Source organism: Lagopus leucura, unplaced genomic scaffold (assembly GCF_019238085.1).
Source record: "Lagopus leucura isolate 7727_CA_CO unplaced genomic scaffold, USGS_WTPT01 Super-Scaffold_100009, whole genome shotgun sequence".
In the NCBI taxonomy this organism is placed as follows: domain Eukaryota; kingdom Metazoa; phylum Chordata; class Aves; order Galliformes; family Phasianidae; genus Lagopus; species Lagopus leucura.
The window spans coordinates 24,947,009-25,067,604 of NW_024962266.1; the positions used below are offsets into that span (position 1 = coordinate 24,947,009).

General features: G+C 45.3%; 2 protein-coding genes and 1 long non-coding RNA gene across 12 annotated transcripts; 1 reads left to right on the forward strand and 2 right to left on the reverse strand.

Moving 5' to 3' along the window:
* Positions 1–34,455: 34,455 nt before the first annotated feature.
* PLPP3 (phospholipid phosphatase 3) lies at positions 34,456–77,404 on the reverse strand. The gene is made up of 6 exons (XM_042873138.1): positions 77,078–77,404; positions 54,029–54,186; positions 48,552–48,835; positions 47,751–47,808; positions 40,179–40,355; positions 34,456–36,241 (listed from the first exon to the last, which is right to left on the reverse strand). The coding sequence occupies exons 1-6, from the start codon at positions 77,214–77,216 to the stop codon at positions 36,116–36,118; spliced, it is 942 nt and encodes a 313-aa protein (XP_042729072.1). The 5' UTR covers positions 77,217–77,404; the 3' UTR covers positions 34,456–36,115.
* A 2,283-nt stretch (positions 77,405–79,687) lies between these two features.
* On the reverse strand, positions 79,688–98,535 carry LOC122180976. 9 transcript variants are annotated; one of them, XR_006179276.1, is made up of 6 exons: positions 98,457–98,535; positions 96,011–96,094; positions 95,302–95,441; positions 82,401–82,580; positions 81,483–81,606; positions 79,688–80,289 (listed from the first exon to the last, which is right to left on the reverse strand). It is a non-coding gene; the product is annotated as an uncharacterized LOC122180976 (long non-coding RNA). The 9 variants fall into 9 exon arrangements; XR_006179279.1 differs by having other exon boundaries at positions 96,063–96,094; positions 98,457–98,471; XR_006179277.1 differs by lacking the exon at positions 98,457–98,535 and adding an exon at positions 98,151–98,308.
* Positions 98,105–117,506, forward strand: PRKAA2 (protein kinase AMP-activated catalytic subunit alpha 2). 2 transcript variants are annotated; one of them, XM_042873006.1, is made up of 9 exons: positions 98,105–98,291; positions 103,623–103,764; positions 105,800–105,893; positions 107,306–107,450; positions 108,232–108,319; positions 110,432–110,656; positions 111,973–112,474; positions 114,083–114,209; positions 114,508–117,506. In XM_042873006.1, the coding sequence occupies exons 1-9, from the start codon at positions 98,195–98,197 to the stop codon at positions 114,744–114,746; spliced, it is 1,659 nt and encodes a 552-aa protein (XP_042728940.1). In that variant the 5' UTR covers positions 98,105–98,194; the 3' UTR covers positions 114,747–117,506. The 2 variants fall into 2 exon arrangements, with proteins under 2 accessions (XP_042728940.1, XP_042728941.1); XM_042873007.1 differs by having other exon boundaries at positions 98,105–98,266.
* Positions 117,507–120,596: the final 3,090 nt, after the last annotated feature.

Below are 120,596 nucleotides of genomic sequence, written 5' to 3' on the forward strand. Positions count from 1 at the left end.
GACCTTCAGCATGCAGGCGAGTCATGGTTTCTCTGTCTTTGGTTTTACTCTTCTCTTTTCCCTACCAGAAGTTGCAGGAGGACTAAAATTTGTACCTGAAGTGGCACTGAGAGCTGTGGACACCATGCATAGCCTTCAGCATGAAAGAGCATTTTAAGAGAGGTATCACTTAATGGAAGTATAATAAAGGGTTTACAAAATTAATAACAAGGAAGGGTTTTGCATGGACCCAGAAGCGTGCCACATTTTCCAGAGATGTGCCTCCCATCCACTATGGAAATCCAACCCGAGTCTGCTTTGGTGTGGGTGATTGCTGTTCCCACAGCTCCTGCCTCCTGCCTGAGCACTGCTGTGCATTTACCATCGAGTCCAGCAGTCATCCATCTCCCCTTTGCTTCTCCCCATAATGTATTATGGGGAGTCCCACTGACTTCAGGTGGCAGTAAGCATTCCTGTGGAGAGCAGACACCCTGGTATATTAACTTTAGCATTCTCCCAGCTGTTTTTAAGGGGTTTTGTTTGTTCAAATATATGTTTGTATGGTTTTTTATATGTTATTTATTTTTTTAATAACTATTTACAGGACTGAGTTTAACAAACAAAACCATTTCTCAATTCTGATCTTCCATTGGAAGCAATGGGGAGGTCTCATGGCTCTAGAAATGACACAGTGTGTTTGTTGAAAGCCCAACTTCTCCACAAAGGCAGCTCATTAGGATCCACTTGCCTTTCCCAGCAGCACTGACACAGGAACTCGAGCAACGTCAAGTTGTGTAGATTGGTGTAAATTCTGTGTGACTGGTGAACGAATTGACTTCTGAATTGGGTGGTTTTCCTCTTCCGACAAATGGCATTTTGCCTTGTCCAAGTTCACTTCTCGTTAAATCCTCCCACTGAACTGTGCTCAGTGTTTAATAATAGATGGATTGCATGTTTAAAGCAACTGATTTACTTAAATTAGCTCTGCTGAGATTTAGCAAATTTGTGACAAATATCTCAGTGCTTTCTAGCTGAACATAAATATGATCCAGGGAGTAAAACTGTCTGCCTTGTCGTGATGGCAGAAAAATGGAATATCAGAATCAGGCTCAACATTTTCAGATACACTTAGGACATTTTGTGGATAAATTTCCACCATATTTTGTTCTTGATTTTTTTTTTTTTTGTTTTTTTTTTTTTGTTTTTTTGTTTTGTTTTGTTTTTCACCCCAGAAGCCAGGAGTGAATCATCTTTGTAAGAAAGAGGAAATCAAGCCTGGATTATAGTAACAGATGCCATTTATTCCCAGTCTGGCAAATGACCCTGGAGTATATGGTAAAAAGTGTGAATAAAACAACACAGACCTCTTCACCAGAGATTAGCAAGTCTGTTTATTTGCTCAGCTTATACAGCCCTTGTTTTATATTTGGATGCATATGAAGCACAACAAATAATTTAGCATGTGACAGCTGCTTTGTATAAGACCCCAACTGCTTTTCCAGCCAAGGCATGCTAGAAGGAGTGGAGGTGACTTCCCACACCAGTTTCTTAATGAGCCTTCTTTCTCTTTGAGATGTTGTAGCAAAGAAATTGTTCCTCACAAATGAACGGATATATTCGCAACATTTCTTTGATTATTATTATTATTTTTTTTTAATGATTCATCAAATAGATCTAGGTAGAATCCATGTCCACGGATGGTCTGCCCTTGCAGCCCATCCCATTGGGATCTTCCCAGACCATACAATGTGACCAACATGGTTAGGGTGAAGCTGCAAAAGATGTTTCCATTGAGCAGTAGAGCAATTTGTCCTCACCAACCCTCACGGCCAGGAAAGAGGCTGGTTCTGAACTTCTTCGTTTCTACTTATTCTCATTTGCTCATCTAGAGTTCCTAATTTGTAATATTCTGCTTTAATATTGTGCATTAAGCCTAAGCTTATAATGAGCATGGTATGGGACGTACATGGCAGAGTGCATTATGAACAGCTCTGATTGACGGTGCCGTGCAGTGATGACAGCACTGTGTTTTCCTTTCATTTTTGGAGACTAAGTGGCTTACATGTGGTCCCATTTAGAGGATGTCTGGGTGGCAGCTGCATTCTCCTATGTGCTTATGAGAGGGAAATGAACTTTTCAGTCTTGAAATGCAGTAAAAAGGGGTTATGTAAGAAGGCTGCATGCAGCTATTGAAGGGGGAAAATATCCTCTCCAGACAATGTGACTTCCTGTTTACAAAACAGAAATGGTTTGGACTTGCCTCTGAAATGCCACGCAAGACTTCTGATGCTTTCCAGAGCAGTGTCCGGCTTTGGGATTTGAATGATTCTTTGGGGAGTGTTGTCCTCAGAATAAAAACCATCGCTGAGGCTGTGCATCTGAAACCACCCATCCGTTTCCCGGATTTCAACCTCCATCTTTAAATGCAGAGGCCTCATTTTTAGGGAAATGCTTTGAGACGTGGCTCACATAAAGTGCCTTTCTCCATCATAGCAAGCAAACTGTATTTATCTCTGCTCTTGTGCAAGAGAATCATAAAACCCATGTGGAAGCCAGTGGTGGGAGACGTTGCACTGAGTGACATGGTTTAGAGCAGTCACAGACATGGGTTGATGGTTGGAATAGATGATTTTAGGGTCTTTCCAGCCTTAATGATTCTGTGATACTATGAAACAACCCCTGCAATTCTTTCTATGGCCCATGGTCCACTAGGATCTGACAACACGCATCTCTTCTCTTTTTCTGGATGCTGGCAAGCAGGTTTATTTTTTCCCTTCTCATTTTCTGCAGCGTGAGCTGTCCCCACAGCTCAGCACTCATTCAGATGGGGAGCCAAGAGCAATTGAGGAGCCGTTCTTGTGGTGTTTTGGCACCAAGGAGTGAGTGAGTAAGTGACCGAGTCCTGCCAAGACCAGATGGTCCCTTCGAGTAGAGTTGTGGCCTCTGGTGACAAAGTGCAAGGAGGTTGCCAGCAGAGGGCTGACCCAGCAAAAAGCTGGTTTATTTATACATTTCAGCATGTGCTGAATGTGTGTGCTGAGTGGAAGGAGTGAGGGAGAGCAGTGTGATGAAAAGCACGCTTTGCAAATAAATGGATAGTAGGGTTGCACATTTGAGATCTGTGCACCAATTTCCAGTGAGAAAATGTCCCATGGGAGCTCACAGAAAGAAAGGAACCAGTTCCCAAGAGGTCCCTGCCCCCCACTCAGCAATCAGAGGCTAATGGTACTGGGCACATGTTGTATCTGATTTCCAAAAGATGAGCAGGGCTGTTAGATGGCCTTCCCATCCCTGATGTTGTGACCCTCAAAACTGAGAAGTTGTGCTCACTTGGGACCAGCTACCTCCTTCCCTTACTCACCTCTGTAGTACAATTGGGAGACAGGGAAAAAGTCTTGGTGCCTATGGCACAAAACCTACACAACTTTGAATCCTGCTTTTTACATGCATATAATACTGTTGTCATGAACTATTAGGTCATGGCCTGAACCAGTGATTGAACACCTGGTGAAGGGGAGCAGCCAGCCCTGAGAGCACAGGTGGAAGCAATTCACCTGTGCAACCAGAAGGGTCCACCCCTCCCTAACCTCATTTAAGGGCTGGCAGCTGTAAGAGAAAGATCTCTGCTTGGATATTCCTTCTTTCAGAGTGTTTGGTGAGCCTCAATCCTTGGAAAGGGGTAAGTGATTCTTTCTTTTTTTTATTACTGGAACATGACTGCTGTTTTCTTGGGTTTAAAGCAACTGTATCTGCTGCTGCTTACATACATTAAACAAGAAATGAGTCTCGTTGTGTTTGGCTTCTTTGGGATTTGTGTTAGCATTGCTGATGTACTTGTTGTTATACTGCTAGCTGGTAAGCTGTGTCCAGGAAGCATGCCTGCTTGCCCTCAGCATTCACGAGTCATTGGGTCATTCCTATTGCATGTGCAGTATACATCAAATGCTTCTTAGATACTCAAAAAATACACAGTGTCCGTGTTTACTGAATTGGCTTTTTTTTTTTTCAGTGTTACAAGGCAGGCATGGAGAGGAGACCTTTCTCAGGCTCCATGTTTCTTTCTGCTCCCTAAACAACTCATTAATCACTTGTACAACATAACTGAACTCCAGGCTACTGCCTTCTGCCTTGAAAACAACACTGTCCTTTCTGAAGCATCTGTATCTGGGAAGCATTGTCTTTGTTGTTGTGTTTTTTCTGCAATCTGATGTAGCCCTGAGTGTCTGTCTTGCTGGGAGCAACAAATGGGTCCAAGCTTTGTCTACATCTGTGAAGGTTGTCTGAAATCTTCCTTGTTGATAAGCTGGAGAAAAATGTAGTGCTCAGTCCTTCATGCACCTCACTTGGATGAACTTTGGGTTATGGTGTGGACAAGTTCTATTTGGGTTCAGAGTAGTTGTAGTAGTAGTAGTTTTTGTTGCTGAGGTTGACTTTTGATGTTTCTCACCCTGATCTCATTATGTTTCTGCCCATTAAAAGGCCACCTAATTCTCCTCTGGTCCATGTGGGTCTCTGGAAGTTCATCAGATGTCAGGCTGAGATGAATTGCCAATGGCCCAAGCAGGGTATTAAGCTGTGTATGAAGAAAGCCTCCTTGACCTGATGAATCCCAGAGCCAGTCAGGGAAGGTTATTGACAGAGAAGTCAAAGCAGAGCATGGGGAGTTCTCATCTGTGGGAAAACACCATGGGGCTCAGTGAGAGGAGGAGAGGCATGGCTTTGGGGTGCTAGGAGTGCTTCAGTTGTCGTGGTCTGGCTGCAAACTGAAGGATCTCTAATAGAGGATAAGCAGGGAACCTGTCCTTTTCACCAAGAAATGAAAAGGAGGAAAAGTGAAAATAAACTTTGAAAATGGAAACTAAGTTCAGAAGGAATAAGTTTAGAGGGGGGGAACACCCATCCACCAAAAAGCATTGCTCTGCTGAGGTGAAGGCAGGGAAGTGTCTACATGGGGTTAAGGCACAATATGTGGTGAGAAAGGGAGATGGTGGTGAAAACAGAATGGGAGAAGACAAAGACGCTGCTTCCCCCATTCTCCTCTGTCACAATAAGTCTACTTTGTGACCCCATCACATCTGCCTCAATCTGTCTTCATTTGGCTCTGAACAGCGATAGAGAGCTCAGCAGGTTTTCATTATGGCAATGTGATTAGGGCTCGTGATGACTTGTGGAAAATCCTCCCCTTTATACAAAAATGGCTAGATGGGCCTTGCTGATTTCATGCTGCTGCTGGAAAATGGGCCTGGGAAGGCTGAGCAGAGGTTGGCACAAGGGGGGAGGCTGTATTTTCCTTGCAATTCTTTGCTTTTAGCACTAACAACCTGGTAATGCCTCCCAGCTTGCTGCTTCCTTCAGCCAGCCCTGTGCTTGTGGTTAGTGCTGAAGCTCATTGTGCTGAGCAATTGCACTTTGTTATTTTAAAAATCACAATACAAAAAAAGATATTTCATAGTGGGGAAGAAGCCAGTCTTTGCCACGCCATGCTTGGTGAAAGTGAGATGCTGCTCCACTAAGCATCACAGGGATGGTCAGTGTGAGGCAGGTGACTGTAGAGTCGTGCCAGCTACTTCTGACACTAACAGATTAATAGTCCTTTAAAAAAGAAAACTTGCCTTTATTGTGCAGGCTACAGGAGGCTGCAATGAGCTGATGTAAGCCTGAGGAGCATCCAGGGAGTATTCACACCTCTGCAGCTTTGTGTGTCCACTTCATATCACTGGCTGGCAGCATCTGTTGCTTTATGTTGGTGTCTGCAGGCTGCCTGGTGCAGAATGCTTCTGGGAGCTCAGGAAGGTGTTGAGTTCTTCCCTGCATGGAGTATGATCAGGCTGACACCCTAATATTCCATGTCACCTGGCATCAGAGCAGTGCACTAACAGTGCTGCATTGCTTATGAACTGCATCTCTTGCTCCTTGGTCCGAATTTCAGCAAGGAGAAATACCTCATATAACGTTCATTGTCACTATTACCTGTCTTTCTACAAACACTAGAGAAGCATGCCCCAGCTGGAGTATGAAATGCCCCATCCCTAGAACACCCAAGGTCAGGCTTGATGGGGCTCTGAGCTTCTGATGGAGCTGTGCTCATTGCAGGAGAGATGGGCTAGATGACATTTAAGGGTCCCTCCCAACTCAAATGAATCTATGATTCCATAAGTGCTGCTTTTCATTGGCAAAAATGCAAAAAAAATGGCAGTCCTTTCTTAGACATTCTGCTGTCTTATGAAACAGATATGGCTTGAGTCACATTTACTGGGAGGGAGGAAAATGTTCCCGCAACCTGGCATGTCAATGTCTTCTTGAGCTCTGAATAAGTGTGCTTGGAGCCCTGATAACATGGCACCAATGATATGTTTTGTGTGGTGATGGGTTGGCGGTTGGACCAGATGATCTTCATGGTCTTTTTGCAGCCTCTATCATCCTATGCCACATACTTTCTCCAACCCTGTGGACGCTCTTATACCTTGTATGCCTTCCTAGAGAAATAATTCCTCTTTGGAGGCAGAAGAGATGCATGTGCTGATGACCTTTTGTGTCTTTTTACATGTGCATGGATGCCCTAGATGCTCTTGACTAGGTCAGTGAAAACTGCTGATTCCATCCCTCCCCCCCACCAGCCATGAAGGGGTTTGGGACTTGGTTAGAGGCTCTGACAAACATCTCAGGACTCTGGTGGCAAGACAACGTGAGTTGCTCCCAGGTTGTACCAGGGCTTTGCCAAACCTCCTTGACTTCTTGCAATGAAACTTGTCCGTCTGGGTGCTCAGAGCCAGCCTAGGGCAGATCAAGACATCCCCACTGGCTGGTTTGGCAGTTTCCAGCTCGCTGCTACCCATCACTGCTCTGCACCTTCCTTTCCAGCCACTAAGGTTGCAACAGACTTTTCCTTTCCTTTTATTTCTCTTTTTCTTCTGGTTCAGTGTGGACTACAAATAATGTCTGAAGCTCATCAAGGAAATGACTTCAGGTTTTAAGTTCTTTGCTGGGGTTGCTTTGAATATGTGGGTGCTTTTCTGCTGTTTTTTTTCTTTCCTATGCATCCGATAAACAGCTTCCCCTCTAGAAATGAATACAGGATGATATCACAGCTCAGTGAAATGCACTTGTTGCTTTAGCTCTCCTTGTGTTTTTAAGAGCTCACTCAAATTTCACCAAAGTTGGCTCTATTTCAAAGCCTAAGATGATGGATCATTGGGCCAGATTTCTCCTCTTGCTTTTACTATTCCGGAGCCAGAAAAATTAATAACACTGTGATTTTACTAGGGAATGTTATACATTACCAACCATGAACACTTGAATGTAGGTATTTGCCATGACCGCCTTGCTGGCTCATTTAACCACTTTCCTCTCCTCGAGCTCTGGGTCCTTACAGCAGATTTTTCAGGTGGAGCTGTGTTCACTTCTATTTTGTGAAAGGAAGGAGGGAAACACAACTTGACAGAGGGGTAGGAGCCACCTCACCTACCTACCAACCTATGTTAGCTGGTGCCCATTGCAGTCAATGAGGAGACGCAGGCTCCTCAAGAGTGTAGATGCCCAAAACGCACTGTAGATATCTCAGTCTTTTCACTGAGTACAGATGGAGTTGGGGGCAGTGAGATGAAATCTGCCTGAGCTAAGAGACCACGATTTTTATTTATTTATTTTTTTTACAGTGTAAGAAGGAATTAAATTTTTCTCCCACACTACTAAATTTCAGTTTTCTCTTCAGAGTTACAGCACTTTCCTTTGAACTCGGTGCTACCCAAAACTCACTGAGGACTGGATCTCTGGGACACCTACAGAGAAGCATTTGCAGAACAGGAGTTGAAGTCATGTTCCATGGGTATAAAGATTCTCATGGCTTTGCAGGAGTGGAAAAAAAAAACCCTATCTATGCAGGATAGGGTAACTTTAAGTTAAATATATTTCAGGGATGGCTACTATTAGGATTACTACTGTACAAGGATCTGTCTTCTGTTGCATAAAACAGCATATTATTTAGGTGGTTGTAATATTAATTAGCGATCACCCTCTCAGATGAGTGCATTATGGAGTGATAAGTGGCACTTTGTAAAGACTAGTAATCAAAAGCCAACTGATTTTTTTTTCTGATCCCATACAAAGTTCATCTAGAAAATGGGAGATTGTTAGAAACCTTGTTTGAGAAAGACTGGCACTTTTTTTTTTTTTTTTTTTTTTTTTTTTTTTTTTTTGGTGGGGGGGGAGGTTTATTTTTTTTTCTTAAGGAAATTATGACTCCATCACACAGTTACCAATGCAGAAAGAGGACAATCCATGATTCTTGCCCTTTATCTTAGGGATGTTAATTCGATTTGCATCTTGGGAAATAAACTTCATTTCTGCAAAGTCCCTGAACACCTCACACAGGCAGAAGTCAGGAGAAAAACTGTTGAAGAGTGATCCTTGAGAAGTCTGGATCCACAGGAGTGCTCAGGGGGGTGGAATGTCAGCTCTACATCCAAACCTCAGCCAGTAGAAAAAGGATGACATCTCCATGATTACATTTCTCCAGCTGGTTTCTTAATTCCTTTGCCACATGGATGTGAAGTGCTACTTCCTCCTTTCTCCAGAGAGTTCAGTAATCTTGTTTACGCACCAGCAATCCATAAAAAATGGATTGCTCAGGTTGAAGGCATTTTAAGACCAGCATGCTGGCTAAAGCAGATACAGTTGGTTATGGGAGACTGGTAAAGGCCCACATAGAGTGGCTCATTACCTTGAGACTCTGTGACTAATGTTTTGAGATTTGTTTGTTGGCACTGATATTTTGAATGGCCCTGATGAGTTCTTGTCAATCCCTGATGAGTTCTTGTCAATGGTGCTCTGTCCCACTGGGGCAGCTCCTGGCATTTTTCTTCCCACACATTGCACTCAAGACAGCATTTTGAGACTACTGGGACTGAGAAAATCATTCCTCATCCAGACCATAACTGAAGAAACTTCACGGCCAGATCAATGCAGCTGACTCCATTTGGCAGTTTGGACAAGGATGAATATCAGTCTGGGGTGGTGGGAATCAAGAGTGGTGATACAAGCAGTGTTAAGCTTAAAATGGCATTGTGCTATGCCAAGTTTTGCTGGGTGTAAACATCTGCAAGCAGGAAAAGGGATATCATCATCTTGAAAAATGAAACAATGTGAAGAGGTTTCCAGTTTGGTGCTGAAGGTGTTGGTTGGTTCTGCACCATTTGGATGTGTTGTTGAATACAGGTGATATCATCCATCTGACGGCACTCAGCTGAGAATTTCTTTCAGAACAATTGAAATGAGCTGCTCATACCATCAAGGAAACAGAAAGCAGAGAAGCTAAAAAGCCAAATCTCTTTTCAGGACAAAGCAGCAAAACCATCACTGAAATACAAGCAGTAAACATCAAAGAAAGGCTGATGCGGTTTTTGATATACCTGGATGTCACTCCTCCCCCCTCTATGTTCAACATATTGTGTCAGCTGAAATGCATTGGGCCCCTCCAAAGCAACAGCAAATATCTGGGAACAGATCCAGGTTTCAGGAGAGCCTTTCAATAACTGCAGTGATCATGAGCTCAGGCCCAATGTGATAGAGTATTGGTTTGCTCACTTGGTTTTTTGTTTCTCAGGTAAAAACTTTTTGCCTCTCTGCTGAGAGAACAAGTCATTAGACTTGGTTTTTTTTTTTTTTCTTCTTTTTTTTAGGATCTCAACTTGCTTGTGTGAGATGACAGCCCAAGAGTATTTGCCAAAAGTTGGGACAATGCCAAGTTTTCATTAAACCTCTTGTAAACCCCAAATTGCCGTCCTGCGAGGCTACATCTGGCAAGGAAGCCATCTGTGATTCGTATAGTCTTGCTCCAACAAAACGACAACAGTGTGAAAAACTCTTTTCTCTGGTCGGCAGTGAACTGTAAAAGTAACATTGGTAATAGCTTCTGCAGGCTCAGTAATGACATAATTGACATTGGCTGAAAGCACAAGCCCCAACTGCGGGGTCTTGCCAAGGCTCTGGATTGATTCGTATCATCCTTCAAAAATACAGGTCGTAGTCAATAGCCCTCTTGGATGCTGCTTCTCACACTGGTGTTGAGACTGCTCTCCTCCTGAGCTGTGTCTGCAGTGAAGTCTTGCAGAGTATGAGCCTCCTGACCCCAGCCAAAAAAAGGGGGCTGTTCTGCTTGACTGAAGCCATTTGCTTGATCCATAAACAAGGTCTGAATTTGCAATTGTTTGAAAACCTGCAGTTTCACAGAGAAGTGCACATTGCACCTAGTAATCTCTTATATCTGCAGCAACATGACCCGGTGCATTTTATTTAATGCAGAGCTCTGGTAAGGAGGCTGGGCTGTAAGCCATCTGCACATATGCTTCTTGGATGCCTGATATTTTCATTTTCCTTCAGATGAGCTGCACTGTGAGGGGGCTCCCATTTATAGCATCCGGGAATCTTTCCAGAATAAGTTGTGCTTGCCTTGTCTGCAGACCTCTCCTCCCCCCTCAGTCCCCTTCACCCCCATGACTCAAAAAATACAGACCCCAGCAGATGTCCATAGGAGGGGGGAAAAAAAGTGAGTCAAAAAGCACTGATTTGCTCAAATCTCTTGCTAAGAAAACCATTCCCCAGCTCCCTTTGTGTTTAAAAGCTTGAGGCCCCTGGTTTAGAGAAATCCTAGAAATACAGCTTAAAGATCTCAGTGGGATTGTGCTGTGCTGGGGGGCTGCCTGCTTACTGATGGGGAATGTTTGGAAAAACAGCACCTAACGCCTCCAAGGTTTTCATTTGCACCTCTCCTGTTCTACACGTTTCATGGAGAGCCTGGCCTGAGGAGAGGGAGCCTTTTATGTGTTATTTAGACAAGTAAGTGACAAAAAAAACACTGACTTGTAGCCTGAATGCTTTGCTAAATCTTTAGGTCTTCCTGGTTCAGGCAGAAAGAAAGAAAGGGCTTACACACTGAGGGAACACCAAAGGAAGAGATGAAGTTAAAGTTAGCAGAGGACTATGAGTAACACAGAACTGAGTGCCTGACCATGGGTGAACCCACATTAGTGAAGAGCAGTGGTGGCTCTTTGTGGGCTGGCAGGCTCCAGGACACAGGAGCTGGAGCAGAAGATCTCATCCCCACACTTACAAAGCTCCCTCAGGAGCTTAGAGATCTCTGAGCATTGCTTCCCCTGATGCCAGAGGCAGAGTCCAAACAGACTGACTGCCAGACAGTGGTTCCAAAGCCAGCACTTGAAACCAAGGCCAGGATGCTGTAAACCAGCTCTCAGTATGCCCTTCTATGGCTATAGGGTCTGTTGGATCTTGCCTTTGGCGTGGTTTGAAGCTCCCATGGGCTGTAATCTGTGGTCTCTTTTTTGTTTTACACTGACTTTACAACATGAGCCTTCAGGGGATGTTCATGGCTGACTTACTGGGTGGGAAACAGGGAGTTCATAAGCTTACAAGGGTTTGTCTGCCAGAGCTCCTGACTGTGGCAATGCAACGCTGCTCCACAAAGAGAAGGTCATAGACCCTTTTCAGTGCAACTACTATTGGAAGGTTTTGCAAGCCCATCATGCGGTAGGGATGGATCCACAGCATGGTTTTGTAACACCATTATGCTGAGGCAATAGTACTCTACTGATGCCTTCCAGAAATAAAACCATGTCCTACCAGGCATGGCCTGAGGGATGTGGGACTCAAAAGGCTCCCGTTTGTCCATCGCTGTTAAACACCACATCTCTGCTACCAAGGAAGGACCGATGTCACCAGTAGGGCTAGACCCACTCTATGGCATAGGGAAAGCCCATCTTTTTTTTGCTGTTCCTAGGAGATCCCAGCCAGATTATCCTGGACAGTGGGGACCAGGAGCTGGCCACCCCACTGCCTTCTAGCTCATCAGAAGCCCTTCTCCACTGACACTTTCTGATGAAGGATACTCCGTAAATCATTTCCTGCTGCAAGGGGATTGGAACTGATAATCTTTGAGGTCCCTTCCAACCCAAGCCATTCTGGGGTCCCCCAAGAAGCTCCCATTCCCTCCAAACCACTACTCTCATATTCTGGTGGAGTATTTGTTCCTTAGTCCTGATATACCAAGGTTGGAGAAGATAGCAAAGGGGAAAAATGCATAATGCAAGTAGGGAAGCAGACAAAATGAACAGAAATCTGATCAAGGGTGGTCACTTCCTCCATTTGTATGAGGATTCAGGAAGTCCATTACAAAGCACTTTATCACTGTCACTTAATTCCAACTAGGTTACAAAAGATTAATTAGTTTGGCTCCTCCTATCCCCTACCTGCATGTTGCAGAGGGAGGTGTTAGCAGTGAAGCCCTGCAAAACTCCAGCTGGCACACAAGAAGCTTTCTTTTTCTCTCTAATACCTTAATAATCTGAGCCCAATGATCATGGGAGCCGTTAGCATCCTTCTAGGCATGGAGATGGAAGAAATACACTGGAAACTGCAGACATCCAACATTGTCTCTTTGGGAGGCAGCCTTAGGCTGCCTGAAGCAGGGAGCCTCATTTTATTAGGCTGCTCCTCAAGCTCATGTTACTATCACAGCACTACACAGCCCATTAATAACTCTTGGATACAGCACCAGGGTGATAAGCAAGTTCATTACATGCTGCATTCCAACATTTGGCCCCAAATTCATGGTCCTGAGGAATTCTATCTGATCTCCTTACAATGATTTATGGCCTCCTCTTTTTCTTTTCTACTGATCTTTTCCCTGGTAACCTGAATTTGATGTGAATTAGCTTTGAGTAGGAAAGCCATATCCCATTGCTGAACAAGTTCAAACAGAAGTGGGCACACCTGCCAAAGCTTTCACACTTCTACTGTCTATATTTACATGTTGCACCCAAGCGTCAGACAGCCTGCTGTTATCATCTGGACATCCTGTTATTGTGCAAAGATATCAGTAGTTTCAGAGGTTCCTCCATCTCCTGTAGGACCATGATGCACTTCACCTGGCAGCTCACCAAGTAAAATCATAGAATGATTGCATTGAAAGGGGCCATAAAGATCATCCATTTCCAACTCTACCGATGTGAGCATGGTTGCCAGACACTAAATCAGGCACCAGATCAGGTTGCCCAAGGCCCCCATCTAACCTGGCCTTGAACACCTACATATCTCACATTTAGCAAGAAATACCAGTAGCATCAACAAGGTTTCTAGGCTTTTCTCGTCTGTTTCAGTGCAGATACGATACCTGAGCAGGACACAAACTGATATTCCCTCCCCACTGATCAGTGGACTGCAGGACGTAAAGGAGGAGAAGCATAAGCCAAGAATTAATATTACTAATTTGATAATTACTGACCCTTGAGTGTGCAGGCAGATCTTAGTGCTAATGAGGATGGGTGCGGTGCTCCTTGGTTCAGTATTCAGTGGCATGGACTTACCTCTGTCTATTCCTCCAAGTCTGGTCTGGTTGGGGATGCCAAAATACCCTGCTCAGCTCTTGCACAGGGTGGTGAGTAGACAGATAATAAATAAAACAGATAGCAGGAAGAAAAAGACATTAGACCAAAGATCCTGGACACAAATGTGCAAGTTGTTCTGATCAGCCCCTGTAACTATCAGAAAGATCAATGCAATGGAGTGCTGTTAAATGAGATGTAATGACAAGGAAACCAGTGCAATAGAAAGGTGTTACAAAGGAAAAAAGAAAATACTCACCTGTCTCTGAAGATCTGGGCTTTCAAGGGAAACCACCCATGGGAGGAATATCCAATCAAAGACCCTTTCCCAGGGGCAGTCAGCCCTTAAATTAGGTCTAAGAGAGGTGCAGCCAGGTACCATCTTTTTCCAGTCACATTGCCTTCACCTGTTCTCCCAGGGCTCACCAGGTCCTTTCCCCAGGTGCTCCATCTGTGGTTCAGGCTGTGACTCAACAGTCACAATACAACCCCCTTTGAGAAATTGTCTGCTGAAAGATTTGGGTGCTTCTGTACCTTTTAGTCTGTGCATAGTAGTTTGCATACATTGTCCAGAATTCTTCTTATTGTCATGATCATATAAAGGGTCTTAGTTTGCCACTGAATTGGGATTTTGTGGGCATAGCAAATGCAAAGACTAATCCCACACTGTACCAGAAGAAAAGCATGATCACAGAGCCATTCTCACATGCTTTCTCAGGGCTGGCCCTTAGTTCACCACTGGCCAAAAAAAACCTGCAAAGATTTTTTTTTCTTCTTCTTCCAGAGTTTCTTATTCCACTAAGGACGTATTATTATTTCAAACTTGATGGGAATTTAATCAGAAAGGAGTGATGCAGTGACTAGTCACCAGCTGAGCTCTGCAGAGCCCTATAGATGGGGCCAAGCCCATGTGCAGCCCTCCAGTACTCCCTGACCATGTGAACGCTTGCCCTTAGCCAGGCTTTTGGGTTTGGAAATCATTACCACTGCCTCCCTCAGCAATGGCAGCTGATTACAGTAATAGGGGAATTAAAATCCTTTACCTGCTATGGCTCTTGCTCAGCTCCCCTCCCTGCCAAGTGCTATCTTTGTCTGTAACAGCCTGCAAAAGCCAGTCGTGCCTTAAAACAGCAGCAGATGTTTTGTTTTAATAGGGGAGAAGAGAGGAGAAAAGGGAATCAGTGACAGGCTGTAAAGAATAAAGATGGGAGGGAAAATAGCAAAATGGAATGATCCTGTCTGCTTTTATTCCTCTACTGCCCAGCACAGCAAGTAACTCACTGTTCCTGTGTCACAGGAGGTCTGAGGGTATTTCCAGGTTTATCAGTATTGTTTCTTCTGAAAGTTGCTGAAAGTTGCACTCCTAACCCAGCATTTTTGTGTGCCTTGTTGATAACCAATGTCTAAAATAATAGTGTGACTGTGGGCTTGGCTGGGATCCACCAGCGTATAAGAAGGACATTCCAGAGTTGTTCATTTTTGCCAACTACATTCTCACCAAGGAGGCTTCTGGGTTGTTGAAGACCCCTCATATCCTCAGGCATCTCTTTTTAGCCAAGGACAATCTTCTCTTCTGTCCACCTTTCCCCATAAGCATCTCTGAAGACACCCCCCCGTGTTCTTTAGCTTTGGAGCTCCCAAGCCAACAGCAACACCAAAGCAATTTCTATAGCTTCCCATGTTAGCAGCTATGGAAAGGAAAGGTAGGATGCCAAGGCTGCACTGGTAGGGTAGGAAAGTATGAAGCTTTTAGCAGTACACTTAGAAGACATACACAGCCAGTACGGGCACTAGAGCTACTTCCAGTGTATGTCCAGCTCACAGGACATTTTAGAAGATGTACCAATTATATGACTTCTTTGTTTCTTAAAAAGAAATCAAGGATGTAGCCTTCTTGTTCTTGTGCAGAAGAAGCAACTTGATGTAACGAAAACCCACCTGCTTTCCATTTTTAGGGAATTTTTTCTTTCTTGGGATAGACTGTGGACAATTGTCTCACTGCATAAAAGCTGCTCTATTTCCCCTCAATTATAAAAAAATGATATGCTGGATTTGCAACTGTTCTGAGGACAAGTTGTGTGACAAGAATGAATGACTCCTTTTCATTAGTACGTATGTCTCTTAGCTGAGCCTTTTTAGTGGAAAATAACTGCTCTAAAAGAAGCATAAATGTGACTTGAAGTCTGATGCTCTGCTAACTTGGCAAATGCCAGATGATGAAGTATAGAGAAGAGCTAACCTATAAAGTATCCTATATTTTAACAGCCTGTTTCTCCATTAAGCTTTCTTAGACATCAATAGAACAAAGTGTCCTGTACTGTACGTCAGATGTCTGTGTGCTGTAAAAACATTAAAGCTTTTGTCAGCTCACTACTTTAACCCTTGAAGATGATTGGCGCTCCAGCAAAGTCATCACCTTCTGGATTTTTTTTTTTTTTTTTTTTTTTTTCCAGAAGGCTGCTGTTGGTTTTATGGCTGTGCAGCCACATCATCATTAGTTTTCACCCTCAAGACAATCCAGATGCGGGTGGTGATGTTATTACTGTTGCTGTCATTATTTGCTGGTGAGTTCCTTCATGGATGTTGATATGTTCTTAGATGAAGAAATACCTAAATACAAAGCAAAAGACCCCAAAGGCTGTTTGGGGATAAGTTCAGCCTCAGCAAGGCATATTCTACAGGGCAGGAATGTCTGTACAAAGAAGTTGGCAAAAAAGCATCTGTAAGCCATTACAATTACATGCTCATCTGTAGCAATTGGACAGATCAACACAATGGGAAAGGCATTACAAGAAAGACACAACAGAAGGACGGGCACAACAGAAAGGTGCTAAAATGGATAGGAAAAAGATTGCTCACCTGTATTAGAACATTCTAGTTTTGCAGGCGAAAGCATCAACAAGGAGAAATCTCCAGGAAGTGATCTTACCTCAGTGGCAGTCAGCCCTTAAATGAGGTCTAAGAGAGGTGCAGCCAGGCTCTACCCCTCCCAGTCACACAGCTGAATTGCCTTCACCTGTGCTCCCAGAGCTGACTGGGTCCTTTCCCCAGGTGCTCAATCACTGGTTCAGGCTGTGACTCAGCAGTTGCAATGCACCATCCTTGGGCTCTTTCACCCATAAACAAAGCACTGCAGATGTAATTCTAACCTCTGTAGCTAAAGATATAGGAGAGATATAGGGGGAGATGTGGCTCACCTGTGTGTACTGACAAGAAGAAGCAGTGAGGATTTAAGATTTAAGGGCAAGCTTAGGACAGGCATGACTTAACTAAGGTCTCCCCTTGCTGACAAGGGCTCATGGTGCTGGCCAGACTTTGAACCTTCTCACCAGGATTTTTGGCTTTATCGTCATTTCTTCCTGCTTTGTCCTGGTGCCAGCGACTCTCTGAACGTCCTGCTGACCTGAAGCTCTGATAGCCCCACCAGCAGCTCCCACTCACACAATATTTGTGGCGTCCTTGTGGCTTCCTGAATGCGTGACCTGGAGATAACCACTGCTCACCCTGGCTGTGGGTACGGCATCTCAGGCAGGTTCCCACCAGGCAGTTGCTGTGCTTACTGTTTGTATGGTGGCTGCTCTGCAGTAATTGTCTGTGCGCTCATGCTGACCTGCAAGAAACTCAAGTTGAGTTTTAAGGACCCTGAGGTCCCACCACTGTTATCCCAAGACCAGCACTGAGACAAGGCTGCCACACTGGCAGACTCGCCCCTGTACCATGTTAGCTCTGAAATATCTCTTTTCAAGCCATCGCTAACAATAGGTTCATGATATGATGGGTCTGCTGGCAAATAAAAAAAAACAAAGAGACTTTTTCCTGCTCTTTCTCAGTACCTATGGCTTGCCTGCTCTCCACAGCGACATGTGGACGTGAAGAAGCTATCATCACTGAAAGTAATTTTCTCTCTCTTTCCCTTACAATAGAGTTTATAGTACAGATCATCTCTAAGATCTAGCTTGCAAGAGGTAGCAGCTGTGAGAATAACAAGGAAACAACCAAGTAGCTTTGCCTGACCAGCCTGGGGAAGGTGTCTGTGAGGAGTTCATGACTGAGCACTATGACGTAGATGGTCCCTTCCAGTCCTACGTGCCTGGTGATGGTTGTGGCTCTCTTCTACGTGTCGTTGCCACTAAAGTGTTTGTGTTCCTTGCCACGGTATGTGAAGCAGCTTTACTGGAGCCAACAACTTTTATACCTGGAAGTCACACAAGCAACTCCCACACAGATCTGAAGAACGCACCGATGTGCTGAGAAGGAAACAACAACTGCAAAGTCTGCACAGACTGTCACTGTGGGGTTCAATAGGGAGAAACCCAACTTACGCCTGCCCTACCCCTTTGTGAATATTTTGCTCTTTATCTCAAGGAGCTCTCTCTGCTTGCTGAGGAACATTGAGGATAGAAGTGAATGCGTCCCTCTCTCTCTTTGTGCTCAAACATGGGAGTTCACATCCTCTGCCTCTTCCTTTCGGCTGCTGGCCCCCTCGAAGAGCAGAAGCACACCCCAGGGACAGCACAACAAACAGGGTGAGGGGTGAGAACAAAAAGCCCTGCGGCCCTGTGAAATGTTGGCCTGGAAAAGGGAGTGTGTTCCAAGGCTGTACCGGTAAGGGCATTAAAAAAGCACCAGGAAAGCAGAACAAAAGCAAAGATAACAAGGCTTCAGTGGTCTTCTCGTGCATGTCTTAAACTTCATGCCTGAGTGGGTTCCCATATATATATTTCCAGAAGGGAAATGTGAGCCTTGCTTATAAAAACTATGAGCTTTCTTCAGAGTTTAACCTCTACCCTTTAAGCAGCAGCCTTAGGAATTGCTTCATGCAGGGCGAAGTGTTCCTCTGTGGCCCACGTGGCTTTTGAAGGGAATAAGCAATTAGAGATTTTCTCACCCTTCTCCTGTCTGCTTTTGTCTCTGCTTTTGTGAAAGGTAGGAGCTTTGCAAAAAGCTTTGGGACTTGCAGTTATTGCATCATTCCCATCTTGGCATCCACATACCAGCTCCTCTTCCTGTGCTTTTCACACATAAAGTGCCAAGAGCCCTCTAGCTACCTTCACTACATACCCTTGTAACTAGCTCTAGTAATTTCCCTTGTGACTAGCTGTAGTAGCTATTTCTTGTAACTGCCTCTTGTACATAGCCATAGAACTTCTCCTTGTAGTTACTTCTTGTAACTATAACTCTTACTCTTGTAGACATAACCCTAAGAACAATGTGATAAACATATGTATGTCTACATGCCTGAACTACCTCATGTTTTAGGCATGTAGGCAAACAAACTGATAGGCAGGAGTTCAGCTGAAGAAGAGCTGACTTTGCAATAGCGTTGAATTTCACAGGAAAGGTGTAAGCTGGGAGAAGCAGGGAGCTAACATGCTGCCTATAGGGCACTGCTGTGGTCAGACACAAGTGCTCTGGCCAAAAGAGAAGATGAAGAAGCATAATTAGGTGCCAACTGTTGGCCTGTGATGCCTTTAGCCTCCTTTGCCATCTTGGAAGGAAGCAATCAAGTAGTTCTGCCTGGACCTCGAGCTGAGAAGTGAAAATTTAATTCAGAGTCATTTCTTACAGCTGTTGCAAGATTTTGTATGGACAACAGCCCAAGCAAGGAGGGCTGGAGTTGGCAGTGATACCACTTTAATCCAGCCACTAATCTCACCTTGTGTTCTGCTTTCCCATTTTCCTTTAAGAAAATCTTCCCTCCTGTTTAACTCTCATTTGAGTTATTTGTTAATAGGGGAGATGGTAGGCACTTCAAAGTATGAAGACACAAAATGCTCATTTGCATTTAATCAGCCTTGTTGGATATCACATGGCAATGTAAATTAGTACCCTACTGTGACCAGGGCATGAGTCTTCAGCCCTGAGCCATCGCCACCCATGAGAGCCCACCCTAGACTTAAGAAGGAAAAACACCACTAAAATTCATTAAAACTCTTAACTGAAAGAAATCGGGTGTTGCAATATTGGTCATGGCTTTTCTCTCAGGAAAACTCCAGCTGGGATCACCCAAAGATTTTTGCTCAATCTTGTATTGCGGCATCTGGGTGCCCACTAACAAAAGAATCTAACCAGACTGTTGCATAAATGTGAATTTTCTTGCCCTGAATCCACTGTTTCGCTTCACATGATTCGCTGAACAATTCCATTGGAGCCTGTAAATAACTACCCACCATTATTACCCTAATAATTCTCCCAAGATTAAAAATGTGTTTATTTTGACTCGGAGATTATAAAACCACAGGAATAAAGCAAGTGTAGGCTGCCAGCGCTTTATTTAATTTCTTGTTCTTTTGCTGAAGTTCTGAGAATAACTTCTGTTTCCTGCTGAAGAAGGAAACAGTATTTTCCTTGACTTATGTATATACGACGTTCCTGCTCGTGAATTTTGCCAGTGCTGGAAATAGGCAGGAACCTTCCCAGAGTCTGAAGCCCGTTTATAACATTCTGGCCCACACCAGCACTTTGGGTTGGCTTGGAGGGCTGGGGCTTCCCCCTAGAGGTTAAGCATCTGCTGAGTCCTTATGGGCACGCAGAGCCAGAGCAGACCAAGGGGAGGTGCCACAGGAACCTCCCTCCTGACCAGTGTGCTCTGACTTCATTTAGACCTCATTTGGTTCTTCCACATTCTTTTTTTTTTTTTGTCTTTGCTGTAAGTTATTTGGCCATAACATATAATCAAGACTTCCCTTACCAAGAGGAGCTGCAGCAAGAACAGAGGGAGTAAAATATAGGCTAGCCGTGTAATGGGAGCGTGTGAATGTGGGATGGGAAATGCAAACAGGAGGACGGGAGGGCAGAGCTGCAGTATAAAAGCAGCACTGACATCAGGAGTTATTTCTCTGGCATGTATATAATCATATGGTAATATCCAGTTGGGAGAACGTGGTAGAGTGTTTTAAACAAAGGAGACGGCCGATGCCTGGAGCTCCTCTGCACATTTATTACATCAACATAATGATATAGAATAATAGAAGAGAGGCAGAGGCTGGCGTTGTGAGTGAGCAAGAGTGGCTGCTACCGTATATAGCACCGCTGGGAACATGCCTGGCTGGGGCCTGACGTGGAGGCTGAGCTTTGAGAATGGTGAATTAGTGGGAGTTCGGGAAAACCCTCCTGAAAGCTGATGTTGGAACACTTTGTTGTGGGGTGAGCATCTCAGTAGCTTCATTCATTGAGTGCCCCAAGAATGAGGGAGTGAGGTAGCTTCATCACTAGCAGCTGGGCTCATAGCAGGGAAGGGGTCACTGGTGGCAAATCTCTTTGCCGAGACAGCGGAAGCATTGCTATGGCTGGAAGCTGGGCCCAGATAAGATCAGGCTGAATGGGAGATGGAAACATTAAACCTGGTCTATTTGTGACTCTTAATGGGTGACTGCAGCTCTTGCTGGGGAGGTGAGCGCTTCTTGGGGCCATCAGGTCAGGGCTTTTTCTCAAAGTCATACTCTAATGCAATCAGGGAATTACAGGCTTGATGCAAAGATTATAAAATTTAATTATCTAGCTTCTGTTATGCAAGAGGCCGGGAAAGATAACATTCCTGCCCTGCCTTTAATCAATGATGTTCATGTTTGCAAAGCACTGAGTGGTATGGGGCTCTCTCAGTTCCAGGGTCCTGCTGCCAGAAGGTACTTCTGTACCTATGGGTACCTATAGGGAAATGCAGCATCTGCCATTGTCTTTGCAAAAACCAGGACTGAAACTTGATGTTCATTTCTAAAAATGATGTTCCTTTCAAGTGAACTCCAAATCTAGAAACCTTAAACCCCCTGGCAGCCATCGGCCCCTGCCTTTGCCATAAAGACAGTGGTTTTCCTATAGCTTGACTCTTTCATATGGTGGTTTTCTGCATTGCTGTCTCCATAAATGAATCTTTACACCTGAGGAGAACATCCCTCTGCTTCCCTGCCAGGGCTGTTTTTCCTCTCACTGTACTCCAAGCTGTCTTGTAGTTATTTTTGTATTTTTCAACTTTCTTTTTCCTTTTCTTTATATTACTGCTGAAGTGGTGGCAATTCCCTGTAACAATATAATCTTGTGCAATTTATCATGATAAATCTATTCCACAAGCATAATGGAGTCCCTAATTACTAGGAAAAAAAAAACTTCTATAGGCAAGAAAATTCAGTGCAAGGCATACAGAACTTATGCATCACTGCAGCTGAAGAACTGACAGGGAAAAAGCTCTCCTGCTGCTGATAATCCACTACAATGCATCGCTGCTGTGGTCTACTCATAACCCTTGCAATGAGATTTTAATTCCTGAAGTCTTGAACTAACAACAGAGCTGCAGAGAGGGAGACCCCGATGTGGGGAAGAGGAGCAGTGACCTTTGCAATTGAACTCGCAGGGAAACAATGCACCCTAGCCCAGTCCTGATTTTTTTCTTGAAACAAAGTTGGCCACCAGCTCAGGGAGATGTTGGAGTCACTGTCCCTGCAGGTGCTCCAGAACCATGGGGATGTGGCACTGAGGGACGTGGTCAGTGATCATGGACGTGTGGGTTGGGTTTGGGCTTGGAGATCTCGGAGGTCTTTTCCTACCTTTATGATTCTACGATTCCAGGCATCCCCCACCCCCAAGAAAGTGACAGAAGTGGCTGAGGTGTTGAGCAGGTTATATGGCTGGGGTTGGCATTAATCATGCTATGGGCCGGGTGTTCTGAGGAACTGTGCTGATTTCTATATAGGATCTTCTTTGTACAGCTCAGAACATCCAGAAGGAAAAACAATGAGGAATGTGGCCCATTTGTAGTATACAAGATGTGTAATTTATACAAGATGTGCAGTATAACATATAAGATTTGTATTATGCACTACGCATACAGCATTAAGGTGCCCGCTTTTTATTTTGAAGTTGATCATAGAATCAGAGAAAATCCTGAGTTGGAAGGGACCCATAATGGCTACTGAGTCCAATTCCTGGCTCCACACAGGACCACCCAAAACTGAAATCCTTTGGGCTTTGGCATTGTCTTGAGCTCCGACAGCTTGGGGCCATGCCTACTGCCCTGGGGAGCCGTTCCATGCCCACTGCCCTCTGGTTGCAGAGCCTCTTCCTTGCACACAGCATGACCCTTGGCTTCTCTCCAGGGGAACCGAGCCCTGTTGCCCCATGTGCCCCCTCCACACAAGACCCTTGGCATCTGCAGAAACACCCAACCGCTGCTCCTGGCCCTCATTGCTGGGCTCCTCAGGGTGAGGCTGTGAGTGCTGGGGAAGGACACATGTTTCCCATTACTGTATAGAGCTGTAGTGACAAGAGATCTGACAGAAGAGAGGGGCCGCAGGTGGGGGAAGGCTCTCCTGTTGCAGGGGCCTCATGATTAATAAAATAGTGGAGAAGGTGAGAGCTGCAAATGAACTCAGATTTGCAATGGGTCTCTTTAGCCCGAGCAAGCAAACAAAAAGAATTCATTTTACAAAGCAGACTGGCCAGGTTTGGGGATGTGCTGTCCAAATCCATGCTGTATCACTCGAAACCGCCGCAAGAAAAATACAGTACACCAACCCGCCCTCTGTTTCTATAAATCACTTCATTTCACCAAAGTCACTCCCAGCACTGCTCTCACGAGCTGCTGTCCCACTCCTCACCCCGCTTGGAAGCACTCCCTGGTTTCCAGGATTGTGTTACAATCCCATTTGTTTTTCCCTATAAACCCAGCTCATGACGTGGCTCTTCCCATCCCTGCTGTTACAATGCAGTATGCAATTTTGCGTTTGCTTATGACACACCATGATCCGAGCAGTATAAATATCATGGCCGATCTGGTGTTAATCATCTCGGTCCTGTCGATGGGAGGGCTATTGGAAATGCACGATAGCTCTGCAGGTTATTCATAGCATCAGCTCACTAATTTTTACTGGAATGCATTCACGTCTGAATGACATGTTTATTGGAACTTCTTTTGCAGTCAAAGAGAGTTATTGTGGGCATGGGCTAAATGCATTCAGCCATTATATTCTGCAAGCCACAGCTAAATGCCAGATTAGGGTTGAGCTGGGTTGGAACAGCCCATCTATAAAGTCTCCTTCAAGTGTCACCAAAACAGACTTGCTAAAGAGTCTACAGGCTACTGGCTGTATATTAGCCCCATACATTAGCTCTTAGCCTAATAATAAAATAATAATAATTGTCAGAGCTACAAATGTTGCAGCCAGGCAGGGAGTGCTTGGAAAATGCAGCTCTTGAAGAGAGTAGGTCATCGGCCAAGAGAAATAAATTTCCTTCAGCTCCCAGCACGCCAGCTGTGCCTGAATCAGCTGTGATGCGCGATGTGCGCAGATGGGTTTATCTGCCTGGAAGTGGAAGGAAGGTTTTCTTGAATGCAGCCAGCCAAGTGCCCTCAGCCCCTCTGCTCCCCAAGGAAATCTGTCTCCAATTCCATGTCTTGCCTCCATATCCGATCCTAAAGCCCTGTGGTTGCTTTGCATGACTGTGATAAAATCGTAGACTCATCATAGCATGGTTGGGTTGGAAGGGACCTCAAAGGCCATCCAGTATTGACTCCCTGCCATGGGCTGGTTGTTCCCCACCAGAGCAGGCTGCCCAGGGCCCCATCCAACTTGGTCTTGGGCACCTCCAGGGATGAGGCATCCACTGCTTCTTTGGGCATCCCATTCCCTCCATAGTGAACTGGTATTCTGATGGGTTCCATTAGAAAAAAAAAAAAAAGACTCCTGACAATTTCCCACTGGCATGTTTTTATTGGGAACTTTCTTACCTCTGCACCACAGTTTAATTTCTCTTTCCATCCTTGGGAGTCTTGGGCAGCAAAGAACAGCACATGGTTCTCCTTCCTCTCCTCAGCAACAGAATTGAATGAATAGAGGCCAGCCCAAAAAAATTGTCGAGTGCCCTTATTTGCAAACTACTCACTTTTCAGTCTATGTGTATAGTTAGTGGGTAAGTCAGGACAATAAGAGCAACAAAAGCTTTCATGGAGTTGATTCAGAAAGTATTAAATTAAAATGCAGACTTGAAAAATTACAAGAAATAACTTCATTCCAGCTTTGAGATCTCAACTCCTTTCTGACACCAAATAGTGAATCAAAAAACTGGAATAACTCTTGCTGGGTTATTTTTGCAGAAACTCTGCACAACTACAGGCAGGAGCCCAGAGCATTGCAAAATGCAAAGCACAAAGGACTTTATGCATTGTAAACCACTCCAGATTAAGTATTAGTAGAACTAATTTTTCTTATTGTTGTTTTTTGTATTCAAGAAGACAATATTTCTTAATTAAAAAAAAAAAAAAACATGCTATTTTTTCCCACAGCTAAATTTTGGAATGAAACTGGAGTCTGATTAGAAGTGATGTGAAAAGAAAATTGGGTAATGCAGCATTAATGCCTTTCTTCAGAGGACACAGTGGAGGATGGTTTTGCAAGCTCGCCTGTTTTGTGTTCCCTCTCTTTCCTTTGCAGCCCTCGTGTTAGAGGGAACAACAGAAAGGGGCCACTCAAGGCTTAAATATAGGCAGATGGAAATTTCCCATGTGAGGACAGGCAGAAAAATTTGCTGAGACATCAAAATGTAGCCCTGCTTGCCTGGAAGTGGATGTGAGCAACAGCACCTTCCAAAGCTAGTAGATAGGAAGAGGGCTCGTTTCTTGCCCCACAACTGTTCACAGTCCAGATGAGAGGGGTTATGAGCAATTGAAATACTCTTTGGAGAAATGGTTAAAGCAGGAGTATGATGGTGAGGGAGGTGGCAACTGCTCTGTGTTCTGTTTGGATGAACAGAACGCAGCCTTTCAGAGTCTATGGGGGGAGGCTATAAGAAAGAAGAGGACAGACTCTTTAAGAAGATTTGTTGTGAGAGGATGAAGGGAAGTGGTTTCAAACTGGAAGAGGGGAGATTCAGATTGGATATAAAGAAGTTTTTTAAGAAGGGGAGTGAGGCACTGGCACAGGATGGCCATAGAGGTGGTGGTGCCCCGTCCCTGCAGACACCGACCATCAGGCTGAATGGGGCTCTGAACACTGAGGGTGTCCCTGTTCATTGCAGGGAGTGGGACCAGATGGCCTTTAAGGGTCCCTTCCAACTCTAACAATTTTATGACTCCATACAAAAACAAAGATCAAAGCAAAAGTTTGCAACCAAAACTTCCCAACCATCTCCTCGCCATCAGGTTTTGGCCAATCACCCATGGTCCCTAACTATAGTCCTTCCAATAGGGACCACAGGGTTTCTGGTTCCCACCATCCCCTCCCCTGATGCCAACTCTGTGACAAGCAAGGTGTTTACCTCCCCTTCACCTCATTTTCTCTGCTGGTAATGATGGGCAGTCATGATTGCAGCCTGCTTTGATGAAGCATCCTGTGATCTGCAAACGAAAAACGCGGGGTAAATGCAAGAAGCGTAATTATTATTATCACTAAAGAAGCTTCCTGGTGACCTCGCCACTGGGGTATAGATTCATGATTGGTTAAGATCGAAAGGGCGATGAGTCAATGTGTTTAAACATGCCGTCACATTCTCTATACACCCAACTGGGCCTTGGTGTCTTGGTGAACTGTAAATATTGCAAGCTTGGTTAACCTGTGTTTTGGAACACTGCAATTACCTTTGCCTTTGATAATCTTCTGAGCCCTACCAGTCAGTGCTGGGGTTTGGAAATTCGCAGTCGATACTCTGCCATACAAGCCAGGTTAGTTTTCAGCCCATGTTTTGCTACAACAAATTATGTGCAGACCTCAGGAATGAGAACTCAATACTGCTTGACATTTACAGTGAGTATTTAATTTCAGAAAGAGCCTTTGTGTAGAGCAGAGTAACACAGCAATGAAAAGCCCCTTCCAGCCTGAAAAGCAGCTGCTATTTAGTGTATTATAATCATTTTATGCTGCCCCCTAAAACAGAGGGTGAGGATTTGAGTGCTGCATCCTGTTAAAATTACAGAATTCTCGATAGGCTGAAAGCTGTTTTCCAAACGGGAGTTTAGCTGTAATTATGGGTCAGACAACTTCTCTTAAGCAAAAAGCCCCCTGATTTAACAACGTGACACAACATCACTGCAGGGCCTTTGTTTTTCAGCCTCTTTTTCTACCTCTCATTTATTAAATTAATCTGGGCAGAAGGAGGAAACAACACAACCATGGGAAGGCTGTAAATCTGCCTGCTTTTGAGCATAACTCCAGCCCTGCATAGAGAGAGGTTGGGAAGCCACTTCCTCCATCGACAGGTTATTCCATAATTATCCTCCACCTTCCCCTGAAGCCTGGGGCAGGGATGCTCAGCATGGGGGACACAGCACCCAGCCCTTGTGCAACACAGCTCTGCTATCAGTGTCCTTGGCGTCTTCCCACAGCCGAGACAAGAGCTCCGTGGTTATTTGGAGCTGTCTGTAATTTGTGGGGTCCTCCCATCATTTTATTTGCTCTTAAATATAGGACTGGGAACTCCTGTGTGGAGTCGTCCTCGTAGTTCTTGGTGTTTCCTGTGTACTGAGCGTGCTGTGTGCTGGCAAAATACCCTTGTTTACTGCTCTCAAAGGCTTTGGCATGTCATACATTAGGCCTGGCTTCCTCCCCAGCCCCTTGTAATCATGATTACCTGAATAGGCAGTATGAAAGGCTTTCAGCAGTCCTCCCAAGAAAATCTCTAGGATGTCCCATTCAGCGTCTTTTGTAGAAACGATGGTCAGTAAACCTCTTGGGAATATCGGGATCATCTGTCATTAGCTTCCAGCTCATCCCCCTGTAGCCAAACTGGCTCCTGGCTGGTTTCCTCCTTGGATATTTAAAGACTGTTGCAGTATTTATCTCTTTCCTTCGCTATTTGTGTGCTAGATCCTCAGGCTCACAGTTCATCGCTATTTCCATCACTTTTCCCCTGTTTCAGGAAGAGGCAGTGCTTTCTCTGGAGGTTATGGGTGGAGGGGGAGAGCCATGGACAGACTGAGAGCAGGGCTGGGATGGTTGCAGCCTGTGAGCTGTTCCCATGGGCTTTATGTAGAGTCATATAATCACAGAATCATTGAGTCATAGAATGGCTTGGGTTGGAAGGGGCCTCAAATCCCATCCAATTCAGACCCCTGCCATGGGCTGGTTGCCTGCCACCAGATCAGACTGCCCAGGGCCCCATCCAACCTGGTTTTGAACACCTTCAGGGAAGGGGCACTCATGTCTTCTACGGGCAGTATGTTCCAGTGCAACCCATGCAGCAGCCATTTCACATCACAGACTCTGGGATGGGAACCCTTGGGAGAGCTGAGCTTGGGCTGCTTTCACCTCTTAAGGCCACAGGCAGTTCTGGACCTGTGAGCTGCAAGGAGACAAACCCGATGATTTCTGCACTAAGCCACATAGTCTCCTCAAACAGCTCCTTAATGTGAACCATGTGGCTGTTGAGCCCCAGCCGTCGGTTCTTACTTCAGCTTAGCCCGTGTTTGTTCTAATGTTGAGCACTGTCAGGCGACAGAAGTTTTGGGCTAAGGAAAGCAGTATTCCTGGAAATCCTGCTGCCATAAGAATGTCTCCAGGACACTCACCTAAAGGGTTTTTAGACCCCTCCTGTTAAAACCTGCACCTCCCTGTGTTGCTCTAGGGAAAGAAAATGGCTCATTACAGAACGTATCCCTTTCCCTACAGGGTTAGGCACAGGGATGGCCGCATCATTTCTAGCATCTGCTGAGAACTGGGGAGAAATTCGCCCAGGGGAAGGAGAGAGGCATGCTCTGCTGCTGAGCCCGACAGTTGCCAGGAGCACTTCATTCTCCTGAGCTCCAGGCAGCAGCTCCTAGGTTAAGGAGTACACATGCTTTGCATGGCCATCCCTTCATCAACAAAATGGAGCTCATCCTGCTGCTCCCTCTACCCAAGAGCAAGCCTTGCTGCTTTGTTCAGATAAAAATAATGAATCCTTTTTTTTTTTTGCTGTTTGTCTTAGGTACTAAAGAAAACACAAAAACACTCCTTAAACATGTAGAGATTATTAGCCAGTGTATGGACATGATCCACCCAAAGGGTCTCTCCTTGCCCATTCTGCAAGCCTTGCAGAACTGTGTGCAGGGACAAGCAGATCCAAGTCCATGACGTTTTTCCCCCTTCTTTAGTACTTCTGCTAAAATAGCTGCTCATAAAGATAACAAAGCTGGGAGAAAACATCTTGAGGCAAACTGGAAGCTCATTACAGGCCCTGTGCTGGAAATGGTTGTCTCACATTTCCAATAAAGCACAACAGGTATTTGGGCAGGTTGGCTCCAAGCAGCCCATCCCCACCAAACCCTCTGGCTGATTGCAGAGGTGTCAGCCCATCGATGGCTGCACCGCTACGTGCTAATATCTTCTCCTGGACAGCCCTGTTTCAGTAGCTTAAGCACTAATCTACATTGTTTGTATTTGTATGGAGACCTGCTCTGCAAGAAAGCTGCTTTCCATGCTCTTTCCTGAACAGTTAATCCACCTGCTAGTTCCTTGCCTGGCCCACTTCTGCGGGGAGCTGCTCTCTTTGCAGGATAAGACATGCATGGCTTAATGCTCCCAGTGAGAGTGCCTGCCTTATTCAAATCTTAGACATACAATTGCCTTCCTGTTGTCAGTGCCAGCTCAGACAAGGAGGAGGCACACAGTCATTTGAATGTTTTGTCCTTCTTAAACAAGGCTGAAAGTGTAACCCTCCACCCAGCATCCCTCGCCTTGCCCCCGCTGGCCTGTTTAGCACACAGTGGGTGGAAAGAGTTATGCAGCCCTTTGTTCAGCTCACGTTCGTTGGTGTCTGTGCAGATACCCGTTATCAGCCTCGTGTGCTGCTCTTTGCTTTCAGCAAGGTCACATCTGCATAAGTCAGCTGCATTGAGAGAACGTGGCGTAGAGGTGACTTCTGCTTCCTGTGTGGCTCCTTTGGATTTGGATTTCCTTTGGAAATGATTATCGGTGTTTCTGCCATGTGAGTTTTAAGGTGCATGTTGGCCCATGACAAAACCATCTTTCCAAGACACACTAACAAAACAGTTTCGCGTCGCATTGAGGAACCATCTCCAAACCTCTGCAAGTCTTTCACCACACGTATCTTAGCTCATGGTGGCACAGTTCACACACCGAACAGCATCACATCTGGCTTATGCTGAATATAAAGTGAGTAAGAAGTGACTTAGTGACTCCATGCTTAAAAGTGCCATCAACTCACCTACATTGCTTAAAGAAATGCATCTTATACATTGTCATGGAAGTCATGGAAACTCAGAATCATTAAGGTTGGAGCAGCCCTCTCAGATTCCCAAATACAAACCCAACCCACCCCACCATGTCCACTGACCATGTTCACAAGTGCCACATCCCCATGGTTCTGGGACACCTCCAGGGATGGTGACTCCACCACCTCTCTGGGCAGCTGTGCTAATGCATTACCACTCGTTTGGAGAAGAAATTTTTCTTAATATCCAACCTGAACCTCCCCTAGGGCAATATAACCTTACATCTAATCTTATATACTCATACTTGAGTATATAATATTCATCTTGAAAAGAGACCTCTTCTGCAGCTATGCTCAACCCCATGTTAGATGGCTACCCTTCCTTCAGAGGGCAAGCAGATCAGCCCTCTGACAGAAGAAGGCATGAGCAGGGTGAATACTATCAAGATGTGATTCTCCCAGGGCCTCCAAGGGGTCAGGACCTGATAAGGGATCTCTCCTCTTTGAGAGCATCAGATTAAATCTGACCTACAGGCAGAAGGTGCTCCTATCTAATTGCTTCTTAAAAAAACAAGAATTGGTCCTCAGCTATTCATTTCCCCACCAATTTTGTGTTAATTTGCAGCCTTTCTGACATTTTTTGAAAAGCCTGAGCAAAAACTGAACAAGCTTTGGACTTAGAAAGCATTATTTATGAGCAAATCCCATGAAAAGCAAACTGGGGGAAAAGCTGTGATTTAGCGAGAATAAGCTTTTTTGATAAAGAAAAACAATAAGAGACAAGAGAATACTGTCAGTTAATAATGAAAAATAAGGGAACTAACAACACATTTGTAACAGTGAGGCCAAGGAGCCAGTGAGACAACTGGGCAAGGGATGTAGTAAATCCTACACAATTTGACACCTTTGCATCAAGTCTGAATGTCTTCCTAAAGGCCGTACAGTACCTTAGCCAAGGGTTGTAAGGCCAAGCACCACAGATGTGGGATAGAGCATCGATGTCCCACTGGCCTGAGCATTGATTGTGTGGTGTACCTTTGATGCTGACAATCTCAGGAGCCAGTGAGCTGGATGTGCCATGGAAGTGCCATGCCCAATTAGCCCAGGCTTGACTCTGCATCCATTCAAAGGACCCCTGGCTGGCTCTGCTGAAAGGATCTGCCTCTCTTCAATTAAGCAGTGTTTTTCCAGCTGCTATTGTCTCATCTTTTACGAGGAAAACTTTCATAGACTTTTTCTAGCTCATATGATTTTCCCATGGCAAGAACTACTTTGAAAAGAAAAAATATCAAAGCAATGCCCATTTTTTTTGTTTTAAGGAAAAGCTTCAATAGGTTCTTTTCCCCCTAAGCTTTGGTAGCCATTCTTGCTTTAATTTGAGCAGGGCTTATAGCAGTCAAAGTTATACTTGTGTTTACTTGACTTGAGGTAGACAGGACTAATCCTGCTTAAAACTGAACTAAGAATATCTACACAGTTTAATGAAATGGATTAAAGTTTACCTCATATTAAACATTAATAATCTGTCCTGTTCAGACAAGCCCTGGGAGGCTGGAGCAACATAATTCATTTGCCTTCATTGAAATTTCCTTGAAAAGAAGCAAATTAGGCACTTGTGTAGCGGGCAGGGCCCTTTGATATAATGGTGTGCTCACAAGAGATCTGGCTCCCTTCCTCTGTCGGATGAAAAGAGTTTCTTTTCTTAGATTTTATTTTATTTCTGAGTGCCTTATTAAAACAGCACAGCTCTTCCTGTTCCATTTGTGAGGTTTCTTTAGGGAACAGCTCAGCCTAGCACGAATTAAATGCTCCTTCAATTAATTTATATCTCTGAATGGCCTCAGCTGGCACGCGCTCATGCCACACACCTGGAGATGGAGATGTCAGAGTTTGGGTGGAAAGCCAAGATGGTCACACTGGTTCCTGCACAAAGCAATGGCTTTGTAAGGGAAGTCACATTGTTTCAAGGTATACTGTGGCTTTAATTGCTTTAAAGAGCAGGCTGAATTCCTACCGGTTCCTATTTGTTCCATCCATCTGTGTGTGTGTATGTGCATTTAGAGGCATGGTTAGTGGGCATGGTGGTGATGGGTTGATGTTCAGACTGAGTGTTGTTAGAGGTCTTTTCCAACCTTAATGATTTCTTTATATGTTGGCGTTTTCGTGCTTCTCCTCAAATTTCTGCTGACACTTGGGAACACCAAAAGGTGTTTTTCTTCCACAACCACCCATTGTTCTGCTAGTTATGAACCCTCAGCATACAACAAGATCAAACCCTGCAGAATTCATGCCTTTGCTACCGCCTGGCAGCCTCCCACTTCACGTGCACCAAAACAGCGCCGAGAGTCACTTGGTGAGCGATGGAAAAAAAAACCAAAACATCAACGCGAGATTGTTCTATTCTGGGGAAAGCACAAAAATGAAAGGTTCAGTACGTCCCCACCACTATATATTAAAAGCAGTGCTGCCTTTGAGCTACTGCTGCGGTTGCAGGGTTGCAGTCGGCGGCTCTTGAGCAGGGCAGGAACCGGCAGAACGGGACTTTCGAAGGAACCCAAAGGACTCCGGGAGATTTTCCTCCTGACTTCGCTCCCTTCTAGCTACAGATAGGACTGGGCAGGTCTCTGTCACAACCAGTCTGATCAGTGCTACCCAAACACAGCATAGGTGTAGTCTGTGCCCCGAGGAAATCAGAACTTCAGACAAGCTCATGCAGGCACTCCCACGCCAGCTGGTGCCAGTGGGGGTGGCGTGAAGATGATAGTTGAAAGTCATTGGGTTTTGTGGTTGGTTTGTGTGTGTGTGTGTGTGTTTTCTTTTCCCTTGCTGAATCAACAGGGAGTTGTTTTCGACCTTCTGTTTCCTTCAGTGAAGGTGGAAGCTTGTCTTCAGGCTTGGTGAGAAGAAAGGTTGGGCACAGGGCTGTGCCAGGAGCATCACCTGGCAGCCTGGGAATGAGCACATGGAGGCTTGGAGGAGCCAAGCAGCAGCTTGGGTCCATGAGAAGGTGCCCAGATCCATGAGGAGGTGATCAGATCCATGTGGAGGTGTCCAGGTCCATGAGAAGGTGCCCAGCTCCTGTTTACAGGAGTGGTTCACTTCATGCATGAAACTTGATCTAGGCTCTAGAGGTGAGTCTGAACCCCAGTGAGGCTGCAGGACCTCAGTCCTGCTTGTCTTCCAGCTGCAAACAGCTGGATGAAGCCTTCAGACACCCGGACCAAGGCAGGCTTGGAGCAGAGGCTGCAGGTCTCTGCTTGCAGCATGGATCTAGTCCCTCCCCCTCCTTATTGAAAAGCCTCCTAACCGAAAATCATGGAGCAGAAGTTCAACAGCTTCAACAGCTGCAGGCTGCCAAACATTCTTGCTGAGTGAGGCTGTTTGGGCACACCGAAAGATGGCTGAACCTGGGGCTTGCGTAAACCTTTCTTACCTGGAACAAAAGATCTGCTTCCATGGCAGTCAGGTGTACGCATGAATAGGGTGAAAACACGCTCAACCGGTCCCTGTGCAAAAAAAGACAGGTTTGACTGGAAGGGCTGCTTGTGCAGAAAGGGCCTGCCAGCATCAAAGGCAGATGTGCTGGGTGCTGCACAGCACGATTTGTATCTGCCGGAGCAGAGCCCAGTTTTACAGCACTGAAGGCCACAACTGGCAGCCAGCCTCAGGCTCCAGCAACGCACCTGGTTTGCATAAACGCGTCTGAGTCCATCCATCCATCCAACTCCCCAGGAGAGCTGCAGCACCAAAACCCCAGTTTTGGTGCTGCACCAAAACCCCAGCAGCCCTGTGGCTGCTCACTGCCCGTGTTAAGGATCTAACCCTGCAAGGTGCATGCACGGATGCTCAGGGCTCGCCTGAAGAAGTGGTTGCTTTCAGATCCTAGTGCTGATATGATTTGGTTTTGTTTTCCATTTCACCCATTTCTCTTTCACTTCCTTCCTGCCCTGCAGGAAGCGATGGCAATAAATATGTCCCATCACCTGCTCCTCCTGATCAGAGGTGGCAGCTCCTGGAGCCACAGGACAAACCCTGAACAGTCCATGGAGAGGAAAGAGCTGAGGTGGATGGGACGTGGGGGAAACAACGGGTAAACCCCCAGCATCTGATCACCTCCCACGCTACTCTGTGCCCTCCTGTCCCCCATCCACCTATACACGCATTTTCATGCACCCATCACCACCGAAGCTCCTATTTTACATGTAGGACAGGTGGAGATTTACTGACTTTTTCCACATGCAATAAAATAGTACTACTAATTACGATAATAACAGCAAGTGCTAGCTGCGCTCTGCCTGCTTAATTTCCACCTGCTGTTTATTTTCAGTTTGATGTGGTATTTGCTTCCTGTCATGCATTCTTGCAAATCATTTCAGTGCCGCCTTATCTTGCCTATGTGGTTCACCCAAGGAGTGGCCGAAACGTGGCTCTGACCAAGGGTGACACCAAGAAGGAGTTCCTGTTCTTCTATCTCCTGTAGGAGGGGAAAAAATTGAAATTTCTCTTTTCCCCTTCCGCCTACATCTTTGCAACCCATCAAGCTGCAAGGATTTTTGTCCAGCTGCAAAACATCTGTTCTTCATGGAGAGGTGTTGGCACAGCTGTAAGCCCTACAAGGATCAGGTTAAGGGGCTTTGGGCTTTTTGTTCTTAGATAGTATTTCTTTAAAGCTTGGAACATTGGTAAAGAGTAAGAAATGCAATCAATAAAAAGAGATGCGCTCAAAGCCTCAGCATCACCACAAGCAGCTCAGTGCAAACCAAGGACTGCATCCATCACATCCTTCCCAATCAGGAGCTGGTGGGTCCTTCTCACATCCATCTACAGTGGCATTGGGTCCCTTGCATCTAACTGCCCCCGTGTACAAAGTCCCAAAGGGTGACCCCCATTTCCCCAGCAGATCCCCGAGGGGCTCAAACCCAAAAGCAGGAAGCAAGGCACACTGAGCTATTTTAGTTGTGTTATGAGCTTTTATTTAAAAAGCACATTTATACAGCAATAATTTCGCAGATACAAACTTTCATTTTGTATTCTACAAAAGTCTTTGAATATTCTTCTCTTTACAAAATGGAACATTACAAAAATACAGACAATTTAATATGATTTTTTTTTTTTATACAAATGTCTCTAATTGTAGTTATTTTCATTAAAATATTACTACCACAGAACTACAATATTTTAGTCGACTATAAAAAAAATTAATTCAATGCTTCTTTAAGCAGCAAAATGTAAATAACACAGGTCAGGACACAGTTTATAGTCATAGTGGATATATCTAAAATTGTTTCAGAAATAATATTTTACATAGTTAATTTTTAAGGTTTTATACATTATTTATATAATATTTATATATAAAAAAAATCATAGCTTGCTGTAGTTGAAATGATAGGACGGATTCTGTAAGAAGGATGTGCAAATGGCCATTCTGCATGCTTTGTGTGATCCCTTTGCAAATGCGCTCTGTGAAAGATCTGCAAGCCAAAAACTTGTGGTTTCTGGGCAAAAAAAAAAACAATAATCCTACAAATCACACTGGGTAGAGGCACAGCTGGCTTCCCACTGGTGTCATCAAGCAGAGCACTAGGATGCCAATGGGAGAAATGGGGGAGGGGGGGATGTACAAACGGACTGGACACCCAGGCTGGGACGTGCCGCCCAGCAGCCCGTCCCAAAAGGGCAGAATTCAAGGTTCCCCAGGACTCAGCCCTGAGGTCGAAGTGCGAACAGGTCTCCAGCCAAGCCGCCGCTACCCAAACTGTGAGCGTGCAGAACGCCTGCTGCCATTCAGAGGGGGGAGGACCGGGAAGCAGAGGATGCTCTTTTCCATTTTAGGGCCATTTGCAGCTGCTGCGCGTGCACGGTCGGCTCAGGATGAAGCCTCGCCAGGAAGCGAGCGGGAAGGAAGAAATGTGGGTTTGTGATCCGAGGGTACATTTGTTCAGCCTCGCCGTTCATCTCAGGACTGCTTGTGAAAGGTGTGTGGTTTGAACAGAGACCCTCCGGAGATCCTCAGCTGGGCAAGCTCCTTCTATACTAAGTCACAGTATGGAAAAGTGGAGGCAGAAACAAACTAAGAAAAAAAAAAATAGCAACTCTTACAAACCAATCCCAGATCTTGACTCAGTGCTGTTGCTCGTCTGTAGTGCTATATAATTTGTGAGTTGTTTTTTTTTTTTTCCTTGCCTGCATTAGAAATCTTCATCGTCAAAAATAATAATTAAAAAAAAACAAAAAAAAACAACAACCGAGATGGCCAGCTTTCCAAAATCCCTTAGTGTTCTTTACGCTATGAACAATTTGGCGTTCACTACAACATGAACACTCAAACCAATTGCACATCCAGAACTCCAGCACCTCTTTGCTTGCTCGGCTTTTTGCTGGGTGTTTGTTTCTCACTGTTGCTTTTAGTTGATCACCACCACTCCTTTCCTCCAAATGTCGCGAGTTGAAAAAGACCACAGAGTAAGACTTTACCGGTCGGGCAAGAAAGTCTCTCCCTACATTCTACTGTCTGATGAGATTTGAGAGCAGCAGGTAGTTGCTGTCAGCAGTCATTTTTGCAAAAAAATAAAAAATAAAATACAACACCAATCCGATTGCTCAAAGGCCTACACCATGTTGTGATGGTTATTGCGTTCGATGATGTCCACAGGTGAGAGGATCTCCTTCCGGATGGGGGGTGGAGGCAGGCAGGTCTTGGGCTTGGGCTTGAAGAGGTCAGAGACATAAAACACCTGTGGGAACAAGAGGGAGAGTAAGCTTAACCCCACTGGGTGATGCTTCATTCAACAGAACACACAGTTGTTTAGGTTCAAACACCTGCTGTGCAATTGAATTCCTACAGAGAGCCCCCGATCTCAAGTGCCTGCTACCACCTTTCCTTACAAGATGGAAAAAGGTTCAGACGGCAGAAAACAGCATAAAAATATGATGAAGCATAGAATGGCTTGGGTTGGAAGGGAGCCCAATGATCATCAAGGTCCAACCCCCCCTGCCACAGACGGGGCCACCGACCTCCAGAAATGGATGGTTCAAAGTGGATGACGGATCCATTTCGTTTATCGCATCGGCGAGAGCGATACCCTAACCTCTGTGAATGGGGTGAAAAGCCAGGAAACAGATACACAGCTCACACTCACAAAAAAACAAAGGTCTCCAGCCAGCCTGACTCATGCTGCTGTTTTAGTGTTGGGATCAGTGTGAAACAACACATTCAGGCAGACATCAGGTAGGCCTGAAAAGACTTCAAATCCAAGCCACACTAAAAGCTACATGCAACAAACCCATGGTGAGCAACGCTCTCCTCTTGTCCCTTTCCCCACCCCACAGGGAAGAGAGGAGGAGCCGTTCCCAACAACTATTTCCTAAATATCCCGTGATGTCAACCTTCTCCCGGATGTGAAAAAGCCAGCACTTGGCAATTTTGGGAGGCAGCAACACAATAAGGAACAAAGTGCTGGGAGGAAACTTCCACATCCTCCTTTGGCAGCCGCTGCACAAAGCTTATCAGCACCGGCGCACCAGGGCACTTTCTCCCGTGCCAAACCCCAGCCCTACACCAGGAGGAAAAGGAGTCAGACAATGCAGATGCTCCAGAGGTGATGAAAGGCAATGAGGGCTTTTCTTTCTGTTAGCTGGTACCAAATCTCCAATCTTAGGTCATGCTTCTGCCAAATTTGCTGGCTTCATCCCTCGGGCGTTGTCAAACACTGATAATTCAGGGCAAGGTGTGAGCAAGCAAAGTTGGGAAGAGCAACACATAGTGCTGGGAAGTCATAGGAATTAAAAGCATATTTGACTTTTCTCCCACAGGTCTCACATGCAATTTCTAAACAACAAGCCAAATTAGGGGAAAAAAAACATGTTGCTCAAATGGATGATATCAGATTGATGCCTCTGAGTTGGTAATATGGGGAAGAAACTAAGATGTTCCTCTGCCTCTCTGTGTTTTCTAGCTACCCACAATTCCAGTTGTCCTTGGAAACAACTTCTGCAAGTCTGTATCAGCACAGGCAGATAAGAAACTGAGCTGAATAGACACCGACTCTGCTATAAATGGCAATTCACTCCTACAGTCGTAACCGCGGGGTCAGGAAGCTCAACTGTTGTTGTTCAGCTTTTATTGCTTCATGGAAACACACGGAAGGAGCTGACAGGCAAAACAGCTCTTTTCTCAGGGACTTGTTGGTATCTGGCCATATAACAGAGCTGACAAAGTCACTTAGGGGGCATCCAAGTCGCAGTGTCTGCACCTCCAGCTCCATTGCAGAATTCAGCAGGACCTACAGCAGATCACAAGCCTGGATCTGGCCTCTTGCTGCAGCATCTCAGTGTAAAGGCATCTTGAATTTCTCTGGCAATGGTTATCTGCTCAGCTTTAATAAGCGTAAAACCCCTGCTAGGCCGGCTCGGCGTGTTTTTGGTGCCAGTTTGTTTGTGTGCCCACCTCAGAGAGCTGGATTCAATCAAAACGATGTCCAATTTCTGCACTGACATGGCCATGACAAATTGATTTACAGGAAGAGATGGCTCTGTGCAAGAAGCATATGGGGATAGCTGAGTCTGGTCCTTGTTTTGGACAGGAATGAGGTACGGGAGAGTGTCATCCTGCATATTTCAGCTTTTGCTGTGCTGCTCGCTGCTTTTCAGAGTGTAGTTCAGAGACTGGGTAAGAGTTTTCACTTCTTCTCAAACTGCATTTCACTTCAACGTGGCTGGAGGTTATACAAATACTTATAGGAATTATGAAACGTGATCTTTTGGGGTTGAAGCAGTGTTAAATCCTCCTGATGTTTGAAATGTTTTACACAAAAAAGGACTAATAAACGTGCAAGATTTTTCACTTGGATTAGTTCCATTTCCTGTAGAAGGTGCTCTCCACCCATAAAGAAAACTTGACAGCAGAAGACCAAGCGTCTGTTACACCGAGCAATTCGAGATGTTGTATTACCACTTAACATTTCATATTCCTTCTCAGTATACTGAAGAAGTTGTTAATCACAGACAGAGCGGTTAAAACAACCATCCAATCAAATCAGAGCAGTATCAGGAGCACGTCCTTCCAACGCCTGCCCTTTTCTCCCTCCAGCAGAAGAGACAAACTACGCGGCACATAGCAGGCTGCCTACAATGCAAGCGTAAGAACTATTTCCATTTAAGCAGTCCTCATCATATTTCACCCTGGAACTGAGTCCGAATGTTTCATCAGCTGGAAGTGCTTGACACTAATGTCTTCTGCTTGTTATTTCAGGCACTGGAGGACCAACGCGTCTGCAGCAGCACAACCTGGATTTAAGTTCTGGCAGTCCTCAGAGATGAAACCCACAATTGGCTTCTAGCAGAAATTATAGCCTGATAACTGTGGTGTTTTAACAGCCATCATCAGACGTGCTCCTGAAGGTTTTGCTGTGGGAATGGAAAGAGCAGCAGGTCCCTGCCTCCACTTCAGAGCATCCTCTGCACAATCACACAAACCCAGAGCTGGGGCCAAGCACCCCCAGGACATTGCTGTGATCTCCATCCACCCAGGGAGCCTGCAGTGAGGATTTCCCAAATGCTGCCTCCAAAAAGCATGGAAACAAGCTGGGAAGGGCAGTGCCAGCAGATCCACGTCCATCCATGAAGCTCCCAGCAGCTGCTTCCGATGCCTCGGCACAGGAAAGCCACCCCAGCCTGCTGTTGCCTCCCCTTCCCAGCACAGCCTCCATCTGTTGGGGGAAAAGGCCAGATCTGCTGCTTGTCCCAGCCAGGAAGCACAAGGATGTCTGCACTTAGCATCCGGAGAACTGCTGCCTTCCTGACACCATGATCTGGCCAGCCATAGCCCTATGCCTTAAACACCACTGTTATCCCACTTCCCAACAGAGACACACAGAGAGGTGACCACCCCCTGCTAACAAGACCCAGTGATGTGCACTTGATGTGTGCACCTACTGAGTGTCCTGGAGAGGAAAAGATTCCCAGGATGTGTACAAAAACCCTGGTGATATTTCTGTGAAAGATAAAGGAACTGTAATAGTGCTTCTAGCAGGCAGTAAGCAGCAGCACATCTCTCTGCTGGCTTTCTGAATGGGACACTGGCACTAGGCAATGGTCAAACCCAACAACTGCTGCTCAGCAGGTTAATAACGCTTCAAAAAAACTTCCCAGCAATACCATTTCTTGACTTGGCTTTGGATTGTCACCAATGAGTGGAAAGGACATGAATAACCTTGTTTTTCTCCTTGCAAAATAAAACTTTAACAAAACTTGCCCCCAGGTATGCTTTACTTTTACATCAGTTCAAATAACGATAAAAAACAGAAAGCAGTGGGCTGTTAAAACTTTGGTTTGGGGAGTTGGTACAGAGATGCGAATAACCCCAGCCCCTTTGTTTCTGTACAAGGCAGCAGCCCTGAAAGCAGTTGCCCCCCAGCCCCCAAGCATTCCCATCTGTCAACTCCAGTTATGGGGCTTGCAATCAGGGCACTCCTCTGAAAGTGAATTGCATGAGAACAGCCCAGGCTGCCGCAGACAAGCGGGAACAGCTTTTGTTAACAGTCTTCAACAACATCAAACACCCCAACACAAGAGGAGGGAGTTACTGGGGGAGGGGGTAGGTGCAGCAGTGCTGGTGTCCCCTAGCAGCGCGTCCCCCTCCCGTACAATTGCCCCTGTTGGAGCAGGACTTACCACGCAGTAAGCCACCAGGGCTCCCTGTGCAAAGCCTGCCAGCACGTCGGTGGGGTGATGCTTGTGGTCTGACACACGGGACAGGCCAGTGTAAAATGCCATCATGATCAGTGTGAATTGCAGCAGGGGACGGAGCAGGCGGGCGCCCTTCCACGTGAACCTGGCCTGCAGATAGAACTGTGGGGAAGAGAGGAGAAACAAAAAAGGTTGTGTTAATTTGAGGCTTCTTCTGCAGCAGGGAGGAGGTAGGGCAGCTTGCACTGCTTTAATACAAAAGGGAGCGATGCTTTTGCTGGGTTCCCTGAAACCACAAATAACTTAACACCGCCATTTACCTACTGAAGCAGAATTAACAGAAAGATGATACAGGGGAAGCACTGCATTAGTGGATTTAGCTTGTTTGGCTGTTGCATAAACATTATATTTACCCCTTGTTTGGAAAGAATATGCACCAGGCTCTTCAGGGGAAATGAAACATCATGTCCTTGGAACAGAGCAGATGCTCCAAATTACCCAAACTGTTGTTAGCCAATTAGCATGGAAGAGAGCAGTACCAAAACAGCTTGGTGCTGGCTAACAGGCATTATAATTCTGGGGAGTATTTCTGCAAACCACTCAGAGCCTGGGAACAGGGCCACATCCCCATTGCACACTCCCTACACCATGCAAACTGCTCCATGCAATGCAGTGGGATGAGCTGCAGCACTTGGGCCTCCACAGCACCCTACATATCTGCAGCCTCCTGGGCTGAATATCCCTGCATTAGGCCACTTCTCTGCTTTTTGAAAGTGATTCCTGTGCCTGGGACTAAGATGACTCTCCAAACTCTTTAAAAGTCTCCATAAAAAAACAAAAACAGCATTTGTTGAGTATCATTTCTAATGATATACAATATTCTACTATTGCCATGGTTTAGGCTCAGGAATACTTCCAGATCCAAGGTACAGTGCAAAACTCAGTTTCCAATTTGTTGTTGTAGAGCAAAAATAGCTCTGAGTATTTTATCATTTCAACTGTTACTATTAGTTCTACCAGGGAAGTTTGAAACCTAATAGCTTCTAATACCATTGTACGATTCTATGGTCTTACTTCAGGCTTTGTCCCATCAAATCCTTTAAGAAAGGGATTTGCTGTTGGATCATCTGACGTTTGTCCTTTATGCACAGCTCTCAAACTAAACCCCCAAGCTTGGACTAAGCAGGTAAGTTATGGTTGAAAAAGCAAAGTATCAATTAAAAATTAGCAATGAAAAGCACTGAATTTGAACACACAAAGTAGGCATTATTTGGAGGGCAAATAGTTCTATAAAACAAGGGAAAACACCAAACCTGAGTGAGATCTGTGCTTTGGTCAAAATGGCATCAACTAGATCATACTTGGATTTTACATTTTCTTTAGAAACAATCACAGAACTGCCCAGCCTCTGCCTGAGTCCCCTGGCTCCGTTACCTCCTGCTCCAGGCACTGGCCAAAGAGGTCAGAAACCATCAGAGCAAAACACGTTTCTACTGCAATGTCCATTCCCCCACTTGCATGCCACTTGCACACCATCCTCACTGAACCTCATTGAAACCAGCCCAGGAATTCAAAACTTATCAGGATCTGCAGGCTGCCAGGCAGACAGACAGATGCAGATGGTGGGGTCTCCCCAGTCCTGTTTGCATAGGAAATGGCACTGAAATGGTGCAAGGGTTTGTTTGTGTACTGATTCACTCCTTCCACAACACGACCCTGGGTTGTGCATTTTGTGCATATGCTTTAAGCGTTTATGAAGGTAGAGAAGCACTGCACTGTATATGCTGGGAGGCACCAAAGCACCCAGTGCTAATTGATACATTTCTCTGAAAATCTGCTTTTTTTTGACCACCTGGAAGCTAAAGTCTGCTAGGTTTGGATGGGAACAAGGGGCTGAATGGAACCCTTCCTTGGAGGGGTGGAGAGCAAGAACACAGCCTGGCTCATCTCCTCCACAGCTCATTACAAGGCAGCAGGAGGCAGGAGCAGCAGCAGCCACAGGAGCAGCCTGGAGAAGGGGTGGATGAAGTGAAGCGAGGTCATGTAGAACCTGAGTTTGTTTGGAGCTCCCATCTACTGCCTGGCTTCTGGCAGGGGCTGAGTTACCACAGAGCAGATGGCTTAAAGGACATCATTTTGCTTTTCTCCTGCCAGGGGACTTCCAAGTCTTGGTGGGGACAACCCACAGTCACACACAGCCCATTGGGGAGGAGTTGGTATGGGATGTAGGCTGAGAACATCACCTCCAGTCTTCTGGGGCTTTCTGCCACCCAAACATCCCATCCTGTTCACACTCTCCCCACCACAAGTCTGAATTCCATCAACCACATCCCTTAGTCACTCTAAGGCTTCCTTCTGGGAAGCGGCCAGGCTTGTTCCTGACCTGCAGTTACCTCCTTCTCCAGCCCCATCTGTACCCAGAGCAATATGGGGCAAAAGCCCTTGAATCTAAACTCAGCCCTGTGTAACACCCAGCCTCATCTGGGCAAAGCCAGCAGGAAGAACTGCAGAATCCAGCTTTTAGCACCAGGTGCAAGGACAGGAGGGCCAAGACCTCCCAGCACCAAATGGAAGAGCTGGTTGCCTCTCCCACCCCGTTGAGAATCGCCATCAGTCCAGCAATGCAAGTCACACCTCAGCCCTGGCCTCTGACAGAAATCCACTTTATTCCCTCACTTAAGTTATGGCTAAGCTTGAGTCCAAGTCTACAACCATCTTCACACGTTCACATCATCACTCAGCAGCACAAGGGCACTGGGGCTTTCTCTGTCCCTCAGCAAAGCCATGGTTGTCCAGACAAAAATCAGCAACACCTGTAATTTTCTTTATAAACCAATAGACCACAGCGAAATCCACTTTGACCCGAAGGCTTCAGCCTCCCCCACTGACACTCAATAAATACATAAGCTACTCTCATTTTCTCCAGAATCAGTCAATAAAGAGGGATATAATTTAATTTTTGTTCACTCTCCAAGTGGCTGGCTGTGATTTCAGGAAAGTTCTTGCTGTAAAACAATTCAGCATTATGATCTCAGGTGTTGGACAGGCATGTAAAGCCCCAGTAGTCCCCCAAACACAGATACACAAACCCAAGGTATGGGTCAGGTCTGGAGCTGTGCATGTAGTGAGCTATTACAGATCTCCTTCCTCAGCCTATTATAAATGTGAATTACGGACTCACTCAGCCAAGAAGCAACAAAGCAAGGAAAATTAAGACAAAGAGGATTACCCAAGCATAATTTCCCCTTCTAAGTTTCTATACAAAGGACTGATGTTAATTTGGGACTCTTGGTGACAAGAAGGCTGCAAGAAACAGCCCTGAATTCTCATTGTTTATAACCAACTCTCAGAAGCTTTGGCTATGCAACAAGTGCCTTTCCATGGGATTTCTCCCCAAAAATTCTTCCAGAAGTTGGTGGACTCATATTTCCCTATTGGGATCCCATGACCAAACCAAATGCGTAAGCTGGCCACAGGGCTTGATGCTAAAATAGGGCGCTTGCCACTGTGCCAAGAAATGGGAACGCCGTGGTCACCCACTGCCCTGCTGCTCCTGCCCAGCCATGAGCATCCTTTGCAGACCTAACACATGCCAGCAATGGTGGACTCTGCATTTTTCCCCACATTTCTGGGGTTATTTCTCCCCACAACGGCATTTCCTAGCATTCTTGAGGTCTCCAGTTAGATCCTACTTGTAAGCATCCAATATGCTATCCACCATAAACCTGTTTTGGAGCAGGGGATTATGCATACCCACGCATCATTGATGAGCATATATATATATATATATATATATATATATACACACACATATATATACATACACATACACACACACACACACACACACACACTCAGCACACCTCCAATGAAAATATCTTTCTGCTCATGTATGGACACTGCATTTTGAACACAGCTTGATTTCAAGCGTGGAGTGATGCAATACCTTTTAATGAACCAACTAAAGTTTTCCAAACCCACAAAGTCTGTTAGGTGGGATGAAGGACTTAAAAACACCATCAGGCAGAACGAGCTGCAAAAGCAATGCCAGGAAGTGACTTATCCTTGAAAAAATGAAGTATTGTTTAATACAGAACTTGGATGTTGCACTTAGGACACAGCTGAACCTCTGCAGCACGCACTCAGCCCTGCAAATGCCTTCTAAGCACCTTTGCCACCACCAATGCCACAGTTTGCAAAGCTTCCAGCCAGTTCCCATAGCACCATCACCAACCTGCCGCTACACCAAAGCTCTGCCATCTGTAACCTCTAAAAATTCACTCAGTTGGGCAAGACAGCAAGGTTTAGTTTGCACTAAAAACAAAAAAAAAAAAAACCCAAAAACCAAAAAAACACAACCCTTTTTCTAGTGGTGGTCAAAGAGCCAGAGTGACAGCACAACTGCTGGTGCTAACAGGCAAGCCATTTCCTCACCCTGATGCGTACTGCATAATGCTGTCTGCGTCCCAAGTTGCCCTTTTCTCCCTTAAATTTGTGTCCAAATGTTGGGTGTAATTTTTCCCCTGAGTTTTTAAGGCACAGCACAACTGAACAGCTGGTCAGATGGAGCCTGCTACCAACCCCAAACCAGTAAAATATAAAAGAAAATCAGTCTTAGGGGGAAAAAAAAAATCCCTCCACAGAAATGGGTAATTGGAGCAGATGAGAAAAGAGCAGAAGCTGCTGGTTGCCGACAGTTCCAGTGCTCCCATGTGGGGACAAGCAAAGGAGATCAGAGACAGCTTTTTGCTCCAAGGCACAGCCCCCAGAGTCACACAGGGGCACTTTCTAAGCCTGTTGCAAAGTTGAAAGAAAATCAGGCAGCAAAGCTGCATTAGAAAATGAACCATGGATTTTTCCACGTGTTGAAGGCATGCTGCGGTTATGGGGTCTCCAGCCCAATGTCACCAGTGCCCTACTCCTGCATTCCCATTTTGCATCTTGCTTGTTCCAAATCTTAGAATATGCCAAGTTGGAAGGGAACCCATAAGAATCATCAAGTCCAATTGATGGCTCCACACAGAGCCACCCCAAAATCAAGCCCTATGTCTGAATGCGTCATCCAGACGCTTCTTGAACTCTGGCAAGCTAAGTGCCATGACCACTTCCCCAGGGAGACCAAAACTCAACACAGTATACTCCAGGTGAGGCCACACCAATGCAGTATAGAGCAGGACAATCACTTCCCTCATCAGCTGATACAGTTGGCCTTCCTTGCTCCAGGACACACTATTGACTCATGTTCAACTTGCTGTCAACCAGGACCCCCAAACCTCTTTCAGTAGGGCTGCTCCCCAGCATCTCATTTCCCAGTCTGTACGTATAACCAAGGTTGCCTCTTCCCAGGTGCAGAATCTGGCACTTGCTTTTCAATTTCATGAGGTTGGTGATTACCCAGCTCTCTAATTTGTCTAGATTCCTGTGCAAAGCCTCACTACACTTGACAGAGTAAACAAAAACCCTTTCAATTTAGGATCACCAGCAAACTTGCTCAAAACACCTTCTAGTCCTAACATCCAAGGCATTTATGAAAACATTAAAGAGAACAGACCCTAAAACTGAGCCCTGCAGAACACATTGGGAACTGGCCATCACCCTGATGTAACTCTATTTACTAAAACCAAATGCTGGCTCTTCAGAAAGAAAAAAAAAAGCACCAAAAAAACCAAACTGGTGAAGCAGAGCAGTCTGTAGAGTCTGTAAGGAGTTCAAGTCAGTCAGTAAACAGGTCAAGTTCCAGCAGCTTTAGCCAAAGCAAACAGGCAGGATCATGGGATGGGGCTGAGCATTTGCTGATGAAGCCCATGTTTGTCCCCTACTCTGAAAGATCATAGAATCACAAGGTTGGAAAGGACCTACAAGATCATCTAGTCCAACCATCCTCCCATTACCATTGCTACCACAAGCTAATAAACCATATCTGGTTTCAGATGCTGCATGGCATGATGCTGGGCAACAGGTGAGGAATCAGGCTCGGCTTCCAAGAAGGCCTCAATCTTAAAAAATACGTAATATTTGCTATGTATTTGGGGAAATAAACGCCACCATAAACATGGACTGGCAATACTTGCTGTTTTCATATGTTAGGCTTCAAAGCCAACTTATCTGCCTGCCTGTAGAACAACTGTAAATAAATACTGCCCCTCCTGAAGCAGAGCAAGTGATGATTTCCAAACTCAGCTCGGAAAATTTTGCAAAGGCAGGACAGGAGGGCTGAGCCTTCTGCAAAGCATCACCACGTCAGCTCCAGCACTGGGGGATGCTCACCCACATCGCCATCCACTGCCCTTCAGGGTGTGCAAGCGGGGCTGAGCCTTTGCAGGGGTGCTCAGTGCTGAAGGGAGGGCTATTTTTGTGCAAGCAGTGATTTTTTGTCAGTGGGGAGGGGAAAAAAAATAAAGAAGCTGTGGCAGGGAGCTGGTTTCTGTTTTATTTTCTGCCTCATCCTCCCCATGCTGGCTTCTAGTAAGGGGAATGCAGTGGGAGCAGCCAGCTTCTCCCACAGCCCATCACCTGGCTGTGCTTCAACCTCATTATTGTAAGTCGGCTGGGAGGAGGAAAGGGACGAAATGTTTCCCAAAAAATCCAAAGTGTTTCAAGAGTGGGGGAAAAAACGTAGGGGGAACAAAGGAAGAATTTAAACCCTCCCCCCACCCCTTACACTGCCTGAAAAGCTTAGTAATTAAATTAAAGAAACAGCTGCCAGCCCAGGGAGGGCAAATCCAAGGATTAAAAGCCAAGAGGGAGCAATGGTAATTTATCTTTTCAGAAGGGAAAGTAAAGAGATGGGGGGGAAGCAGTGCTCAGAGATAAATAAAAGTTCATGTTTAATGTTTTTACAAGCACAGCGCTGTTTCTTTGCTTGCCAATCTGAGCTTATGGGAGATGGAGGGTACAGACCTTGAATGGAATCTGAAGACTTTCTACTTACTATTATTTTTAAGCACAAATCACTACCCAAATCATTCCCCCTCCTAGCCCCAAAACTTTCATGCAGGGTCTTTAGTGGGGACTGGGGAGTGGTACAGGGAGCAGCCCTGCCAGGAAGCACCTTGGCACGCCGCAGCAGCCCCAGCCCCACACAGGAAGGACAGAAGTCATTTGTCACCAACAAGGGGAAACAGGGCTCAGCCCTCTGTTCTGGATCCGGCCAGGCAGGCTGCTTCACCTGCTCTGCCTCCCCTTCATGCCTAACACAGTTGCAACAGTGCATCCACCTCCACAACCAGTGCAATATTTCAGTACCCTCCAAACGGTCCCCAATGGAAATCACAGTTAGGGGTGAGCAAAATAGCTCAAGTCATCCACAGGGTTAACAGGACTCAGATTTAATTGCAGATTCGGCTGCATTCAAAAGCTGCACAGCTCAACCATAACTGGGAGTCTCCGTCCCAAATAACACCATGGGGTCCAAGAGTGGGATTTTTTTCCACCACTGGCACATTTAGACTCTTAGAATCTTTAGATTCCCCAATCCTCATCATGTCACTACTGCCACTGAATGTGGACAAACACCTTGAATGGAGAACCGGGGTTGAATCAACTGAGGTCACTTACCACCAAATACAGCATGGTGTAGAGGGAGAAGGATGCATGCCCAGAGAAAAAGGATTTCCTGCAAAACAAAGCAGGTGCTAAGAACCAATCACCATAGCATTCCTATATGACACTGTAACATTATGTGAGATGTGGTAACTTGCCCACTGCAACCACCAGGGTGCCAAAACAGAGGGAATCACAACCCCCATTTTCTGAGTTATTAAAACCCTGTTATCCACCCCGCTCGTCCCTCAGGCTGAAAATGAATGGACGGACAGGATGCATGCATTGTTTGTCCCTTCCTGGTCTATTCGTGGGACAGCACAGTTATTTCCAGGACAGCACGATAACTCATCGTCTCGCCTCAAATAGCCAGGAAACTGTAAATAAATGAAAAGCAAGCACTTCCCCAGTTGCTTAATTACAGCACTCTCCTAAAAACGTCAAAATTGGGCGTGTGATGGGTTTGATGAAGAGTGTGAAAGGGAGGTGCTGGTAGCCTCTCCTGCTGGGAAGAAAAGCTGTCCCTGCTGCACCACGGGCTGGACTGCTTACATCCAGTCAGCTCTGATGGTGAATTCCCACATTGAGTAACCTCTCATGAAACAATGGTGTAGGAGTAAAGAAAAAGGAAAAGGAATATTATTCAGCTGAACCCTGTGACTCCCAAGGGAAACTGCCCGTTGCTGGCAGATGGAATTACAGCCTTCCCAGAGTCAGCAGCAGCAAAACCACCTATTGCTGGCAGAAAAACCCTGCCAGAAGAATACTTAGCATGAGGCATAATATTGGCATCGGCAACAAGACAAGTGCTCTCACCTGGCTTCCTGGACCTTGCTGTCACTTCCCCTGCAGGTGTAGTTCTGGATGTAAACCCCCTTTGAGCAGTTGATGGTGGAGAAATCCAGGTCGCAAACCTCAAGGAAATGTGGCCGCAAGCGCCCAACGGACACTTTGGCAATGTCTGTGAAGGACTGGCTGATGGCACAGCCAAAAACAAAGCAGCCCACTTGCTTGTAGAGAGCTGCCACATAAGGGTTCTGGATAAAGGAGTGTGACTTCTCCTTTAGGTAGTGGATGCGGTAGAGCTCTCCTGTGATGATCTGTAGGGGACAAGGAACAGAGAGAGGCTGTGGTTAGAGAGCAGGAAAGATGCTTTCCAAAACTGGCTGAGACAGCAAGATGAAGATGTGCCAGATTGCAAACCAAACCAGGAGAGACAAATTAATTCTTACAACAGGCTGGTGAACGATTTGTCAGCTTAAAGCCAGAGCTGCGTCTCACAAAGGCGGCAAATCTGAACAGTGCATATTTATCTGTAAATCCCTTCTTGACAGCCAGTGATGGTCTCAGCTGGTGGGACTGCACTGTCCATGCACACCCTGTTTGCATCCTTGCTTCTTACACCAGATAAAGTGTAACTCAGGCAACCTAGAGAAAGCTTTCGCTATGCAATGCTCTGAGATAGATCAGTGCCTCCTCTTCCTTAAGCTCACACCTCACCCAGCCCACTACAGACACCTCCAAGCATCTCCAACCAGCTCCTGGTGCTCTTCATCTTCCCCTTTTTACTGTCTCCCAGGAAAAGACTGTAAATTGCACTCCACAAAGTCTTGTTTATGGAGAAACTCCAAGGAAAAAAATAGACAGATCTAGGCTTAGTGCATTGGTGTATCTTTACATAAGTGAAATTGTGCCCCAGATCTATACATTTTTATTTCCACGACTGTTAACATAACACAGATACATAATTAGTGACTGTGTGTGAAGGAGAAGCCACATTCACTGCTCCTTTATATAAGTGATGGTGGGGTGGGGAATGACTTCCAAACCTGTCTTTCTGAAATCTGTGAATGTAACAGGGTAAGACTCAGAAAACACTGCGCTTTCTAGAATCTGGGCCCAGATTTGCTGCCAGCAGACTCCATTTCAACCATACAAAGCCTTCATAAACACCAGGTATCACTGGGGATCTCAAGAGGTTCTGCAGTTGCACAGCAGCAATTGATGCACTTGTGGTGCCACCAAAGGCTTTGACAGTACGGCCATAAATCACTGTCATAGAGCAGAGCGTCAGCTTCTCACAATCCCAAACACTTAAAGACAGCTTAATGAAAACCAGGTGGTGAAACCAAGCCAAAACTTCTTACCTCTCCCAAAGAGGCTTAAATTGTTCTCCGCCACGTTACACATCTAGCTTTTGAGCTCCAGATTTACAGTTTTAGGATTTCATTCATTACTTTGAATGTTTTTATACCTGACTGATAAAGCAAGGCAGGCTTTGGGGATGTTGGGCTTTTTTTTTTTGGTGTGTGTTTTTATTTTTTTGGCTGCCCCCTCATCTCTGCCCCTCTCTGCTCTAGTCACAAGGACTGCGATACGCAGATCCAACCATCAGGAAAAATGCCTTCATGTTAATCCCTTTCTGGAGCAGGCAGCAATATTCCTGCTGGTGTGGCAGCCTGCCAGCAGTGTGCAGGAGACAAGGCTCTCCTGCTTACCTTTTAAAAAGCTTGGCACAATGTTTGGAAACTAATAAACTGGAAAAGTATGGCAATTAGACTGAGAGGAGATGAAGCTGTATCATTGTTTAAACTCACCCAAACCGTGGCTTGAAAAAAAAAAAACAAAGGTTGACCTAAGACATCTGAAATCACAGCTAAGCAGGCTTTATCAAGAAGAGATACAAGGATAATAATAAAAAATAAAGACCAAGCCAGAGCTTTCAGCAGCCAGGTGCAGAAATATATCAGGCAGCTGCACCATCATCCTGGGCTTACACGTAAAAGCCAACATGTACTCTCGGAAGCCTGGTCATGACCAAGTATTGCCTGGAGAACTGGAGCTAACCAGCTCCAGTGTCATTTTAATACTCAAGGACCCCAAACCATCATTTTCACAGCCTTCAAGTCCAAGCTGGGAGCCAGGAAATCTCCTTGCATGAGAACCACAGAAACATGCTAGCACGTCTAATTCTCTTCTACAGGAGGCAACATTGGGGCATCCTGGATGGATGAACGTCATTGACACTGTTGGGCCCAAGGCCATTTGGAGACTATTGCTCTCGCCTGGTGCATCTCCCTGGGCTCACTCCCATGCTTGTGCCAAAACCTCATGGGCACATGGTCTCTGCCTCTACTGCACCGCAGCTGCTGTCCACAGCCTCCCAAAAGCCTAATTATGAAAAGAAAATTGTGACAAGGCTTAAAACTCCCAGATCGTGCAGAGGGGAGACGAGCTGACTGAGGGGTGACATCTGATCCTGGCAGATGTGTCATTGCTCCCAGCTCACAAAACAGATCCCAGTAAAAGCCCATAAAGCCCAGGCTCCTGGCCTCAGAAGGGCATGTGACCATTTTGAGCAGGGACCAACAAAAGTCTGGGGATTAATACTTTTCTCTCACCTTTGGTGGTCTTGGTACTAGTATGCAATACTCGTAGCAGATTGTAAACTGTGTGGCCTTTTCCCCGTTTTCAGTTTTTCTGTCCATTTTGCCATTATCATAATTTACCAGCAGCAGCCCAATTAGCCTGTAATTACTTACAGAGCCTTTCTAATCCCTTAGATCTTTGCAGTATCGTTCTCCGTGTCTTAATGGCATCGAAGCCTTCAAGTATGAAACAATCAGCTGATCCAGCTGAATTTCCTGGGAGATCTGAGTTACACATTTTCTTTGGTATTTTCCCATAGGTACTCACAACCTGTCAGGTGAGGGGCTGGGGCTGCACAGCAGTAACAAGGAGGAACGGTGTTTCCCATCCCAATGATGGTCAACCCATTTTTTTTTTCCCCACCTAAGATGATCAAATTAACAATTCTCCAGCAGGAAGAGTAGGAGATGGGAGCACACAGTCTGCACCTTCAGGTCATCCAGAGAACTATTAAATCAGTAAGCATACAGGTACTAAAACTAGATCCATATCCTCTCATGCCCTGATGGCAGCAAAGGTCTTCACCTCTGCATTTACTTCGTAAGTTGCCCAAGTGTCCTCAAGACATTTAGAACATGACCTGGACCTTATTCAGGGCTAGGCTGCCCACCACACCACATAAAAGAAAAGATGTGAAATTCTGGCATTGCCACCCAAAATGCCATCCTCCCAGCCACTGTCCTCACTTTAAAGCAAAAAGGTTTGAGGAAAAAGAAAAAAGAAAAGCAGCAGAGTCAGTGCTTTGTGGATTTGGAAGGAATTCCTATTATGCTACAATAATTCTGGTATCTGGGTTACATCTGAAAAAGAGGTCAGACTGACTCGAATTTTCCATGCGTGCTGCCACAGCACTGAAGTCTGTTTCTTCGATTCCTCGTTAGGCTTTTGTTTCACTCACCAGCAAATTACGGAGCTTTTAAATTTACCTTATTAAGTTACATTTGTTGTGGGCACAGTGAAACCAGTGCAGAAACGTCTAATTCTTTGGGGATTTTCTTTTTCTTTTAATTGACCTGCTATTTCGTGGCAGAAAGCTGATGGATCACATAGGCAGCTGATTATGTTTCCAGTTTCTGTTCCAACTCCTGTATTTGCCACTGCCTCATTACTGATCTGAAGCACACTCTGCATGCAGCCAGCATGACGATAGCTTGGGCAATAATGCGAAAATGAAAGGCTTTCTCATTTCATTTTTATGGCTTTTCCACACTTGGGGGTAATTCACCTGCAGGGTAAAACTCTGCTGTATTTATGGAATCGGGGAGTTGTCACCTTTTAGGGGTTGTTTTGAGGAGGATGGGGATGAGGAGGAGGCAGTTCTGGGGACCTGCGTTGCTAAGTAAATCTATTTGGTCAGGAAATGATGGAGATGTGGGCACAAAGTGGCAGATGTGCAGCACATCCCTCCACTGCCTGCAAGCAAGCCTACAGCCCACTGATATCAAAACAAGAGGAATGGGATGGCTGGCACTTCTGCTGGCCATCACAGATGGGAACATCAGTGCTCCATGAGAAACCAAGGTCAACACAGCCAGGCTATTCTGGGAAACATTAATGGGACTTGATTATTTTGGATGGTCCCTTCTAACTGAACTATTCTATTCTATCCTATCCTATTCACCACTCAGAGCAGTGAGGCTGAGATGGGTTATTACCAAAGCTTGTACCACAGCATGCTAAAACATCTTTCAGCAATGACATTGCTCCTGCAAGAAAGGATGAAAGTCAGGGGGGTGAGGGGAGAACAAGTGCATCTGACTTCTCCCTCTCCAGCACTCCCAGATGAAGGAGTAAGGAGGCAGCAGCATCTCTGGGAAAGCACCTGAGCTGTGCTGGCAAGCCAAGAAAACATAGGTACTTTTCATGAAGTAACACTGGGGAATTTCATCTGCAGATGGAAGTGTTTGACTGCAAGCCAGGAGACAGGTCCTGCCTGAGCACGAGACATGTGGTGGTGGAAGGAGGCTCAGCTCCATAGGCTGAATTCAGTTTTTTGGCTGAAATAATAAAGCTCTCACTGGGCAATCATCTCCTAGCACAGCTCTAGGAAAGCTGGCAACAGAAAAAGAAAGGAGGAGATGTTGGAAAGGTGGCATATTCAGTACTTTTTACAGCGAGGGTTCTGGGAATGTGCTGCCTGCACTAGGTTTTAATTGTCTTTTTAATATGCCAGTATTATACAATCTCTTTAAGTCTAATACCTGTGAAACTTTTCCAGGTACTGGTTAGCTGAAAAGACACATCTTTCTATTATTATTTTTTATCCTCATAAAATAGGCAAATATCAAGAGTTATTTGAATAGGAACGAACCATGCCAAGTCCTCACCGATTCTTCTTGCATCTACTCTGAACTCCTACCGCAGGGTGAAAAAGCTCTTGCAGAGCTCCCAGACTTGCCCAAACAGCTTTGAGCCTGTTTACCAGTTTCAAGAGTAATCTCATTCCTCTCATTACAAGCTTTCATTTGCAAATGTTTACTGCTTACCTGGAAGTCAGATAATCACCAAGGAGATTCACACTACAATGCATAGCATGGACATATCTGCAGAACCATGTTAAACCCCAAATGTGCTGGTGGGGAACAGGCTGCAACGTTTTGCTCTGCTTTCCATGAAATTCAGAAGCTTTGACTTTCAAGAAGATGTCCACAACATACAGGCTTTTTAGCATCTTTCCTTTGACAAGCTCACAGCTCTACTGAGTTTCTGAGCTTGGAAAGCTCTCATAACCACCCCAACTTGACAGTGTGCCTCTGATTCAGCATTCCAGGCAAACCCGCATTGGTGCCATCAGCTAAGGTGTAACAAAAAGGTGTTGGAGATGCCCAAGGGGCAGAAGGACAGATTTCAGAGATGGTACTTACGGCAAGGATGGCAATGAGGATGCCTGCAGCACACAGCACCGCGTCGTTGATTGTCTCCATTGACTTCAGTGGGTACCTGATGCTGTCATCGTCGCAGTAGAAGCCCCGCTGATAGGGCTGGATTGTGCTTGTTTCGATGATGAGGAAGGGCAGCCCAGCTAGAAAGACAAGGAGACAAAAACCAAAACCATCAGTGATATAAGGCAAATAGGAACAACCTTCTGGTAAGGCAAAATAAAATAAAATGAAACCAAAAGTAGAAGAACGCTTGCGAATGACCAGGTACTGTTCCTGATGCTTTTCTTTTTGTATTGCTATCTTTCTGAAGAGAATTTGGGTTTTTTTTTTTCGAGTCTTGTGTAGGGAAAAAGCATCTCCCCTGTTATGGTTATCAGATGTCTGCAGTGCCTGGTTTCAGTTAAACCTCATGCATTGCAAATATTAACTTACAGGAATGGACCCCAACAGCAATCCCTCTGCATAAAGCCATGAAAACAAATCTGGCACTTTTCTCTGTGGAGGGCTGATGCCTGCTGCCCCCAGGCAGGACGAGCTGTGCAAACAAACACTGAGAGATCGGGTAGCAGCCCAGTGCTTCCTACCTGACCAGCCCCACTAAACTCAATCCATACTACTTCTAGGACTCTGAAGCCCCCCTCTGCTCCTTCCTCTCTATTTACAAGGTAGATGTATATTTGTACCTGCAACCGGTCAGCTCAGCTGGAGCTCTGCAGAAGGCACAAAGCAGATGGGCTCAAAAACCTGCAGCCAATGATTAAGACACGCGAAGGAAGACCTCAAGACTGCTGTGTGAGTGAAACTCCATATTCTTATTATTTTGGAGAAGCACAGCGTTACCTCAAGCCTCAAAAGACAGCACTGAGGTATTTCCCAGTTGCCTTGTGCAGGGCACACACATTCATTCCTCATGCCTCAGCTTTCCCATCTTTGCTGTTAAGCCCATCGCCAAGAGAAGAGATACATCCCCATCCAAACAAGCCCCAAATTCCCAAATCTCATTCAGAATAGATCACAAAACACAATCCTCCTCCCACTCACAGACCGAAACCCGGGCCAAGCACCTAACACGTCACAGCACAAGCATGTCAAGGATTGGGCCAAGGCAAAGCAGAAAAACAATGAGGCACAGCTGAAGGAAAGCAGTGGATGTCATTTAGGTGACGATGCACAGTGGTTCAAACTTTTAGCCAAAACAGCGGAACTCGTGCCCACATCCTGCTAAAAGCACACAGGTGTATTTATTGACCATCAACTTGCTTAAGCTCCCCTTTCTTTGTTCACATAGTCATAAGTCTGAGAGGTCAGACAGGCTTTCCTTATTAAAAAAAGGAAAATGAAGCACTATTTGGTTCTGATCAATATTTGTCTCCAATACATTTGCAGTGATCTTGTCTGCTCAATGTGATTTGCAAAGGCACTGTATGAGGAGTTAGCATGTCATCAAAATAATGTTCTCCATCTCAAGATAAGCAAATTTTCTTTCATCGGGCTCCTGTTGCTCTACATTAAAAGATTTACGAGAATTACTAGGGGCTTTTGTCAGCCTTTAAAAATGAAGGACAGCCCCAATCACCAATTTTCCCAGTCTGAGTGAAAGGGGACCAACGCACACTGACCTGAAGCCCTTTTGGAGCAGCCAGAGCCATGGCTCAGGACTCCCTTCTGACCATCTCCAAAACTTCTGGGAATGGGTTAATCGTAAGCAGGGCAGCACAGTTTCCAACAGATGTGAAACGGCAAACAAAGGTGTCAGACCTGCCTGCCCAGCTCAGATTTGGTAAATAAAATCGGACACCTCACGTGAATCCAGTTGATCTTCATTCCGCTATTTAACTGTTCTGAGGCACAGCCAGCTTGGCCCTGAAAAGCACCTCTGATGCCAGCAATACGATATTAATAGGCCACTTAAAGAATCCTTATTTTCCCAGTGAAAAATTGCAGCAGAAGAACTAACGGCACTCGGTGAGATCCAATTTCACGTGCACTTGAAGCAGCAGCCTAACGGTTGAACTCGAGGAGTAGACGTGCCACGGTTACGTGGCTTATTGTTATTTCTCCAGTTCCTCTTGTTAATAGCTTTCACATGACAGGTCTGTAAAACACATGTTCCCACAGACAATAAAATACATCTGAAAGCTAAAACTGGCTTAAAATAAAATAAAAAAATTAAAAAAAAAATAAGACAATAGTGTTCCTATACACGATGTGAACCCAGGAATAATAAAGATTTGTTTTCCCTTCATTCATTGAACAGCATGGGGTAGTATTTCCGCATTTCAATTATATGTAGGTTTGCCACAGCTATAATAAGAGTATAACTGACCTACATGGTATACATTTTCTTTAAGTGCACATAGGCATAGTTTAGAAAATCCAACGGTTTTGTTTTCTCTCCTACAAACTTGTGGTTTAGTGGGATATTGCCAATCGACTCTTGACATTTTTCCAGCAAAACGGTAACCTCAGATTCCCCCTTTTTTTTCCCTTTTCCCCTCCCCTTTTTCAACATGAGAAACATAAACACACACCAGAACTGAACGGATATTACTTAGAAGGCACAACGTGCCTTTGATTTTGAGGGCGGGGTGAGAGGCTGTTCTTGCAGCAGTAATTACCCAAACAACAGAAGACCCCAGCCCATGCTGGACAGCAAATTACACTCAAGATGGTTCTCCTTCCAAGAGATTATTGTTGGAGCATGGCTTGCCTACTGGACTAGGTCACCATCCACGTTGTTTCTTTTTTTTCTGGCAAGGGGCTTTCAGTACAGAGAAGACTGAAGGAGTGCCAAAAGGCAAGTAGAGAATGGGTTTTGCAGAAAACATGAAGGGAGCGAAGTCTGGAAGAACACAAAATTAACTGTGGAGCAAGATATCTGAAAGATCCCTCAGCAAAACACCACAGAGATGTTATTCACACCAGGAGACAAAGGTAGCTAGAAGTGGGGTATGGCCCCACACACCCTTAGAAAAGTAAGAAGTGACATAGGGCTATACCACAGAGATTAGGTTTGTCCTCGTGACTTTTGATGCCCCACTATAACCCAGTTTGATATTTTAATAGAAAAATAAAGGTTATGCAGCCCTGGCTGTTGTGACCTGCATCTACCGTTCAGCATCTGCACTCCCCGTAACGGTGCTGGTTTTCCAACCTCTACCATTTTCCACTCCCAGTCACGGAACAGAACTCCTGAGAATAAACAAGGTATGTCTCACAAGGTGGCAATGAACAGTGATATGCACTGAACAGATTAACAGTCCTACAAGGCAGGAGAAGGTGCTACGCTCATTTTTGGATGGTCCACTTTCTCCAAAAAATGGTCCTTATTTGGCCACTCTGTGGCTACAAGGCAACAGCGTTCTCAGATCTGCTGCAAGATCTTTTTAATAAAACTGCAGAAGGGCCTCAAGTCCTCCTTAGTACTGGTATCACCATGCTGAGAAATTACACAGCAGCCATTGGACCATCCCCTAATTCGTTCAGGCCACTGGCATATTCATACAGAACTGGGTAACCAGAGGTGCACTATTATTCCCCTTTTAAACACAAAGAAAACCAAAGCATAGAATAACAAAGGGATTTGCTTATTTCAATGCAGAAAAGGTAAATGGAGCTGAGATCACCTTTCTGAGTAGTAACAGCCCTCAACAAAGCAAAGGAAGGTTTTTTCCTCCTTCATTTAAAGGGGAATTTCTACTTTAATAACAGAACCAGGAAACCCCAGCTACATGCTTTTATCTAACTACACTGCAGGAGATCAAACGAGACTCCAAACCATGAGCATAACAGAAATCTCTCAGGGGCTGCTCCTGCCCCATCCAAACCCACAGGAGTTTTGCCATGGGTCTGCATGGAGGGCAGCCCAGTGCAGGTGTGGACACTAACGAATTGTACAAGGCACCACAGGACACCGTGAGGCTGGACATTGAAAAATGATGTTGCTTTTGTTGGGAGGAAGTCCAAATGACTTTGTGACCTCAAACCGCTGGTGTCCTACGCTAATATTGGAGGGTTTAAATTTATTTATCTTCCCATTTAATAAAGGCAATTGAGTTTGGAAAACCTAGCACCAAGGGGAAAATATTCCTTTCCTTGATCAGCACCTTTATCAACAGGCAGTTAATAGGCAATAATCCTGTGAAGGCTGGCAGAAAGCTAAAATCCCACCCCCAAGCCCAAAGAAAATGCCTTGCAAAACCCCAAAGTACTCTGACCAGCTTGAGAAGTGCAGAAAAATCAAAGGCAGAAGAAAGGGCTCAGTGTTGGGTACAGCACTTTAAATCTTGAAGCCTTTGGAAAGTTAACATTAGTGCAGATTTAACAGGGAAAAATAAAAATAGAGGAATAAGCTTTCCTTGGCCACACATTTGAAAAAAATCATGGAGGGAACAGGAGGGGAAGTGCTGTTTCTGTAGTGACCCACCCATGCAGCTCTCATCTTCCCAGCCCAAGCTTTACCTCTGCACTAAATTAAACACCCTCTCAGTACATTCTGATGGAAACTTTTTTTTTTTCCCCTGCCCCTTAATATCTCAGAAAATAAAAATCTTCATTCTTTAAACACGGCAGGTCAGCAGAATGTTGCTGGCCAGCTCAACAAAGCAACGTAATTTCTAGCAAGCATTCTGTGATGGGTTTGGCTGCCAATGTCCAGGCTCAGGGCATGTTTTTAAGGTTTTGGCAGATTAAAGGTCTAGCTTAATGAGTAAAAAAGGTCATTAAAGAATTTGGCAGGGCTGAGTGGGGCATCTAAGTCCTCATTCAAGATGTACCCTATAAATATTTGCATTCCAGCAAGCAACGGGCTATCCTTTTGAAGCAGTGGTTGATCTTGGGTACATATAAACCTTATTTGGTTGACTGTATCTGTACAAGTGTCACAGTGCATAAAAATTGGATTAGGTGTTTTAAAGTTGGCTTCCTCAGCTGTTAGAGGAGAATTGCATCACTGCAGATCAGGAAAAAAAAAAAAAAAAGAAAATGCACCTCAGCTTTGGTAGCTGCTGCAAGAGTAAACCACTCTTGAAGCCAGTTGACATGTACACATTGATAACATTTGATAACACAAAGAATAGAAATATTTCCACATTTCTATCATTTGAGGAACATCCTGACAATCACTATATGGCCTGAGTGTACCAGCACCATCAGAAAGAGGGGGGAAGGAAGGGTAGGAGTTTGGTCAACAAAAACAGAATCTCAAGGGGTCTGATGCATGGTCCAACAACAGCTAGAAGAATCCTGATGCATTACACTGGTATTTCCTAAAGTCTTGAACAGCATCACTGAAGTGCCTCCTTCACAATGTTTTTTGACTAAACCTGGATACTTGATGCTCATATATCCACTGGAAGCCAGTACATAGAGTACCTCCTGCTTCATGTTTCATTACCTTCTCAGTCCTCATGGTTTATCACGCCTTGGTTCCAGCTGTCCAGAAGACTGCTCTGGGCATCTGCCTCTATTTTGGAAACATATCTAATGTCTTTGTTTTCAAAATAGATTCCCATTCAACTCTATTACAGTTCCACTACTCTCAGCTACATAGAAACACATGAGGATTGAAGATTCTCTAAACATACAAACAAACCCTAGACTTTACCATAGAGCAAGTACCTGCTTAAAAAACATCTATAAACAAGGATCAGCATATATAGCATTTCACTGATTTGACCTGTTTGGAGAGATCCCAGGACACAAGGGGTTGATTTCTGCCAGAATCAGGATTCTAGTTTTCTCTACTTGCTGTAGGTTCTCCCAAGCAACTCATATTAACTTCTGAATGTTGCCTGTATCAACCTGCCTGGTGCCCTTCCTCAAAAGGGTAACGTTCCCATTCACTTCTTTATTGTTATTATATTTCAGCCAATTCATTGGACTCTAAGGGAAACCATTTTTAGGTTTACTAGCTGCTACTTGGGTTTACCATCCATTTTAACCTAGATGATGATATCTTCTATAATTTTTGTTGACCTCCCCCCAACAGCTCTTTAGTAAGAACTGGTTCTTCGGGAATGTTGGGGCAATGCCTTCTTACACCTACAAGAACAGCAGCAAATGAAGAAAGCAGAGAACATTCACCTTCCATACGGATAACTGTAATATTTAGGACCCCGGCAGTGGCATGGAATATTTGAAAAATGCCTCTAAAAGGCAGCATCAGTGATGGAAGGATTGTGACTAGATGTCTTACAGGTATCTCTATCTTGAGACCAAAGAAGCCATCATTCAGCAACATAATCCGTCCCATCTTTCACAGTAAGTACAACCCAGAGCGCGCTCATTGACCCAACCATTCTGGAGAGCATTAAGAGGAAAGTTCTCTTGGTCACAGAAACTTCAAACCAAATGTCAAATTATTCTCACGCACCACAAATTCCTCTGGATTCTAAACCTCTGCAGGAAATGCTTTCTTGCACAGCCGAAGCTCACTATGCCAGACCTGCATACTCACTCTCCAAAGGCTCCAGATGACTGGGAGAACTGCCACTGCTTTTGCTGGGAGAAATATTGCTCTTTTAGATAGTACCTGCTGTCATTTCCAGAAGTAAACAAAACGTACAAAGAAAACAGCAGAGAAGGGAATTCTAAGTAGTATGTTAAATTGTTCCTTCTGGCAGTCTGGCATGAGCTGATGTATTAAAAGAGCTTTAATATAAAGTGTGCGTATATTTTTAATACCTAAAAAATGTGCTAATAAGAACAAAGGGTTTATCCAAGCCACAATATCTAGATACATATAAAATTCTGCATTTGTGGGGTAGAACACACCGAAGTCAAACTGGCCGACCAGCAGAAGTTGGAGAGGTGAATATAAAAGACATTACAAGTGGGAACCCAGACCCAGTGCCAATCAAACGCAATGAAAACAAAGCAACCATCACGTAGAATAGAACAAGGAATAAAATGCCACAAAAACCCCAAAGCATCAGGATCTTTTGAGGCACCTCAGTCCACCCAAGTGCTGTGGAAGGTCTGGCAGATATAAGCCTGACCTAGGATGACCCAGCTTGAATAGAGAGGGGAAAAAACTAAAAACACGTCTATGGACTCTGCAACACCCAGGGCAAATGGACCACGTGAAAAACACACTGTGGTGACTATTATGTTTTCAATTACAAATGAAGCAAGCCTTGCTTCCTCTGCTGGTCAGTGGGGTTTGGAAGGAGCTCTGTCTCAGCATGGCTTCCCTGGATCTCCCTTTGAGGAAGGGCTCACACTGGCCCAGTTCATGTGCTCTACCCACAGGAGCCCCTCAGTTTTTCCTTTATAACAAGCCCAGTCAACTCCAGCAGCCTCTACTCTTCAGGAAAATTTTGTGGGCTGTGCATCTTGCATTAATATATGAAATACTCAGCACAGACTCCTTACCTCAGCTTAGTGCTACCAGACACTACCAGGTATAAGGCACTCTTCCTTGACAACCCAGAGGGTGGAAATATAAAAAAAGCAGCCCAAGCAATGCTGAATCCTATTATTTTTTAAGACAACAACAAAAGGAGAAAATGCAGAAATTAAACCAGCCCACCTGATCAATGTAAAGGCCTCTTAAAGGAAAAACAGATCTCTCCTGCTGAACTTCCTGAGCTTCCTCCTTGCTTGCCTGGAGCATCCTGGCCAAGCACTGCACCCGTAATTGAGCACGTTTTCGGGAGCAACTTCTCCTTTGCCCGAGGAGGCCTCAAGTAGCTTTGTGACCCCATTCTGTCAATGTACCTATTGTAAATGCAAAATCCTGCTTTGGATTTGCAGCAGCAGCCACCTGCACAAATAACGCAGGGTTATAACTCTGTAACCAAAGACAAGCACTGAAAGCTTAAGAAGTTTGTAGTCCGAAACACACTTCTGACCTCTTCCTTAAAAGTTCACTAATCACTTTTAATTCAAAATTTATTTCCTCTTAATATACTTGCTTTATATAATGCTCCCTCCTCTTTCTTTTTCCTCCTCCTTCCTCCTTTTTTCTTCAAGTTACCCAGGAGAAAATGGTATTACACAACTCCCTTGATTAACTGGAAATGAAACTTTTCCCCCTCGGTAGTCATGATCCTGTTGGTAGTTTCCAGAATATAACATACAGTTTACAGTGACGAAAGAAAGTAAAGGGAAAAAAAAAAAGCACGAGTGCAGCTGGAAATGGTTCAAGGGTCCTTCAAGCAACAGGAGTTTGACATTGGTGGTCCCTATAACAGATCCCCATAAGGCTGTTCTTGTGCATCAATGAGTTAAAGAGGTGCAGGGTTCTCTTTTTTTCCTCTCTGTCTCCTGTACTTCCACATTATAGGGAAGAAAGACCTTGTAGGCTGCAGAAGTTGCATGGGTTGAATAATTTCAATGAAAACCAGCTGGGAATGGGTTACCTTCATGGCAGCAGTCACCTGCAGCAGAGATGCCCACACCATGCTGCTAGCAAGGGTGGGAATCAATTACCTCCCTATGACAGCTGCTTTGTGTCCAAGTGACACCAACAGACCTGTTCCCTTACGGCACAAATCAGGCTGGATCCGAATGGTGCAGGCTACAACCAAGCTGCTATTGACATGGATCCTGAGGACACAATGCAAACAGTGTTCTTTAAAACCCAAAAATGGGTAACTCCCCATTTCCCTTTCCAAACCCCCCCCCCCCGCCCCCCCAATAAACAACACCCTGCCCCACTGTCAATGAACGCGTGAATAAATTGGGGAAAAAAGGTTGAAGGAGCCCAAGGGAACAGCAGTCCCTTTTTCTTTATTGCAATTAATTTTGACAAAGACTCCACTGTTTCCCCTATCTTATTTATTTATTTTTCCCTCCTTGAAGAGCTTTGTGCCAAGCTGCATTATTCCTCTTCACCATGGTACTGCCATGAAACCCGCCTGGTATGTTTCAAAATCACAGGTTTTCATGGAAATTGCTTCTTCCTTCAGCAACAACTCCCTTTGTCACATCAGGCACGATGAAAAGAGGAGCAGGAGGGCACAGGTCTGACCACAAAACACTACAGAAATGCACCCACAGCCACCCAAACCATGCACCAACTGCCCAGCATCACAAAAACCCCACAGGCACCCTCCAAAAATCATTTTCCCACCTCCACCACAACCTCAAGATCCACGCAAAATACCACAATCCCCTTTGCACAGCTTCTTTTCTAAGCACTTTGATGCTTGGGAAAAAGCCTATTTCTCCCCATACCACTGGCGGGCTTGTTTTGAAGGAGGTTTTTAAATGGAAATAGTTTCTTTTCTTGCAGCCCATCATGGCAACCAGAGCCTGCTGGCTCCTTCCACTGAGGCTGGAGCTCAGCAACTTGTAGGGGGTGTCCTCAATCTCCAGCCTATTTACTGCTCTGGTGAGAACGGCGCCTATAGATGCTCCAGTTCTCAGATCAGCATTTGGAGGGACTCACTTATTCAACAAACCAGCCTTTTCTAAATGCTGTCAAAGGAGTGATTTGATGCCTTTCAGTGCTTGCTATACAAAACGCTGAAAGACCACAGAACTTCAAAAGCCGCAGAAGCGGAGCAGGAGTTTGGCAGGAGTTCATTAGCTGCCTGTGTCCTTCTGTGTGTGGCTTGTAATTACATGCAGACCTGATGCCAAATCCTAATCTACTGAGGGGTACCCATTAACGTGCTGCTGGATGATTCACAGGTAGCTGATGTTGAGATTTATACAACTGGCATGTCAGATAATGCATGCATTTCTTTAGTTTTTCTTTAAGCTGCTCTTCCCCCCCCTCCACTCCCCCTCTTTTTGGGTCAGGGTACAAATGAGGTTCTGGCAGCAAAGCTGGGATAGTCCAGATCAGTCAGAGGCCACACAGCAGTAGACCTGACCCTGCTGTCATTGCAGGGATGTCACATCCTCTTGGTGCATGGGCTACACAGAAATCACTGGGGTTTTGCTCCCACACTGCGAGCCATCAAAACTCACTGCAAGTTCACCAGGCTCATCTTTCTTAAAAATAGGATAGTAGTAAATTGCTTACTATGGCCTGTCTGCTTCTGCTGATACCCCCAAGGGTTTGCAAGCCCAACCACCTATCATAGTTCGCCTTTGTAGAAGACAATTTTTTTTCCCCTTTTGCTTTAGGGTAAAAAACACTACATTTAAGGTGCAGGTTGCTCTCTATACTCGCCTTCACTCTCTTACTGTAGGTAGCGGATTAGTGACAGCAGGGACCTCAACAGCTACCAGAGAAGCTGAGCAATCAGCAACCTGAAGATGATCACTCACTTTCAGGAAAAATATATGCAACACACATTCCTCCTATAGAGGAAAATAAAGCAGTTAGTGGATTGTGGGACCAAAAAAGCCCTTCTCTTACTTGAGATCTGTATCACTTCGCAGCCAGCTGGCTCCCAGAGCAGCTCTTGGCAATTAAAACCTTGGGAAGTCAAACACAACAGCACGGAAGCTAACCTTTTATTTTCCTGTTTTTTAATTCTTGTCCTGTATTTGATCTCCAAGCACCAACTGTGGGCACCAAATTCTCAATCAAAGGGGTAACCAGTAGAGCATCTCAGCACTAAGTTGGAGCAGATCCCTGCCAGCAGAGCCTTTCACTTCAGAGAGTGTATCCCCATGCACGCCAATTTGCCACCACCACAGGTTTTCTGATTGAGAGCAAAAAATCTAGCCCTCATTTCCTTCTCCTATTTGATGTTCCACTTTCCAAAAGCTAAGGCAAGTCCACTGAATCTCCCCTGTACCTGGTATACAGCATCTCAGTGGTTCTTACCCCCAGAAGCACCATGAAATGAGCAATCCTGATGGGCAGCAAAGCTCCTACAGCAAGAAGGCATGTCAGCAGATTTATCTGTCACTTACTGCCCATGAAGCACTCAGAGACTTGAAAATCCACCTCCCATCCAGACTCAGACTTGTCCTTTGCCCCTTGGATGCCTGTCATGGAGAACCACATGCCTCCTCTGGACTCCCACTCAGTAAGAAATTGTTACTGGTTTCAGTGGGTGCTGCACTCAATCCACAGACTGTGAAACAACAACTGGGGACCACTATGACATTTCCTAAGCAAGCAAGATAGTCAAGCACAGGACTTCTTCAACATGTATCTGAAGTTGTGTTTTACAATTTGCTTCCAAAGGAAGGGATGAAAGGAAAGACAATGAGGATACTGGCTTGTTCCTGAGCTGCCTCACTGCCCAGGAGCCCTGTGGATCTTTACTTCACATTACTGGAGGTTTGATGCTGCTGACCAAAAATGAAGCAGGACATGTTGAGAGAATTTGCAGAACTGGTCAGCCCTGATACCTCTGGGAGCAATGCTAACCAGCCAGAGGACAACTATGCATTCAGAAATACTGGTTTGATGCATTATGGATATACATACAATATCCAGAGGCCCTCACTGGGAGCGATTCAATACATTTGGCTTTTCAACATTTACATAACAGCCAGCTTCTATATTAATTTTTCCTCACAGTTTTCAAATATACATACGCTCATGTCTGCCACCACCCCTCCAGAGACCCCTATTGCCACACTCCCCTTACATTTTCCTTCTTTTCATTGGATAAGCCATTTCCCCATCACACTTATTCCTCCATATCATTGCAAAGTGCCTCCACTCCAGTCCTGCAGGACAACTCAGGGCAGGATGAGCTGCCAGCACTTTTAACCCAGTGCTTGCACTGCTTTATCCTCCTAATAAAGCTCTCACTGCCTTTGACATGATACAGCTCTCATTCAGCCATGAAAGCTTCCTTGCTTATCAGTAAGATTTTTAATCAACTAGAAGGGAAAACGTGGCCTGGCATTTTATTGCTTCCTTACACTCTGCTTTTAGATGCTTTGGTTTTCTCCAGTTTGCATTCTTGCTAATTTCTTTAAGCAGGGAACTGGTGGAAAGCCCCAAGCCTTTCATGGCCATCAGCTTCCCCTGAATAATTTGAAGGCAGGGGAGCAATGGACAACAAGGAGCATGCATGACAGGGTGGGAGAAGAAGGCACCAAGCTCTCACCCTCACTGCAGGGTCTGGGACATGGTTTTCTCCTGGCCACAGTTCCAAAACAACAAACAGCGTCTGTGGGGAAGGGTCACAAGAAGTTCAGCTCTCCTCTATTGAAACCATCTGGTTCCTATAAAAAAAAACCCAACTGGTTGGTTGAGATGGTTGGTAGCACCTCCTCCTTGTTTTTCCTCCCATTTCTCGAGAGCATGGTGGCACTCAGAAATGCCATCATGTGGGACAGGGCTTCCACAGGCCATGGTCTACCCTGCTCTCAGCACAGTGTCAGCAGACAGCCCAGTGAATGCAAACCCTACTTGGTTATGAACAAGCTACCTTGGCATCCATCTCACTTCTTTTCTCCTTATCTCAGCCAGATGGTTCCTTATGAAAAGCCTGGCCCCCCAAATGGTTTCTCCAGGTCAGGAAAACCAATAGGTCAAATAGGTCCCTCTCCAGCAAGAGGCGTCACCAAACCTGCAGGGGAGGTAGAGCAAGGGCAATGAACCTTTACTATTTTTAATAAAAGGAAAGTATTCAAAAGCCTAAATCTCCCTTTTGTTTCCAACAGAAATAAAAGGGGAAAAAGAAAAAAAAAAATAAAGAAAAAAAGAGAGAGGAGCACTTACAGGCAGCTCCCCAGCCTGTAACACAAAACCGTGCTGTGCTGGGAAACCTTACACCATGCTGCATCCAGCTCATGCACTCCCGCACTGCTCACTGCCTCCCGGATGCTTCCCCAAGCCCAAACTGCCCTTGAGAGAAGCCAAGCCTCAGCCTCTGCTGAAAAGCCTCTTTGTTTGGATTCCCTTTCCAAATCAGCATATCCTGAGATTGAACTCCCTCCCACCCCTCTGCAGGGCTTTTTAATGTTCAGATGCCTTGGCAGCGGCCAGATTTGCCAGCAGGTTTGTGGCCCTGTAATAGCATTTAAATCCTCGGTGTTGGGGCACGTATAGCAGTAGAAACTTCCTTCACGTTACTGGAGAGAGGAGGGGAGGAAAAAAATAAAAATATATTTCAGAATTACTTCAAAAGGTCCTTTAATCGTGAATTGTGACCAGAGGAGCTAACTTCTCCTTAATTAAACAACAGCTTTAATCTGCCTTCATTAGGCTACAGTAAGGCACAGCAGTGAGCTGCAGCAGATTCTCAATGGGAAGTTAGTAGCATTTTCCTTCATTAGCCCACTTTGTCTGCAAGCTTCAGGGGAGAATTGTGTTGAACTCATACAGGCTCAGTGTGCATCTCAGCCCCATCTCCCTTGAGGTTTGCAAGCGCCTGAAAAATCCTGCTATGCCCCAAGGATGAGGAGACACAGTGCACCCACAGGAGCCCTGCAGCATGTTATAAGGCAGTAATTCCAGTTACTTGGAGCCAAGCATACCAGGCCTTGCAGCAAGAGGCCATAACTCGCCCAAGAGCTCTCCCAGTGTGCCAGCACCGTGTTATGGTGACTGTGCCAGCACTCAGCCAAAAAGCAAGGCACGGTGCAGCAGAATTCCCCTCCATACAAGAACCTCCACCAACACCAAAAGGAAAACAAGCCTCTCTCTCTGAAACCTCGCATGCAGAATACCTGAAGAATATTGCTAGCAAAAAGTTGTTTCTCACTTACAGCAAGCTTTAAAAAAAAAAAAAAAAAAATACACCCATCTCAGCATTACATCTTTCCCCATGAAAGCAAAATGCTGAGCATTCAAGCAGGTGGATTTTCAGACTGCAGACCCATTCCTACATTCATAAAGCCAGTCCAGTTCTGCAGATGACTTCAGTGAGAGCAAAAGCAAAGTCTCTTATGCTATATCCACAGTCCAGATGCATCCCATGGTCAAATTCTATCCCACTCATCCAACCACTTGAAAAAATGCGGCACCCTGCAGGAGTTTTAGGCACTGGAAAACTTTTTTGTACCCACGCATGTAGTGATTTATCAAAACAGGCACTAAAATGCTATTTCCATGGTTTGGCGTTTCACAAAGATTCACGCCAGCTCGGTAAGAAAAACAAATGCCACAAAACTTCTCCTTTAAGGAAAAAAAAACCCAACAAAATACAACAAGCCTCCCAGACCAGTGCTTTAGAAATGCTTCCACATGCTAATCAGCCTCCTATTCAGCTCCAGACTGAATAGGACTCCAACAATGACAAAGAAATACGCTGAACCTATTCCACATTTCATCCCCTTCACTCAAAATGTTGCTGTTACCTTGGTTTTCTGCTGCTTTGTGGGAACTGCAGCGGAATGACTGCTGCATGCTAAAGCTGCAGGGAGGGCCAAGAAACAGGGAGTGCAAGGCAGAAAAAAAGCCATTCTGGATTATGAGGGGGGGGGGGGGGGGGGGGGGGGAAAGGATTATTTTAAGGGGTTGTCACCGATGCTGCAAGCTTTCCTAGGGAAAAAGAAAAAAGCCAGGCCTAACATAGAATGCTTTGGTTTCAGGAGGGGCTGCAGCCCTCCCTTTCTGCAGCAGGGGGGAAGCATGCAACCGGGCCACCCAACTATGCTCCCACAGGAAAGGAGGTAGAAGTTTTGGGGATGGGTTCACACACCTGTAAATTAGGCCAGGGTTTGGTCCAGCCTCGGGGCTCACAGCCCTCCTTTCTCCCCAGCAGTGCATCACTTAGGGTCAAAGCCTCAGTGCATAGACCCTGAAGCTGAAATTACCAGGAAATGCCTGAAGTCATTGAGATGCATGCTGGTAGCTCAGCAAACCTTATGGGCGGCTGGGGGTGCCTTCACTCTGGCTCTCTCCCATTCTTCCATGCATCAGGAAGCACAGATCTCCCTGGCCAAGACAGCAGGCTCCCACCTCTGTACAGGATGACTCCTTTGGGCCTTTGAAGCCCTGGGGAGAAACTCAGGAAAGGAAAGGAGCAGAAAGCTCTGCTAAAACCCAGGGTCATCCGATCAGTGATCAAAGAGCCACTTGAGGAACCTGATAGCAGCATATTGATTCACAGCTATCGACTTCAGAGATGCACTGCCTACCAGCAGCTTGCCAGCATCCAAAATAGCCCAGAAGCACCACTCAGAAAATAAACCCACCTGGTGTTCACTAAACAGACCTGCAAACCAGAGTTTTGAGAGAGATTTTTGGCTAACCCTTTGGAAATGATCACTTGAAAGAGCAGCGGGCTCAACAAAAAGCCTCGGAAACCCTTAAGAATCCCCCGTGCCAAAATGCTTGGGGTGCAGGATTGGTTGCCACGGCCACTGCAGTGGGAAAGCAGAGCAGGGCTGGGCCCACAGAGCAGAGCATCAAACCAGCCCAAGAACAGAGGTGGTAAATAACTGTCAGGAAGATAGGAAGCTCAGACCCCATTTGTCACCACCAGCTTTCAAATTCAGTGGTTCATTTTGAGGCATGCAAAGATGTCTCAGCTTTGAATAAGCACGCGCTGAATTAATGGCAGTGGAATTAATGCCTGCTTGCGGCGCCTGCCTCCAACACATGCACCATCATATGAAGGCAATGCTGTGAAAGCTTTCAAAAATGACTGTCGTTCTGACTAATTTACAGTAAAACCAGTTGAAAGCTAATTACAGGGAGTGCAGCTTGTTGCTTCCTCTGCACGGCAGCCAGCTACAACCCTGTCACTGTGGGGAGAAGCAAGCCCTCAGAGGGATCATCATTTGTGTCAAGAGGGACATCTGCCCAAAACCACAAACCAGGGACTTTCACTTTTTCTGTTTAACCTCGTGGAAGGAAGCATCGTGCTGTGTTCAGCTCCTCCAGCCAGCAAAGCTGAAAACAGTCTCTAGAAGAGCAGCCTGTCCCCAAACAGTCCCAAAGGATACCTCCATGCCACAGCTACCTGCAGCATTCGGGGCAAGGGTAGAGTTTGCTCAGCTTTACTTGAGCAGTCTTATTTCAACCTCTTGGGCACTACAAGCTAAACCTACCTGTGTGTGTTAGCAGAAAGACTGGATGCATCTCCCAAGCTTCTCTATGATGCAGTCAGTGCAGCTTTCAGGACTTTTTTGGGCAAGGGATAAAAAACGATGGGAAGGTACTACAGGATTAAGTATACTCTCCATTGATGTAGTATCATCAACACTGTCAGACCAGCTGCAGCTTCCTTTGGGCTCTGGCTGGCAGCCCAGCCCAGAAGCTCCTGACAGAGGACACCATATGCTCTGACAAGTCAACCTCAAACATAGGCATAAGCTATAGGCAGTACTGGTACAAGAACACATGGCATAAAAAGTATGGACATTTTCAGAACATCACAAGCCTTGGAATTAAGTTACTCGATGCAGAGAGTCAGTTTTCAACCTTCTGTCTTGTAAACATTCAACACATGTGAAAAACAAGCCCACTTACGTGACCAACTAGAAAGTACAGAGTTAAAAGGTATTTCTGGGGGGGTTGAAACTAGATGATCATTATGGCCCTTTCCAACCCTGGCAATTCTATCATTATATGATTTTGACAATTAGAGAGCCACCAGACCTACCTAATTTTCAAACTTTTTCATGCATCGCCTTGGCAGCAAACTTATGCTTAAGACAGGTTCTCCAGTGGTTTGTGTCATCAAGTGCTATGAAGACACTTCAAATTCCTCCTTTTTGGCAGCATTCTTTCTACTCAGGTCTAACTTGAGAATCAGCTCTTGCTGGTCATGACACCACAGCTGCAGCTAAAGCATTGCACGCAGCTGAAAAGCAAGAAGGGATTCGTTAGCACAACCTTCCCTCAGCTGCTCCAATAAGCCCTGCCTACAGTCACCAGAGCTTTTCACCTGCTAAAATCGTGGTGATGGCACTTCTGCAAGGCAAGTATCATAAGAGAGCAAAACCGAGGGCTCTGTTGGTTCTGCTGTATGAGGGATCCCACAGTTCTGCCATCCAAAAAATATAATACTGGATTCAGAAAACCGACTTCAGACATCACTATTACAGCATAAACACTGGATTATTTTATTTACTGCTTTCTTGAGGCATTATTTGCTCAAGTCACACTCACTTTTTTGAGAAGCGTAACATGAGCTATTGAAAAACCAATGCCACTGCAGCAGTCAGGGCCCTAAGACAGGACAAAATAAAAGAAGAAATTCAAACTAAACAAACAGCGCTGATCCTCAAAGTCTAGCTAGCATCCAGAGGGAAAGCACACAGGGAGGGGTTGCCATGAACCCCCTCCCCCCCACCCCAAGGGTGCATGGGGCTGGGGAAGCTGCAGCTTTCAGTGATGGCTGTGTTGAGGCTGGGTGGGAGGACTCGGAGGCTGCTGCCTCTCCCTACGCTGCCTGCAACAGGCATGGCCTTGTTCATGGTAGAGGCAGACCGGGTGACCACAACGGTCCCTCCTGGATTACCATGGATGAAGCAGGAGCATTGTATGAATGAAATGGAGAGGACGGAGTCTGCTCCTCCACAGCAAGCTACAGCAGGGCTAAGCTTCTCCCCCCATCCCCCCTGCCTTTTAACTCATTTCAGACAGAGGCAGAGGCATGCAAACAGCTTCCCCATCTCAGATGCGCACGCTGAAGAGGAGCCCTGGTTTGCAAGGCAGTGCCCATGCAGCACAGGTTCCCCAGCTGTGGTATGCAAACCATCTCTGGGCCGCACATGGAGGCGCACACAACTGGAGGATGCACCATCAACCTGTATCCAGACAAACAAAGTCAGACCAGAACAGCCTCAGAAAGGCATGCATATTAAATGCAGATTTAAAGGGTGTAAAAATAATCTGTTTGATCTAGGAGTGATGTTTATATTATTTTCTGTGCTCACTACAAACAGATATGATTACAAGTGTCATCTGCTGTAATTGTCATCCCATCTCCTCCTGTCTCAGCAGCAAGTACACAAGATCCAAAGCACTCCTGGCCATGAAGCAGTTGCACATAGTTCTGCTTTCCTGGAGACACATCTTCAGCCTGGCCAAATTCCACCAACTCAGAAAAGTAAGCAGATTCATACCCCCGAGGACTCAGTCTGCCATAGGTATAGACTTCCTTGTTCTGCAATTAACACCTCAGCTATAATTGTCACTAATAACCTCCTCTTGATAGCTGTGCTTTTTTTTCCCCCCCCCTCCAGCTTTTATAAAGCCTACACAACATGTTTTTGGGGACGTTTAAAAACATTTTTCTCATCTTTCCTTCCAGCCATCATTGGCTTTTAGTTTGGTTTCTCAAGAAAGGGGCAAAAACTGATGATGGCTATCATGCTTCCATTTTGATAGCTGGTTGAATAAGATCTTTTCATACACTCAGCATCTCAACCATGGCACGGTGGGATGCCACCACACAACCCCTCACCAAGATGCCACCTCTGCAAGGCTTCCTTTGCCAGAGCAAGGCTTCCAAGGCTGCTGCCAACCCTGCTGCTTCACAGGGAGCACACTGCCACAGAGAGATCCTAGCAGGATTAACATCAGTGATATGTAAACATGAACAACCAAACCTGATCTAAGGATGCTCCAAGCACACTGACGGCTCTCCACCCACACAGCTCCTTGCGTGCGGTGTGTGGGGCCAGTCCTCCCCAGCCCATGGAAGGCAACACCGAGGCGTTGGGACTGCCTGGCTGGTTTAGTGCTCTCATAGCTTTGTGTCCTCGGATGAAAAATAAGAAACTGTTGATTCAGCAGTTTCTCCAAGGCACGTCTGGAGAGATGTTACCTACACATCAGTGAGCCCTGCACGGCGGGGCAGTCATAAAAACAAAACAACAACAACAACAACAAAAAAAAAAAAACACAAAACAACCCAAACAAAGGAAAGTTGCTTAGCTCATCAAATTCAGCTTTACAGCACCCAAAGAACTCTAACCTCATTCCTCATCTTTAATTCCTCCCACTCCTTACAATTAAATGACAAAGCCAGGCCTGTTTGCACTGATTTTTGTGATGGCATAGCAGGGGCTCAGGTGGAGCTCCAAATCTTTTTATTTGCTCCTGCAAGCCGGACAACACAATTTTCTACACAGGAGGGGAGAGTTAAGAGTAGCCTAAACTGTTATCCCAAATTACAAGATTATATCCCCGCTTACATAAACATTTCAAGGTCCTGCTAGCGTAAATATTTACACGCAAAGTTCATTGTAGCATCAAGCTCACTACAGAAGAGATGCCAAATGAGTGTGAAAGCTGAAGAGATACCGAGGGTGTAAGAGGCCCATCAATATGCTGCTTCTAAACCTCCTGAAGGCAGCAGAACTTTTGTTATGCAGAGTAACTGGGATTGGCAACAAAGAGAAAACTATTTAAGACAGAAAATGAGACCCACAGCAAGTTACCTGCAGTTTACATCTCAGCAGCCTTAAAGACATGCATATGACCTGATTTCCACAGGAGAGGGGCAAGCCAGATGAAATCCCACTATTTTATTGCACGGGCAGGACGTTTTGGGAGTTGTCATACCTGTGCAAGCTGCAAAAACACGAGCTACTGGAGACCCCAGCGTGCCCTATGGCCTTGCTGACACAGCCCTCCCCTCTGCTGGCATGAAACCCTTCTCCTGCAGGCCACCAGCAGTGCACAGGTGGCTGCTCACTGTTGGCCTCATGTGAAAACAGCAGGTCCAAGAAGGAGAGCACATTTAACCCCAGATGCTACTTCCGTGGGAACAGCCTCCAAACATCCCACACCTAAAGGGTCAGGGGAGGAGGATATCCTTACCTGGCCCTTGTCCTGTGCAGAAAGAGGATGGCTGGTTGAGCTCTCCATGCAGAGAATGGCCAACTGAATGTGGGGTCCCCCATCACACCTCTTGCTTCTGCTGCTCCCCAGACCTCCCCCGTTGCTCCTCAACTCCTCTGGCTTACAGAGGGCTGGTTCAGCCCCATTTTCAGATGCACTGAAGTGAACAGCGAGCCATGAACAGGACAAGATGACTCTACTGCACAACCAGGCCCTACTGCAGCCCTAACAATCTCAGGAAGCATCCTCTAATTCTCTAAACAGAGCCCTCCCAAGAGGAGGAAGCAGATGGAGAAAGTTATTTTCCCTCCCTGCGCATTCAGTCCTTTTATGCCTTTTTTGCCCAGGTGAACTCTGACACAAATTTTCGGGGAGGTTCACCGGATCTGTGATGAAATCTCTGGTTCATGGCACAAGGAAGCAGAGATTTGCCAATATGGATGCTTGGCACATTTGCATGCCAAGTGCACTCGTTAAGAGTGGGGCATTTGGAAACACTTAACTCTCTGCCAGCCCAACCCGAGCTGGAAATGCAGAGGAAATGTGGGGTCTCCATCAGCAGATCTTCAGCCAACCCAATCCACGGTCAGCTACCAAAGCAACAAGCTCCTGCCCATGGCTCCCTAGCTACTCCAGTGATCCCCAAGCAGCAAAGATACAGATCTTCCCCTCATGAATTTGCTATCAAGATAACCACTGTACTTAATGAGCAGAGACAAAGTGGATCTTTCTAACACTCTCACCAAATTACAGCTGAAGGAAGCTCCTGATAGCACTGCTTTACTTATTCTGACTTTCTTAGATGTTTATGATGATTGTCTCCTGGGTAATTTGTTTAAATTTGTATGTAAACAAAGAAGAGTTTGTATGCATCTGCTGCCTCACAAAAAGCATGTGTCATTTCTCAAAGGCATTTCTGCCATAGCTCATTCTTTCCATTTTTCCCTACAGAATACTCATCTGGGGGGCAGAATTACAGCGGAATAACTACAGCAGAAGCCAAAGTGGAGTCATAGCCCTCTGCAAATCAAATGACTGGTTTTAATATTTCCTAAAGCAGCCCTCGAGTGAGAAAAGCCTTCTGTTTCCCCTGTTACTCTGAAAGTCTTTGGGCAACCACTCAAGAGTTGTAATTGAACTGCACAGGAGGCCACTGGCCATGCGTACATGCACCAGCAGAAGATCTCTGCCAAGTACATCCACCTCTTTAAGGTCATTTCACCCAATTCTTCTCCTCATCATCTCACCTAGAACTCTATTGCTTTACTGAAGATGTAAATACCCACCAGCAAGTATCCATCCACCTTTCTCTTACACGCTTCAGCTGGAGCATTTGTTTTTCCTCCCTCACCTCCAAAGTGTTTTCTTTGTGACAAGCTCAGGAAGGAAGAAAAATGGGAACCAAGCACTTGGAAAACTGCAAACTCTTCATTTTCCTGAGAAAAATGCAGAGCAAAGAGCAAGCCAAGCCCACTGCAAGCAGGGCAGCTGGACGTCACAGCAACCCAAGCAAAGATACCCATCAACAGGTCTGCTGCTGGGTATATTTGAACAGCCCATCCTCAAACACAGCCCATGGGCTCTCCATCACACAACCACCACCCTTATCACAGCCCACCAGGGCTCCTCACCTGTGTGTCATTAGCCAGATTTGAACTCTTGGCTTCAGCTGTTGAATTCCTGCTCTTACTTTCAAATGTTCCTCACCCCAAAACACAACCCTTGTGTTTACTCTCTCATTTCCACCTGCAGTAACGTGAAACAAAGCAACAATCACAGCTTTTGCTGTATCACATTACTCCCTAACAATACCTTCCAGTAATGCTTGATAAGTTCTGTTTACCAGAACTATCTCAAGTAGAATAACACATGGCAATTACTTTTTTCATTTCAGACTCTTAGTCTGGAGAAGGAAAAGGAAAAAAAAAAAAAAACACAACACAAAAAAACCTTTACCCATTTAAATAGCATTTGTGTGTGCCAGGAATGCCTAAAGTCAAGAAAACTTGGGTAAACAAAAGTTTTAAAGTTCTGACTCCTAGCAGTTGTTTTACTAGGAATGCAACCTTCCGTTTCAATAAGTGATGTAAGTCAAGCTTGCTGTGCTTCTCCTTACAGTAGCTTCACGTGTATATCATAGAATGGCCTGGGTTGAAAAGGACCACAATGATCACCTCATTTCAACCTCCCCCCCCCCCCCGTTTTATGCAGAGTTGCCAATCACCAGACAAGGCTGCCCAGAGCCACATCCAGCCTGACCTTGGATGCCTCCAGGCATGGGGCATCCACAACCTCCTTGGGCAACCTGTTCCAGTGCCTCACCACCCTCTGGGTGAAGAACTTCCTCCTAGAAATATGTAGGCTATCAAATATTTTCAATTTTTTTTTTTCTTCCAGATAGACAATAATGAAGCTTTCTGTGCTGGCCTCTATCCTTGTGGGAATATGAAGAGAAAACCATGCGTCTCTTCTTCATATATTAGTGCCTCGTAATACACACCAGATGATCAATAAACTACATAAAGATTAAATCAGACTGACAGTCCTTAAAAAACGGCCTCTAAGCAGAAACAATTGTTTTAAAGACTGTGGCGTCTGGAGCATTAAACTCACGTGCTGCCATGCTATTAATCTCTTTGTTGGAAGCCGGTTGATTTCCCCTGCCTGCATCTGTCAATTAAACATTCAGCATTGCAGCCAGCGTCCAACGGTGGATGTTTTGGCGTGCAAAACACCTCTTGGAGACGGCCTGCTGGCAGTTCCCGTGCACGCCGTTCCACTTCCAAAAGCCAAGGGGGCTGGCAAGCGAAACTCCACCGTTGTGATCAGGGGATGCCCGCGAGCGCTTCAAAGCAAAGCCTTTAAACCGACACCGCGCGAGGAAAGCCGGACCCGCTGCTACAGCACGGAGACGGAGCTGAGAGGGGAAAAGTTCCCGTTTCCCCAACGCGGAGCGCAGCGCACTGCCTCCACCTGGAGCTGCAGCGCTGAGCCGCGGGCCGGGGGCCGCTCCCGGGGCGCCCCGAGCCCGTATGGCTGTGCCTCCCACCCCCCCACAAAGCCGTCCTTTACTTTGCACGAGAGGAGAACAGCGGCGGGGAGGGGGGAAGAGATAAGTAACTAAAAGTAACGAAGAGAACGATACAAAGAGAAACAGAAAGAAAAAAAAAAAAAAAAAAAAAAAAAAAAGAAAGAAAGAAAGAGGTGAAAAAAGTAGCGTTGTGCCGTGGGTTCTTTGCGTTAAGCAGTGAGGCGGGGGGGCTGCTCCCAGCGGGGAAGGTCCTCGGATCCGCTCCGCGCCCCTTTTGTTCGCTGAGCGGAGCGGTCCGGCTCTCCCCAGCGGGACCCGAAGCGAGAAACCCGGGGAGAGGAAAGGAAAGAAGGGAGAAGGGGCACGGAGCAGCTCCGCGGCAGCTCACCCATGACGAGGCAGAGGAAGTCGAGGCAGATGAGCAGGACTTTCTTGCTGCTGCCCTTGGCCGGGTTGTTGTTCAGCGCCGGGCTGCCCCCATTCTTGCTCTCCGGCGCGATCGCCTTGTCGTACTTGTAGCTCTGCATTATCGGGGGCGAACGCCCGAGCCGTGCCGTGCTGTGCCGGGCCGCGCCGAGCCGAGCCCGCACGCGGTGAGCCGGGGAGGTGCTGCCCGCTCTCCCGGCCTCTCCGCTGGGGCACGGGAGGAGAAACGCGGGCGGGGTCTTCCCAACACCGACACCGCGGGAGGGAAGAAAAAAAAAAAAAAAAAAAAATTTTTAAAAAAAAAAAAAAATTAAAAAAAAAAAACCAAAATGATTAAAAAAACACAAAAAAAAAAAAAAAAAACCAACAAAAAAAAAAAACAACCAAAACCAAACCAACAACAGCAAATAAAAAAGAAAACAACAACCAGGAGCGGGGAGGGGAAGGGGGAGATTTTGCGGGTGTCCCAAGGCGGTGGAAAAAGTCCTGGAGGAAAAGTCGAGGGGAGGGATAAAAAATAGAGAGGAGCGCGGATGGGTTACGCGGAGGTAGAAGGTGCGGAGCGCTGCGCGCTGCCGGGGGCAGGTGAGCTCCGCGCTGCGCTGCGCTGCGTTGGGGGCTCCCGCCGCGCCCGCCCCGGCCGCTCTGGGAACCACTGGCTTTGGTGCTGCACTTTTATTTCGCGAAGTCCTTTCCACCCCTTAGCAAAAAAAAAAAAAAAAAAAAAAGGAAAAAAAAGGGGAAAAAAAAAACAAAAAACCCAACCCAACAAAACCCAGTCACTTCGCCTCGGATGGGATATCCAAGTAAGCACGGCCCCTTTCCTGCTTCCCTACATCTGACATTTTACATAGATAATTAAGTCCACATTTTTTTCCTGAGGGAAGTTTTTAAAAAAATAAAAGAAGGAGAGAGAGAGAGTCGGGAGCTAAAAGTTTTTCGCGGAGCCGAAGGAAGGAGGGAGCCTCTAGCGTCTGTGGAGCGGAAAAGCGCAATAGGAGGGAGAGGGGGAAGGAAAAACAACCAGCTCTGCAAGGGAGGACTCAAAAGGTGATTATGGCACAAAGTGGTGGCAAATAACTTTTTTTTTCCTTCTTTTTCTTGCTTTCCCCCTGTCCTTCAGCTCTGCTCCGTGTGCTGAGATCCTTTTGCAGGGGATGAAGCACCAGGGACCCCAATGCCCATCACAAGGCCTGTTGGGGCTGAAGGATCATGGAATCATTAAGGTTGGAAAAAGGTTGCTAAAGACTAATCCAACCATCACTGGATTGTTTGGTGAAGGCTGAGTACCACCACTGAGTTATAGCAGCCTCGTCCCCCTGCAGCAGCAGCACTACCTTTGTGAAACAAGGGTAATGAGAATGCTAGAAGCAAGGTGAGGGATGATACCTTGGCTAATTGCCCCTTTAGTCTAATTAGAAATTGCCAAAGATGCTAATAATGTGTTTTCCATGAACCTCAGCTGGAGGTGGGTTGGCCGTTTTGCCAGCTCCAAGCAGGGATGCAGAGACAGTTGGTAAAGCCTGTGGGTACCCAAGGTTCAGGTCAGCATCTGACCTCTTCTCCTTTTGCCACATAGTTCCCCTTTGCATGCTGGGGAACCTGAGGAGCTGCAAGCTGAACCTTGCTGAGGGCAGGTTTTCCAGGAATCTGTTTAGACACATTCCCGGGCACATTTGGGCCAACATGGGAGGAAGAAAGCAAAGAGGCTGTTTTAATATTTTACTTGTATATGTGCGGTGTAAAATAGAAAGGGCAAAGCAGACCTTGGGTTTTTGTCCAATTCTTTCATCACGGTGCCATCAGGTGCCATCTCCCACATTGCTCTCGAGAAGGCAGCTCTCTCTTTCGTGCCACCTCACAGTAAAACCATCAGTTTTGTACCCCAAATCATTCCCTGTGGCAATGATCACCAAAATGTAGCCCTGGCCAAGGGCATGTCTCAAGGTCTCTCTCTCCTTCTCATTCCTGCAGCAGAAACATGGGTGCCAAATTTAGGCTCTCCAGCTGCCTGGAGCGAATGGAAAGAATCCTCACGTGGGAATTATGCCCTGCTCAGGGTTGGCCCCAATGCCCAGCCCTGCTCCCCTCCCCATGGTCAGCACCAACCTGCCCCAAGGAGCTCAGAGCTCCCAGCACTGGCTGCAGCCACCCCAGATCTGCTGATGGAAAACGATCCCTATTGAAATCCCTTGGGTTAAACTCAATTTTAAAGTGAAGAGGAATAATAATAATAATAATGTTATTATTATTATTATAAAGACCTGTCATTGTAACAGTAAATGAAAAAAAAAAAAGGAGCCTTTATTATACTTGAAGGGAAAGTGGGAGTTACTGAAATTAAAGTTTTATATTTGCATTTACAAGGCTCCTTAGGCTACTAATGTTTGCATTTTCATAACAAAAAGATTGTGCTGTTAATTGATGCAAGCAATGGTGCACAAATAAGTCCCAATCTTGGATGATTTCTTAAGGGAACAGCCACTACAATTCCCCATTGTCAAGCGTGAACTGAGCAAGTCATCTGTGCCAAAAAGCAGCTTCTGTGCCTGGGTCAATAAAATGCAAGAGATTCATTGGTAATACTTAATTGTTTATTCATAAATGCAATTATTGAATACACCACGCACCAGCCTCCCTTTTAGGGCTCAGCTTTTCCTCTCAATCTTATTCTGCATTCTCACTATGGACCGTTTCTTTTTTTTTTCCTTCTACAGATCAACCAAAGCCATTGCATTTCTGTTATCAGTGCATTTTGCCCCACGTTACTGGAGATCTCCCAAGATCTTCACCATCTTCCAATCTGAGCTGGACCAAACTGCCAGGGAATGAGGAATGCAGCACTGGGACAATCTATCAGAAGATAAAGCGTCTGCAGTAAAACTTGTTCTTGCCCACATTTGTGCCTCTATTGCAATGTTTCACAACCCAACAATATTAGAACAGAAATTGTGTTTTATTCAGCCAGTCAGGACATTTTAAGAGAATAAGCTCCGCTAAGACCAGTCTTGTAGTACAAAGTAGAGCAGGAATGGGATGCTTGTATCCCTCGTATCTCAGGACATGACTTCAGCCACCCCATGGAAATCTGCTCATTGCGTGGCAATAATTTAGAAGTGAGAGCAGCTCTTCCTCATAATCACTTGTCATGATTCAGGTCAAAAGGTCACGCTTCTGAAAGAAAAAAAAAAAATAAAAATGAAGAAGTCAAAAAGTTCCTGGTTTTATTTTTTTCTTCTGTAGAATGTGTCGGAGGGATGTGCCAGCAGGACCTGGTTTGGGAACAGAAACTCCAGTGACAGCTGGTGCTCTCAGCTGGTGCCTGGGGTATTTTGGGGGCTGTGCTGGCAGATCTGGGGAATTCCTCTCATCTTGCCCCAGGTGCAATGGGCAAAGTGAAGTTGCAGAGTGGCTGGATGTTTGGCACCTGGATGGTTGCATGTTTACTGCTGCCTCCTCACATCTACAGAGGGGTTTTATATAGGAAACTCCTTTGCTTTTCCATCAAGGGGACAATGTGACAGCAGGGAAGGACCAGGTGCTGCCTATATTTCAGAGTCATTCATATCTATGTCTATGGGAGACCTAAAATAAGAAAACAAACTATGCTGTTTGCTGACATATCCATCCGTTACTGAGATTGTTCCCTACCAAATGGGGAAATCAGAGCAAAGTTGCGTGCTGCCCATCAGGTGGCCAGAGCTGGAGTCACAAGGCTGAAATACCAGCACTCTTCTGGGAAGCCCAGAGCTGAACCAATGCTACCCTGCCCAGGGGTATTTTTAGCACCATCAGCTGCTGCTCTCCTGCAGAACATCAGCAAAGCGGTTGAGCAGCACGGAGGGATGTGGGGCATTGCCAGCCCTGGCCTTTGTGGGTTTTAGGGTTTCCTTGCACCCACTGGTGCCTCATCATCCAACCTGCACAATGGTGGCTGCCCTGGTAGGAAATGTTTGCCAAGGTTGGGCTTGGGTCTGTCCCTGCAGTAAGGGAGCTAGCTAGATAGAAGAGGGATCCATAAGGAGCCTAATTCTGCATGGGCAGCGTCTGGTGGGCATTCTTGGTGGGCATAGTGGGGATGGCTCTTGCTGGTCTTGGTGGTCTTTTCCAACCTTAACGATTCTACGATACTGTAAGCCTAAGCCTCATAAGTACCCAGTTAATTTCTTCTAAAAAATTAGCTGATAAATGTCACCTTAATGTAGGATTTTCTGCCATTCGGGAAATTGGGCATGCAGATTTGTGCAGGCCAGGAGGGTCAGCCCTCAAAAACGTGTCCTGCTGACCCACAGGGTAGATCAGCGGTCAGGGAACTGTTCCTGGCATCCCAATCACCAGCATCAGATGCATTTGATTTGCCAACCAACCTAAAGTCCAGCCTGTGTTGCAACCAGCTCTTGTCCTGCAGCCAAGTTTCACAATCTTGGTGTTTCTCCTTAATTTAATTGGGTTCCCATCATCTTGATGTGCTGTGATTACAGGATTCCAGCGCTGTTCAAAGAAATAAATACAAAAGACACGGTTAGAAGGAAAAAAAAAAAAAAAAAAAGCCTCAAAAACTCATTCAAAAATGCACAAAGTGGAGGAAAGGACGCCGGGTTTTTTCACTCGAAGGTGTGGCAAAGACCACAGGAACCCGATTTGGGATGCGGAGCCCCTGGACCAGCATCTCTCTGAGGCTGCGGGTTTCTCGTCCTCAAAAAGGAGACGAACAGCACCATCTGCTGCCCTCCGACGGCATCTGCCCTATAGACATCAGCACAGCCATCCCATAGCACCCATAGCCGTGTTCAGGGATCAACCCGAGCCATCCTGCGCGGCGAAATTAAAGCAGCGCTTAATTACGGAATACACGCGTTAATTACGACGAGAGCTCAGTCCTGAATAATACTCACTCCCCCTCAGCTGGTGGCATGTAAAGGGAGTTCAGTGTAACAGCATTTTCACATATTTCCCTCCGTTCCTTTCATGTGTTTATTAGCAGAGCCTTAAAGAGCTGCCTGTATAATTCACCTTTATGTGCAATTCCTATCCAGGAAGGCATTTTCACAGTCAGCAACAGCTAATGAAAGGGGTGGCACATCACTGTGCAGCTCCAGCCCCTCTAAAACCCAGCTCTGTGCTCCACGCTGGCCACCTCCCAGCAGTTTGTTTGAAAGTCAAGAATGTGCCATGTTTTACTGACGCTTCGGGGTCAGGATCTCAATGAAAGCCCCGTTATAAGCAGCAGCCTCAGAGGAGAGGTCTCCAGTCCAGACTGCAGCCCTGAACTGTTTACCAGTTACCTGGCAGTAGTTAACACGTTGGGAATGTCTCCACTGGATGTTGCCCAGGTGTTTGTTGCAGGATGCAAATGTGTTCGTGGTTTATGATGTAAACAGGTAGATCTACATTTTTTTTCTGCCTGGTTTGATTTCTGGTCACAAACCTTCTAAATAACCCGCTTGAAAGTGCTCAGCATCCATCTGAAAGGAGAAGAAAAAAAAAAGGCATGTATTTTTTTCCATGTCTAGACCAAACCAATTTTTGGTCCCCACGATAGCTTTCAGCAGAAGGTGTTGAAGCATAGAATCATAGAATGGGTTGGGTTGAAATGAGCCCCAAATTTTGTCAAGTTCCAACCCTCCTTCAGGGCCATCAACCTCCAGGTTGGTCCCAGACCAGGTTGCTGAGGTTGCCATCCAACCTGGCCTTCAACACCTCCAGGGATGGAGCATCCACATCCTCTCTGAGCAGCCTGAACTGTTGAGCTCCTGTCCACCCGAAGCAGAACACATGCACAGAGCAGTGCTGGGGTTCATCAGTTCCTACAGCAGTCCTATGTTGTAGGGCTGTGTATCGTGAGGATGGAGACATGTTGGGCAGAGCTTCCACTGCAGTCCCTCTCTCCACTGCCCCACGAGTTGCGAAGGCCAGGCCAGATATTTGGATACAATGCACAAATCCCTGGGCTTATCTGCTTGCCAGTCTCTATCACGATAATTCATTCAATAATTGTTCATTGTTAGGTAGCCCCCTCCCTCTGGGCTGCAAGCCTCGTGCCGAGCCTTGGATGGGCACAGTGCACACAAAGCCAGCAACCTTCAAAGCCTGCTCTTTGCTCCCATTTATCTTATCTAACACTCCACTGAAGTATGGATTTACATAATACATACCTAATATATTAATGTTCCTATTCATCAATAGGATCTCAGTCCTGTTTTCTTTGAAAGCCTCGCCAGTAATGACCAAACTCCTTACAATAGAAGATTGTTTTATACCTCTGAAAAGGATTTTCTCCCCTATTTGTTTTCTGCATACTTTCACTGGGGTTGTTTGATACTACGATAAGAGCTCGGCCCAAAAACTGGGAGTGGTGGCATCCACACTTTGGGTTTGCATCACATTACAAAATGACAGCACTCACATTACTCCTTCAAGGTGAACCACTTGGTCCACTCTCTCTGTCGACAACATCTTCCCAAATTATCCTGCAGTATAGCCTCCAAGCTGCCAATGGTCAACTTCCATTTTTCACACATTTCCATGAACGTGGTTAAATGCCCTTTTTACAATCCTTCCCTCTCGCTTCACTTTTCTGTGTAACTTTAACTTTACTTTGGACACTGGATTTCAAAAGGCTGAATCACAGAATTGTAGAACCATTCAGGTTGGAAAAGGCCTCTGAGATCCCCAAGCCCAACCCACACCCCAAGCCCACTGACTATGTCCCTCAGTGCCACATCCCCACAGTTCTTGGACACCTCCAGGAATGGTGAGTCCACCACCTCCCTGGGCAGCCTGGTAAGAGGAAATGCATACAAAGAGGAAACAGCACTGGAAGAAGTTATGTTCAAGGTATGGTATGGACCTTAATGCAGCCCAAATGACTGTACAAAGGCATGCAGGCTGCCTGCACACCACATCATCAAACCACTAAAGGATGCTGCTCTGTTTTCTCTGTAAAGCCATGCAGATTCACTGCAATATATATCTACTCTATCTTTTGCTCTTTTTTTTTTTTTTTTTTTTTTTTTTTTTGGAAGAGCTAAGGAAATATTTGCTTTTATATGGATGTTCGGGTGTAAGTCTTCTAGCCAAAGGCACACAAAGAAAAATGAGGAGTAAATTACCCATTTTATTTTAAATAGTGATAATGATCGCATGTTGGAACAAACTGTTGGGTTAGTGGTTGATCTTTCTGCTTTCATATCATGCCTGAATGCCTTTCTGAAAGATAGCTAAACACAAAGTATTGGGCTCAGTACAGAAGGGGATGAAGTTAGGTGGATGAGCTATCCAGAGACCCAGACTATGGCATTAATGGTCTCTTCTGATCTCCGAAATCTGCAAATTTACTCTGAACCAGAGATTATGAAACAGCAAAGAATAAATCCCTTTAAAATTGCTAGTAAATGTCAGGAAATACACTTTAAACACACAAAGACGCAGAGTCGCTGACGGTCGTTGCACAACAGATCACAGATAGCTTGTGTGCTCTGTCACAGGCCACTTTATCTCCCTTATCCAGCCCTGCCAACTCCAAACAGTAAATGTCAAAACCCTTCTCTTTCAAAACCCTGGGATTGTTTCGAAATACTGAGATCCAGCAGTGAAAGAAGCTGATCCCCTCAGCTCCTGATAGAGGACCTTGGAAAGAAGGCATGATCTCTTCTTCCCCCTTCTTGATCCATATCTGGTCATGTTTCCAACACTCAGACAGCTATCGTATGGCTATCCCAAATTGGCTTTCATGTCTCATATGAAGGAAACAGAAAAGAGTGCCGATGAGCACCGGAGTTAAACTCACATGAAAAATAATTCCATAAAAGGGGAATCCTGCAGCTTAAAATAGCCTGGCACTGGGCTGTAACAAGAGACTTTTTGCTGATGCCAGCCAGGGAGCACGATTCTACGATACTGTAAGTCTAAGCCTCGTAAATACCCAGTTAATTTCTTTAAAAAAACACAACACGACTGCCCACCCTCACCAAATCTCAGCTGGAAAAAGCAGAGCCACCTCCACCGTGACTGATTGGACAAAGAAAGCAATAAACAGCACCGTGCTTCAGAAGCTTCATGGTCTTTAGAAATTAAAGCTGGCTGGAGCTCTGGCAGCCAAAAGACTATTATTACTGTGCCTTCTTGTGTAGATATGATCTAAAGAAAAACACACATCTAGGTCTAACAATAATAAATAGTAAAGCTATTCATACAGCCCACTGCTTACACGATGGCAATTTTGCCATAATTGTAGGTAAAAGGAACAGGCACACAAACAGGAGTCTGTAGTAACTCAGCATTACCTGGTGCTTGGGAGCAGCTATTTCTTCTAGGTACATACCTTTGAGGAAGAAAACTATTTCAAACTCTGAAGGAACATCAGCAAAGCTCCCCCGCATCCTCAGAGCTGTATTCACACCAGAAAAATAAATAAAAGCAGGAGTTAATTCCCTCACAAGGGGTTGTTTTCCAGCAGCATTTCCAGTCACCTGCAGCCATCCCCAGCCTGCACACCTCAGGGGACACCAAGGGGTGGCAGATGAAAAGACAGCAATGCAAGCAGCATGTGGTGTTCAAGCAGCTTAGAGGCTGGCAGCATTCAGTGGAAAAACAGGCTGCAAGTAAATTCAACCACTGGGGCATCCTCATACCTTGACTTGGGCACAGTGCCTTCACTCTCCATTTCCTTGCCATCATTCCCTATCCCGTGGCCCGCTGCTCAGCTCAGAGGAAAAACCCCTGTGAGATGGCAGAGTGGAAATCATGGGATCATTTAGGTTGGAAAAGACCTTCGAGGTCATCAAGTCCAGCCATCAGTTTGACTTATCCTTGTCCCATCACTAAATAGAATCACAGAATCATTCAGGTTGTAGAAATACTTTCTTCATGTATTATGAGAGGTGGTAGATTAGAGACAAAGCAAGCACAGATGAGCCTGGTACTTGAGAAGCAGAAAAATGACTTGCAACCAGAAGACAAGGAATGAAGAAAGAAAGAAAAAGAAAGGAATTTAGTATGTATTGCAATGTCTTTCTTTTTTTTTCACTAGAAGCAAGTTCTACTTGTTCCTGCTATTTTTATAGTTTTCTAGTTACATGCCCTCACACAAATGAACCTGGCCATGACTTCCTGCACAATCTCCATAGGACGAGCATTCCATCAGTGAGCACAGCATGTGCCAGCCCAAAATGCCCTTCCACCACACAACCTCAATCCTCAAATGCATCACAAGACTTTCTGAGGTTGGACACCTCCCTGTTCCTCCTCCTCACCCCATCCCAGAGCCAAGGACACACATCTCACATCACACCCCTGCTGACCAAGAGCTCAGGTTTGCCTCGCCAGGTCCAGGTCTCAACTCTATCCTACAGTGTAGACATACCCTTAGGGCATGTCTGCTCACCAGGCTCAGGCAGGGTGCAAGTCAGGTCTAGTTTGGTAGCTGCAGAACAGCATTACGGCACGGAGCAATCTGAATTTGCCTGGGCACTGTGCCACATTAACTTTTTCACAGAAAAGACAAACCAGGCTAAATTTTGCTCTCCTTCCTACCCATTCAAATTTAATTTACTTTAATGGGGAAAGAGATGATCTTAGCAGGCCAGGCTCATCCCTGCTGTGTATTTAAGCCTCGCTGGATGGTGCTGCCTGTGAAATAACTGCAATGACCCCAAACTGGGGTTGGAGAGGAGGCTGGAGGGCAAACCAAGCCATAATGATGCAGGGCAGGAAGCTGCACATTCTCCCCATGGAGGAGGAAGGTTTGTGTTGGGCTCCCTGAGCAATGCCAAGCTTGAAGCTTCAATAGGTATCTCATTTACACTCTGCTTGGTTTCTTACATACTGTAAGTAGTCCCATTTACACCCTTGCCTCCCCTGCTTCAACACCACTGTTCTGCAGGAGAGAAAAGAGATACAAGGAGCCCAAAATGTGTGTCTGGATATAACGTGGGGAGAAAACATAGCTTCTGCACAGCTGGAGATGATGGCAGATATTGCCCAGTGTCATCCAACACACAAGCAACTAGGCATCCTCCACCTGGGACAAGTAACAGAGTTTAACATAAGATGAACCTATACAAAAAGGTACTACGATTTTATGTTGGTTTTGACCTGTCATAGTAAAGCTTGGCTCAAATCGATGAGGTGTTGTTTTAGGATAAAGTGAAATCTCAAAAACAGGAAGGAGCATCGCAGCTCACAGTCCTTTTGTTTCCTTCTGAGACACTTTGCTGCCACTGCTACACAGCAGCTTAATGGGCTGCCCCTTCCCAGAGCCACATTCCTGCTTTCCCTCCCGGTCCTGCATGCACGACCCTGCCCGGGGTGCCACGGTTTTTAGAAGTGCTCAGGTCATGGGTTTTGTCAGAGCGAGCTGGATTCATCTGTAATGCATGACAGCTCATGAATCACTGGGAGACAGGAGCAGAGCAGCTTCCCTTGGATTTGAAATGAGCTCAGTCTTTTTTCTCATAGACCTACTCCATCATTCTCCATTTACAAAAAAAAAAAAAAAAAAAAGAAAAGAAAAAGACACGCTCTTCATTCTCTCATGTCAGCCAGCAAGCAGAAGCACTACAGAAAACGGGTTCCCTTTCTCTATTAAAAACTGTATGTACATTGTTGTGCACGGTACCATTTGATTTATGTGTTGCTGATAAAACACAGGCTCTGGTGTAACAAATCAATACAACAGTCCTGTTCAAAGCCCTCCCCCTGAGCAAAGAGTTTCTTGATGTTAAATATTTCCTTATCTAATCTTCCATGCTTCAACATTCCTTCATTTAGAAACGTTGATAACTGAAAATGCAGAAGGGGACAATCACAAGGAGAGATTAAAGAATATTAGCAAAATATTTGAAGTAATAGTAGCATTACATGTCAGAAAACAATGTTGGTGCCCTTATTAACCAACTGCTGTGCATAGTGCTGAGGGATCCCAAGCCATGGCTCAAAATCCCACTGTTTGGTGCCAGGCAAAGACAAGTGCTGTTTTAAAAAGTGTGCACATTCCATACAGGATAGAAAAGGCAACCTGTCAGAGGTTTGCAGCTCCGATTTCTTTGTGAAAGATCCTTAAGTTTTCCTTAGTCCTTATCTCAAACTATTGACTCAAAATTTGGAGTTCTCAACTCCAAAAGTTGGTAAAACACTGCATGAATGAAGACTGCAGGAGTTCCACTCTTTCAGCTACTCTGCACTTCGTGGAGAGAGACGTAGATCAGATGATACATCAGTTAGAAATAACTGGGAAGTATGAAGGAATCCTAAGTATAAAGTTTGCAGATTTTTAATCCTGCAATGTCTTCCAATCACGTGTAAGATATGAGTCTCACTTTGGCCATTGAAAATGGTCTTTGCAGTGCGTTCTGTTTTGGTAGGGTTTTGTTTTGGAAAGCTGATCTAACAGATAGTGCTCTGTTAAAGGCATCACAGCTGGAGTAGAATGGGATTTGAGGGGCTTGACTGAAGATGTACTTTACATGGAGATTGAAGAGCATCCTTCATCATGACCCTATTTAACATGCTGGCTACTACTGACCAAAGAGAGAAATCCAAAGCCTACATGAATACCATAGCTATTCCATGAGACAAGAAAAATACATATGCAATTCAGTATAAAAATCTGGCCATCCCTAGTCATGCTGCACAGCTAAACATGATACGGATCTATTTTTCATTTCTTCCCCTTAGGCACATTACAGCAAACCAGCTCATTTAAACCACCTGAGGGGAATCATTTTTACAATAGCTACAAGATGCCTTAAATTGCTAAAGTAGCCATTAGACAATGACATCCTGATCCTATCTTAGCTCAGGTCAACTTAGAAAGGAGGAAAAGCAGCATCCATCACATACAGGGAGAATACAATTGAAATGAATACTGCTTCTTAATTAATTCAGAAATCATTGTAGACATATAGTGAAATATCCAGCAAAAACATCCTAGCTCAGCAATGGAACTGTCTGCTTCTCATGCCTTTAAACACAAGAACAAGGGAAAGCTTGACAGCCCAACTGCCTATAAGCATTCCTGAAGAATAAAGGCTGATAAAATATATGGTCAAATAAAGGATAAGAGAGCATGAACTGGAGGACAGAGAACTGCAATGCACCACTGAGAAACTCCATAAAGAAAGCTCCTTAGCATTAGGATGCATGAATTCTACTGAAATAATCCCTCTGCCTTCACCGGCCCTAGCAAATCTTAGGCCTAAAGCAGGATTTGAGACATGCAGGATAAAGGAAAGGTATAGTAAAAGAGGTGAAAAAGATCAGAAACTGCATTTTTTCCTCTATAACCTCTTATATTTTCTAGCTGCACCTCATCAGAGTACATGCTCATACATGGCACAACCTTCAGGAGGTGTGTTTGTAGGTTGTCCTACATGACATGCTGTCAATCATCGTACAAATCATTGCTCTCCATTTCTCTCATGCTTGTATTTCAAACCAGACTTTCTCAGCAAAAGCTGCTGTTCAATCTCAAAAAAGGTTAAGTGGTTTTCCAGCTGATCCTTGGCCACAGTTTCTATCTACTCAGCTCAAAATAAGGGCCAAATCCTAGCTTGGCTCCGAGCCGGCTGTTTCAATATTACTCGATAAGTTCCCTTTGTCTGGAAAAACCTTCAGATTTATCTTCCACATTTCCCCCATTCTGAGATAACAGCCAAATAGAAGTGCCTTCACTGAACATGTGCAGCTCAGATGGTCTCACAGTGTAGTGGGGCTCCGTTTCCACAAGACCCAAATTCAGCTGCTGTTTCCCCCTTCTCAGACACCCCTTCGCAGTCCAGCTATGACCATCAGAGATATATAAGACCCCATTTTGTTGCTGGTGCAGCTTTGCCAGCTCAGTCGCTGGGTCGCAGTGATACATGATTGTGTAATTGGGAAAATCATGAGATTCCACCTCCATCTGCTTATCCCAGATCTTTCCTCTTGACCTAGCAAACTCAGCCAAGATATTTTGATTTCTACTCAAATTGCTTGAGAAAAACTAATGTTATCATGTTGGAACAGGTCTTCAAAGATTTCTGGAAGGATGCAAGTATGGCCACGGCCAGCCAGCCCCAAGGCTCACATTTGAGAGGGTACACTCAGACTGGAAGTGCTTCCCAACAAAGCACAGGGGGGCTGATCCTCAGAAATGATAAAAACAGATTAGGAGTTCTAATCTCTAGGCACCAGAGGGAAAAACTGATGGGGAGGCCAGCTGTGAAAGTGATGTTCGTTAGACAATGTGCTAGAATGGGACAAAAATGCTACTGTAGGGAGAATCAAAGAATCATTAAGGCTAGAAAGCCAACTAAGATCATCCAGTCTAACTGTCCATCAAACCATGTCACTCAATGTAACATCACAGTTTTCTTGAAAACCTCCAGGGATGGTGACTCCATCACTTCCTGTATCATGTGAGCTGGTCAGAAAATATTTTCAGGATCATTATAATATCCCGTTTCTCAAACTGATCCAGACATACTTGATACAGCATACACTGAAGTTCATGGAAAAAAAGAACGTACTGCTTTCAGTATATATTGCAACAAGCTGGAAAACTACATTAATTCACAAACTTGAAATAAGACATTAGTAAAATTATATTCCTGCTTATAAAAGCAGTCTTGCCAAGCAGACTGTACAATTATATTGATGCACTAACATGCAATAAACCCTAAGTAATACAGTAATATCTTTGCTATACAGTAGTGCTGCTGCTTATGTCTAGCAATCATTAGTGTGTTATGAGGTGGTTACTTAGACACACAAAATGTAGCCGAAAGGTTGTTATTTCTCATAAAAGAGATTTTGGGTTTGTTTGTTTTTAACATGGATGGCCAGATTCAGGTTTATTTTCCCAATATGCTGCTGAGTTATTAAAGAAAGCATTGGCTGGAGTTTAGCTCAGAAGCCTGGGAATCAGGGAAAACACCCTTTATTATGTGTTATTTGGGGTTTATCTTCTGATCAGTAAAATATGAGTAATGCCCCTTTGGTGAGGTTCTAAATTCATTAAGACTGTACACAACAGCAAGACATGCAGGTTGAAGAGGAGCAACTTATGGGTGCTGTAATTTGGAGAACTTACATGCCCTCAACCTGCTTGTAGGGCTTTGGCACGCAGTTGTGTTGCAGCACTGCAAAATGTTATCCCACTTTGGCAGATCTACAGTTACTGCCCCTGTAAAAGGTCTTACATGTTTATGAAAGCAAGACAACCCAAGGCAGCTCACTGTCCATCTGCACCAGTGTAAGCCTGGGCACTATGGAGCTCCTGTGGAGCAGTCGATGGCTGAGAACTTCTTTCACAATGGCAACTTGTTCACGTACCAAAGCCTTTAGCAATTATTGCCCATCAAAACCTCTAGATAATTACGTCCTTTCCCCAAATGAGTGCAGCAGTTCATTGCTGCCTTGTTAAGCTTGGTGACCTACATGAACAATGCTGCCCAAGCCTCTGACATGCCTCCATCTCACAGACAAAAAAAAGTGCCTGAGTGCCTCGTAATTACCTCCAAGCATCCGTCTGTGGGAGCCTCTGCACAACCACTGCAGACACTGAACTTTTCATCACAGAACATGACCCCACCAGAAAAGCATTGCTGGCATGCAAAGGTGTCAAATGCCGTTCGGATACACTGTGGTCTCTGGGAGGTGGTGTTACTTATTTCTGATCTGGTTGGGATTCAGAATAATCTCTACTGCTTCTGCAAAGAAATCGAGCCATCCTGTTGCCACGTCATACTCATTTATAAGGCAGCGTTGCTGTTTCACCTGTCCTTGTCGAGCATAAGTCTAGGAAGATATGGGAGTGCTGCATCCACTCTGCCTTAATGACCCCACAACCTACATGTAACTAAATTCCCACCCTCATTTTCATGATTCACCTTCACAGTCCCAGTGGGTGAGATTTTGCATTTCCCCAGAGTATTTCCTCTCACTGCTGGCTGCCTGCAAGGCAAAAATCTGCTTGGCAGGGAAGTACCCAAAATCCCTGTACACAGGGCTGGTCCTTACACAGAATCACCAACTACAAGCACTCCAAATCCTTCTCCCTCAAAAAAACACCGCTTTCCTCCACAGTGTTGTGAGCACACCCACCAGGAGCATCCTCCTGTCCCATGCTTGCCTGGTGACAAATTGCCACCACTCATCCCTCTCCCCTCTGCAAACTGCAAACTCCCAGCTCCACCAACCCACAGCTGTTACCATGGTTTCCTTTTTCTCTTACTCCTGTGATGCAGTGAAAAATGCTTGCCTAAAACCTCTTAAGATATTCCCATGCATGGATTGTGGTCCTGATCTTGTCTTCTCCCTGCTAGTTGATTTATTAGAGCACCAAACCTGGGGCATAGCAATTCCTCAAGAACACCCCTGAATGGTACCTGAAGGGTAAGTCTATATAAAGATTGCAGGGATGGGATTTCACTGCCATAATAACTAGGGAAATGTCAAATCTGGGTACACAATCACATCCAGGCCCTTGTAGATTGAAGTCATCCATCTTTCCTTTTAATAATATTTGAAAGAAGCCACTCAAGCCTCTCCAACCATGATTTCTGATGCAAGAACTCCATGCCGCAGACCAGAAATAGCAGAATTATGAGTGCTAAAAGTGTCTAGTGAGGCTTTTATTTTAATTCATATTTGAGAAAGGTTTCTAGCAGCTGGAGAAAGCAAGAGCTGCATTCATAAAACCCTTGGCTATTTGCCACACAAATGGTGCTTTTAAGGAGCGGGAGGGGGGGTGTGGAAACACAGAATGTGCCCATTCCACATCAGGAATGCATCTCTCCAATTCATAAATCCTCCCCCTTTCCCCCAGCTGAGTGAAGGAGACCTTTCTCAGTTGGCCACTGAGGTGAGAGAGGGTGAGAGCAATTCTCCGGGCCCAGAAAGAGGCATTTATGGGAAACAACACTTGCATTAAACACACACACAAACAGTGCTATGTGCTGTGGTGTGCAGACAACTGCAAGCACAAACGTCTCCAAGGAGCAGCCAACCCACCATGCCAGCAGCCTGCCACTGTGTGTCATGGCCTTCAAGGAATACCTAAGTTTCAGAGCAGGTCGAAGAGTTTCCAGGCTGAAATACCCACACAGACATAGGCTGGAGTTGTGAGGATGAGGAACTGAAGTGCAAAGATTTATGGCTCCATCCAAAAAGAAATGATCTAGATTTATTTTGAAATTGAAGAGGATGCCTATCCATGACTGGAAATAAAAGGGAACTAGAATTCAGTTCCTCTAACAAAGCACCATCCCAAGCTGCAGGAGCCACGAGGTGCCAAAGATGCTGCCAGCACTGAGGCACAGGGGAGGACCAACACTTAGAACCATTAAGGTTGGAAAAGACCACCAAAATCATCTAGTCCAATCATCCATCTACCACCAATATTGCCCACGAAACCATGTCCCTAAAGCTTGGGTTGCTCTGAGCTGTGTCAGCCCCAAATGGGGCTGTTTGGGTTAAAAACCAGTTTTCTGACTTCTGGCAGATTCCCAGCTGGGGAGCTTAAAAGTAACAAAAATAAAGCAAAAGCCACCTAAACATTTGGACTTGGCAGCAGCTGAGTGAGAAGCTTGAATCAGGATTTTTTCAGCTCACCTCCATCTCTGTCTCTAATTGCACATAGCCCTTAACAGCTTGCCTGGCATCCCAGAGGGCCTGAGCCCAAATCAGGCCCTGGTTGGGATGTGAAGCAGCCACTCGATGAGCTCGAAGCATCCCTCTGCCCCAGGCAGGAACATCTGCACTCCGCAGCCCCATCCAAATAACATTCTGATGCTTCACCAAGCCTCGTTTCAAGCATTTCTTCATTTAATACCATCTGTGTGTGGTTTAATTTTAGCCCTATTCTTGTCCTGGCCATTGTGGACGTGGGGAACATATTGTTCCATCCTGACTGATACAAAGCAAAAATACAAAAAGGCGAGGAGGTAGCAGACTGATTCTGTGAAGCTGTGAATCACAGAACCATGGAATATCCCAAGTTGGAATGGACCCACGGCAGCATTTTATAGTGAGGTCAAAAAAGGGTAGATGGACCATGCAGCCAAATCCTGAGATCTTCCTGAATCAGCCCAGGGAGAATATCCTCACTGGTGCAAACTGAATGGTGCAAAGTAATGGTTAGGACACATTGAGAGCTCCACCTCATCAGCACGCTCTTTCCCAGCTGATTTAATTAGGCAAAGCCAAGAGAAAGTCTGCCAGCTCTTGCAGATTATGCCCTAAAAGAAAACATAGTTGGCAAGGCACTGAGAAATGCTATAAGCAACTGCTTTCCCTCCATGCTTCCAGGATTTGGAACAGTTCTGCCTTCTACTTGTAAAGGAAGGGAGGGAGAGATTGTGATTTCCTCTCCATAGAGGCCAACCCAAATCCATATTGTACTTCGTAGTCATAGATGCAGCATAAAAGCTCAACTCCATGACTTCAGGAGAAGGACTCATGCATGGATCTGCCTTAAAAATGACCCTAAGCCCCCAAATAGTCCACCACAGCACATACAAAAAATAACAGCTACTGATTGCTATTGACTTCTAGTGGGATGGGGTATCTCATCACTCACTAGACCTCTGAATTAGACTTTTAAAGGCATAAGCAGCTTCTTTTCAGCACTTTCCTCTCTAGAAGAGTTCAATATCTAAAAGGAGTCTATAAACAGGAGGGAAGACAACTCTTTGAAAGAGTAGATAATAGTGGGACAAGGGGAAGTGGTTTTAAGTTGAGGGAGGGAAGATTTCAATTGGATATCAGGGGAAAGTTCATTACTATGAGAGTGGTGAGGTGCTGGAACAGGCTGCCCAAAGAGATTGTGGATGCCCCATTCCTGGAGATGTTTGAGGCCAGGTTGGATGGGGCCCTCAGCAGCCTTGTCTGGTATTAAACGTGGAGGTTGGTGGCCCTTCATGCAGCAGGGTGGTTGGAGCTTCGTAATCCTTGAGGTCCCTTCCAACCCAAGCCATTCTATGAAAGTGCTTTGTTGGGAATGGCAGAAATATCACACTCATTGCTCAGATGGAGTTTCCATCACACATCCCCAGCAGAGCATCATATATTGCCATACCATCCAGATTTCTCTTAATACCAAAAAAAAAAAAAGCCATCACAGGCTTTGGGCCCATGTGCACTACATTTTTGGAACACGCTTACATCACAACAAACCAATCACAGGCTTGTTTATGAATAACTAACCTCCAGAAAAGTTCATTTTCAATGCTGCAGTCCAACATCTGCTCTTGGCCAGGGTATGGAGCTTGATAAATAACGTCAGTTACATAACACAAATGGAAATTGCTTGGTTACAAATCTAAAGCCTCTGATGCACGTTGTTCCTGAAACATTCAAAATAAAGCATTTCGCGTGTCACAGTTCACCCACTGCTGCATTATCTCATTAACTATCTCCTCCAAACAGCCCGGGAAATCAAATCCTGCTGAAAATCCACAGATTTAGGGCACTTACAGGGGTTAGATGGCATGGCCCCAAACCTGAGCTCCTGTATAAATAGATGCATGGCATTCCTCATCTTTTTTCGGTCACATTGAGCTGGAAAATGCATCCTGAACCAGTAAGGGCAACATCCTGACCCATTCCTAACTGAGCTGCCCAGTCTACATTTCTTTTCTGCATCATTCACTGAGCAAAGGGAAGAGATCCCTGTCCTGCTCCACAGCCAAATGCAATTTCATGCGATTGACACCAAAAATAAAGATACCACTTCACCAGGCACCGGAGCCTCCATCTCCTAGCAACATTGCCCCTCCCCAGCATCGCTCCTGCTGGCGAGCACAGCTCCAGGTGCACAGATGAGATGGGTAGGAACACAAATGTATGTGCACAAAATATATGTGCTCACAGAAATGTACTTAACATCAGAGGAAAATGAAGGAGAAGCCCCCACCTGGGGCACAGGGCTCCGTTCCTGCTGCACGCTGGGCTCTTGGCTCACCCACCTGGTGCAACGTCTGCACTGAGCAATGGGATCCTGGAAATGTTAAGCATAGAAAGCATATCCTGTAGAGCACAAGCTTGATTAGTATTAACTCAATATTTCTATTTACCAATGTCTGTGTGTCCAATAGGCTGAATGCTCACAGTGCATCAGTCTGCTCTTGAGATTTAGTCACCAACATTTAGGAAACAAACAAGAAGGCAAAGCGGCTCATCACCATCCAGCAGCTCCCATTCAACATGTGAGCTCAACCACCAAAACAACACCATCCGTGCTCTCACTTATTTGTTGTGGTGCTTCGTTCAGGCAGTCAGGGCTTGCCAAGACTGGAAGCAGAGATCAAACAAACCCCACAAGCTCCTGTGTGCAAAGAGCAGAGAGAGCCGCTGAGATTTTGCTCAGCAGAGGCTTGCACGGATGGACATGCCTGCAGCTGCCTGCAGACCCTGATGGGTTTTTCATCAGCTTTCCAGGAGATAGTGCACTTTAGATAAGGCAGTCATATTGTTATTTGTAACTCCTCTTATGCCTTGGTGCACATCTCTTGCTCTGATGGAGCTGATACGGTTTCACTGCACCACGCGTGGTTTTATATCACAGCAACTTTCTTGTTTCTACCCTGAGATTGCTATTTTTATTTATATTAATGGGTTTGTTGAATTAAATTGTCTTTTTTATTATTTATGGCAGTACAGTTGCAGAGGCTGGTCATTATTTTATCACACAGCTATTGTTTAAACACATATTCCCATTCCAGTTTCTCAAATAGCTCTATTATTTTAGAGTGTGGATTGCCTTTCTTTTGGGGTTACAGCTGTCTTAACAAGTAGAAGGGGAAATTTTCATTACAGGAGAGAGCTGGGACTGTTGAATGGGTGTTTCCTTCTGGACAGGTTTTCTTCTTTTTTTTTTTTTCTTCTCATTTCTAATGAGACAGAAACTACAGCAAGAAGAATCAGCCCACTTAACAAAGCTGTGTTATTATCTAATTTACAACATTACAGCAGCAGACTGTGGGCTGTCCCATGGCTGGAATGCAAAGGAATGGATAATTCCATCATTAGGATGAGCTGTTAGCCCATGAGAAGCAGCAGCTGACAGCACTGCCAGGGTGTGGAGATGGTTTCAGCTGGCTGCACTACTGATGGATTCATGTTTTCTTCCCTGTGAATCTGTTTTGCTCCTTTGTACTACCACAGCTACGAACCCATGGGGGCTTCTGTTGCTGCTTTGCCAAGTGCAAACACTCAGCCACCACCACATCCTTACAGCTGCAAACAGTGGGCACCACCATCACCCCAAAACAGCCATGCACATCTGCTTACCCCCACACACAGCATCTCCATCTCTACAGCTCAGGGCTAAGGGCAGCGAGGAGGCACCCACATTGCCACCTCCCTGCCACCTGCCCATCTCCCAGCCCAAGCAGCATCCCTGCTGTGGGGCTGTGCCCTATCAACTTGATGCAATTGGCCTCTCAGGGGTCACCCCGTGCAAAGCGTCACCATAAGCTGAGTGTAACCCCAAGCTATGCCATAAGGAAGAATCAGCCCATGGAAAATATGCCAACAGGAGAACACCCCTCGTCCTCAGGGCAGATGGATTCATCCCCAAGCAGGTGTGCCATCCCCAAACGGGTGCATCTCCAGGCAGGTGTGACATCCTCTGAACAGGTGCCCCCCCAAGCTGGGGGTACCATCAGGAGGCTGCACCCCTTGGCCAGATGGCACTCCCTTCTTCACCCCCATACAGACCCCACCCCCCAGAAGGCGGAGGCACCCCAAGGACAGCGTCCCCACCCCAATGCAGGGTGCACCCTAGGGGCAGCGTCCTTCCTCGGAGGCTCCACCCCGAAAGCGCGCAGTGTCGCTCCCAAGCAGGTGCCAAACCCAGGGGCCACCGTCACCCTACAGCGGGTGCTTCTCGTCGAGGTGCCCCCCTCTCCATCCCCATCCCCACAAACTGCCCCCAGCCCCGGAGCGTGCCCTTCCCCGCCCCCGTGCACCCTGCACGGCCCGGCCCGCCGCTCCCCGCTGCGCACGCCCGATCCGAGCCGTGCCGTTCCGACCCGAGCTGTGTCGTGCTGTACCGTGCCGGCCCTGCGCATTGTGGTCCTCCGCCGGGGGGGCGAAGATGGCCGAGAAGCAGCAGAAGCACGACGGGAGGGTGAAGATCGGCCACTACGTGCTGGGGGATACGTTGGGGGTCGGCACCTTCGGCAAAGTCAAGGGCTGAGTACCGAGGGCTGAGGGGAGGGCGGGGGGGAACCCTTCCGTGCCGAGCATCATCCGCGGGGCGCGGCGGTGGGGCGGGAGGTAGGAGGCGACCCCTTCCCTGGGAAGGGGTGAGGGGGTCCTGGGCAGTTCATGGAGGTGCCCCCCATGGCAGCACCCACCGAAACTTTCCTCCCGCGGCGGCAGGAAGGTGATGCGGGGGGTGGGTGCCCGGGCCGTGGCTTTTCGTTGCCGTTTGAAGAACGCTTAGGACCTAGGGGGTGGGGAGGTTCCGCTGCTGCCCCCACCCACTGGGGGGGCTCAGCGATGGGGCCGAACGGGGATGGATGTCTCTGGTTCACGGCTCTGGCACCCAAGCCAGGCACTGGCTTTGCTTTTCGTGATGCAAAGATTTCTATTCCTTTTAATTCTACCGTTATGTGCACATTTTCCCCCCGAGTCATGATATTAAAAAAACAAAACAAAACAAAACAATAAAACACCTCTACACAAACGTGTGATCTGAGCAGAGTGAGGAGCTGTGGTTCCCAGCAGAGAGCAGGTCTGGGTGCTGGGGGCAGAGTGGAACCCCATCCTGCTCAGCTGTATCTAAATAACCCCAAACTGACAGCAGGGCAGAGAAAACACCTTAATCACTGCAGCTAAATCCACCTGTGGCCGTTAATCAGGCTCCTAAAAATATATGGCCAGGTTTAATCCCAAACCACGAATTTACCAACTAAAGAATTATCAGAACAAACACTTCTAAAAGAAAGGACCATTCAAATCACTCCTGTGTACCAACAGACCTCAAAAAGTGCTCCAAAGGTGATTTTTTTTTTTTCTTGCAGACCAAATGAAGCCTATTAACAACAGCCTGATTTCCTTAAGGACCCTTCAGGAGTAGCATGAACATCTCCCCCTACCCCCAACCCCATATATCACCCAATTGGTTAAGAACAGACTTCCAAAGGACGTATAAAATAACATAAAAAGATTTCCAAACTCCATCCATTGTGGCTTAGCAGCCTTTCTATGTGTATATTTTCCCCTGTAACGCCAGTTAGAGTTTGACAGGAGAAATGCAGAATAGCACTGTTTTAACCTAATGAGCCTTAATGTGTGCTCATCACGTTTGGCAGGAAACATGGGAGAGGAGAAGAGACTTCTTTTCCTGATTGCTCCAAGCTTTGTGTCTATTATATATAATAAATTTGCATTAAGCAGGCCGGTGCCATCAGCAGTGTATTTCTTATTGCAGATGCCCCATCCCTGGAGGTGGCCAAGGCCAGGTTGGATGGGGCCCTGGGCAATCTGAGCTAATAAATGGCAACCAGACTGTGGCAGGGGGAGGTGGGACTAGATCATCTTTAAGGTCCCTTCCAATCTAAGCCTCTCTATGATTCTATGAAGCAATGAGGGAAAGGATGTCATCTCCCCTCCTGGCAGTGGGAAGGAGCCCGTGGGACACATCAGTGCTGTGCGTGCACCAGGCACATCCCATCCCACATAGAGCTCTATCCCAACCACTGCCATTGCACGACAAGCAGTTCTTGGGTGATGTTTGTCTCCATTACTTGGGCTCAAGTTGAGGTCAGTTCCCATTTTTCTGGAAGTTGCTGCTGAAAGACAAACATTGCAGTGGGGGATGATCAACTGAAAGAGGCTGAACGGATGAAAGAAAGGGGAAAGGAAGGGTGATACAGCATCTAAGCAAGTGGCACTGGGACAGAACAAACACGTTGTTGCTAAATATATGCTTTGGATTGATTTCATTTATAACTTCAGGCTAAGATAAGGGCCAGCACAGCTGATAGGGAAGGATTTTGCTTTCCCTTTCCTAAACTTCTAATAATCTTTGCAAAGCATTTGGAAAAAGCTGAGCTGATCATGCTACCTGAGTTTCACCAAACACACAAGGTAGATGTGGCACTGAGGGACATGGGCAGTGGGCATTGTGGGGATGGGTTGATGGTTGGATTTGGGGATTTTAGATGTCTTTTCCAACCTTAATTATTCTGATTCCATGCATTCAGGAGAATTCATAGGTATCTGCTGCAAAAAAGCTATCTGCCAGAGGACTTTAATTATCTCAGCTTACTCTAGGATAAATCTCTCATCTTTTTTTTCCTCTTATAAAAATAGCAAAACACAGAGGGTCTTCTGTTAGAAACTCAACCTATTGTATCTCTTCCCTTGTTTCTCCAGCAGCCTCCAGTACTGGAATAATGCAGGCAGTCCCATGCATAAGCAGATGCAGTAGGAGCTAAGGATGCTCACACCATGTCTGCTTTGGTGTCAGGTTTTGGAGTTTACAGTCTCTGTCCAGTGTGCAGTACTTTCACCTCAGTGTCAAATCCATCTGCTCTGCCTGCCCCAATGGAGCTGAGTTTGCTGATTCTAAGCTGCAGGGAAGCTGACTGGAGTACTTGTCACAAGAAGACAAGACACATGCTCAAATCCCTTTTCCTAATACTGCCACTCAGCCCTCCCTCCTCTCCTCAGGCTTTAATCCAGGCAGAGTGAGAAGGAAGGAGCAGGCTTCCTCATCCATACCTGACATCACCACTGCTCAACCTGGGTACCAGGAGAGGACAGTCCCGTTGGCGCAGAGGGGCACATGCATCCTCTCCCTTCTCCATGTGGCAGAGATGGGTTTGCCTTGGCCATGCAACCTCCCAGTGCTTCTTCTCCCACCAGTGTGTGCTGGGCTGGAGAATGTGAGCAAAGGGAAACATTGTCCCCATAGAGCCAAAGGTTTAAAGGACTCCCACCGCATAGCAAATTATGTTGTCTTTTCATCCCTCTCTCAAGACACTCAAGTAGACTTAACAAGCCAGTGGGGACTGGAACAAGAATATCTCCGTATCTAATGCTTACTGTAAGCAAAAGGTGGATTACAAAATAGTCTGTTTGGTTTTAATTATTGGTGTGTTTGAGCTAGAAAAACCTTCACAGAGTTGCATGTTGTTTGTCATGGATGGAAAGAGGATGAACTATTGAGCAGTGGGATTAAAACCAGTAATTATTCACTCCAGGCATGACCTTTGCTTTTTCTTCCAAGGGTATAGTATGAATTTTTCAGAGCTCGTGCTGTGGTAAGGGCAGGAAGAGTTGGAAAGATGGAAGGGATCAAGGTCTTCTTCCTAGTTCTGCCATAAGCCACTTTGCTGTTCCTCAGTTTCCCTGTTGCCTTAGTGCTCCAGTTCTTGAACAGGACTGAATGAATCATGTGCAGCTGGCAAAATGCAGCTTATTGCACTCCCAGCCACGGAGGTCAGCCAAATCCAAAGTCTAGGAGACGTTGGCTGAAGTTGCCCAACACTCCCTGCGCTGCCTTCGCCAGCCTCTCCTGTGCAAAGCCATGACCACCTCAGCAAAGAGAGATGAAAGCTCTTCACAAGGCTACTGCTGGCCAAAGCACGACAAGATGGGTAGAATTCCTTGCAAGGCTGTGTGCTTTGGACCCCTATAAAGCTTGAGCGGGTTGCTGTACCCCTGGCCCCCATGCCTCCCCAACTTGTCCTGCTTTCCCCTCCCCAAGGATCACCAGGGAAAATGCCTCCTGGGACTATTTTCAGTGCTCTCCTTGTACCACCCAGGAGGAATTATCTGCCTACTTCAGCCCTCCGCTAATCCCTAAATTGCATCCGAACGGCGAAGCTTAGTTTATTCTCATTTCATCTGGTAGTTTGAGTATTACGAAGGGATGAAATGGGCATGCAAAGTGGCGCTTTTATTTTCAAGAGCAGTAAAAAGTGTTTTATTTTTAGGATGCTCTTATTGAGGAAAGAATCTCTGGCAGGTCTTATCTCGTGGCTAATAATAGTGACCTCGCGTGCCCTGAGCAGTGCTGGCATTGCCTCCTGCCTTCCCCGGCCGCCTGCCTTACATGCATTGCTTCTCATCAGCTCCTTAGAGGCTCTGAAATTACTCAGTCTAATAATCTAATAACAGAATTTGCTCATAATTGTTAACAGCTTCTGCTCTGTGTTATTAGTGATGGGGTAGCACTCATAATTAGACAGCCTAAATGCATGCTGCGTGCAGGATTTCTCTGCTGCCTTGGAAAGCCATCCCTATGTTACCTTCTTTAATACCCATTTGGAGATCCTGAGAGGGGGCAGCTTGTGGCCAGAGCACCCTTTTAGATGTAAGCACCTGTTCAGATGTAAACTATCTGTTTACAAGCAGTTTCTGCTGTTAACTTCATTATAAATTTTACTTCCTACACCCAGAGCATTTTCTTCCACGGGCTGTTGATAGCAAATAAGTCAGATTATGAATTCATTTTGCATTAGCATTAAACTAGAGTGATTCCACCGGTGACGGTGATGCTTCTCCTGGCTTGTGGTCACCGTTTGTCCCAACACACATCAGCACCTGAGTGCACCAAGTGCATGTCATAAAAACACACGTTGTGTGGTGTCTTTTCTTAAGGCAGAATCTGCAGGAGCTGTTACACTCCAGCATGGTGTTCCTGCAGCTTGTCATCAAAACGAGAAGCATGCGTGAGAAAGTATAAATAGAAATTCATTTTAGTAATGCAAATCCTGCAGTCCTATTCTGGGCAGGGAAAATCCCTGTATCATTTTTTTAAAGAGGTGCGATGGTCTCGTTTTAAGGCAGGGTTTATTGGGGATTCACTCAACCTGTGCATTACAGTGGAGGTTCTTCCCCACCATTTAAATGTATTTGTCTCTGATCAACATAACCTTTTTGAGCTATAAATCCTTGCAAATTACTTTGGGGTATGGCCACCTCCACTTACTCTGTCATATTTACTTAAGCATTTTTTTTCCAATAAGTCCCCTCTTTTCTTTTTTTTTTCCTACACTGCAACAGGAAAATAATAATGCAAAGAGAAACAAAGTTTTGGAACTAGGTGATCTTACAGGTCCCTTCCAACCCAAACCATTCTATGATTCTACAATTTAATTATTCTTTTTCCCAAATTCCAACATTGAGTATGTCCATTGGGATTTCCCTTGTACAAATGACCCCAATCTGGTTTTGAAGTCATTTATACATTGTGCACTCATTTCTGCACTTATAGTTCGGGCATTGTATGAAATGGTGCATCATTTTGCTTCCTGTAAACCTGCTGCATTCCTGGGTGTTTGAATCTACCTTTACTGCATAGAATAGGATTCAAGAAATGTAGAAACAGTACCTATAGGAAAGGTGAGGAAAATAAACTCCTGATATCCAGACTATACTTAAAACACCCCAATTTCTAATGTTTATTGCCTTCTTTTGATTATAAATCATCCATCTCAGTATCTTAAATCTCCTGTATGTACCTTGCTTCTCTGCATAATGACTTTGCAATGCCTTCTTTCCATTAGTTGGCGAACACCAGTTGACGGGGCACAAGGTAGCAGTAAAAATCCTAAACAGACAGAAAATACGCAGCCTGGATGTGGTTGGCAAGATCAAACGAGAAATTCAAAACCTAAAACTCTTCCGGCACCCTCATATTATCAAGCTGTAAGTACATGTTCTGCTCACGTTCAGCTGACTCCTCTATCTGCAAAGACTTCACACGTTGACTTGTTTTCAAGAGATGTCTTATAGTACAGTATAGTACAGAACGGTAGATGTGTGGTCAGGTTTGTGCATGTTGAAGCCAAAAATGCTGCTTGTTGAATGTCCGCCTGCTAGCTTGCATGGGGGCACAATCCACACATTGAGGAACTGTAGAAGGTGTTTTTCCTATTGGAGTTTGGGCCATTATAGCAACTATGAGACTTGTCCTTGTGCCAAGTTTTGCTCTGCTAAGCCTGCCCAAACATCCACTTTTCCATTTAGGAGTCGTTATAAAGGTGCATAGAGAGGATCTGTGCTTTCCTGCATTGGGATGTTATGAGGAGTCTCTATGATTCTCCTTTTTTGGGTCAGTATCTCACGACTTGAAATGATGGAGAATTGTGCCTGAGGAATAGCAGCTTGGGCAGGCTCTTAGAGTGAAGCCTTGGCCTGAAGTCAGTAGGATTTATGTTTTCATGGCCTGATTATCCAGAGCTTAAAGGAACATATATTTTTTTATTTATTATTCAGACGTAAGTTTTCAACATTGCCATTCTGATGAACCTGAATTTAAGTTGTAAATCAGCACCTGCACTCCTGCCTCTGGGGTTCCGTCTCAATCCCTGGTTTGTGCAGCCAGTCCACATTAATGAGGCACTCGATAATATCTTTGGCATTTCTATAAAAGAAAGCTGTTGAACGGTAACTGCAAGGATAAGTTGACATTTAGGTCAGCCTTAAAACTGGCATGAGATATAGCAAATACCTGGGACTTAGAGGCAAGGGAAAACAAATTCTCCCTAAGTTAAATAACTAACCATGCAGCAACTGTTGACTTTAGAGTAACTTCAGAGTTCCGTGGATTTATTGGAGAACAGATTGGTATTATTTCATGAAAAAGGCAGCAAGAGTCGTCGGCTGATCATCCAGCATCCTTCCAGGCTGCACACACATTCATCAAGCAGACCATTAAAGCCTGGAAATTAAATTCAGTTGATCAGTCTCCTACGATAAATACTTCAGCCCTGAAATACACCAATAAAGAGGTGAAGAGGAGTCTATGGCACATGAGGCTCCTCTTTCAAACGCTTGTGGTGTCCCATCACTTTACATATATATACAAGAAATGGTCGTGCTGTTAACTCACATGTCTGAGTGCAAAACACTTTAGAAAAGCTACGTTGATCCTATTGATCTTTACTGGGACTATCACCTGTTCACTTGATCACTTCTGAAAATGAGGTCTATTTATCAGCTGTGAAAAATAAATAAATAAAATAACAAAAGCAAACAGTGTGTCTGAAATAAATCACAGGGAGCCTCAGCTGGTGCTGCTATGCATTGCTACTGCTGCTTTGACCTCAGCTCATTGCCGTCAGGTTACGCCAGATGGGAAACTGAAGTGTGTTTGTAGCACTCGGGGATCATTTAGTGAAGGTGGAGGGTGAATTTGCACATCAAGGAGGATATTCTTTTACTTTCCCTCACATTTATCATTCTAGAATGTAGAGGAGCTTAATGTTTGAAGGATGATGTTAATCTTGAGGGGTGCTCGTCTTTGTTTCTATGTCTTTCCAAGGTTAGCTCCGCCTAGTGTCTAGATTTCCTTTTTTATATCTTCAGTATGAAGAAAACCAAATATACTCCGTTCCCACTCCCATTTTAATGAATTTTTTATTTTTGGAGTTGTTGTTGCACATCTTAGTCAAAATGGAAACAAAATGGAAACGCAATAGGGTTATCTGGCAGAGATTCCAGAGGATTATTTAAAAGCCTGAAGCAAAAGGGTGAATCTGTGAAAGAGATCCTTTCATAGAACAGTGAAAGATTATCCTGACATGCCCCTTGAAATAAGAGATGGCTTTTCAGAAATGGAAAATGATTATAAACACAAGATCCAAGCATGTGCTTATGTTAAGAATTGACTCGAAGCTAATAATCTGTTTCAAAGCCTTTCCCTTTTTTATTAAGATATTTTTTCTTTGTATTTTTGAAGGTACCAGGTCATCAGCACACCAACGGACTTCTTCATGGTCATGGAATATGTATCTGGTGGTGAATTATTTGATTACATCTGTAAGCATGGACGTGTAAGTGCCAGTACCACGTCAGCCCCAAACTCTCATGTGGGAAGAGGATGGTGGTCAGAAGTAAAACGGCTGCTAAAGGGAAGATAGCTAAGATTTAGGCCCAAAATAGAAGTTGCTTCGCAGCAATCCCATCTGGAGAGTCTCATATTCACACATAACTTGTGTGCCATTTTTTTTTTGCAATGTTCCATGTTGTATTTCGATATGCAAACCAAAATATCCAAAGGTAATGTGTTGCTTAGTGAAGACATTTGGAAAACCACCGTATCTTTTTAGTTTTTAGCTATAGGTTGCTTATCCAGCCCCCTGGTTCAGCAGCAGATTTATGTGCATGCAGGGCATTGGAGCGGGGGAGCGCTCAGTGTGGTCTCCATCCCAGTCATTCTCCTCCTCCAGACTCCCCTTTGGCTCCTCATCAGGCTTTTTGAAGACTTTTTAAGGATGTGGCTTATCTGAGCAGCATTTTCAAATGCCAGTATTCCTACTGGGTATAAATCATCTGAGGAGTAGGCTGAGCACTTGAAACATGGTATTGTGGTTATAAAATGACTAGTGGACATTCTGGTGGGTAGGAAGCAATCAGGGGGCTAAAAAGAACATCCAGAATCGTGCTTCAGGTGAAGGATCAGCCCAGTGTATCTTCTCTATACTACAAAAAGTCAGTAATTATCTTAGAGTAGCTCACTGGTTGATGGAGCTAACTCCATTTACTTTCCTACATACAGTTTTTATTTCCAGCTCATCTTGCTCATTTGGATCTTTTCAGTGACCAATCTGCATCCCATCTGAACTCCCACGTTCAGAAACTATTTTTTCACACAGGGAAAAACAAAACAATCAGTCTCCTGATCATTTTATATGTAGTTTTTCTGTGTGTATGTATCATTGCTGTATTCCACTTTTGGCTTTTTTTTTTTTGTTCCCCAAAGCAACCTTCCCCATTCGTCCACGAAGAACTGTTCCCCATGCTAACCTCTGTGGTGTTTTGACATGGTTAATGGGCATGGTGGTGATGGGTTGATGGTTGGACTAGATCATCTTTGAGGTCTTTCCCAACCACAATAATTCTGTGATTCTGCTTACAGTGTGTAATAGAAGTGGGCCCACTGGGAAACCAGTGCCTGACAGGTGGCACCGGTAGGCTCTCCTTGACGGGTCAGCCAAATTTATTTTCTAATTTCACCTCATTACCATCAGCTCTGGGCTATATCATTGGAAAACACTCACTTACAAGGGGGAAATCTATTCGACAGGGGGAAATCTACTTTCTTTGCTGCTCCTGATTCCAGCACGGTCACAAGCATGCTCTAATTTTATCTCCACACCATGGAACACTTTTGGCTCCTTGCTAAGGCAAACCTCCCCTGCCCGGCCCCACATGCCTTCAGAACTGTTTCCCCTTGCATCTGTAGGTTGAAGAGGCGGAGGCTCGACGCCTTTTCCAGCAGATTCTCTCCGCAGTGGATTACTGTCACCGACACATGGTTGTCCACAGGGACCTGAAACCAGAGAACGTGCTGCTGGACGCACACATGAATGCGAAGATAGCCGATTTTGGTATGTGACCCCAACAGCATTCCAGAAATGCAGCCAGCTCCGAGCCGCTTGCTGGAGCGTGTCTGCGTAGCACGCCTTACAAAACCCAGAGTCTGTTTTCATAACCACTTGCAGTTTCTCTACCTGAAAAGCCCACAGTTATAAACACTGGCCTCTTAGCAAAAGCAGGGATTACTTATTGTAGGCTGCTTCTGTGCTTGCATTAATAATGGAGAAGGAAGGTCATTTGCAAATCTTCGCTGTGTTTCAGTACAATCACCTAATATAAGGCTTTAGCTAATTTATGTTTAAGACAGACTCGGCGCAGTTAATTTCACAGTGAGTTGGCTGCACGTGTTTATTTTCATGTGTGTTCTCCTTAGTAGTATGGCCGTGTGCCTTTGGCCTCACTTCATTTTAGAAATGAACAGTAACAAGAGTCTGTAAGTGGCATTACAGATTGAAACCTGACGTAAAAGCTGAGTTGCCAACCCTGTTCTGTTCAGTGCTGTCTAGCAGTGATAAATCCTTTTGAAGATTTACACATTTCACAACCGTTCTGTTCTCTGAAGAGAATTATGTCTCTTTTCTTCTATGGTACAGAAAGAAAGTTCTGAGGTTTGCAACTCAGAGAAGTAAAGTTAGTTTGGAGTCAATGCTACTTGTTTGGAAAGAAAATAAGAGCTCAAATAGCAAAGCAGCTCAAAGGTGTCTACTTAGATTACATCAGATTTCTCCCTCCTCTTGCACTATCTCTTCTCTCTGGCTGGATGTCAATACATAGGCAACACCTTGTTTTTAGGACTGTCCAACATGATGTCTGATGGTGAATTTCTACGCACCAGCTGTGGTTCCCCAAATTATGCAGCCCCTGAAGTCATCTCTGGAAGGTAGGACATGCCGCTTCCAATCATGTGAGTATGTGGTCTTTAAATTTCCTCTTGAGATTGGAACCTGCTCGTAGTAAAGCAGCTGAATGGTTCCAGCCAGTGTTTTGTGGTTGGGTGAGTCTACTGGGAATATCTGAAGGTCTTCTTGCTTGTTGTATTTCTCAATGGCTGTAGCAGCAAAACATGTTTTGCTAAAGATGTTTACTTTGGAGGAATTATTAACAGCAGATGTTTACTGTGTACATTGCTAATTAAAGGGAATGAAAATTACTCTTTGGGTGCAGATAATGAGGTTTCAGAAAGATAGGCTTTTCCAGACCACCCCTTTCTCTCCTGCCCACCTATATAAAACACAGTGTGAATGAGGAAAACCACTCATCAAGCGAGCAATCAGTATTCTGTTTAATCACTTCCCCACACTGCTAGACTCTTGTATTGAAAATCCTTGTCTTCAGGTTCCTTAACTTTCAGGCTTATTTTCATGACAGCGGGTTCAGTGGCGGTTGCTTTGTCTTGAACTGATGAATTGAACTGACAGAACTGCAGAGCAGTGGCATCTCTCAGGTGCATCCTGCCAGGCTGCAGCAGCTGCTTGGTATGGGGCATTGTGAACGCAGGCTCTAGGTCTGAATTCAGTCTTGCCCCATTGATACAGTCATGCCACCTCCCGTGTTTTACTGTTGAGACCCTAAATTACATTGATTTTCCTTACTCTCTCTGTAAAAGCATAATGGAGTTTACAAATACAGGTTTTTGAATTTACGGTCTTCTGCATGGTCCTTTGAACCGCCCATCTCCTTAGCATCCACTCCATCCTTTTGAACCATTCTTTGCATGAGTGCTAGTTTTCATAATCCAGTATGTCTTTGCCTATAAAAATCCAACGTTTTGTTTAATGTTGTGATGATGACTGTTTTATGCCTGTTTACACAGGCGCATGTGTTGGCAGAGTATCTTAGGAACTAGACCAGCATCCAAAAGCCTGTTGTGACTACAGTTCTACATATGAAAGCAAGTAAATCCTCATCGTCTAGAAGGGCACAAAGCCAGAAACTCTACAGCGATTCAAAAAGTATTATTCCCATGTCTTTTTCTAATAAAGGCCAAAATCACTTTTTTTTTTCCTCAGTACATATAGGAGACAGAAAGGAACAACCTGCCATGTCCACCAGGGGTAAATGTGCTGCTGGAGGTGGATATAGCTGAGCTTCTCCCAGAGCAGATACAATATGTGAGACCTTGTGTTTCGGCATCATTGAAGTGCACATCATTTGGGCTTAAAAGTCCAAGCACAGTTCAAACAATGTGGCTATCAGCCAAAAAATAGGCATCATCCTATCTGTTGAAATCAGGCATTGACTGGTGGGACTTGGAGCTGACTGCATTAGCAGAATGCCCTGACTTGGCTGCTGTCACTGTTCTCAGTGGGGAAAGTCTCAAACATGAGAGCAGAAATGGTATTTTGTTACTTGGGTAGCATTCAAAGAATGACAGTGTGCATGGTTTTTGTATACCAGGTGTGCATGTAGCAGAACTTTTCAAGAGGAGCAAGTGCAGGATGATTAGATTTCACAAACAGACCTCTATTGGTTTTTACAGTCCAAGAGTGTCTCCCAGACACTCTGAGAAATCAGCAGTTTCAGCAAAAAGCAGTGAACCAACAAATCAAGCAGGCAAGCAGCAGCAAAACCCGTATATTTGGGGTATCCCAACTTGGTGATGCCAGGAAGCACATTAACAGCTTGTCGGAAGCTGGAGCTCTTGCATACCAGCACACAAACTCCAACTGAAAATAAACACTCAAGAGATATAGTATCTGCTGCTGTTTAATCTGCCTCCGAATGAATAGAAGCTGCTGGCTGAGTCCCCCAGCCTCGGGGGCAAGGAAGCAAGCAGCCTGGCAGAGCTCCTGGAAATGTAGGTTTGGGCTTTTTGGTGGGTCTGGTGGAGGTGCTCATTTTCCTGTTCCATGCATCACGAAGGAGCATGAACAAAAAGCAGCTCTGCGTCATTCTCCATCACCCTCGGGTGGGTTTTTGGCTTAGGAAGCCTAAAGATGCAGAGGGGAACGGGAAGGGTTGTGACCCATTTCTCCTCCCTCACATCACACAGGCTGTATGCCGGCCCAGAGGTGGACATCTGGAGCTGCGGCGTCATCCTCTATGCCCTCCTCTGTGGCACGTTGCCCTTCGATGATGAGCATGTGCCTACCCTCTTCAAGAAGATCCGTGGAGGTGTGTTTTACATCCCTGAGTACCTCAACCGCTCCGTTGCCACTCTGCTCATGCACATGCTGCAGGTTGACCCTCTCAAGCGCGCAACCATCAAGGACATCAGGTCAGCCCACAGAGTGGTTTGTAGGAGCTGTCATTTAATCCAGCTGGGTTTGGTCCTAAGGGATTTAAGGAGCCCTCCTGCACCCTTCTGTGCTGATGGTGAGGCGAGTGCTGCCAGCTGGTGGTGGGTGATGATGAACCTGGACTTGGTGACTTCATTTCTCAGTGGTTTAACCAAAACAAGTGAAAATAGGCAATAGTTGCTTCCTGCAACTTATATACAGATAATGCTATCTTAATGCATTATAAAATAGCCTCAAAAATCTGTTAATTGTGCTTAACAAAACCAGCTCTCTCACACAGTAATCCTAGGAACTCAATATTCACCTGCCATTTTTCAGTACTTTATTTCAAGTACATCTCCCTTTGGATACCAGTTCAGAATAAAAGTGTAGTCGTTGCACTTACTATCTATCCAACAAAAAAGGAAGAGGAACACAAGAATTACTAGCTAAAATATCATACACAGTTCAGCAAATGTCTTTAAATGATGCATTTCTTGTGCAGTCAATGACTGTACTGCCCATGAAGGGGAACAATTGGGCACTTAAGCAGATATTTGTTCCTTCAGATATCATGAAGTGTTCATGACTGGTAACACAGCTTTGAAAGTTTCACAAACTGAGTAATTCTAAAAATATTGATTTTGTGAAAGTGGAACCCCATATGCATTATGTGGAATTTACGGTAGTCGTTACTATAACGTGCTTTAACAGGGGGTTGGACTGGATGATCTCCAGAGGTCACTTCCAACCCCTATGGTTCTGTGATTACATGTAACTGCTGTGCTAAGCATATGCATAAACATAAAAAGTACTTACAGGACATCATGGGCTGTTAATACTTTTGCAATTGATGGCCTGAGTTTAACCATTCAAATAGAATCTGAATTATAAATGCCTTCTAAACTTCACGAGTCCTGAAGAGTAGGAGATTTAATTATATATTAGAGCAACAGCATGCATGGCAAGATTACCAACTGATAGGTGGCACCTATAGCCGAAGCTTGCTCTGGCATTTACCCACTTAATTACCATTGACTTCACTGTAAACCAGCGGGAGTTGTGGGCCTGGGTAGCTTTAAAATATAAGAACGACTTGAAGATATTAGAGAGTATCCAAAAGAGGGCTGCAGAGATAGTGAAAGGTCTGGAGGGCAAGGTGTATGAGGAGTGGCTGAGGTCCCATAGTTTGTTCAGCCTGGAGCAGAGGAGGCTGAGGGGAAGCCTTGTGCTAGCTACAGCTCCTCAAAGGATATTCTATGATTCCTCTATGAAGTGCTGTGTCTGATGGTGGCCCCTCTCTGCCTTCCCCCAGGGAACACGAATGGTTTAAGGAGGAGCTGCCCAGCTACCTGTTCCCAGAGGACCCTTCCTACGATGCCACCGTCATTGATGACGACGCAGTTCGGGAGGTCTGTGAGAAGTTTGAGTGCACCGAGTCAGAAGTGATGAACAGTCTGTACAGCGGTGACCCCCAGGACCAACTCGCGGTCGCCTACCACCTTGTCATCGACAACCGGAGGATCATGAACCAAGCCAGCGAGTTCTACCTAGCCTCCAGCCCCCCAACTGGCTCCTTCATGGACGACAGCATGCACATCCCTCCCGGTGTGAAGCCTCACCCCGAGAGGATGCCACCCTTGATAGCAGACAGCCCCAAGGCACGCTGCCCTTTGGATGCACTCAACACCACCAAGCCTAAACCTCTGACTGTCAAAAAGGCCAAGTGGCACCTGGGAATCCGCAGCCAGAGCAAGCCCTATGACATTATGGCCGAGGTGTACCGAGCTATGAAGCAGTTGGATTTTGAGTGGAAGGTAGGAAATGTGCTTTGGGGAGGTTTTCAGTTGTTTTTTTTTTTTGATTATGATTTGAGTTGATCGGGGAGGTCAGTCTGTATATGGTTACAGCCTCAGCTGTTTCCAAACAAATGCCCACAAGATGTTCTGTATCTGTGCCATTTATTTGTGGTGTGAATAAGCGTTTTTTGTTGCTTTTTTTTTTTTTTCCTGAATGCCCTAAGCCTCTGTCTGGAAAGATAATTCTGTCTTGTTTAGCTGCAGGGATAAGAGGAGATGGTCACATTTCTAATTTTAGTGGCTAATTCCCTGCGAGGTCATCTCGAGTGCTCCCAAGAAAAGCATCTCCTGTTATTTCTGCTTGGGTCATAGTAGTTGCATGTCCTGAAATGGCATAATACATGTCTCCTTGTTCCTACTTACGTGGTGGTTTCACACTGATGGGTAGCTAAGCTCTGCCATGCTGCTCTCTCGATCTCCCTCTTCAAAAGAACTAGGGAAAAAATTCAATGAGAAAAGCTCATGGACTGAGATGAGGACAGGAAGATCACTCACCAATTACAGTCACAGGTAAAACATTCTCAGCTCTTCTCTAAAACTCAGTGCAGTTATACGAGCTCTCCTGGCCTTTCACAACAGCCTTGTGCAAACATCAGCACCAAGAAAAGGAGAATTTCTGCTCAGATATTCATCACCGGAGTCAATATCCTCCTTACTCCATGTCCAGAGGGTTTTTGCTGTGTGAATGACCTCAGCCCTTGAGAAATGCTCAAATTTTGTGCCTGTGCATCTTTAAAGTCTCACATATCCTCCTTATTTTGATAACATTGTTATGTATTTAAAGATTAGTAGCACCCAGAACCTGATTTCACGGCACCATTGAGGAGATGGACTGCCTCCAGATGCATGTGCCTACAAAAGCCAGACATTTGTTGGCTGAATGGTTTTATGGAGAGCTAACAAACCTAACGTATTTCTGGTACATCTCCACAGACTGATTCAACCAAGTGCCTTTATGTAGGCAGTGGAGCTTATTTTATATGAGGAGGTTTCACAGCAATCTTCCTCATCCTAAGAATAACTTCAGGCGTGACTCTTAGCTCTTCCATCTGTGCCACCACTTGATAAATATAGCACAGAGAAAGGATCTCATTGCGAATGAGATGCAGCAGATTGTAGGGTGGGAAGTGGTGAGAGAAAATGCGTAGCACAGCTCAAGACTGATTGATGAACACTGTTTAATTCTGCTGATGGGAGAGGCTATGATTCCCTACCATCCATCCCACCTGGCTTTCCCAAGAATGGTCCTGGTATATGGGTCTGGGAGTGGATTCTGGCTCATTTGGCCTTTGTTGCTGTTGAGGGAACAATAATATTGGTTTGGTGCCTGGAGAAGAGTCTGCAACAGCTTCATCTGCCATCAGGGCTGGTGGATCAGAGCCCCAAGAATTGTTTTCCAAACACAACTGTAAGAGGAAATAGGAGAGGAAGCCATTTGCTTAATTTTCAAAGAATTGCTCTTTCTAAAATCTGTGTCTTGCTAGTCTTTAAAAAAACAATAGAAGGAAATGAATGTTGCTCTTCTTGCCTTGAATGGTATTCCCTAAAGCTGGTTGCCCATTGCAGGTGGTGAACTCCTACCATCTCAGAGTGCGTCGGAAGAACCCAGTGACGGGCAATTATGTGAAAATGAGTCTGCAGCTGTACCAGGTGGACAACCGCAGCTACCTCCTGGACTTCAAAAGCATTGATGGTAAGCAGGAATTGACGCACTGTGAGATGTAGAACACATTAAACAGCAAGCTCGGAAGTTTTGAGGAAAAATAATAGTTCTTTCAGTTCCAGAATGCTTTTGTAGGATGTGATGCTGTTTCAGGTCAGTTAAGATCATAAAATATTCCAAGTTGGAAGGAGCCCACAAGGATCGCTGAGTCCAACTCCTAAATCCCTTCTGATCCATTCGTCTCCACTACTGTTTACTAGTTCTTTAGTAAAGGGATACCAAACTAATGCTGTTACAATTATTTCTTGCTTTTCCTATTGCCTTAAAGACGAGGTGATGGAGCAGAGGTCCGGCTCATCCACCCCGCAGCGCTCGTGCTCAGCAGCTGGCTTGCACCGGCCAAGACTGAGCATTGATGCTGCAGCAGCCACTGAGTGCCAGTCACTGATGGGGTCCCTGAGCGGCTCCTTCGTGGGCAGCATCTCCTCAGTGCCCCCACGCCTGGGCAGCCACACCATGGACTTCTTTGAGATGTGTGCCAGCTTGATCATGGCTCTGGCTCGCTGAGTCAGGTGCCGGACTCCCAGCACATGGCATTGCACTGTGAGGACCAGATCCAATGTGGCCGTTGTGTTGTTCTTCTGCTTCCTTCCTTCTCCTCACCACTCCACAGCCTGCAGCGCAGAACCAGTTCCTCTGTTAGAAGATCCCAAGTGCACTCAAAGGACACAGCCCCTCAAACGAGGCATTGAGGAAATCAGGAATGACTTCGTTTCACTCGTTAGACCAGAGTGAAATATATATGAGCTTTTTTATCCTGAACCCAATGGGATACATGGGCAGGGCTGTAAAGTAGCAAACATATTATTGACTTTTGGTAGAGAACTCCCTCCTGGTTGATCCTGAATTCACAGAGCCTTGGGCAAGCATTTCTTTCCCCAGCACACATTGATTCAGGTTGTACCTCCCATACAGACCCAAGCAGGGGGAGGACAGGGCTTCCTGGAGCCTCTGGCAATGCTTTCACCCTAAAACAAGCAGCTGCTGCAAGTACCATCCCACCCTCTGTTCTTTTTCCCCTACTAAAGAAGGGTGAGGGGTGGCATGTGCAAAGCTCCCATTGCAGACATGGGGCAGGATGCTGCTGAGTCCCCCAGATCCGGCTTTGCATCATGGCTTCGGTGCACTTAGCTCTCACATTTCCCATAGGAAGATTTTGCCCATGTCACCACCCCAAAATCTCTGCCAAAACTGCCTGCCTTCACCTGCCAAGGATCCTGCTGTCCTGATGCAGAACAGGTTGGGACCTTGCTGTGACATGAAGAAGGCGGAGATATCGCAAGCATTTCACTGTTTCTTTGCTACTGGCTGTCCGAAGGATAGGGTTTTATATTTTAAAACAAACTGTGAGGATTTTTCAGGTTAAAATTCTTGTTATTCGAGGGTAAACTCTAGTGCATGTGTGACAATTCCTTTGTTTAAAAGAATGATTACTTCTCATTGCATAGGCTTAATCTAATGGACAGCATTGGCATCTGCTTGGCTTTGCTACGGTATTTAATTCCATTTGATTGCAAAGGAACTTAGTCTAATCAGTCAAGGAACAAACGCTTTATGAACACTTTGCCAAAAAGTCCTGGGAGGGTTATTTTCTTCCTTTTTTGGTTTTGCTTTAAGAAACAAAACAAGGGAGAACGTTAGCAATGTTGCTGGTCCCAGGTATGCAGTCGTTCAACTTTAAAAACAACCCTGAACCCATCGTTTTGATAGTTTTTATGTCCCTAGAAGATTTTTGCTAAGGATTGTTTTTTTTGTACAGTTGCACTTTAATTTATACTCTCCGAAAGTTTCTATAAGCAGCAAGGAGGAGAATGACACATTAATTAAACCTTTTGTACTAATTGTCTTAGGTACTGAAGACAACTACGGGATATTTTTGCCATCTACTGGCAGATAAGAGGACATTTTCAGTGTGAAGTCCCCTTTTTTTAAGAACACAAAATTGCCTTACTTTTGTTACAGATGACATTTTGATTCTCACTGGTGTATATTTCCAGCTTCAGTTTTTTCAGAAGCCGCACAAAGTAGAAATCTGCCAAAAAAGCATCAGTTTTGCTGTTGAGTTCTTGTATGCAGAATCCAACACAGCAGCTTTCGGATTACAAACAGCAGAACAGTCTCGTTTTTAAAGGAAACACTGGAAATCTTTGTATTTATCCTAGGTTTTGTAATGGGTTTTTATTATATTATCGTTATGAAATAAATACGATTGGGTGGAGGACAGCTTTGGTAGTGTACCTGGTAGGCATCAGGCAGTGTGCATCTCCTGTGCTCTAGTAGGAGCAAGAATGGAGAATCCAGACTCTTGCATACAAAAGAACCAAATCTGAGCAGTGTCCAGCTCTCCTTAGCAGCTTTCAGATCAGCACTGAGATGTCAGCCCAGCCAGGCGAGCAGCGTGGGATGCTTTGGGTGCTGGAGATCAGCCCCTTTGGAAAGGAGCAGGAGAGGTGTAGCCAAGTGGCCAGGAAAGCAGTCAGAAATTTGGAAGTACCCCTGCTGTGAAACATATTTGAATATAAAAGGTTGTTTAAGTCATCACTCATAATTTAGCATCTTGCCAAGGTGCTTGTCCTGGTAACAAGTGTGGCCCTGCTGATAATGTATTTGTGTGGAGCATGTAAGGATGTCTTGCCTTAAAATTACCTTTGTCCTCCCCAGCAGGACTAAGTGATGTTCAACAGCAGCACATCCCCCAGGAAGGAATATTTGCCTCCTGGAGGCAGGTGGGATTTCTGAGTGGGGGATAAAACCTTGGGGCACTTGGAGTTTTAGAATCATAGAATCACCATGGTTGAAAAAGACCTGTGAGATCATCTAGTCCAACCATCTATCTACCCCCTGTATTTCCTCACTAAACCATGTCCCTCAGTACAACATCTAAACGTTTCTCGAACACAAGAAATGGGTCTTCTCAGACCCTTACAAACACTAACTAATATATGGATTTGCAAAACCCATCCTGCCAAGGCAACAAGAATGTGTTGGGATTCCAGACAAATACCACCAAAGGCACTGCAGCCTTGAGTCAAGCCATGCCAGGTGGTCACTAGGTGCTCCTGCCCAGGACCTCCTTGGTGAACAACTCAGATAAAGCTGTCCATTAAACAGCCTTACCCATGTACACTCCAACTTTTGAGATATTTGGAGAAGTTTCACTATTTTTATTTTTATTTTTAATCTTGGCATAGGCTGTTTTCTGGTTCTCAGCTGCTATGAAGCTGTCGACCTCCAATTATGCTTTTTGGAGTAAAAGTCTCATTTGTACACTGTTACACTGTGGTCTTTTTTTTTTTTTTTTGAGTTACTGGTACATGCACAACCACCAGGAAAAGCAGGGTGTACGAGATATATTGGAACTAAACAAACTTGAATTCTTCCAAGTGCAATTCCTCACGAACCACTGACAGCTGTGCTTTGCAAGCCACAGATTCATCCCAACAATGCTTCAGCAAAACTAAGCGAGTGACAAAATGCAAAGGATAGAGTTCAGCATTAACCTCCAGCTTCTGGATGTGTTAATTCAGAAATGGCTTGTATTGTACTGTTGGCAAACATATTTATGTGCTAGAAATGCAGGGCTGTTTGGCTTCCAGGGGCTGTGCAGGCAGAGGCAGAGGGAGTTTTCTTCTTTCATAGGTCTGAAATGCAGAGTCAGTATGTGTGTCCTGATCGTGCATCCAAGCACAGGGATGTGGGATGTGAGTTGTACAAAAAATGAAGCAACTGGTTTGTAACTGTGGTATGTACTTTTTTTTGGTGTGATTATAATGCCAATTCATATCAGACTAGATGAAGTTCGAACAAAATAACTGTTCTGTCTACTCCCTTTCATTTTGCTGCTCCTTATCATCAGTCATCTTTTGTGCATCCATGTAGAAGGAAGAGACTCCAGCACAGGACATGAACTCGTGCCTTCCCTTTAGGGCTCCTGGAAGATGCAGGTTCCCATGGTGCACGAACCCACAGCTCACAGAGTCATACTGGTGAGACCTGAAGGCTGTGTGCCTAAATACTTGAAGTACCATTTGCTGTGCAGTTTTTAGCTTCACCCTTTTAGTGGTTCACAGGAAGGGGAGAAAAAGAATCTCCCATCAGTCCTCTTCCAATGAGCCATACAAATCCCTGCTCCAGCTTCTGTAGTGTTTTTGCTGGAATGTCTTAGGATCCATTTTTTGTGTAGCTGTTATGGTCACCTTTCTTCGGGGCCTACTTTGGCATGGGCTCTCCACTTCATGCTTTCCTTTGGCTTTCTGAGCCCTTCTTGCGTGAATTTCTCTTCATCTTTTATTTACAAAATGGAAACAACCTCCTGTAATTCTGAATTTTCAGTCCATCTCTCAGACTTGTGTTTAGTGGTTCATGGAATCGCCAAGGTTGGACCGCCAAGATCATCCAGTCCTTCAACTACCACCAATATTCCCACTAAACCATGTCTCTTAGTACAACATCTAGAATTTTCCTGAACACCTCCAGGGGTGGTGACTCAACCACCTCTCTGTGCAGCCCATTCCAGTACCTGAGTAGAGAAGAAATATCTCCTAATATCCAATCTGAACCTCCCTTGGTGTAACTTGAGGCCATTCCCTCTCATCCTATCATTATGCAGGTGAAGAGGTTGACCTCCACCCTGCCACAGCTTCCTTTCAGGGAGCTGTAGAGAGCTATATTCAGAGCTTCTCCTCTCTTCCATGCCTGAAAGATGAACTGTTTTCAGAATTCAACCAAATGCTGACTTTTGCAGCAGAACTGATGCTGCGTGCACACAATGCTCGTGTCTTTGCTAGATTTGAGAATCAGGAGAACTGGGCAGTCCACCAGAGCTCTGGCTGCAAAGCACAAATAAAGTTACAAAAGCAGTCTGTTTCCAACAAAAGCCTTGAAATTCCTGCTGAAGCTGCCTTAATTTAAAGACAAAATCAAAGTTAATTTGTAAGATTCATCTCTACACCTTTTTAATTTGAGATATTTATCCTCATCTCACTAAGGTGTGAAGTAGGCACTGTAGACATGGTAATATATATTCTTGTTGCTGAAAGCATGTTTATGTATTTTGTATCATGTTCTCTTCATGCATTTTGTACCTCAGTGCATTTGTGGTTTGGTTTTTTTTGAGCTCAAAGCAAAACTGAATCCTAGGATGACTGTAGTGCCACATCCCAGCAGTCAAGGGCAGACAGTCCTCACCTCCACAGGATTGGAACCAGATTAGCCCGTTGCAATGTTTTGGTTGTTTGTACTACAAAGAGCATTTATGATTTTTCTTCTGTTAAGATACTGAACTGTAAAAGCTCTGAGCAGTGGCATCTCTTCAGACATATCACTGATATGAAACTCAGAAAAATACTAAAGTCTATGACTCCTCCATCTTTCTCAGCACTTTCTCAGCTGATAGGGAAAGTGTTGTTGATCAAGTCATTGAAATTGACACTTATGTCTAGCTATAGCCATGGTGGAAGGGCACAGAGCCTGGGTTCAGTTTTGTCCTTTGTACAAGTAACTGTGCGTTAGATAATCACAAAGAAGCCTTTTACCTTCTGTTGATGGTGTGGAAAGTGGTTCTCAGTGTACTACACTGCATGTGATAGCTGTCTCTGTGGTTGACATTTGCACTTTAATAAACTCAGAGATAAAAAAAAGTATTCAATTCTTTCAACTAATGGAGCTGGACAAAAGGACAGGAGAGTTAAAATACATACAAGCATAACAAAAGCAGCTTCTCGGAGCCAGAATACACATCCTGAGCCAGGCCCAAAGGTTTCTTCAGTTTTAGCATGCATCCAGTGGAGCTGATGGACCTGACTGACATAGCACTGAAATATTGTAAAGATGTTTTGCAAAAATAATCCTTCATTACAGAAAAAAAAGTACTTGGAAGATGATTTAGGGCTTGTTCATGTGTTCCTGTGATGCAAAGGAATGCAAATCCCATTAAAGCACAAAGCTGCAGCAAGCATTCCAGCATCATCCCTATCTGCACACTTCTCTAATCACAATTTTTTGCTACAACCAGCTTGATGAAATTCCAGTTCTCCCTTGGATTGAGCAAATTGGAAATGTTAGCATGGTGATTTTCATTTTGAGAAGGGATGTTGAGGAGCAGGGTTTACATCGCACACGCAAATTACTTTAAGTTTTGATTTGTTGAGGATAGAGTAGCAAGGCTATTAAAAAAAAAAAAAAAAAAAGGAAGACTTCAATTTCCTAAACAGCATCTTGACCTAAGTATATCCAATCTGTGGTTTAATCAAGGAAATCTAATCCAAATTGCTGAATGCAAAGCGTTTGGTATTGTCTTAAGTCAACCCATATCAAGTGATTTCTCTCCGTACGTGTGCTGGAATCCATCCATGAAGA

Bases quoted from the DNA above. Each gene is read 5' to 3' on its own strand.
- PLPP3 (XM_042873138.1), bottom strand. From the start codon at position 77,216: ATGCAGAGCTACAAGTACGACAAGGCGATCGCGCCGGAGAGCAAGAAT. The intron at 47,809-48,551 runs GTGAGAGCACTT...TTTGTTTTGCAG, and splicing joins AGCAAGGTCCAGGAAGCCAG to GAAATCCTTTTTCTCTGGGC. The intron at 40,356-47,750 runs GTAAGTGACCTC...TCTTCCCCACAG, and splicing joins ACACCATGCTGTATTTGGTG to TTCTATCTGCAGGCCAGGTT.
- PRKAA2 (XM_042873006.1), top strand. From the start codon at position 98,195: ATGGCCGAGAAGCAGCAGAAGCACGACGGGAGGGTGAAGATCGGCCAC. The intron at 98,292-103,622 runs GCTGAGTACCGA...TCTTTCCATTAG, and splicing joins CACCTTCGGCAAAGTCAAGG to TTGGCGAACACCAGTTGACG. The intron at 103,765-105,799 runs GTAAGTACATGT...GTATTTTTGAAG, and splicing joins CACCCTCATATTATCAAGCT to GTACCAGGTCATCAGCACAC.